The 125697-nt window shown below is 43.0% G+C and overlaps 2 protein-coding genes across 3 annotated transcripts; one reads left to right on the top strand and one right to left on the bottom strand.

The window, feature by feature from the left end:
• Window positions 1-5130: 5130 nt before the first annotated feature.
• On the bottom strand, window positions 5131-21379 carry AP3M2 (adaptor related protein complex 3 subunit mu 2). Of its 2 annotated transcripts, XM_060251275.1 has the most exons (9): window positions 21170-21379; window positions 19484-19829; window positions 15711-15882; window positions 14916-15053; window positions 14626-14711; window positions 14126-14259; window positions 12352-12559; window positions 8873-9017; window positions 5131-6170 (listed from the first exon to the last, which is right to left on the bottom strand). In XM_060251275.1, the coding sequence occupies exons 2-9, from the start codon at window positions 19754-19756 to the stop codon at window positions 6070-6072; spliced, it is 1257 nt and encodes a 418-aa protein (XP_060107258.1). In that variant the 5' UTR covers window positions 19757-19829; window positions 21170-21379; the 3' UTR covers window positions 5131-6069. The 2 variants fall into 2 exon arrangements, with proteins under 2 accessions (XP_060107258.1, XP_060107259.1); XM_060251276.1 differs by lacking the exon at window positions 21170-21379 and having other exon boundaries at window positions 19484-19837.
• Window positions 21380-48211: 26832 nt separating this feature from the next.
• KAT6A (lysine acetyltransferase 6A) lies at window positions 48212-117392 on the top strand. The gene is made up of 17 exons (XM_060251334.1): window positions 48212-48356; window positions 49644-50568; window positions 83503-83611; window positions 86346-86461; window positions 87593-87674; window positions 88141-88276; window positions 89480-89796; window positions 90383-90501; window positions 97914-98029; window positions 100445-100586; window positions 101127-101288; window positions 103057-103150; window positions 104765-104996; window positions 106660-106864; window positions 107778-108500; window positions 109994-110294; window positions 112375-117392. Exons 2-17 carry the CDS (start codon window positions 49966-49968, stop codon window positions 114981-114983), a joined length of 6066 nt encoding a protein of 2021 aa, XP_060107317.1. The 5' UTR covers window positions 48212-48356; window positions 49644-49965; the 3' UTR covers window positions 114984-117392.
• The last annotated feature ends 8305 nt before the right edge of the window (window positions 117393-125697 follow it).

Raw genomic sequence — 125697 nt, 5'->3', positions numbered from 1 at the left:
CCATAATTCCCCAGTGGTGGTAGAGGGGTATGCTAATGAGCTCTAGGAAAACCGCTAGCATGTAATGAAGAAATGAGGTTTAGGTTTATTGGATTTATATCCTGCCCTCCCCACCAAAGCAGGCTCAGGCTTCTACATGCTCAACTTTCAGTCAAGACTGCCTGGTACATGATCTACTACCCTGGGCAAGCGGTCTTTCAGTCAGACTCTAGTGGGGGCAGCTAATGCTGTGTCTCTACATCAATTGTGGTGGATCATTCAATTATGCCTAATGCAGAAAGGTGCAAGAATTGCGTGCTGTTTAAAGAAGTTACCCTTTGCATCCCTGTATCAGTCAGTGCTGCATTTCCTTCTATGCATTTGCATCCTGGTTTGCCTGCTTTAGAGCCACAAGCACTTTCAGCTCTTGTCAAATTCTCTTTTTGCATGCCTAATGATTAATTTCCAGTTCTTTTGTCAGAGCATGTGATCCGTTCTGTTCAATTTATTGGGACAGACCTTCCACTTTTTAAAAGAAGTCTTTTAAAAAACTTTTTATAGCTTCCTTGACCTGTTAAATACCATCTAGGATTCTATTAATGTAGATTTAAGTAAGTTTCATGCATCCCCTACAGATCTGACTCTCTTGTTTTTCCTTTTTGGCTTCCTTTTAATTATCCCCCTCATTTTTGTAAGTTCTGTCTTTTAAAATCAAATATTCTAGTTTTAGACTTCAGGGGTAACTTTCCATTGACATGAATCCTGATCTTATTAGCACTGTGGTCAAAGTTCCCAGTTGGTACAAAAACTTCTGCATCTTTCACCAGGTCTTGAGCCTTGAGTTGCCAACTCTGGGTTGGGCAATACCTGGAGATTTTGGAGGTAGAGCCTCAGTGAGTTATGTCATAGAGTCCACCCTCCAAAGCAGCCATTTTTTCCAAGGGAACTGACCTGTCACCTGGAGAGAAATTCTAATTCTGGGAGATCTCCAGCCCTGACCTGCCAGTTGGTAACCCTACTTAAGCTCCACTTGGAACCAAGTCAAAAGATCACTGCCCCTCTGGTTGACTCTGTGACCAACTGTTCCAGTGTGCAGTAATTTATGACTAGGAATCTCATTTCAACAGCATGACTTAAGTACATGTTTCCCCAGTTAATGTAAGGGTAGTTGAAGTCACCCAGTATCACAAAAGTATCTGCTTTAGTCACCTTCCTTTTTTTCCTTCTCCACCTCAAGATAGGCCTCAAGCTTTTGAGAAAATGGGAGTTAGTAACTTCCCCCTTTAAAGGAACCCCTAAAGTCCTGTATTTCCACACACTTCTATTGGGGAGTTCATTCCCATGTTTTGTAACTTATTTGATTCTAAGCCCTCTTTGATATACAACCCAATGCCTTCCCCCAACCTATCCCTCCTTGTCCTACCTATAGAACCAAAGAAGAACATCTCATACATTTCCCCCATGATTCTGAGATACCTACTATATCTAAATTGTCATTTAGCACCACACACTCCAGTTGCCCATCTATAGGCATCTTAGGATTCCCAAGAGCTCTACCATCCCAATACACAACAATGACTTAATGAAGAAGCTGTAAGTGGGGAGGGTGGGGCATTGTGGGCTAGCATGGCACAGTGTTTAGAATTAGACTAAAGCCTAGGCCAGTGGGATTCAAATCCCTATTTGGCACAGGAAGCTCACTGGGTGACCCTGGGCCCATGACAATCTCTCAGTGTAACCTATCTCACAAGATGAATGGAAGAGCTGGAAAACAAAATGACAAGCCACTTTGGCACCCAATTAGGGAGAGACATGGGATATAAATAAAGAGGGGAAGTAATGCTGGTGGTAATCCAGTGCTTAGACAAATGTAAACTTGTTAATGAGTCCTGTCATCTTCAACAATGAAAGAGTTACCCAAGTAAAATTGTTGGACAGGAACTCATCTTGGAGGGTTAGGACTTTCATTCCCTGAACACCAGAGGACTGTCTATTAATGTGCATAGTTTAAACCTACTTTAGTTTAAAGTTGATTTAACGGCAACTTCCTGTTGGGGAAGGGGCAACTTTTAAAAATGAGAGTTGTCTATTCCAAGCTGTGAGGTCTAATAAGAGTTTCAAAGAGAGGCTGCTAGGAAAGAGGAGACAGGCTTCTATCCACTAGCAGAACGCAAAATTGCATGATACCTTCTTTAGGCAGCGGCTGCTGGCAGGACTGATCCAGTGGTCTTATCTGTGGATTTATCTGCAGTTGTAACCAAGGTAAGGTCAGAGGTTGTGCTGTTAGTACTGGATTCTAGGACAAAAGTCAAGGGCCCTCAAGTATACAAAACCATTAAGACCAGTGTTTAAAGTTACTTAATTACACTACTGAGGTTAGGCATTGTTCTTAAACCATAGGAGGCTATTAAAGATAGCAGAGCTGCAGACAAGGCAATACAAAAACTAGAAGGGAGTGTTTCTTGTGTGAGCCCCCTTGGAACAAACAAAAGAGCGGTGTGAGAACACAGGGGTCTCTTTAAACCCCCAAAGGTTAGCTCAGGGAAAAAAGTCATTGTGGGACAGGGCTGCAACAGAGAGGGAAATTAGGTGAAATTGCTCCGTTTCCTTCTTACAGCAGCAGAGAAGTTGGCAGGACTCAATCCAATAGTATCAAACCAAACAGGATCATGTTATAAATGGGTGCTAGGTGGAAGCAGCAGACCAGGACATACTTGGTTCAAGCTCTGGCTAAGTCTAACCAACCCAATGAATGGGAGGGCCACGAGCAGATGCATCTTTTGCAGGGTCACACCCAGAAACCTAAAGGACCAGGTTGGCCATGTAAGGTCCTGTTCTGAGAGGAAACCTTTGACCCAGAAAGCCAGCTCTCCCATCCTGGTCACCTGGGACCAGCCTGTAAAGGACTAGAGCAGGCCTGGAGTTAGCAGCCCTACAGGCTAGCCTGATTGCTAATAACTCCCCTGCATACCTGCCTAGTCTACTGTGACATGACCACTGGCAATAGTTACAAATTTACTAGAATTTTACCTCTTGTATGCCATTCAGGCACCCTTCCAATCCACTGAAGTTAACAGGTTTAGAAGGCTATCATTTTGTTTAAGACTGTACGATGTGTACTTTATAGGTTTATACTTTTGATGGACTAATAATTTGCATAGACCCATTTGCATGCCTAGCTCCAGGTTGACTCAGCCTTCCATCCTTCTGAGGTCAGTAAAATGAGTACCCAGCTTGCTGGGGGTAAAGGTAGATGACTGCAGAAGGCAATGGCAAATCACCCCATAAAAGTCTGCCGTGAAAACATGATGCGACGTCACCCCAGAGTCAGAAATGCCTGGTGCTTGCACAGGGGGCTACCTTTACCTTTATTTGCAAGTCTGCCCATATCTGCGAGCATCATCTAACATGTTTGTCCAAGTGCCTCTCAGACTGCCAGATGTTCACTTGTGAGACAAATATCAGGGCTGGTCCACATATGATTTAAGCAGTCAAGTCACAATATATGCAGGGCTGGCTTTGGCAGAGTTTTGATACACAGTGCCATTCCATCTACCCCAGACCCTGCCATTCAAAGTTAGGGGTTAAATATCACCCCCAAAGAAGCCATATGCAGCAGACAGAAAGGAAAAATGTGCAGGGAAAGTGCAGGCATCCTGCAGATTGCATGGAGGTTATGAGCAACATACACCCTATGATTGTTGGCCAGCCAGAAGACCTAGGCAGTCAGGCCAAGTGAGGAAAGGACTCACAAGAGAACCATGGCAGAAACTGGAAAGAATCATGCCATTTCCCCCTCCCTCCTTCTCATTCCACAGACCAAGACATACTTGGTTCAAGCTCTGGCTGAGTCTAACCAACCCAATGAATGGGAGGGCCATGAGCAGATGCATCTTTTGCAGGGTCACACTCAGAAACCTAAAGGACCAGGCTGAGTCACAGCATGGAGACACATGCTTTCAATGAGAAGGGCTGCTGCTGACACAGACTTGAACCAGCCTTCAAAAGGGATTTAACCCAAAGGCACATCAAATTCCAGGTCAGTAAGCAAACTGGCCAGGCTCCAGAGGTCAACTAAGCAGCCATAGCACATGACCAAAGAAACCGTTGTGGTTTTCAAGATAAAAACTATTAAAGCTGTGTAGCCTGACAGATCAGAACCACTTATTCAAAAGGGAGCAGAGCTTTATAGCTGAAGGCTGCAGAATAATCTATGGTTAACATAAAGCATTTGAGGGGGGGGGGGCAAGTTGGAAAATCTAGTCACTAATTAAATGTAACCATTCTGCCAGGCTGTTTTTCTGTGCAAGCTTTGATGAAATGAATGGCAGCTGTGCAAGACTACTAAATCAGGCTTGTACAAGAGACTGCATCTGGTGGATTGTGCCCTCTGGATCAGATCTGTTTGTTTCCCTTCTGTGCTACCAATTAAAGAACCCCTTCCCTGTCAAACTGGGCCTTCTTTCTGAGCCAAAGTTTGAAACATTTCCATGCAGAGAAATTTTATTTTCTAGCCCGAGTAGTTTACAAATCAACCTGTGTGTCTGATGTTGTGACTCCATCTGCTGAGCAAAATGTGCAAGGACAGCTCTACATCATTCAGATGGATCAGCTTTCCACATGTGGCACTCTTCTGTACCTGGGCCATTTCAGGTCAGAACAAACAGCAGGGCTTAAAACCCACCACCACCATCCCCAGAATCCTAAGCAGGTCACTATGCTCCTGGGAACTGAATTTCCAGCACAGAACTCCAGTCACATGCCTGATCTAAAGTTCTTAAAGTTCTAGTAGTGGACACACAAGGACACACCTCAAGTGGGAACCGGTCATCTGAATGCATTTGCATTACTAGTAACTTTTCATCCATCCCCACTTTACCGAGGTGGGTGGGGTGGAGATCTGATTTGCATCACTGTTTCTGAAACAGCAGATGTTAAATAGCAGCCACTGAGTAAATCTTGTTTTGGCAAAGCAACTGGCTGTGTAGATTCTCCAACATGGCTTGCAGGATCACAGCTCCAAACCACATTTCCAAAGTTTGTTAACCTCACCGGTGCATTTGGAAGACAGGACAGTTTGCCACGAGTGTCGACTCAGCATTACCATGTTAAAAACAACACAACAAAACAAAACCAAGCATACAAAATTGATAGAGGCTCAGAGCAGAAGGCACCAGCACATAGCTATAATCTAACTGTACAGAAACAATGCATGAAAGAAAGAGGGGAAGGAGGGTGGCTGGAAGCACATGACACACACCTGCATGCAGGAGGAGGAGCTGCACTGCAGCAGCTGAAGCACGTGTGCACACACTCATACACCGATACACCCCATTTCCTTAGCCAGACATCACATTAGAGATATACACAGCTTGATTCCCTCTCCTCCCGCTCACATTAAAGAGAGCTGAAGGTGGTATGGGAAAGGCTGTGTTGTCAGCCGTCCAGTTAAGTGGGTTTCCAAAGCACTATCTTGTTTTCTAAAGAGAGCCATAGGGTGAGCATTCTCAGTATGGGCCAGGATGCTTCTTTCAGCTCCCTGAAAACCTGCTTACAGCCTCTCCCCCAATCAAAACATTTTACCAAAGCCAGGGACTTGACTGAGTACAGGTATGAGGACAACACCCCTTCCGTCTTTCACAGCAGGCTCTTCGCTGGATTGCAGCAGCAATTCTCTTCTAAGCATTTTTTTGGGGTGGGGAAGAGAGAGTCCTGTGTACCAAGGGAAGAATACATGGAGGGGGATTCTCTCAGCTCCCCTTATCATATCGTCCTGGCAGCAACTCCTTCCAAACCCTTAGGGCTGTGAAGGAAAACAGCTAAACACCAGCCACAAAGGGAGAAAGAAGGGCACTGAATTCTACCAGAGGGGGGAAAATTAGCCAGTGACTCTTCAGCTATGTCACCGTTTCCCCTCGTTTGCTCTCCTCTCCCACTTAGGAGCTTTGAAATCTCAGTTGGATACACATTTGCCCAGTTTGGAGAAAAGAGCCACAGAGGCCACAGCAAGCAGCAGCTCCAGGGGATGATGGGAGCAGAGGCGGAGCAGGAAGTCACAGGCGGAGGAGGAGGTGAGAGTCACAGCAACTTCTAGGTCCGGACTTGGAACTTGCCAGCCTTCGTCATGTACTTGATCCCTTTGAAAGGTTTATACTTCTCTCCATACATGTCCAATCGATTCACTTTTAATCCTAGGAGGACATAAAAATGTAAAGAGAGAGGTTGGAGATAAGCAACTGAAGGAGACGAAGGCAACTATTATTATAGGCCCAGAGATACTGTGGAATGCAAAATGAGAATGGGCACAGCATACAGTTGCTTAATCTGCAGCAGGCATGTAACCATGGTGGGGCACACAGGGTTATGTGCCCCATAACTCATGGCCCATGCCCCACAACTCCCAGTGAGCCCACGCCTCTCAGACAGTCTGGGAGGTGCAGGGGGAGGTCTTCTCCCCACCACTCTATCTCTGTCCCCTGAATTTCCTAACTGCCCACCCACCCAAAATTTTCTTGCTATACCTCTGATCTGCAGTTTCTTTTGGTCTGGCAGATCATGGAGAAATCCAAGAGTGATGCAGGAAACTGACACCCTTGCCCCAACAAGAAAAAGCCTTACTGTCCCCATTCTTCTCCTCTGTCCCCCTGTGGACTTCTAACAGCTTCTAGGGAAGCCTGCTCCAAGAGCCTCATCTTCAGAGATGTAACAAGTGGCTAAGAAGAGCAGGACTCTCTTAGTGAATGCCTTGGCTGAGAAGGTCTAACTAGCTTGCTCATTGGTCTCTTTTAGCAAGTGGGTGTTTGTGCTGGGGACAGACCGCTTTTTAAATAGTAATTTAAACTGAGGGATCAGTGAAATATTTATTTGCAGTATCTATAGATTTTTTTTCTAAACAGAAAAAAATAACCGTCAATACGGTTTATAACAGCTAAAAATACAAATCCATGAAAACAACCAGAGGGATACAACACTGCTGAACAAATTATTTACAACTACATAACAGCAGTAAGAAATCTCCTCCAAATCTTCACACGCCTGACAGAATATCAGTCCACAAAAGGAGATATGGGAACAACACAGAAACAGCTTCCCAGTAGATAGTGATATGCAACTCCTGGGCTACTACAGAAAGGGCCCTGGCTCCTGGTAGAGGACAACTATACTTTCCTAAAAGAAGGAAGGGACTCCCTACTAGAATTTAAGGGCCTGGAAACCTCATGGGAGAAGGCTGAAGTTCTCGTTACCCAGACAATAGAAGCTTTCAAGGCCAAAACCAGCACCTTGGATTGGGCCGGGAAACAAATTATTAGCTGTAAATGTTTTTTTTTTTAATCACATTTTTTATTTTTGACAAACCAATACAAAAAACCAACCATCAGCGTATAAACAGCATGACATCTATCATATTACTCAAAAGTATAAATTATATATTACAAACCAGAAGCAGAATTAATAAAAAGAAATATACAACATAAATATGAACATTTACAAGGAATTGAATCAGATACTTAATACAGCATAAAATCAAAATACTTCGTTGAAACTGACAGACTGGTCGAGGGTTTTTCATTAATATGAGAGAAAAGCAAACCATTTTCCCACAAAAATGTCAGCTAACAATGGATTTTCATATTTTAAAATACTTGAAGACAATTTATCTTGGACCATCAAATCCCAGACTTTATCATACCACTTACGAATACTGGGGCATCGATCAGATTTCCAACATAAAGCTATAACAATTTTGGCTGCTAATAACAATGAAAGAAGTTCTAGTTTCAAATTAGAACAGGGTTTCTTATGCCAAATATTAAGCAAAACAGATTCTGGTAAAAAAGGAATGTTGAAGTCTACTATTTCTCTGGCTATATTAAGCACTGATTTCCAAAATGCCTTAATTTTGGGGCAGTCCCACCAACAATGTTTCAGCCTTTCTAACAATATGGAGTTGGAGTCAATTTGCTGCGGTACAATTTGTATGGCGTGAAGTACCATCAAGACCATACCTTAAAGTTTTGTATTCTAATATATGTAGATCTAGATTTAAATAAAGAACTTTTCCATAAGTTTTTCCATTGTTGCTCTGAAAATACTTTCTCACAGTCTTTATGGCATTTATTCTGTTGGGAGGTACATTGGTCCCAATCTTTCCCATTTAATACCTGATAGATACATGAAATTGCACCTCTAACAGAAGAAGTTCCAGATTTTAAACGGGATTCAAAGGAATTTGGTGCTCTATTTACACATGTGAGTGGTATTACCTTGTTTAAAGCATCAAACAGTTGATAGTACTGCAACCATGGAATTATTATTTTGTATTTTGCTTCTAGTTGTGGTTTAGTACTAAGTTTACCATTGGTTGTAAATGTTTTATACAGGTGTAATATGGTCTCCTGAGCAGCAACCTTCTGTATAAGTTGCAGTTTCCAAAACCTCTCCAAGAACAAGTCCAATCTGGAATTCAGTGAGTCGTGAATTGTAGTAACCAGGTCTTTCTTCAGAGGGTGTAGCTGGTGAATTAGTCAAAGCTGATAAAAGGCACATCTGCCACGCCAATACTTTATAATCTAGGAACAATGCAGGTCCTGCAGTGCCCCAAGTTCCAACCTCCCCAAAAGGAATGTGGAAGTCCATCAAGGATGGATATTTCCTCAGAGAACTGGTCCACTGACCCACCACCACCACCATCTCTCTTATCAGGATGAAGCTTTGATTTCTTGACCATTATGTCCCTCCAGGCACCCATGCTACCTAACAACTGCTTTACTGGGGTGGGGGGAGGAGGAGACATGGAATTAAGTATCATCAGCACCACAACCTCTCCTTGTATTCTCCACTGGCATAATATTTGAAAATAAATGAAATGTAACTCAGTTTTACGCCTACGTACCAGAAATGGCCAACTGTTGTATTTTGAAGTGCAGGTTGATCGTGGGGTTCTCGTCAGGCTTGGAGGCTCCCGCCTGGAGGCTCATTGTCCCCTTTAAACTTGGTAACTTTTGGGGGTTAATCTTGCCCACATCCCAGGACAGCAACTTCAGAAGAAGAGAAGAGCAAACAGGTGAAAACAACCAGAGTGCTGTAAAAGGACAAAATAACCAACATAGTTTCATGCAGCAAGAAGACTGAGATGGGTGCTTCCAATGTGCAGGACAGAAGGAGGGTTGTCAGATTTTCACGCAGAGAGAAAAAAGCTTACTTTTATATGCTCTAAGCCAGGGGTGGCCAAACTTGCTTAACGTAAGCACCACGTAGAATAAATGTCAGATGTTTGAGAGCCATAAGACATGAATGTCAGATGTTTGAGAGCAGGCAGATGGGGAGGGGAGGGAGGGAAAGAAAGCAACTTTTTAAACTATTTACATTTTTAAATGCATTCTCCAAGCCACCAGCTGGCTTGGCTTGGAGAAGTGATTTAAAGAGATAAATGCCTTCTCCAAACCAGCCAACAGGGTGGTGGGGGCTTCAAGAGCCGCACAATGTGTGTGAAAGAGCCACATGTGGCTCCTGAACCACAGTTTGGCCACCTCTGCTCTAGGCACAGAACAAGCAAGATCTGTGAAGGAGGCAGAGTTGTGGCAGGCAGTCCTGCTGTCTCAGTCCCATCAAGATTCCCTGTTGGCCTCAAATGAAGGAAGAGGGGTGGTAAAGCTCCCTTAGCTTCTTCCTTCCTTCCCTCTCCCTTCTCTTCCAAGCAGAGCTTCAGGGTGTGGCTCTTTGGCTTCTCTCTTCCTCTGAATTCCATCAGCAGATCTGTTTCCTGTTTCTTTTTTTTTTTTACTCATCAGTATTCAGCCCACTTCCCTTCTTTCATGCACAAATAGTTTGTTGTTTGTTCAGAAAGCACCCAGGCCTCTCTATTGCCTCTGTGCAAGGAGGGCATCTCCTGCTCTCACTCTAACTGCCCTGGTTGATGGCACAGTCACCCACCAGCTGAGAGGCTCCTCCTGACTCTCCTGAAAGAACCCCACAGGGTTAGGCTCTGCTTTCCCATATACACCTGCTGTATAGACTCTCCACCCATTCACCCTGCAGGGCAAAATAAGGCCAAATTCACACTCTACTACACCAGTGCGATCACCACTTTTTCATGACTTTCTCCCACATCATTCCAGTTAAGTGTTTGAGCCCAGGAGCCATGGTGATGTAAGAAACAGGCTGGGTGATTCAGGGGCACAATTCTTCCTGGTGCCTCGAGTCATTACCTGTTCTGCAATATCATGTACAGGCTTCAATGGGAATGTCTCTTCTAGCACCAGAAGAAGGTATTCGGCACACAATGGCATCCCTCCCATGTGGCACCCTGGGACATTCTGTTACTTTATGAAGAGAGAGGCTCAAACTTGCCCTTACAAACTGCTGGTTTTAAAAATGCACAGGTGCTTCTGCACACCAGTGAGGCAGTCTTTCCAAGACCCAATAAAATAAAATCATTGAGAGTTTTAAAAACATTTGGTTCAGATATGGAGGAGAGTTGGGTTTCTCTTCACTAGAGACATCCCAGATACTACTCAATAGGTGCCCAATCACTTCTGCAACCACCTTCTAAACCAGTGGTCCCCAACCTTTTTGGCCCCAGGGCCAGCCTGCCGACTGCAGCCCTACGGCCAGCAGGGTGGGAGCACCCAATTCGGCCTCCCCCTGCAGTTCCTCCTCCCTCCTTCCCCCACCCCACGCAGCCTCGCCGCCTCTTAAAGGTGAAACTTGACTCCTACTTTGTTTTACTGCTTCAGACCAACACGGCTGCCCACCTGGATCTATCCTCCTCCCCGTTTCCTCCTCCCTCCTTCACCCCCCCTGCGCAGCCTCGCTGCCTCCCCCCCCCATTTTCACCATTTTAAGTTCAGGGAAGTGGTCATGAAGCTCCTCCCAGGCTGACCCCCCCCCCAGGAAGGAGGCAAGGGCAGTGTCCCTTGTTGTTACTGCAGCAGTTTTCTTGACTGCTCAACTGATCAGCGGGGGGGGGGGGGGTTGGCCTGGGAGGCATTTCATCATCCCTTCCCCGGCCTTAAAATTGTGAAAATGGGGGGGAGGAGGAGGTGCTATGGGGGGGGTGAGGCTGTGTGGGGATGTTGAGGCTGCGTGGCCCTTTGCAAACAGGCCGTGGCCCGGTACTGGTCCCCAGCCTGGGGTTGGGGACCCCTGTTCTAAACAGTCAAGGTCATGAAGGTAACTATAGTTGCATGTTTTACCAGGAACAAAGAAAGCAATCCTTAGCAGGTCTATTCAGTATCTTATTCAGGTCTACCCAGTGAGGCTTATTCTGAGGAAAGTGCCCTTTGGATTGCACTGCAAAACAATGTGTGTAGAAAATCCAAGCAATATGCATTTCCTTGTTAAACTGCATGAAAGCCAATTTTAATTGGTGAGGAGGTTGAATGAAGGGTACACTTTTAGGAGGCTATTGTGTTGGAATACATTTTGATTCTGGTATTTTTGAAGCTTTTTTACTTCTGGTGTGATTGCAATAAGGAATAAAAATGAAAATATTGAAATACTACCAGACTTTAAACAGAAAGCCAAATTTTATAGATTTATTTGAAAGTTCTCTCAAAGAAAGCATACAGAGCCTGATAATATACACTTTTATTTCAATTTAACTGATATCACTTAACATTCGGTCTCTGTAGGTCAGGCAGATGGCTATAATGAACATAGTCTTCCCAGTGGTGACCCCTCCTTGTGGAACTCCTTGCCCAAAGAGACCTTTCAGATCTTCTCAATGTATTTTTTAGGCTAGTTATGAGCTTCCCTTTTTGGGCAGGCCTTTGGTTAACTACCATTTCAGATTATGTTCTGGCCATTTCAGTGCCTAAAAATGCGTTTTAACATAAGAAAATCTTGAATCTAAAGCTGCTTTGGGAGTCCTTGTAGAAATAAGAGGCAGAATGGTAAAATATGAAACAAGTAATGCAGCCAGGAGGGTTTGGTTGTCCCATGATGGGTATGAGATTTGATTTTACTTGACTCAAGAGGGCTTCCCATCACAGGACAGAGAAAAGACAAGACAAGAGCAACATACAAATGGACCAGTCTCAGTTCCCATTTGAAAGCTGCCATTTGGGTGGCAGGACTATAAAGCAGCAGGAGTTGCTTTACCCCTGCATCTCTGTGGATCCAACTGCCTGTACCTGGCATGGGTTGCTCATCAAACGGCTGCATACCACTGGAAATGGAATGCCAATTAAGTTGCATTGGTTACCATGCATGGTTTCTGAATACTAGGCAACTGTATGGTGGAAAAAGATTCAGAGGAATACTGAAACAGGTTGAGGAGCTCCTATCTCAACTCTTCCCAGAATATAAAGGCATGAGAGAAAATGAGGGAGCAGCCTGGGTACCAGACTCCACTGCCTGCTCCCCTCTTACCTTTGTAACAGGATCAAAGGTGTGCGTTCCCTGTGAAGGTGTAAGGGTCATGTTGAGGACACCTTTTGGCATCTGGCTGGTAACCGTCACCCCTTCCACAGTCTTCCCCATAGTCTGTTTGGGACCCACTGTGATCTCAAAGCGGCCCAGTGAGCTGCTGTCTCGGAAACTGATGTTGTGCTTCATGTAAACAGGGATCGCCACCAGGCTGGAACAGAGGAGGAGGAGGAGAGCACTGCATCAGCATCAAACTGCATCCTTACCTGCCTGGACCTATCGAGCTCACCTTCTCAACAGTCACCACAATTAAGCTCCTTTGGCTAGTAAGGCCCTGTCATTAAGGCAGATGAACCCTTCCCCACAGCAAGGGTACAATGAAAAATAGTATTTCCTCAAGGGCAGAGTTCTACAGTCATGCGTTCTTTCTTCCCTCTATCAATGTACTTGGAGCTCACTGCCATGCTATGCAATTATCCTGGTGCAGAATATCACATCTTAAGAACTCCAGATTTCTAGTCTAAAGACACCAAATTTCTAGCCCTTACAACTATAAAAGAAAAAAAAACATGAGAAAGATTCCACTTCCCCAGGCTTTTCACTGTAGTCTCAAATGTATCAGCAGTGGCTTCTAAGAAACCAGAAAAAGCAGATGAATTCCAGAGGGCAAAGAAGAAAGGCTTCAGTGTCCTGGATAGTTCTCCGAAGGTTTTCATTCGACACTAATCCCCACTTGCTTTTATTCTTTGCCAAATCTTTTGAAAACCAAGATCTCAGAAAAAAAATTATTAAAGAGATGCAAATATGTGAAATGTACAAATGTGGGGCTCCTCAGTAGAAAAGTCTGGATATTTGCTGCACTGATTCAAGCCTGGAGACTCAAACAGAAATAAATCTGAGCCTGGGCAAAATTCAAACAAATACAACCAATTTAAATCTGCTGAAATTTATACTTTTAACACTAAAGGCATAAATGCATTTGAATTTGGCAAGTCAATTATAAATTAACTTAAAATTTTTCAAGTTTATATTTTCCAAGTCATGTCGTATGAAGTTGTCTGATGCAGTGTCAGACCATTGGTCTAGAAGTGGCAGTGGCTCTCCAGGGTCTCGTGCAGAGAAAGGTCTTTCCCCAGCAGCTGGTACTTGAGATCCTTGACCTGAAACTCTTAGTGACTGAACAGGGGACTTTCTGTAGGCAAAACAGATGTTCTACCACTGAGCCACAACCCATCAGCATTTTAAGACATCTGAAATTTATGTGCAGTTCTTAAATTTTTGACAAATTCCAGACTAGTCATGTTGCCTTTTTAAAAAGTTCATGAGAAATTTTTGGATTGGAGTGTGTGTTGGTGGACATGCTTTGTGGTGAAATGGCTTATCCTACAGGTCTTCTTGTTACATTTCAGTTCTAATGGAAAAAGTTTTTACATTAGTACTCTGCTATGGTCAGAGATTACTCTAATCCAGTTTCTCCAGACTGAGTTCCAACTGAGAACAACCACACAGGAAAGGCAGTTGTTGAGTGGAGCCCCAACAAGTATCTGACCTCTGTCACCTTGCTGAGTTGGGAGGAAAAGAACTGAGAAACTCTGCACCAAAGGACACCCTTATCTTTTTTACAAAAGAAGACAAGCTGCTGGCAAGCTTGCTGCTTATATCTGAACATAAACTGAATATGAGAAATGAATTATTTGTTTCTTTTAAACCTTATTTTTAGAGGGGCAAAAAGATCCAAGATGCCAGAATCGATTACTTGGATTCTCAGACTCCTTACTTCTGAGCACTGACGTGATAGGAAAGCAGGCGGAAGTTCCCATCAGGAGGGATGAAGGAGAGGATTCGTTCTGATTCCCAGCGCTTGAAACGCACGCAAGGGTGGAAGCTGACATCATCCAGCAATCTGGGGTTCTTAAATGAACGGGAAAAAGGCATCAAACACTTCTTGGCAGATCACACCTGTCTTCGGTTCAACCCTCACTGAAACCCCTGTCCAAGGGACTCCTCTAACGGTCTTTGTTGCCCCCATCCCATTCCAGAAATTTAAGCTTTCTCTCCTTTCTCACTTAACTCTTATCTTCCTTCTCCAGCCATCGTACACCCAGCACTACATTCTATCCATATCTCCAGAATCTACTAAACCTTGGACTTCCCACCTTCTAAAATAGTTTACTGTCTCTGCCCTCTCTATATTTTCTATCATGATGGCCTCAGAAAGTCGGTTTGACAAGGCCCACTGCATTCTCAGAAGTCCATCAAGAATTTCCTCCTGCTTACCATGAAGGAGAGAGTAAGATCTGGCATCCCAGTCAGTTTCACACAGGCATCGATCACCCCTTGAATTTCAGCTGTAATCGTGGATCCTGCCTCAGAAAACAAAAGTCAGGCGGATCATGAAAGAAACTATGAACCTGATGGAAGCTGCTATGGACAAGAACAGCCAGAGGATACAACTCAAAACATACATTACAGAGCCACAGGCAAGTCTTCTGGGGGGAGGGAAGAATGCAGATTTCAAATACACTGCCCCTCTGGAGAGATAACCATGGAAATATAGCATCTTGTACCTGATTTGTCAATGATAGCATCTATTTCCTCAATCACATCAAAATAGGCCTCGTTGTTGGTGTATTTCACGCCAGTCCGTCGCCAGGGTACCACAGACAGCTGCCCAGTGGGGAGTTGTTCTCCTACATTGGTGCTTCCTGAAAGGATTTATTACTTATTAATTTCTTATTTCACCTTTCCTACAAGGATATCAAGATGGCATACATTGGCTCTACCTTCCTTTTATTCTCACAACAACCCTGCAAAGTACATCTGGCTGCGAGAGCACAATAAGCTCGAAGTCACCCAAGGGGTTTCATGGCTGAGCAAGAATTTGAAGCTGGGTCTTGCCAGTCTGATTCACATAGTTCTGTGCCTCCATTTCTGCAGGATGACTGGCCATGGCCAATGATGGTGTCCAAGAGGTAAAGGCCAAGAAGGCTAATGGAAGGATCTCATCCTTACTTAATCAATGTTCTTCTCAATAGGCCACATGTGTTTCAGGGGGACTTTACTGCTCCACCTGGGAGAGCATATTTCCTGGATGATCTACAGACTTCCATACTCTGGTAGCCTAAATGAAGTATTTTTAACACTAGGTTCTTGCCTGGTTCAGATCTTAAGACTTGGTCTATCCACCAAACAGGACATCAAAGAATTATGTGTCAAGGACTCCAGGAAATCCAAGGTCTGAGGCTGTGCCTAGACAAGTTCTTTTTTTTTTTTTCAGGCACCCTTTTCTTTTTCTTCCGGAACCCTTAGACTGTGTGTTTCCCATAATGCCTTTCAGGAACAAAAGGGGTCCATTAACTCACCTGTAATTGTGTTGACAACTGTTCGTAAGATGGTGGGTGGCTTGATTAGCTCTTTCAGAATGTTGGATTCAGTAGCCAGAGGGAATCCATTGTCCAGCATCTCCTCCAAGACCTCATAGACCACCACAACATTGTCCTTGATGACTACTTCAGAGCAGACTCCAAAATAATCCTGTGAAAAGAAAAATATTAAGTAACTTACACACTGAGTGTCCTGAAGCAGGCTGACAAAGCAAAGATCCCCTTCAGGAAGGAAAACTAGAATTATCATGAGGTAAGTCTTTTGTGGGGAGGGGAGAATGCAGATTTCAAATATAGCAGAACAGGCTTCCTCAGGAGGTGGTGGGCTCTCCTTCCTTGGAGGTTTTTAAACAGTGGCTAGATGGCCATCTGATAGCAAAGAAGATCCTGTGAATTTAGGGGGAGGTATTTGTGAGTTTCCTGCATTGTGCAGGGGGTTGGACTAGATGACCCTGGAGGTCCCTTCCAACTGTATGATTCTATAAGGGAAGACAGAGACAGCAGATGCTGAGGATCATTAAGGGCAACTGACAGGCAATTCCATTCATCAGCCCATAATTCAGTGCAAAGTTCTCCTGTTCAAGTACTGAAGAATATTCTACCATGAGTCATGACCATGAGGCCCGAACTTCTCCTGGTTATCTGACCCAAGCTTTAGTGCAGCTCCTGTTTATTTCCAACCAGATTTCTATAGAAGAACTTCTCCCTGGATTGCATGCCGCATTATTTAGCTTATGTGATATAATGGTCTGTATCACAGGAGTACAGAGACTTGGATTCAGATCCCTGCTCTTTTACAAAGCTCACAAGATGACTTTTGGCCCACTTATACACTCTCACCCTAACACACCTTGCAGGATCATTTGGGAAAATAGAATAGTGGAAAGAAGAGCCATGATCTCAACTCCTTGAAGGAAGGGCAGAATATAATCATTTAGGCAGATGGGCAAGAAGAAGCCTTTTTCTTCAGGCACCAGAATGTCTTGGGTTGGCCCTGAACAAAGCACTGCTCCCCCCCCCCACCTCCTCACGGATGTTAGAAGCTGTCTTCACTTTACAAGAGAGAGGAAGTCCCAATGGTAACTGGAGGAGAAACCATACACATTAATAATGAAAGAGGCCTAGATAAAAGACTTTTTCCTTGCATTCATCTGGCTGAAGGCTCATCAAGTTACAACTCAAATTCTATCACCATTTATCACTTGTCAGGAGGCATTTAGTCAGAATGTTTGTCAAGAAATGGACCCTAAAGATACTCAGTAAGTGGAGATCATAAGTCAAAGCGGTGCAACCGAAGACCCAAGTACCAGGGATCTCAATATATTTAAAATTACTATCTTTAAAAATAGAATGGGATTCAACTTTAATATTTTTTTTCAAAGTAACAAGAAATGCTAATCACCTTATGGCTTTTGACTGACTGATTTCTCCTAAGCCAACAGCAAAAAAAAGAGACACTCCTCTCTTCATACTCTCCTTCAGGGCTTTTTTTGTGGCAGGAACTCCTTTGGACATTAGGCCACACACCTCTGATGTAGTCAATCCTCCAAGAGCTTACAGGGCTCTTCTTACAGTGCCTACTGTAAGCTCTTGGAGGATTGGCTACAGGGGTGTGTGTGGCCTAATATGCAAAGACATTCCTGCTACAAAAAAAGCCTTGCTCTCCTTTCCTCAGTAACAGTCCCATTTATGCACTCCTCCTGCACCCACCTCAGTGTCCCTGTCCTCCTTTCTCAATAGACCAACTGCCAGTGTTCTTTCACAATCTGCTGTGATGAAATCTGGAAGAAATTTCTAAGTGGGTACTCAGCCTAACCTACCTCATAGGGTTGTTGTGACGATAGTGTGGAGAAGAGGAGAATGATATAAGCCACTTTGGGTCCACATTGGCGAGAAAGCCAGGATATAAATGAATTTACAAATTAAATGAAATACCTCCTCACCTAAAGCCTCTCCACCAAACTGCATAGCTAAAACAGCATATAAAATGAGTTGCCCTCCACCCGGCAATTTTTTCAAAATTCCAAGTCGTACAATTTAGCACTCTGAGGGAAGTGTGTGTGTCTTGGGGGAGGGGGGGATAGTAAACTGGGCCTGGCTGCAGTTTTGAGTCATGTGAAATTTCACATTCCTTGATCATGAGCACTGCAAAGCAAACAACCAAGGTCTGTGTTCCAAAAGCCTGAGGATACTGACACTCCTGCGTTTTCATGACTAGGCTGGCAGGACTTGTCCTCTGAGAACGCAGCTATGCCAAACGGGAACCTCTGAAGTGGAGGTCCAATATCAAAAAGCATAGTCTAATCCCATGATCAAGAAAGGAGAGCCTAGGTTGACCTTGACAACTCTTTCACGTTGTGCTTTCTAAAAAATATTTTTGTGCCTAGGGTGGAAGATCAATATGGCACCCCTCCTGCCAATTGACTGGTGAAAATATAACAATAAATTAAATAGCTGGCAAATTGGTGCCTTTTTAGTGGTGCCTAAACTCTGCACCCAGAGATAATCTGCTTTGTTTTTCTTTAATGGAAAGGCCGGCCCTGCCCATATCCTCATCCTGACACTCTCGCCCGGTGTTCTGCTGAGGAAGGAGTAGCCAGGGCTCAACTCCCAGCTCAACCATGAAGCTCACAGGCTGACCTTGGGAACGTCACTTTTTCTCACCCTAACCTGTTTCATAGGGGAAGCTGAGGATACAAAGAGAGGGAACAGAAGGTATGATATCATATTTACGACCCAGAACCCCTTAGATTCTGCCTTCTTCCCTGCTATTTGCCCCACTTTGGAGCTGCAAAAGCATGGGTCTGAGGCATTAAAAACATATTGTCTACTTTGCCTCAAAAGTTTGAGGCTAAATGGAGCTCACTTGATCCTGAATCAAGAAGAAATAAGAACAATTTTTTTGTACCAATATGGTTGGTCAGAAATGCAGTAAAACTAGCTGCCAGTCTTCTGACCAAGTGTGTTAAATTCCTCTGTGCTGATTACTCTTCCAAGTGGCAGAAGCAATCGTTTGGCTCACAATCAGAGTTCCAGAGAAATGGAAAATACGCTGCTGTCAGCCCTACAAAGATAAACTAGAGGGTCTAACAGGAGCCCACACTGTGTCCTAAGCTAAATTGGGCGCCTGTAGACCTTTAAACACCAGACCTAACATTTAAGAAGTATTGCATAGTTGGGCCAAAATGATACAGTGCAGGAGACAACAACAGCTGCTGTAGAATGCCAGTCTACTGACAGGAACTAAGCATTTTGAACATACTACCCTGAGTTAATCTTTCATGTTCAATTGAAGGCGCTTGGTGTTAACTTTTATGACCCCTCATGACCTGGTACCTTCATATTTATAGGACTGCTTCCACCCATATGTGCTGATCATGAAACCAGAAACTGTTGGCAGTTCAAACAACCATAACTTTTGCTATTAAAGGAGGAAATACACACATATGAAAGCACAAACAGAAATTTGGGATCTTTTTGAATAAAAATTCAAACTGTGAATAAGAAGTGTTTCATACATCATGAAAACAAATATGGGTTTCTAGCTCAATTTACATTCATAAGGAAGCAGCAGCCAACTCTGGTTCCTTAACAAGGGTACCTATGTGTTTGGAAACAAATGTTGGCTGCATGCACATACTATGGCTTCTTTTAATGGTGTACTCTTGACTTTTGTGTAGACTTGAAAACTGTATTGTGTACAAACTGTATTGTGTGAAAGTACCCTAAATTAATAAGATGTAGGTACCTACCTGGAAAGTGTCCACAACCCGATGAAGGAATTCAATGACAAAAAGCGGGGGCACCTCTGTCTGGATCACAGCTACGAAGAAGATCTTGTGCCGATAAACACTCAAGAGATAGTGGTGAGGGGTGGGGATCACAGGGGGCACATTTTCGGCCTCTGAAGCTCGCTCCTGGGCCTCAAAGAAGTAGTCACAGACAGAGCGACTGACCACACTTTTCCAGTGCTTCTCCAGGAAGATATCACCAGATGAGTTAATTAGGAAGAGGCTGTGGATCATGGCTGGTCCCAGAAGAGGATGGATGATGGAGACACTCTGCCCAACCAAAGTAGTACTAAATGGTACTTCAAGCCTAGAGAGAGACCCCAATATATATGATTTAGGGAGAACAACAGACTTTTGCTTAGGGAGTCCTTTGCCACCATCCAAAATGCTCACCTGCCTGAACTCAAGCAAGTCCACACCATGCCATATCTACAAAGCACAACAGAGCTCCTCGTAGCCCTTAGCTCCCCACAGCCATCACCTCACTGCTCCTCTGATCACAAACAATTCTCAGATCATCTCCCATCCATTTCCTGAATGTTTTTCACAAACTGAGAAATCCCTTAAAATAGACTGAGAGTTCTTTTTAACACAAGAAACCTCCATAACATTCTCTGCACAGTAGGGAATGCAGATGTGCAACTTTGTGGGAAACATTAACAAGACCACATTGCAGCTATGGAAGCAAAACAAGCAGCAGCAATTGTGGAAATGGCTGCAGCAGTGTTTTGTTTTTTGCCATGCATTGACTAGTTCACACTAACACTTCTCACTTTTCACAGTTACAAGGTGACTATAAATGGGGCCTGCCATGTGTGAACTGGCTCCCAGATCTGTGACAAGCCTGTGTACCAAGGGAAGGCAGAGAGGTATTCCTGGCACAGCTTCACACTTATGAAGTCAACTTTTCTCAATATTTTTTAAAAAACAGCAGCACACCATTTTGTTAGGGAAGTTATTTGGTGGTTGACTTTACACAGATAAGCAACAGCCCCGTGGTGCAGAGTGGTAACACAACCCTTTGTATCTATAGAACCCCAAATCACACAATGATGGGCTACTAAGCATCCTCCATGCAACTCAATCACCCCCTTCAGATATGTACCTGCACACTATCCAACCTTTATTCTCCACCCCGAAGCCTTCTTTCATGCAAAACTGGCTGTCTCCAGAATCACCTAACCTTTTGGGGCTCAACTACCACCTCCCCCACTATATCTGCTTATGAAGCCTGCAAAAAGGGGGGGGGGAGGGGAAAGAGGGCTGCATTTGCTGGGAGCAAGCTGTGCTCAGGTGGCATCACTAGTGTCTTGGGGCTATGCTGAGCATAACACCCTGGGGTGCCACTCTTTGGAATGCATACCCTAACTCACAATGACAATACAATATGCTTCTTGTGAACATACCCACTGCATCCCTTCAAGCAGATCGATGTGGATGCAAGCATCATTCATTCTCTAGTTATCCCCCCTCCACTTTCCCTTATGCAACCCTGTCTGCACCCAGCTCAAACACTTCCTCCCTCAAAACCTGCAGCCATCAGCTCCCTAAGAGCTATCGTCAAACCCGCGGTTTGCAGTCTCCATCTCCCCTGTCACACACATCCATCCTCATTCTCTATGCAGTCTTCATCTTCCTCCTTCTCACCTCTCCGCACTGGTCCAGCAGCTTCCTCTAGAACCCGGTTCTGCTTCAGGGGAGGGGGGATCGGCACCGCCCACTTAGATGAACTCTCGCCCGCGATTGGTGAACGGCCAGTATTCTATTCCCACCTGCCGCAAGTAGCATCCATCGCTTTCGACTGACAAGAATGGTGGCGGTGGGGGGGTGGGGAGACTCAGTTTCCCGGCACTAGCCGCTGATAGGTTGGAATGAAGGCACAAGAGCCTAGTTACCTCATTGAGTGGCCTCCCAGGCGGCCAGTGAGCATCGAGCAGAGGCCAAAGCGGAACTGAGATTGGTTGGGGCGGGTTTCCTCGGGAAGCTCCAGCAAGATTGGGGTCAAGTCGCCACAGGCGCCTTAGCAACGGGAATTCACTGTCGCCCTATCGCTGCCTCTGATCGCCCACGCGTGCGAAGCGCATGACAGTCAGCTGTAGCTGGAGTTGAGCATCATTTCCTGATGCCACATTCATTGTGTTAACGCTGAAACAGCTATTGGCATGACACTGAAAGCAGTATTGTTATTATATTTTATTAAAATTATATATATATTTATTGTCCATCTGCATATATTTTGGCACAAAAGACATTTTAACATAAAACATACAGCACTTAATATAAAATACTGCAAATATAAAATTATTATTAGATGAATAGCACTGTGTGCTTGCAGGGCTGACCCTAGGGCACATGAGGGCCCTAGGCAGGCCTGCCACCCTCCTCCACAGCGCCATGGCACTGTGCCCCACCACCTATGCAGCAAGGGAGGAAAGATGGAGGCAGGGAAGGCAGTGAGAGCAAGAAAGCCGGTGTGAGAGTGGAAAAGGTGGCAAGAAAGCTGGCACGAGAGTGGGGAAACTGGCACAAGGTGGTGCAAGAGCAAGAAAACTGGTGCGAGAGCAGGAAGGCAGCAGGAAAGTGAGAAAGGCAGTGCAAGAGCAAGAAAGGCGGCACCAGAGCAGGGAAGGCCTCTGCAAGACATGTGGAGGGTGCCCAAGTTGGTGCCCTCTCAGGGCCAGCACTCTAGACAAATGCCTAATTTGCCTAGTGGAAGTAGGGTTGCCAAGTCCGACTTAAGAAATATCTGGGGATTTTGGGGGTGGAGCCAGGGGCAAGGGTGTGACAAGCACAACTGAACTCCAAAGGGAGTGCTGGCCATCACATTTAAAGGGACCACACTCCTTTTAAATGCCTTCCCTCCATTTGGAATAAGGAAGGATAGGGGCACCTTCTGGGGCTCATAGAATTGGACCCTCCTTTTTTGAGGAGAGGCACCAAATGCTATGCTGATAATTTGGTGCCTCTACTTCAAAAAACAGGCCCTCCCATAGAACCCCAGATACCCATGGATCAATTTTCCATTATACCCTATTGGAATTGATCTCCATAGGGAATAATGGAGTGCCCAGCAAACATTTCCCTCCCCCGTTTTCTGATTACCCTTAAGCAGAGAGAGGGCCTCCAAACTGGGGGATCCCCTGCCCCCACCTTGGGATTGACATGTGTGATCTCCAGTGTGTGCACATGTAAAAGAAGTGGGTTTTTTGTCAAAACATAAGGATAATTAAAATATTATCAGAATGAAACCATAACTGTTGTTTTAGTGTTAACAATATAATATAGTGAGGTAATAGTGTCAATTTCCTCATCTTTGGGCACAAAATAACATTTTAGCATAATATTTGTAATATTACAAATAATTTATCACATTTTTCTGTCCTGTTCAAGGAACTCAGAGATACATGATTCTCCCTTTTTCTCATTTTACTGCCACAATAATCCTGTGAGATAGTTTAAGCTCAGGAAGTGAGATGCTTAGAGCCACCTAGGGAGCTTCAGGGCTGAATGAGAATATGAAAGCAGCAGGTCTCCACAGTCCTGAGCCAGCATGCTAAAAATGGCACTGTATTTGTTCGTTTAAAGAATGCAATAGCAAATTTTGTTGTTCAGTCGCACAGTCGAGTCCGACTCTTTGCAACCCCATGGACAAAGTCATGCCAGGCCCTCCTGTCTTCCACCATCCTCTGAAGTCTGCTCAAAATAGTAAATATAATTATTTTAATAACTATTTGGAGCATTATTGTTGTTGTTATCACCTCCCTGTATTTTGCTACATAATATATTTTAACAAAATAATACGAATCAGAAAACTACATTTGAAATATGCTAGTGATACAGGTGGCCACATATAAGAGAGGGCCCAATGCTCATGTGCTTTTAGTACACTATTTTTAAAAAACATTCCAAGAAATCTGGGAGTTCTTCAGTGAGAAGGGCCATGTAACGGGAGATAAGCTTCCTTGAAAAACAGATTGTCCCCCATTTCAAATGGTCCCCCTGCACTTTCAGTTCATACACAGGAATCGAGTGGGTCTAAAATGAGCCCCAGAACCGCCTGTCCTGAGGTTCTATCACAAATGTGCTGAGGTTCAGAAGATAGGGTTGCCATCTCTAGGCTGAGAAATACCTGGAGATTATGGGGATGGAGCCTGAGGAGAGTGTGGTTTGGGGAGGGGAGGGATTTCACTGGGGTACAATCCCATCGAGTCCCCCTTCCAAAGTGGCTGTTTTCTCTAGTGATCTAATCCTGTCACTTGGAGATCACTTGATATAGGAGGAGATCTCCAGAGGATGTCTGTGGGGGGAAGGGATTCCCTCCTGAAGGTAGACCTTATGAAAATCATTGCTTCAAAAGTAACACATTTCAGATGGGTACTGTCTTTGTCACATTCAAAAATGAACAAGAGCTGAGAGACTTCTTAAGGACTAAAGATTTCTGTTAGTCTTTAAGGTGCCATAAGATTTGTTTTTAAGTTTGCTTTTAACTGTTGTGTAGCTTAGTTGAGGGAATTTCTGAAGATGCGGCTTTTCTCATCCCTCCCTGGCAAGCCCCTCCCAAATGATACACAATTTAAGATATCACCAGTCTCAAAGCTAGGTTATACCAGTATACAGGGGTTGAAAAATAGGTGATGGAGCTCATCCAGGGATTGTTATGCAGTTGCACATACTATTCAATGGACAAGGTGGGAAGGAGGAGGGGGACCCTCAGAAAGGTTCAGGAGCTGTGCTCCTGTGAGCTCCTGCTGAATCCGAGGCCTGCCAGTATATAAAAAGCACTTGTACCACCATACCCCTATTTGCCTTAGTTGCAGTCACCATGTTCTGTGTGCACATAGCATTAGCTTGCCAGTAACTGAGCCAGCACATGTATTGAACATATGAACTGAATACATATAACATGTTTACACTTATGCAAGCATTCCATATAATCTGCACCACGCATTAAATCATCAAGTATAAATGGCCTCTTGGCTATAGTCTTTATTTCTGGATCAAGGAATGGGCTGTGTGTCATTGGGAAAGAGCAGGTGCAGGCATTGTTTGTAATGTGAGCTCCTCTGGTTTGGCCTCTAGAACTACAGGCAAGGCTGGTGTTATCAGCAACAAGCCTATGGCAGCAAGCCTATGATGACCAAAATAAAAGGTGCAATCAGAGTCATTTTAAGATCCCAGTGGAAATATTTTTGCACTACTGCCTGCTCCAGCTCTGCTTCTATGGCATGGCCACTCTTTTGTCAATAAATCCAGAGGGTTAGCTCTGTTGGTATGTTGCAATAAAAATAAACAAGAGCCCAGAGGCCTTGTAAAGACTAAAAAGTTTTGAGCATAAGGCTTCATGGAACTGAATTGGCTTCTTCAAATGCAGTGAGCAGCTCTTCACTAGGAAGAACTTCTTATATTATTAGTATTTTTAAAATGTATATCCTGCTTTTCTCCCTAATCAGGACCCAAAGCAGCTTATCGTTTTGTTCTTCTCTCCTCCTCCTTATTCTCACTCCAACAATCCTGCAAGGTAGTTTAGGCTGAGAAATTGTGAAAGATTAGGCTAAAAGATTGTGGCCCAGGATCACCCAATTGCTTCCATAGCAGAGTGAAGATTCAAACCTGGTTCTCCTAGGCCCTAGAATCCAACATTCTAACCACCATGCTTACCCACTCTCTTGTGTAGGAGCAGGGCTTTTTTTGAGCAGGAACACACAGGAATGCAGTTCTGGCTGGATTGGTGTCAGGGGGTGTGGCCTAATATGCAAATGATTCCTGCTGGGCTTTAAAGCCCTGTGTAAAACAATGGTGATGTGTAAAACAATGGTGATTAGGCTAGGGGTGTGTAGCCTAATATGCAAATAAGTTCCTGCTGGGGTTTTTCTATGAAAAAAGCCCTGTGTAGGAAGTATGAAAAACAACATGCGGCAGGGACAAGAGGCCATAAAATGCACAGTGTGTAGGGTGAGATGTAATTATATAAAATCTAATCAAGAAAACTACAGAGGCTATTCATTCACTAGTTTTGAAAACTACAGAGGCTATTCATTCACTAGTTTTGCTAAGCCAATTAATGACTGTCATGGTTAAGGAGCTACAGGTCTCCCCACATGTCCACACAGTACTGTTGCACCAACACTCTGAAAACACAAATAGTATTCATGGGGGGGAGTAGAAAAAGCCCAATCGGAACTTATTTGCATATTAGGCCACACCCCCTGGTGGCACAATTGTTCCGCACAGGGTTTTTTTTAAATAAAAAGCCCAGCAAGAACTCATTTGCATATTAGACCACACCCTCTAATGTCAAGCCAGCTGGAACTGCGTCCCTGTGTGCTCCTGCTCAAAAAAACCCCTGACTATTTAAGCTTAATTCTGAGCAATGAAAGTGTTAAATGGAATACACAGCTTGTGTTTTGGATGTAAAAAAACCCCCAAAAGTTAGCCACAAGGTGGCACCATACAGCAAAACTGGAGACCACGTAGACACAAATTGTTTCCTTGGACAGATCTCTTCCATTAAACAAACAAACAAAATAAAGCTCCTAGTGTGGGTAAAACAAAACAACTGCCTCCAGCAAAAATATCTGTAGAGCGCGGAATGTAAATTATGAAAGAAAGGACTGGCTATGCATGCCTTCCAAGACATAATGCTATCTCAGTCTGTGACTTCTGGCAGCCTTTCTCCTCTTGTATAGATGAGATGGATCCAAGCTCCTTTGACAATTTAGGTCTTGCTGCCCCTCACCCATCAATTGCAGGGAAACAGGAGTTGCATCATCTATTTTGGTCACTGCTGATCAGCCTGTGTGAAGGGCGAGATCAGCACCCTCCCACCAATGCTCAGGACTCTGCAGTCCCTGCAGAGCCCTGCCGGAAGGATTGTGGCAGGAGTCTTACCAGGATAATCCTATTCTGAAAAAGTTAAGAAAGGTTTTTTTTTTTTTTTAACAAGGTAGAGATTTGGAGGGAAACTGATGGATTGCTCATCTTTACCTTCCAATATATATTTCCTATTTGGAAATAAGGAGGGCTATAGGCAGAATCATTTAGGTTACATTAGAATCAGTATACAAGTACTCCATAAAGAGTCAGATAAATGCTCTATGGCAGGGGTGGTCAAATTGTGGCTCAGGAGCCACATGTGTCTTTTTCTCACACATATTGTGTGGCTCTTGAAGCCCCCACTGCCCTGTATTTGTAGACACTGTTGTCTCCAGAACTTTCTCATCAGAAGGAAAGTCAAACTTATGCTGCTTTCCCTGCACTTCTGGGAGTGTGGTCAATGCCACGTGGCCCCTTCCAGAGTCCCTGCAGACACTGATGCTTGGGGATGCTGACCAGCCTAGATAAATTAAAGGCAAATCCCTTTAACAGAGGATAACCTGTGCAATTGGACATTTGCAGTTTTTCATAGTATAGGATCACAGGGTAAATAACATCCCATTAAGCCTCTATTATTTATTTATTTTGTTGGAATTACAAATATTAAAGGGAAAAAGACTCTTTTCCAGACCTGTTGGCAACACTGCTGACCCTACAACACAATATATCCATCTACAGGTAGGACACATGAGTTAATAGTACTTACTATATGCAACAAGCCCACACATCCAAGCTAGCATGGATGCAGATCCCAAATCTTGCAGGGTATATGAAACATTCCACTGTGCATTGTGCCCCAGAAAAGAATAGATAACTCTGCACATGTTGTGAAACAAACCACACTTTCACACAAGTCACAGCTGAAGGAAGAACAGATCGATTGCTCAATGAGAGGGTAAATCTCTGTTGTGTTGCACTAAGGGATTTTGTAGAGATGAATCAGTGAAGGGCACAGCTGACCAGCTGTCACACAAGAGCTGGTCTGCATGAAGGGCCTCTCTGGCTATGCAAGCAGGGTGGAACAGCAGGGGTACTGAGAAAGAAGCAGGAAGAGAGAGTAGTCCAGGAGAAGAGAAAGCCAGAAAGAAAACCCAGGACAGCAAATGAGCAAAGAACAGTACAAATCACCAGGACCACAGAAGCGAGATGCTGAAGTTTGTAGGTTAAGATGTGAAATAACCGGTCAAATCTTTGGCTGTGCAGGCCTCCAATCCTTCCTGAACGACATAAGTGGGAGTGACACTTCCTTTATTTGTTTATGATTTCAAATTTGATGTGGCTAGATTTCACAAGCCTCGGATTAAGAGAGTCGACAAAACCAGAGTGGAGAAAATGCACTTTTTCTTTTGTGTGGGTGCTTGTGTGTGTACACAGCAGCACATCCCAAAAATGCTAATGACACAAGGCTTTGCATCCACTAAGAGCAGGTTTATGAGGCAGTTAAGAGATCCCAAGGGCATCGTGAATCCGATGCAAAACCAGCTGGTGCCCTGAAGCTGTGGCCTACCATTTATTTTAACTCTTGCTGCACTACACTGACAGATGGTGTCAAATGAAACTTCTATTTGAGGCTGGGAGTCAAGAAGCCTGCCTGGATTCTTAAGCAGATCTTCTGAAACAGTCAAGCCTTTTGCTTTGTGGTGATCAGGAACTGATCACTGCCTTCCACAGTGTATTGGATCTTAACAGAAACTGGAAGACATAATTGGCCGTTGCTCGACCTGATATCTCCATCTGCTCGCTAACAACAAATTGCTGAGGATTTCATTGTTTCTACTACTGGCTGTCTAGTTCATAATATTCTAACAAAGGCTCCGTCAGGGCCCAAACTTTGATCTTCCCTGGGGATTTCTTTATATTTGTATGATATACTGGAAGGATCACATTCCACAAGCATACATGTTATTAAAGGGGCAGTGTGGTCATTAGTGGTTAGAGAGTCAGTCTAGCATCTGGGAGACCCAGTTTAGAATCCCCACCCTGCCACAGGGTGATCCTGGGCCAGTCGCGCTTGCTCTCAGTCTAGCTGACATCCCAGTATGGTGTTGAGAGAATAAAATGGAGGGAAGTGGATGATGAAATCTGCTTTAGGTGTTCATTGGAAAGAAAATATTTATTTTAATATTTGTATCCTGCTTTGTCCCTGAAAAGACCCCAAGTGACTCACAATAAGAAGGACTTGAGCTGGTTGGAATTCCAGAGTTGATTTCTCTAAGGGTAGTGGATAGGAGCCAAAGGACACACACCTATGGACACACATAGCCATTATACCTGTAGGCTGGGCTCTTTTTTTTTTAAGAAAAAAGCCCAACAGGAACATATTTGCATATTAGGCCACTCCCCTGACATCATCATTGTTTCACACAGGGCTTTTTTGTAGAAAAAGTCCAGCAGGAACTTATTTGCATACTAGGCTACACCCCGACACCAAGCTAGCCAGAACTGCATTCCTGCTAAAAAAAAGCCCTGCCTGTAGGCATGAAGGAGACTAAAACTCAGCCAAGACAGGGTGCAGCTGGCAAGATGTCCCCCCAACAATTCCCCTTCGTTGTTCTTATAACAGGGCATGAATATCTAAATAAATGCTGTAATTTAAAGGGAAAGATGGAATCCTTAGGGCTACTATTTATCAGCAATCAGCATAATAAAACTTCATAATCAGCATAGTCCTGTTTATAATTTATTTACTTTCTCCTCCTTGGAAGCTGGATTCTCTGGCATCACATTTTTTATGAGCTCCCTCTCTTCCCCAAACCCTTTCCTACCCAGACTTCACCTCCAAACTTCCAGGAATTTCCCAACCCAGCACTGGCATAATTTCTATATATGTAATACCATTTTCTGCATTGCTCAACACATCATGTTGAATACTTACACTTTGTTTCAGATTTCTTCAATCCTAGTGCTATTACATTGTTTATTAGATTTCTCATCCTATGGATTACATTGATTTATATTGTATAATCTGCCTGGAGTCTCAGTGAAAAAGGGAGACTGTAAATTACATACATAGATAAAACTAGGAATAAGGCCTGTTGTGAGAATAAATACAACAGGCTCCAAAAAGAGGCTAAAAAAAAAAGAGCCCAACCCTAGGCAAATGCCTCAGCCTTGGGTACTCAGGGTAAATTTGTTGTGTCATCATGGCATGACAACAATCATGCAGACAGTGAAGCTCAGCATTCCTTTTGTCTGCAGTGCATTGTTGCCACCTTTTCCTGTCGCATTTGGCTTTGTAGCATTTAGCATCAGCATATGCTTGTGGTGCGATCTGTTTTTTTGGCCTGGCCTGGTTATGTTATACCATAGAGTGTGCGCCTCAAGATGGCTGTTTTCTGTAGGGGAATTGTTCTGACTTCAGCTTTCCATTTCCTCCCCCCTCCCTGCAGCCTCTACCTAGAAAAAGTGCAGTCTTTCTCCACAGTGGGGACCAAAGCAAACAGGAAGCGACCCCAGCAGGGTATAATGAGTCCACCTCCTCCCCCCACCTTTTAATCACAGTACCAAACTTGATTGTCTTTTAGTAACGGACCCAAGCTTGGTTGTCTAGCAACAGTAACTGCCTAGCGGCTCCCCCAGTGGCCCATTCCTGTTCTGGGACTGGAGGGTGGGATTGCTCTTTGAGTGACATGTGACTTAGCTAAAAGGAGGGTAGATGAGTTGTCCCCAGTATGTCCCCAATGTGGCCTAACATGCAAATAAGTTCTACCAAAAAGCCATATTATATATATATATATATATATATATATATATATATATATATATATATATATATATATATATATATATATATATATATATATATATATATATATATATATATATATATATATTTTAACATTATCAACACCACTGGAAAACCAAACCCAGCATTAGAAATCAAACCAAGATCAACACTTCATTAAAAGTCTGGATGAAAATAAATGGCTTGGCTTGGAGCCTAAATGAGAGTAAAGTAGGGACAGCTTTTGGCTCCCAAACAGCTGGGTGAGACTCAAGTGTGGAAGGCATTCTGAGTGGCGGGGTGTGTGTCTGCCACCTCTTTATGGCACACCGTACTATTGCTGGAAACCACTCTCAGCTATAAAGGAAAGGTGGTATACAAATGCCTCTAAGCAAACATAAAAATCATAAATGCTATCTGAAAAGAAAAGATGCCCCATTACTGTAAAATGCAACTTTAATCCCTTACAAGGATGATGTGTTCTCATAAAACTCTGGTAGCACTCTGGCGCATGTCACACAATGTGCTTAACATCTGAAAGCTCTTCAAGTGGCAGCCCTGCTTATCCTTCAGTTAGGGTGGGGATAGGAACAAGGCCAAGGCAGCTGCAGCCAGAAAAAGCAGTTTTCCTCATTGCTCAGGCAAGCCTGCAAACTTGACTTCAGAAATGTTTTGAGGGTTCAGGGAGTGCCACCTGATTCACTCTGGCCTATCTGGGTACAGAATCTTCCTTGGCAGACATGACTGATCTCCTTATAGTTCCCTCCTTTAGCCAAAGGTGGATGATAAGGTACAACTTGAGCCCCTCAACTCCTCTGGAGTCCTGCAGCCAGACCCAACAGATGAGACAGAGATCATCAATCTCTGTAGACCTGTAAAAGATAAACTATAGATGCAGCTTAAGTTTGGTCTGGAGTTGCAGAGGAAGAGGGCTCTGAACTCTCTGAACATCCCTCCCTTTTTGATTACAAAAACTGTGCTATCTATCCCAGGGGTGGCTCAGGAGCCACGTGTGGCTCTTTTACACATATTGTGTGGCTCTTGAAACTCCCACCACCCAGTCAACTGGCTTGGAGAAGGCATTTGTTTATTTAAATCACTTGTTTAAGCCAAGCCAAGCCAACCAGCAGCTTGGAGAAGGCATTTAAAGGTAAAGTTGCTTTTTTCCCACCTCTCCTTCCTTCCTCCATCTGTTTGCTTTCCTTCCTTCCTTGTCTTTTGGCTCCCAAACAGCTGATATTTATGTCTTGTGGCTCTCAAACATCTGATGTTTATTCTATGTGGCTCTTGCATTAAGCAAGTCTGGTCACCCCTGATCTATGCTGTTATTAACATTTTAAAAGGGGATAAAGATATCTTTCAAAAAACCATTTTTCTCTTTAAAATGGTAATACAAAGGCGGAGAGCCCAATTGGGAGTAGAGAAACTGGGGGTTGAAAAGTTACATTTTCCCTCCCCTGCATGGGTTCCAATCTGAATTGTGGCTGCATACAATTTACCTTTTGCAGATTTACAGAGAACTGTGATCTTCCCCACACCTGTTCACGTTCTGACTTGGTCTGGGGGTTTTCTTTCTACCAGGTTTGATACCATTCCAGAGGTGGGCAATAATTTATTTAGAAAACCTACCCTATCTTTTACTCCTCAAGACTCGAGGCAATGTAATATTTATGTCAGAGAAGGACTAATAATGTACTCCCTACGTGTACCAGACTGAATGGTTGTCTGGGCATAATGCAGGTTGCATTTCACTCACTGTGAAGGAAGAAATTAAGTAGTTAGTCGCCACAGTGTGTGTGTGTGTATATATATATATATGTTTCTGTGTATCACTCCTCTTCTTGCACTTTGGTAAACAATTTGAAATATTTCAAAGATACAAGCGGAGTTCATACAGGTAAAGTATTGTTTCAACCCGCTGTCTGGTTTCAGATCAATGCAGGTGCTTACTCTCAACTACAGGAAAGATAACATTTTTCATACAATACCATCCTTGCTGTAGTGCTTAAGGAGTCTAATTCCATAGCAGAACAATATAAATACGAAAAATAAATAAATAAATAAATAAATAAATAAATAAATAAATAAATAAATAAATAAATAAGGGAAAATGGAATCAAGAATGTTAATTAAAGCAGGGGAAAGACTTGCTAGGCATTTGCTCTGCCTTTCCATACTGGCTGTTTTAGTACTGGCGGCAAAGTCCATGAAGACAACAATCAGTGCAGAAAACAAGGGAATATACCTAGCACTCTTGCTCTTGGATCTGCCAGCAACCTGCCAATACCAAGAGTTTCTTCTTTGGTGTCACCCCTCTGGGAGCAGTCTGTCTGTCTGTCTGTCGGAGGAGGTCACAGAGTAAAATATTCCTTGACCCCAAAATAGCCAGGCAAACTCAGCAGTGTCTGCAAATCCCCTGTGTTGCCTGCAGTCCCCTGTGCTGCTGTCACTCTGCCGCTGAACCCAACTGCTCCGTCCTTGGAAACAGGGCAGCCAAAGAAGTCCTGGAAGGGAAAGTGTTGCTTCAGTAGCCTTCTGCCTAGTTTTCAGGGTCCAGTTGCCATTCTTCCTTCAGATGACAGCAACCACGGTGTAAATATTACATTCCTAATTTGCTGCAGGGATATCCAAAGGAATTGCCTCTGTTGCTCATCTTGTGCGTGTGTCTGGAGCAGGACTGCCAACTGCAGGTTTGGAAATTCCTGGAGATTTCAGTGTGCAGCAAGGGTGTGGTGTTTAGGGAGGGTAGGGACATCAGTAGTCCCCCACTTAGACAACTTCCTTGGAGATTTAGGGTCTCTGAGTCAGACTTCTACTGACCCAGATATATATATAAGCCCCACTTTGTCACAAAGTTACTATTTCCGGAGGCCAAGGCAAAGAAAGCCAGTGTAAGTCATATTAGCCACAGAGCGGAGAACTGGGGAAACCCCACTGCGCCACAAAGCTTGGGTGGCCTTAGGTCAGTTCAGGGCTTTCTTTGCAGCAGGAACTCATTTGCATATTAGGCCACATATACCCTGATGTAGCCAATCCTCCAAGAGCTTACAATAGGCCCTGTAATTAGAGCCTTGTAAGCCCTGGATTGGCTACATCAGAGGAGTGTGGCCTAATATGTAAAGGAGTTCCTGCTACAAAAAAGCCCTGGATCAGTTGGTCTAGCCTACCTTACAAGGCTGTTGTGATGCTAAACAAGGGATCATTTTTTTTCTCTCTATCCAATCACTTCTACAGTTTTATTTCTCAACATCTTTAAAGAATGAGTGTCATCTCATTGAACTAATCAAGTGCAAGGATGCCACGTAGCTCTTCAATTGTTTTTAAACAGTGAACATGAGCAAAGCGATTCTCTCCCACACAGTAACAATCTGTCACTTCCGCAAAATCATGCACATTGATGTCATAACACCAATAATAGCAGTCAATTTATTTCTGAGGTTTAGAGCTTAGACAGGTTTTGAGAGCCTGTTAAGGCCGCAGCACAGAGACTACCTATGCTTGCAGGTATATTCTCAGTCTGGAAAATGTCTCTACATTAAAGCCAGTCCAAACATTTGATTACCCTGCAGTGTGACTGAAGTCACATCCAGATGTCACAATAAGCCATTGTTTGATCAAATGCCAGTTAATTGTGATACCTGAATGCTGATGGCCAACAAACTGGAGTTTGCTAGCTGGAACTAAACCAGGATTTCAAACTAGGATTTGTAACTGGTTTGTTAAAAACACAGTTTCTACTAATTGTAGAAACTAATTCTACTAATTGTGGTTTGCTTAAATGCCTGAATTTATACACGTGATGTAGTGTGACTTTCTCTCAACCAACATGGCTTAAATGTAGGATTGTCAGGTCTCCCTCCCCCAGCCACTGGTAAGGATGGGGGGGGGGGGGGTAGGGTTGCCAGCTCCAGGATGGGGAACTCCTGGAGATTTGGGGGTGTTGTCTGGGGACAATGGCAGTGGGGTACAGTGCCACAGAGTTCACCCTCCAAAGTATCCATTTTCTCCAGGGGAAATTATCTTTGTAGCCTGGAGATGAGCTGTAATTCTGGGGGGTCCCCAGGTCCTACCTAGAGCCTGGTATCCCTGCGAGATTATTGGGGAGAAGGGATAGTTTAGCTGTTGAACAGTAAATAATAGCAGCAGAATCACACAGTAGAAGATGAAACTGTGCATACACAAAAAGAAGTTAATAATGTTATCAGGCAATTAAGTTCATAGCTGGCTCCCAAAAGTTAGTGAACATAGGGTTGCTGTTATTTCGAAATATTGATGCTTGACAGTTGCCAGCTCTGGGCTGGGAAATACATGGAGATTTGGGGGGTGGAGCACGAGGAAGGTGAGGTTTGGAGAGAAGAGGGAATTCAGTGGGGTATAATGGCATAGCTTCTCCCTTCCAAAGTGGCCATTTTCTCCAGGAGAACTGATAACTGTTGCTTGGAGATCAGTTGTAACCCCAGAGACCTCCAGCCACCACCTGAATGTTGTACAACCCAGTGAGCAGCACTGTATGGAGAAAAATGAAAGCCAATAGACTCCATGCAAAAATTGACTTCAACATGTTATTTAAAAATTCATCCAGTTTATCAATCCACAGTCCAATGGTATTATTTAATGGATATACAACCTTTTAAAGGAACCAGAGAGTCCAAGCACACACATAAACAAAAACTTTCATACTCTTCTTTACTGTGCAATTGGGACATTGCTGGTATCTCATTGATCAGTGGTCCCCAACCTTTTTTGAAGACAATTTTTCCAGGGGTGGTGGTGGGCGGCAATGGTTTCGGGATGATAAAATTGTGCACTTTATTTCTATTAGTTTGGTGTGGTGGTTAAGTGTGCAGACTCTTATCTGGGAGAACTGGGTTTGATTCCCCACTCCTCCACTTGCAGCTGCTGGAATGGCCTTGGGTCAGCCATAGCTCTCACAGAGTTGTCCTTGGAAGGGCAGCTTCTGGGGAGAGCTCTCTCAGTCCCACCTACTTCACAGGGTGTCTGTTGTGGAGGAAGGGAAAGGAGATTGTGAGCCAGAGACTCTGAAATTCGGAGTGGAGGGCAAGATATAAATCTTCTTATTATTACTACATTGTAATATATAATGAAATAATTATACAACTCATAGCCCAGTTGCTAACAGGACACAGACTGGTAGTGGTCCACGGCCCGGGGGTTGGGGACCCCTGCCATAGATAATTAACAAGATATATTGCAAACCATCCAATGGAAATTAATGGATATTTTCAACTCAAGCTTATAACTTCGGCTAATGAGCAAAACTGGTCTATGTAATCTTGTTTTGCTGTTCTGCTTTGTCCAAGCTTTTCAGAATGAGAATTCTGAATAGTGCAGTAGATGGTTGGTTGGGCTAGTCCCTGGAAGATCCAGGTTTGAATTCCTGCTCTGCCACATAAACCTACTGGGTGACTTTGGCCAGCCACACTTTCTTAGCCTAACTACCCTCTAGGGTTGCCAACTTCCAGGTGGCACCTGGAAGTCTCCCACCATTACAATTGATCTCCAGACTATTAAGATCAGTTCCCCTGGAAAAAATGGTTGCTTTGGAGGATGATTCTATGGCATTGTATCTTGCTGAGGTCCCTCCCCTCCCCATACCCCTCCTCCAGGTTCCACCCTCCAAATCTCCAGGTATTTTCCAAACCAGACCTGGCAGTTTGACTGCTACCCTCATAGGACTGTTGTGACAAAATGGAAGAGGGGAAGATAGTGTTCTATTAAGTCCCTGAACTGAAAATTCATAACAGGCACTTTGATAAACAGGTTTTTACAAAAGTCTTTTTAGAATTTTTATAGGCATATTTTGCATTGTAAGGGAAATTATCATGTAAAGATCATATTCAGCTTCACACATATTGGGGAGGAAAACAACATAAAATCAAGAGTTCCTTAAATACAGAACCCTTTTGCATCAGCTGCTGAAAATCATTTGCTGCTTCTGCAACAGGGCACAATATGGCATTAAACATATTTGTTCTACTTATAGTCTACATTTCTCACTGAAGCTTAGCGTGGATTACAGAATTAGAAAATAATCAATAGAATCCACACAATAAACGGTACAATAAAACTAGATTACAAAATTAGAGAACAATGAAATAAAACAAGTATAATACATCCCTTAAACAATGCAAAAGTGGAATAAAAACTGTATACATTTTTTCAGAAATTAAAACTACATCCCTGTTCCTTTGATAAAATGAGCCCTCTTGAACAATCCCATTTTACCAAACATCTCTCTCTCTCTCTCTCTCTCTTTGTACTACCCTGTTGCCTTTATAAAAACACCCCCCTGAAAAGTTCAGCTTGACACCTTTTGCAGAGCGCTAAAAGCGTGGGAGCCTTCCTGATCTCGCCAGGCAGGCCATTCCGCTAGGTCGGAGCCACCACAAAGGAGTGATTACAAGTTACTACAAGCTGCAACTATTACAAGCTGGAAAGCACTGGAATGCAGTGCATATGCACAACAATAAGCCTTAGGTGGCTGTCAAATGATATCTGTGGCTCCAGAATAAAACTGGGTACAATAAATCAGAGGTCCTGGGCACAAAGTGTGCTCCCTGGGTCTTCTCTGGAACAGAGAACAGACCTTGAACATCCTACTGCCCACAGATCTATGAAGCTGCCTTATACTCTGGTTGTTCAAGTTTAGCACAGTCTACTCTGACATCTCTCCCAAGAACTCACAAGAGGTATGTTCCAGCTCCTAGATCCCTATGGAGACCAACTCCCATAAAGTATAATGATCTGGGGGTATCTGGGGCTCTGGGAGGCTGTTTTTTTAGGTAGATGCACCAAATTCTTAGCATAGCATCTGCTGCCTCTCCTCAAAACACCCTCCAAGTTTCAAAAGGACTGGATCAGGGGGTCCAATTCTATGAGCCCCCAAAGAAGGTGCCCCTACCCTTCATTATTTCCAGTGGAGAGAAGGCATTTTAAAGGTGTGCAGTCCCTTTAAATGTGATGGTCAGAACTCCCTTTGGAGTTGAATTATGTTTGTCATAACCTTGCTCCTGGCTCCGCCCCCAAAGTCTCCTGGCTCCACCCCCAAAATCCCCAGATATTTCTTGAATTGGACTTGGGCATAGATGTGTTATTATAGGTTTTTGCCTGGGGGGGGAGGGGGAATATAAAGGGTTAAGTATTTTGTGAATATTTGACTGCACTTCTATATCGTTTTAAAAAGTTTAATTTAAAAACAAATTTTTTTTTTAAACCATGTAGTCTCTTTAAATGTGATTGCCAGAACTCCCTTCAGAGTTCAGTCATGATTGTCACATCCTTGCTCCTGGCTCTACCCCAAAAGTCTCCTGGTCCACCCCCAAAGTCCTCAGATATTTATTGAATCAGACCTGGCAACTTTAACACTAAAGGCTCCCTGCAAACAGAAAACCAGCAAATGTGTGTGCGTTTGGAGGGGAATCAACCCCCTTTTCACTGCTGTGATTTCTTTTTTGGGCGATGGAATGAATTTTATTGAATTTTCATTGTTGTTTTATAGAAAACAATTTCAATCTGATTTCAGGCCTGGTTTTGGTACCAAAATGGCTTTTTTATTTTTAATTTTATTGTCAGTCATAAACAAGAAGACATAAAATCAAATGGAGACAAAGCAACAAGACATACAAACAAACTGAGTTAACAAAGTATATAAATTAAACTCCTGGTATTATAAAGCACATCAAAAGAGTACAGAAATATAGGTTAACTTTACCCATCTATGGAAAACTAGTTCTAAGAAAAAATATATTCAAATATTTACAATAAACCTTTACATGAACAGAACATCAATAGGAGAATAAAAATTAAACCATGATCCATTGTATGGCAGAAAATCAATAAGCGGAGACCAAGTTTCTGCAAAAGTTCTATATGCAGAGTTGGAATATGATTGTTTTAATTAATCTGTTAATTTCTCCATAAACATGAAATTCCATACACTTTTAAACCAAACCAAAATGGCTTCAGTTAAGAACATAAGAGAAGCCATGTCAATCAGGCCAATGGCCCATCCAGTCCAATACTCTGTGTCACACAGTGGCCAAAACCCAGGTGCCATCAGGAGGTCCATCAGTGGGGCCAGGACACTAGAAGCCCTCTCACTGTCCCCCCTCCTCCCAGCACTAAGAATACAGAGCATCACTGCCCCAGAGTTCCATCAATACATTGTGGCTAATAGCCACTGATAGACCTCTGCTCCATATGTTTATTTATCCAATCCAGTTGCATTAGAATCTAGTTGCATTAGATTCTGGTGGGTAGCTGTGTTGGTCTGAAGCAGCAGAACAAAGCTTGAGTCCAGCGGCACCTTTAAGGCCAACAAAGTTTTATTCAAGATAAAAGCTTTCATATGTATGCACTCTTCTTGAGTATAACTTTATAGAATAAGGCTTTGTCTTAAAGGTGCCACTGGACTCAAACTTCGTTTAGTTGCATTAGTGGATGATCTTTGTTTAAAGTTGGCCAGGGGACAATCTTCTCTGTTGATACTGTCAGCTGCCTTTGTTACAGCTAAACACTTAATTCTTATCTACTGGCTTGAATATGGAGTAGTCCTTCGGTGGTTTCACTCTTTTCTCTCTGACCAGATGCAAAGAGTCTCCACTGGAGGTGCAGAATCAAGTGGGTGGAATTTATCTTGCGGCATAGCGCAGGGTTTTATTCTATTGCCGATGCTCTTTAATATATATGAGGTGGCTGAATAAGAGTGTCTGGAGTTTTGAGGTGAGGTGTCATCAATATGTAGATGAAAGCCAGCTCTATATTTCATCCTCCAAGTCTTCAGATGTATCATTCTTTGAGGTGCTTTGAGGATGCACTCAGGTGGCTAAGGATAAGGCTGAACAAATTGAGGCTGAATCCAAGCAAAATAAAAGTAATGCTGGTTGGGAAGACTGACAAAGAGGGAGTGAACCAATGTTTTCTTCCTAAGACCCTGTGAGGCTCCAGATTGCTGCTGAGCAGGGCTTCCTGAGTTAATGATTGGCCACTCACATGCACAGCTTAGAAAGAACAGTGGTCTGAACCCAATTGTCCTAGATCAGGGGTGGCCAAGCCTGTTTAACACAAGAGCAACATTGAATCAAATCAGATGTTTGAGAGCCACAAGTCATGAATGTCAGACATTTGACAGCAGGACAGGAAGGCAGAAAGACAAATAGATGTGGGGAGGGAGGAGAGGTGGAAAGAAAGCATCTTTAATTGCACGCTCCAAGCTGACCGATGGGACACTGAGGGCTTCAAGAGCCACACAATGTGTGTGAAAGAGCCACATGGGGCTCCTGAGCTGCAGTTTGGCCACCCCGTCCTAGATGAAGTGACACTAACATTATCAGAGCAGGTGAAGAGCTTAGAGTGTTCATGGACCCTACCTTGCTATTTGAAAAGCAGGTTTGCATGGTGGCCAGAACCACAGTCTATCAGCTGCATCTGATTTGCCAACTGTCTCATTACCTAAACTCAGCTGATCTGGCCATGCTGATCCATGCTTCTGTAATCTCACAATTAGATTACTGCAACGCACTCTCTACATGGGGCTATCCAACCTGGAAACTGCAACTGGACAAGAATGCTGCAGTCTGAGGATTGTAAGTGGCTAGCTACCTGTTTGAAATAGCTATATTGACTGCCACTCTGTTTTCAAGTTCAATTCAAGGTGCTGCTTATGACCTTTAAAGCCCTTCAGAACCCATGAGTCACATATTTGAAGGGCCGTCTCCCCGTAGCACAGAGTGTTAAAGCTGCAGTACTGCATTCCCAAGCTCTGCTCATGACCTGAGTTCGATCCTCAGCAGAAGCTGGGGTTCAGGTAGCCTGCTCGAGGTTGACTCAGCCTTCCATCCTTCCGAGGTTGGTAAAATGAGTACCCAGCTTGCTGGGGGGGAAATGTAGATGACTGAGGAAGGCAATGGCAAACCACTCCGTAAAAAGTCTGCCGTGAAAACGTTGTGAAAGCAACGTCACCCCAGAGTCGGAAACGACTGGTGCTTGCACAGGGGACTTTTCCTCCTTCCATATTTCTCTGTGCACCAAGTATAGTGATCAGGCAGTCATTTCTTTGCTATCCCACCCCCTAGGATGGCCTATCTGGCATTGACCAGAGCCCGAGTGTAATGGGCTCCCTGAAGAGGTGAGGGGAAAACCCTCTCCTTAGAGATCTTCAGGAGGTGCTGCAAAGCCCGTCTTTTGCCAGGGCTTCATGGTAGGCATCTTTTAAGGGAGGAGGGGGCAGAAATGTATGGTTGGCCAGGCCTCGGATTCAGCAGGAGCTCACAGGAGTACAGCTCCTGAACCTTTCTGGGGGTTTCCCCTCCTCCTCCCCACTTTGTCCATTGAATAGTAGGTGCAGCTGCATAACAATCCCTGGATGAGCTCCACCACCTATTTTTCTGCAAAACAACCCCTGGGGTTGGCTTTCTTATTTTTGGTTTTAGCTGGGGATGTGTTTAACTATTATTATAAACTGCCTCAAATCACAAGGAGAGGCAGGGTCGAAATGTTTTCATAAATATATGAGGTGGGGGGGGAACTCACAAAAATAATAAATATGCAGTATGGAAAGCTGTCACAGTAAGAATGCTAGCTACAAAGGAGGAATCAACTTCTTTTGAAAAGAAGCTATGATGCAAAGCAAAAAGTTGGTATGCACCTAAATAAACTCTTCCTTACCCACCTACCCACTGGAGCACAACCAGTACAAGTATGTATAATAGAATAAAGTAGGAGTCAAGTTGCACCTTTAAGACCAACAAAGTTTTATTCAGAATGTAAGCTTTCATGTGCTAGAAGCACACTTCATCAGACAATAGGATGGAATAGCAAACAGTCCTAAATATAGAGGAAGTGGACAGTGAATTAGTATGTAAAATCATGGAAATATTTGTTAGCAGATTAACAGAATCACAATTTGGTAACTAACATTTCCTTAATTTTGCATTCTAATTCACTGCCCACTTTCTCTACATTTAGGACTATTTGCCATTCCATGCTATTGTCTGATGAAGTGTGCTTCTAGAACACAAAAGCTTACTTTCTGAATAAAACTTTGTTGGTCTTAAAGGTGCACCTTGTCTCTTATTTTGTTTTATTGCTTCAGACCGACACGGCTGCACACTTGGATGTATAATAGAATAGGCAGTGTTGGACATGATTTTAAAAATAAATATATTATTATTTACAGCAAATATTTGCCATGGCATACATATCTATTTTTACCAGCATAAGCAATAAAGGGAATCCATATTTCCAAAAGGGTTTTTCATTTCCAAACCCTTGGCCACCAGTACTTGCTCCATAAGTTTGCCCACAATGACTACATCTCAGCATCAAGTGAGCCAGTAATGGAGGGACTTTGACTGTTGAGCCACCCCATGACTGGCAGCAGCAAACACGGTTTCCATTTGTATGAAAATTGTTATGCAAAGATGGAATCCTCCACCTGCCATCTGAAGTGATGCAGTCCATTCGATGCCCTCATTTGAAGTGACAAGAAAATTCTCAAGGCTTTTTTCTCCCTTCCCACAAGCAAGGATCATAGATGGCTTGGCAACATTCTAAACATGTTCAGAGCAAGTGGTTTGAATAACACCTCCAAAGATGCTGCGAGGTAAACCTGCTCACAATTCTCTGGAGCCAAGCCCATCTACCCTATGTAATTAGACGGGGTGTGGGCATGCATATCTACATACAAATTTGAAATCACATAATAGCTTGCTTGCATTATGGAATGGACATCAGAGATTGATTGTGTCATGGATATAATTTTCTCATCACATACACATAGTAACTAGCAGAAGAACAAAATGAATAACTCAATCTGGAAATCTGAGTTAATCCTTAAGGGAATTGGCTTTAAGTAATCTGGAAGCTACAATCCTATGCACACTTACTGGGGAGGAGGGGGAAATTCCCTTTGAACTCTGTGGGAATTAATTCTGTGCAAACATACACAGGATCAGGATAAAAACATATAAACAGTGTGAGAGTGACACTGCCTGATCTATAATTGTTAGAGCATCCACAGTCTTGTCCCTTTAGTAGGAGGTTTAATAGGATGTTGTTTACCAGGCAATGTTAGTTATCTCCATGCCTTGAAAAACTTCAATTGCCTGTTCTCCACATATTAAGCATCTATTAAAAGGCACAGGACATTTCCCCCTCCAGGCCTGTTGGTATGGTAACTGTATATATAACACAGATATCTTAAAGATGCTACTGGACTCCTGCTTGATTCTGCATTGCTGAGATGTTTGCAGAGATATGAGTAAAACTAATCATGAGGAGGAAGAGGAGGACTGGCAGCCACCGCTCAATTTGCTTCTTTTTTGGGCAGCATTGGGATTGGCCCCAAAGGGAATAAGTGTTGTTGCTGGTGGTGAGAAGAACCGACAGGTGACATCTGTTCTCGCTTCAGGACCCCACTCCTTTCTTTGCCGCACTTCTCTGACTTTTCTCTTTACTGCCACGGGTTTCTCCAAACTCTTCCTCCCTCCTTTCCTTCTGCACCTCACATACTCTCTCTTCTTTCTACACCACACATCTACATTCCCATCTTTACTACTACCAGCCTGTTTTTCTATTTCTCCACTCATAAGTCCCTCTGAAGCCCATCTGTTACTTCCTCTTCACCCCATGTGCATCTGAAATCTAATCTGGACCCTGGGGAGTTGAATAACTATTATCCAATCTCAAACATACCAATCTTGAGCAAGGTAATTGAATGAGTGGTTGTTGGACAACTTCAAGGACTTCTGGGCTGTGGATTATTTGGATCCTTTCCAATCTGGGTTCATGTTTTGTTATGGTACTAAAACAACCTGGGTCACCTTGGTGGATACCTGCAGCAGGAGATGGACAAAGGGAGTACACCCTCCCCCTGTTGATTCTCCAGGACCTCTCAGTGGCTTTTGATGCCATCGATTATGGTATCCTTCTGGATTACCTTTCTGGGCTGGGAGTGGGGAGCACCATTCTGCTGTGGTACTGGATAGATTTCAGGTGGTGGTGCTGGAGGGACTCCCACAAGGTTCCATCTTGTCCTCCATACTTTTCAACATCTACACGATGTTCAGGGTGAGGTCACATAGAAACTTGGGCTGGGTTGTCACCAGGGGTGGAATTCTAGCAGGAGTTTCCTTGCATATTAGGCCACACCCCGTGATGTAGCCAATCCTTCTGGAGTTTACAAAAAAGAGCCTTGTAAACTCATGGAGGATTGGCTACATCAGGGGTATGTGGCCTAATATGCAAAGGAGCTCCTGCTAGAATTCCACCCCTGGTTGTCACCAATATACAGATGGCACTAAGCTCTATCTTGCACTTCTGGTGGATCCCAGGAAGGTCATGGAAAACATGAACCAATGCCTGAAGGCAGTTTTTGGATGGATGAGAACCAATACAGTGAAGCTTAATCCTGACAATACTGAGGTAATATTGGTGGTAGGAAGGTCTAAAAGAAGTGAACCCTCCTTGGATGGGGTTGCAGTCTCTCCCTAAACTAGCATGTTCACAGTGTGAGGGTGATGCTGGACTAAGGCCTCCTGTTGGATAAACTGATGGCTGTGAAGGCCAGGACTGCCTTTCACAAACTTTGGTGAATCAGGCAGCTGCTGCCTTCTCTGAGTAAGTAACTGGCCACTGAGGTGCAAGCCCTGGTAACATCTAGATTAGACCACAGCAATTAACTCTATCTGGGCTGCCCTTGAACAGTGTCTGGAACCTACAGTTGTCACAGATTGCAGCAGTGAGAATGCTGTCTGCGTTGGATCATAGAGAGCATATCACTCCAGCGAGTGCTTGCTCCATGTTCATGAGCTTCCAATCTGCTTCTGGACTGAGGCTCTCTTTGGCCTGGGATCTATATACCATAAGGACCAACTATTCCCATATAAACTACTTGACTTCTATGGTCATCTTTGGAGGTCCTGCTTTGGGTGCCTCCCCGCATCTGCTTCTAGACAGGTGGCAAACTGAGAAAGGGCCTTCTCAGTCATGGCACCAAAATTATGAAATGCCCTCCCCTGGGAGATTCAACTATCTCTTTGGTCATTGTCTTCTACCAGCACTGGTTTCCAGAGATTTAATGCTTCTGAATGTAGAGGTTCCCTTTAGTCACTATGGCTAGTAGCCATTGATAGACCTATCCTCCATGAATCTAACACTCTATCTATGCCTGTGGCCATCCCTACATCCTCTGGTAGCAGATCCCACATTTTAATCGCCTGCTGTGTAAAGAAGTAGTCTCTTTTGTTCATCCTGAATCTACTGCCCATCAATTTCACTGGATGCCCTCATGTTCTAGTATTTTGCCCTCATGTTCTAGTATCTAGGGAGAAATAGTGGTGTCAGCTCTCTCCACCCCATGCATAATTTTATAATCTCTACCATGTCTCCTCTTAGTCTTCTCTTTTCTAAACCAAAACATCCCAGGCTCTTCAGTCTTTCCTTATAGGGAAGGTGGTCTCACCTCTGAATCATTTCAGCTGCCCTCTTATATACTTTTTAAAGTCTGGCAAAGGACATTGTGAGATATGGTGACCACAACTGTGGAGACTGCACTCAGTATTCCAAATGAGACTACACCATAGATCTGTACAAGGACACTGTAATATTGGCTGTTTTATGTTCAATCCCTTTCCTGATAATCTCCAACATAAAGTTTGCCTTTTTAACTTTCATTGAGCTATCTACTATAACCCCAAGATCTTCAGTCTCAGCAGTTTCAGACCCCATTAACATATATTTGAAATTGGAATTTTGTGTTCCATGTGCTTTGAATTCATTTACCTCATAGTTGCCTACTCACCCAATTTGTGGAAAGCCTCCTGGAGCTCTTTACAGTCACCTGTGGCTTTTGCCATCCTGTATAATTTTGATTTCCTGTCATTTAACCAACTTTTAATCCATAAAAGAACCTGTCCTCTTATCCCTGATTGTCAAAAGCCTTTTGAATGTCCAAGTATATAACATCTACTGGGTCACTATTATATACAGACATTCCTTCTCTGCCTAACCTACCTCACAGGGTTGCTGTAAAGATAAAATTCAGCAAGGAAGAACATGGTTGTAAACTGCTTTGGGTTCCTATAGGGATGAAAAGAAGGATATAAATAGCAAAATAATAAATATAGTTCTCAACTGCTTGAAATCAGCTACCAAGTGACTGTTACTGTGACTTATTTTATATGTTGAATCTTTATTATTTATCCTTTATACTGAAGCCATTTGCTTCTTAAAGGCAAAATACACATTATAGCTTAGTAACTTGGCATTTATTAGGCATATATTAGACAGAGACCATAAGACAACAAGAACTGATATGGAAACATTCATTTAGGAATTACAAAAAAGGTACAATGATTATATGGTGCAATTGGGACATCTGTGATGCAGAGACACCTTGTTAATTTCTTTACAGCGACTGTAATTAAGAGACAAAGTTAGAGCCCAATAGCACAGCACCTTTAAGACCAACAAAGTTTTATTCAGGCTGTGAGCTTTCGTGTGCATGCACACGAAAGCTCACAGCCTGAATAAAACTTTGTTGGTCTTAAAGGTGCTCTTGGATTCTAACTTTGTCACATTGCTTCAGACCAACACGGTTACCCACTTGGATCTGTAATTAAAAGAGGTGGTAATCTCTGTGCTAGTTCATTCCCAGAGTTACATTCTGATAACTTATTTCCCTTAGTTTTATCTCCTCCCCAAGCTTATGTTGCTCTGAAGTCTTCTTTCTGGTCACCCCTTTCTTAGTTTTCCTGCATACAGAAGACATTGGCATCACTGCTAAAGCTAGAGATTTTTCCTGGTCTGAACTGTTCAGTGAATACACTGGAACTAGAACACCACAGTGCCATTCAGTGGGATACTTCCACTGTTTCCTCAGTTAACTCTCCTTCTGGCTCCCTTCCCTCCACCTTCCTTTCTATATCATAGCTACTGCCCAGAGGCTTCTCTTTGTCATACAGCTCCTTCGAGTTTCCTACAGAGCAATGTTTCCTTTAAGCTGCAGAGTTTTGTGAGCAAAAATTCTACTTTGTGAGCTACTGGTATTAAAGTTGTGAACTACTGCCATTCAAGTTGTGAGCTACTGCATAAATTATTGTGCTCTGGAGTCAATTTTCCTGAGCTAAGACAAAAATGTGTGAGGTGGAAGCTAAAAATCTGTGAGCTAGCTCATGGTAACTCAATTTAGAGGGAACACTGCTACAGAGGAAGTGTATCTGGCACCTACTCTGGGTGAATTTATTTTTCTTTTGGATTAGCTTTTGTGTTCTATTGGACTCTTTGTAACACTCCCTCTACTTCCTGCCAGTTATTTAACTGGGCCTAATAGATGCACACCCTGACTTGGATAGCCCAGGCAACCCCAATCTTGTCAGATTTTGGAAGTTAAACAGGATTGGCCCTGGCTAGTGTTTGGATGGGAGACCACCAAGGTATACCAGGATTGTGATGTGGAGGCAGGCAATGGTAAACCACCTCTGAATGTCTCTTGTCTTGGAAACCCAACGGGATCGACAGAAGTCAGCTGTGACTTGACGGCACTTTCCACCACAACCAATGGATGCACACTTATATGCATCTGAGGAAGTGAGTTCTGATTCATGAAAACTCATGCTGAAATAAATAGTCTTTAAGGTGCTACTACTCTGTAGTTCTGAGAGGAACCGGCTGCCAGACTCCTTGCCAGTTCTACCACCAGATATGTTTTTGTAACTTGACATGCCAGGGACTGAACTGGGATCCTTCTGTATGTGAAATGTGTGCTCCACTACTTAGCTGTGGCCCCTCAGCATTTAAATTTGACACACCTAACACAAATTCGAGCCATAGGTTTTAGTGACAGAAAACTGGAATCAAACTCAGCCTATTAATCCTTTCCCCTGATATAACTTTCTCTGATCTTTCAGTTTACACCAAAAGGAATCCATCAATTTATTGAGCAGAAAAAGCCAATAGGGTGAGTGCAGATTGAGGTTACCAAGGAGTCTTGAGGCAAACTGTCAAGAGCTTCCAATAGTCAGGGGATGGATCTGGGCAGTCCAATTGAAACCATGTTTACTCAAAACAGCCCATTGATTTCAATGGGGCCCAGTTTAGGGAAGGAAGACAAGGAGATTTCTTAGCAGCACTGCTAATTTTGACCAAGTCACTAAGGAAGCAATATAAGATCTACTTATATTGTCACTTGTACAATAAGTACGTGGAAAAAACAATCAAAAAGGTTTACTTAGAAGTAAGTCCCATTTTATTCAATTGGGCTGTCAGGAAAAGTGTTCTTAAAACTGTAGGCTAATTCTGCAAATTGAAGGACAACTGTTAGACGTGATTTAGCAAATCTATACACCAATGGTGTGTGTGTGAGGGGAGGGTGGGTGGGAAATAAATCGTTATACTGCTCTGAATTTTTTCATAATCTCTGTCGATTGCATTCCCCCCCCCCCTTTTCAGGATTTTCTTTTGACTTTGTTACCAAAAGTCTGTTTTTCAAAATATGTCATTTTTTGATATCAGGTGACAGAGTTAAGAAATCTTTTGCGGTTGGAACATGTATGTTTATACTCGGAAACGTGGGGCTTACTTTCAGCCAAAAACAAAAGAAGCGTGTTATTAAGTATTTATGCAATTCCATGCACATTTGCTCAGAAATAAGTCTTGCTTTACTTAACCAGATTGCTCTCAATCCAAGCGTGCAACTAAATTGAGAATAAACGAAACAAACTCATTTCCGAATAAACACAGGATCTGGAATAAGGGCTGCTATTGAAGCCTCTGACGCAAACGTACTCGGGAGTGGTCTCGCTGCACTCCACCGAAGCCTTCCCATCCTCCGGAATAAAGTTGCCCGACGGGATCAGGCTCCGCTGCGCGCTCTTCACCCCCCTCCTCCCGGTTTTCAGCATTCGCTCAGCGCGCGCCCGAAACTGCCGCGCGCTCTCCCCGGCGCGCGCCTCTATACACACATACATACGGTGCGGCTGTTTCCTCAATTTAGCCGCCCCTCCCTCCGCTGCTCGCCTCCCCTCCTTTTCTCCCTGTCGGAAGAGGCTGTTCCCACACCCCTCCCCCGCTCCCGACTCCTCCCCGCGCGGGCTGTTCCGCTGCCAGGCGCCTCTCCTCCCGCCGCAGAGCTCCGGACCCAAGATGGCCGCCGTGTCAGTTTGGGTCTTCGCCGCCGTCCGGCCTCAGGCTCCTGGGCTCCGCCTCTCGTAGGCCTCGGTAAGCGCCGGCCGCAATCGCGACGCCTCTCCCGGCTCTGGCGGAGGAGGGAAAGGGAGCGGGAGGCGAGGGAAGCTGCGCTGGGCGGCTCCGAGCTGGCCAAGGGGGGAAAAGGCCCTGCGCGGGCTTCTCGCGTCAGGCCCCGCGGCCTGTTCCGGCCCGGCCGCTGCCGCAGCCGCTTCCTCCGCGCTAGGCCCAGCCCGAGCCTCGCCACCTGCATTCTGGTGGCAGGTGCAGGCGCCGCCGCGGACGTGACGGGTCTGGCCTTGAAGACCACCCGTGTGAAGCTGCAGCCGCGGGGCTGAAGCGGCCTCTGGGCATCTCCCCCAGGCCTAAGTGCCGCCGCCGCGGCCGCTCTGAAGCCAGGGCGTTGTGGGTGAGCCTAGCCACGGGCCTCCCTGCCTGCCTGCCTGCCTGCCTTGAGCTGATGGGGCCGCTCGGCTCGCGGCTTCCCGGTAAGAACTGACCCCGAGCGAGCAGGATGGAGGCGCGTTCCGACCCCGTCTCTCACTTCTCCCGGCTGAAAGTGCGGAGGGAGAGAGAGAAACTGCGCAGAGAGCCAGCCAGCCGCAAATCGCCTGCGGACCCAAGCTGTTCTGGTTCTTCTCCTCCTGTTCCTTCTTATATAACGCGTTTCGCTTACACTTTAGAAATGTCTGCGATGTCTCTTTGCTTAAGTTAAAAAAAGGGGGGGTCTCCAGAGTAAAAGGCTAAGCATTTTACTTGGGAGTTGGGAACATCCCAGAGTTGTATAGAGATCTGGACATCTCTTGTGAGCTTAAGTGAGGGAGAGTTCCAAGTGAGGATTTTAAACGTTTCTATGGTTTGGCTTTCGTTGGCATAATATGGTACTTCAGGTGGGGGAGGTGAGGTTATCCTAGTTATGTTTCAGATCTAAGCATCTCCTGTAGCTGAAAAGGACAAACTTTTAATGTAACTGGCTTTCGCTTTCCCAGCTGATTGTGTTTTGGGGTTTGAGGGTTACAAGTGCATTAGCTAGACTTTTTCCAGTAGGATGGAGCAGTTTCTTTTTGGCCTTGTTTGTAAGTGGCCAACATCATGTTCATTGGCATCTTTCTGCTGCAAGGTTGAAATGTGGGCCTAATGTGGTGTCATGTCAAATACCAGTTTGAAATTGTTTTCAGTTTCAGTTCAGGATGTATGTTTTTGTATTTTTCTTTTCTTTAATGCAACTCTATGGCCAACATTGCTCTGATGGGCTGGCAAAACTTGACAGTTGTTTAAAAGTTGTACAGGTGGTACATAACTGTTCTCTCTCTTTTGCAGACTTGAAGTTCCATTCACTTGGACTGGGGACAAAAGAGCTGGAGTGAGATTTGCAGAGCAGTTCTCATCTGTGGTACACTTACTCACTGACTGTTCTTGGGATTTATTGGAAAACATGAATTAGTCCCTATCAGGATTTATGTCTTTTTAAACGGGACGTAGGTGCTATTTGTCTTTTAAAAAAGAGCAGTTGGGGGCAAAAAACGTGTATGCTATGGTTAACTGGTCCCCATCCTCAGATCATCTTTTTTCCCATGGTGTGAAACTCCTTCAGCATAGGGATAAGGGATAACGACTCTATGGATATACAGAATTCTTCACCATGGTAAAACTCGCTAACCCGTTGTACACTGAGTGGATTTTGGAAGCAATTAAAAAGGTCAAAAAGCAAAAACAACGCCCTTCAGAAGAGAGGATATGCAATGCTGTGTCTTCATCCCATGGTCTGGATCGCAAAACTGTTCTGGAGCAGCTGGAACTGAGTGTCAAAGATGGAACCATTTTAAAAGTTTCTAACAAGGGACTTAATTCCTATAAGGATCCTGATAACCCTGGGCGAATAGCACTTCCTAAACCACGAAACCATGGAAAGCTGGATGGTAAACCTAATGTGGACTGGAATAAACTGATTAAACGGGCAATTGAGGGCTTGGCAGAGTCCAGTGGTTCATCCTTGAAGAATATTGAACGTTTCTTGAAAGGGCAGAAGGATGTGTCAGCTTTATTTGCAAGCAGTACCCCTTCTACCTTTCACCAGCAACTGCGATTGGCTGTCAAACGTGCTGTTGGCCATGGCCGACTTCTTAAAGATGGACCTCTATATCAACTCAATACTAAAGCCACCACAAACGCAGATGGGAAAGAGAGCTGTGAATCTCTTTCTTGTCTTCCTCCAGTATCGCTCCTTCCACATGAAAAAGATAAGGTAAGACTCATGTGGCCTCTAGATCTTGCTAATTGATGAAAGATAATTTTGCTGTTTGAAAGTTTTTTAAAAGAAAACTATTACTTTGTATGCAGTGAAGTACTGTAGTGGCTAAGATTAGAGTGCACTAGGAAGTCTCTGGTGTCAAATCTTAGCTCAGCCATGAACTTTCTGGACAGCTTGAGGCAAGCGGTGTTTTCTCAGCCTAATCTTCCCTTTCTCCATATGCAGTACCAGGATAATAATGCCAGTCTGCCTTATAAGGCTGTTTGTTGGGAATGCAGGAAAACGTGTAGCTCCTTGAATTCTCAAAGTGTTATAGGGATGATAAACATTATTGTTAAAACATAAGAGGCATGAATTGGACATCTCTCAGGGGCATGGATTGTTCTCTCTGATCACTGGGTGTTTTATAGCCTGATGTTTTAATAGTGCTGTCATAAACAACTATACATCCTTCTGTTAACTTGTGGACTTGAAAGGATGTAACTCTGTTTAGGATTGCACTGTAAACCTCCTAACTTCTACTTCAAGTGCATAATAGTGAAATAGCCTTTTCTCCCTTTTTGAAATCTCCACTAGGCGTATAGTTATATGAGTTGTTTCTCTTAAAAGCAGAAACTAGGAGGAAGAAAAACTTCCCTTAACTGACTTTTTGAAGTAGATGGGTAGTGGTTTTAGAACTGGCAATCTCTAACTTTTTTTGTTTTTGTTTTACTTTGGTTGACAACATGTGCTTTTTCTAGTATCTGTGATTCTTTTTGAAGAGTAAAATACACTTCTGAGTTTTTTTTTTGTCTTGCTTGACATAAAATAGATAAAATCTGGCTATTTCTAAAAGTTTTTCTGCAACGCTGTTGACAATGTAGACATTTCCAGATTACTATATAAAACAGATTATTGCATTTGTTATCTTTGAGAGAAGGAGAGATACTTTTTCTTTCGGGGTCATGTGCAAGATAGAAAACCTTAAAGATACAGCTTACTTTTGGGGTTAGGCCACTTTTTAAATGGCATGCCAGACTGTTGTATCATTATAAATTATTCTTCCTTTAGAATTTTTACATTGTTACTAATACTAATGTTGAGAGAGATTAAAATAATCATAGAATAGGTTCTTGCGTTTGCTTGATGTAGTTCTAAAATACAATCACATTGGGGATATGATAAGATAGTAAAAGCCAGAAGTTTAAGATTTGATATTCACAGGAGCGTTGAGATAAGGACTGTAAATACAATAACAATGAATCTTATATAGCTGCATGTTTGTTTTAAAAAAGCTCAACAGGGAGAGAGAGCAAAAGTATCAGCGTTCAAGTCTTTACTGAGGCAGACTTGTTAGGTGGCAGGTAGTTGACCCTTGACCTTTGCTCACCTGCTGTGTGTTAGTTAACATTAAGAATTAAAGAGCCACTAATATAAACACACTGTAAATGAACTTAGTAAATGCGACTTGAAGAACCATGGCGTTATATGACTCTGCTTAAGTTTTAAGCATCAGGTGCTGTCCTTCGTGCTAAAACTTTGAATGCCTATGCCAGAATTCAGAGTAGCCCCAGTCCCCATTCTTCCAGGATTCCCTTCCTTTGTAATGGTTTGCCTCTGAAAACCACTCTTGAACATGCAGTTGCAAGAAATACAGGCAGTGACGAGCTGTATATCTATGATGTTCTTTGTACAAGTACTAGTTACACTTCATGTACTTATTTACTAATGGAAGTGGATGCTTGCTTTGTTTCTACGTGCTGTAGCTTAGCTAACTGATGATTGCTACATTGACAGTTTAAATGTTTTACTTTAGGCTTAGTACATGATGTGGTTTGAAACCTACTTCAAGTGTGAGATGAATGCTTTAATCAAGATAACAGGGGTTACCACTCTCTTGCCATGCTTGTTGAATATAGAACAAAGTGTCCTGCAAGTGTGCTTTGAACTTTGTTTCTTTCAGTTTTAAATACTGGGAGATGCTCCTCTGGACCATTTAGCTCAAGGTTTTCTTTGTAGCAGGCAGCCCAGGTGAGTGTCAGAGTAATTGTATAACATCATAGAATGCTAGTTGTTGCTTTGTAATCACTTTGCATAGTTCAAGTTGCTTTTGATGATATTTGTCCTGATTATCTATGTTAACCTTAAGTGATTGTGTTCCCTGAATACATCTAGTCCCTTTGGAAACCTAAATGTGGTTACTAGTCATATTTATGATTTGCCTTTTTTTCCTAGGACTGCTAGTTTTTGCATATGGGTGAAGTAGTTAGACTGAGACACTCAGGCTTGCCTATGGCTACCCAGAGAGCTTGATTGAGCAGAATTTTGAACCCCGGTATCCCATTCAGTACTGTTTGCTATACAAATTAGTTCTCTGTGTTGCTGGCTGGATAGTATGGAATAAGAAAATATTTCTTATTGTTGTAGATATGTGATGAATGTCATTAGGTTCTCTTTTAGTGGTCTGTTTTTATTAGTGCCCTATTCACTCTGAAAGGTGTCCTATATTCTGATGTTGTTGCTTCTTTTGTATGCTGCTGAACAGCTCTTTTGATGCTCATGGAACTGTTGATTGGTGAATATTTGGCTTTTAAAAATGTGTATAGGTTTGGTTAGTAATGCAGGATTTCAAATGTGCGTTGACCCTAATTGGTTATACTAATAATGAACATTGCAAAATGAATTGGTTGTTTGTTTTTAAGCCAGTAAATCAGCTATGATTACAATCCATTGCAGCTCCAGGGACTTTAGCATTAACTCTCCCTTTACCCCTCAATGCCTGATGCACTGTTACTGAATGCTCCCATCAGAGGTATAGGAAGGCTTTTGCTTCGGAGAAGTGGGTGGGCCACATGTTGCAAAAGTTTCTGTAAGAAAAGCAGAATATAAATTGATAAATGCTCAGCAGAACACTTGTGTCACTGATGCAGGGGGAGGAATGGTAGTGGAAGAGAAGGGGTTGGGCTGGCTTTCATTGGATGCACACATGACCCTATCTTTGTTCAGAAGGATGGGATTTCCACCTGTGGTTTTAATTGAATCCATACTTAGTGTGTTGTTATTTGATTTAGAGGGTATTTCTGAGTCATTATACTAAAAATTGGGCTCCTAAATGCATTTTCTTTACGGGGAGTATCAGGGCTAGGCTATACATGGATTAATTTTCTTTCATCAAGATTATAAATTGTTTTTCTGCATAATTTAAATTCTGATAGAATATACAAATAATTCACTAATTCTTCTAATTCTTATTCTTCTAATATAGCCTCAGAAAGCACTGAATGACTGCTCTCACCTTAAAATACATGTCAAGTTCAAGTCTTCAGAGCTGTGATTGTTCACTAGTGGTCCTTAGCTTTGTAGTGAAAGAGGAAAGGCGCTCTCAGTGAGGATCCCACCCCCATAAACTGCATTTCCTCAGGAAAGACTTCAAAGTCCTAAGGAAGAAATGCCTGCACAGTTCTCCCTAGTATCCTGCCAGCAATTTGATGCTTTCATTTGGCTGGAAATAGAATGGAAAGATTGTAGGAAGGGCTCCTCCTGCAGTTGTATTCTCTGTTCTCAGCCTCTTCCCTCATCTCTCAGATTTGCCTTTTTCTTTGAGATGGTATAGACTAGTGTTTCTATACCCAGGGCTATGTTCTTATACCTCAGGGCTGGTATAGGGTTCCTATACCCAGAACTACATTCTTATACCCCCAGGCTAGTACTAAGAATGGGTAGCTGTGGTAGAATGCTGGCTTTGATCTCCTTGGTAGTTCTTAGAATCTTACCAGGCAATCAAAGTGGCCTTGGTCTATTCTTGCATAGATCTGAGAATCCTACAAGTAGATGAAAAGTGTAACTCCTTACAGCTTTATTTTTTGCTGATGTAAAAACTTTCAACCCTTAATCAAAGTATTTCAGTATTTTAAGATGGTTACTGTAGATTTAAAAATTGATACATGTAAAAATTTTTATTTTATCTCAGAGGGTTTCAGTGGTGACACAGTAAACCCAAGGTAACATTTGGCAGCAGGTTCTTGGCAGTTTCACTCCTGAATTTTCACTTACATGATAATCTTTCTGTGGTGTGAATGCAGAAGGTTAATTTAAAAAAAGATAGAAGGTAATGAAAGCATCTGAAAATAATATTTTGTCAAAATATGTTTTTAGTAGCACAGACTTTGAGGTTTTTCTTAACGTCTATGCTTCTCTATGCTGTTGTATAAATGAGTTTTGTTGTCTTTCCAAGAGTAAGAGCCAAACTATTAAATTCTTCTAGTGATTCTATGATTGAATACTTATGTGAGAATCGTGTTAGGCATTTCAGATGCTAACTGAAGTTTTAGAAAGGTTTACAGCGTAATCCTAAAGAAAGTTACACCAATCTAGGCCTATTCATTTCAATAGGGTTAGACTCGAGTAACTCTCCTTAGGATTGCACTGTTATTTGAATAACAGTTCAGCTGTTATTCAAACAGTATATATGGCTTTCTTAGACACTGCAGACTTGCTCTGTAGTGTTAAAAGTCTGAAATTATGCAGGTTGTTTCTTTAATCTGATGATTGGGTATTTTCTTATGCAATTCTATGATCACATGCTTAATAAAGGAAATGATGGCTTTAAATATATCATGTACTTCATGATAGCTTGAAGTTCTATGTTATTGCAAATCTCTGTTTTAATAAGAACATATTGTAACTTTTAGGAATATCAAGCTTCAAGGAATGGCTTAGTTTGGGTGTGGCATGAGTTGAAAACTATACTGAAAAGAACGATGAGGTTATTAGTATGCTAGATATTGAGCTATTTCTGTGATGGTGGACAGGCCTGGTCTCCACATGTGCTAGGGTGGGCTGTACCACATAGGATTGTGGGTGGGTTTGTGTTACCTTTTTAATACTTCCTATGAAAAAGTCTCTGCTAGAGGAAAATTAGCCCATCATGAAAAAAGTAACTTAGTGCTTTGCATACTGTGTCAGTTTTCTGCCTACAAGGAATTATTAACATACTGAAACTGTGAATAATGTAATCCTTCACCTGTCTATTAAAGTAGTGCAGTCCACTCTGTAGCCTCAGAAAACTCTGCCACATCATTCTGCTGCTTTTGTAGACCAGTCTGTTATTCCATGGCAGAGTTATGCTGCTGAAGTGTAATCAACCAGTTTTATCTTTGAAAGCAATAAGCACAACAAACTTGTTGATTGACACCAATAAAATATTTCAGATCAGATCTGTAGCCAATTTGTTACCCACAGTTCCTCCTATTGATGATTTGTTGTGATATCTGTGTTCATTTGTGTATGTTTTAATCTGTTGGCTGCCTGATGAGGACAGAAAGGTGGTATATAAATGTTATAAATAAATGGATCAAATAAATTCACAGACTGTAATTTGAGCAGCCTTTTGGCTCCCTGGCTGCAGATATGGCAGTATGGCGGAGGTCCTGTCTGCTGGGCAGCAGATGAGATGCAAGTAATGGGTTAGACTGGAATCTGTGAACAATCTAGATTTGTCACTTGCAAGCCTTAATGGGTTTTCTTTAGCTGTAGGAGCTAGTCTAAGAATGTAGAAGCTGGGCTCATTTTTCAGCTTTAAGGATTTTGGTTTTGCATTGCCATTTAAATAACGACAAGAACCTCATGCGCGTACATTTTTATGACATACAACAAAACATTCTGTTGTGAAATGATACATAAGCTTTTTACTTCAGCTGAGAATTGCTGAGATACTACAGTAATGTTGCTGAAAATTCTAGCTACCACAATGAAAGTTCTAGGCACCGTGGTGACCTGGCACCTAGGATTTGTCAAGCCTTGCATCTGATACTCTGTAGTTTGAGCAACAGACTCCTCAGTCTTCCTAGATGCCTGCATGCAGCCTTCAGTCCCACCTGTCTTTCCTTTAAAGCTGTTCTTATGTTTCATAAGTGGATTATTTTAAATGTAGTTGACCTTTTTTGGTGTCTATTATATATATTTCATACATTTATATATATTTCATCCTGCTTCGGCGGGGAGGGCGGGTACAAATTAAATATTATTATTATTCAGTGGCATCTACAGTTATCATAGTTTGAGACTTGAAAGATGACTACTATTTCACGGAAGAAAAGTAAATTAATTTTTAAATGATGCTTGCTTGTAGTTCCAAGAGGTTTTGGAGGATATTGTTCTGTAGGTGCTTCTGGAGTATATATGTAAATGTGACTCTTACTTCTCTTAGTAAAATATATCTTTGCTTGTTTTGTTTAATACCAATTTAGACAATTTCATACTCTTTCTAAGACTTTCGCTTTGTTAACAAGGCATAAAGTACTAGCACAGTACTCAAGACTAGCTTAGGTTCCTGCTTCATGGTGCTACATCTGTCTTAGACGGGGTCTCCAACCTTTCTTGGTGTCTTCTAAGTGTTTTCAAGAACATGGGCATAGCCATTGGAAATCTGATTGGCTGTGCAGATGCTACCACAGTGTTGGTTTTATTTTCTTTCACACTACTTTCTCAGTATAGTTTTTAAAATTTTTCCACTTGCAGGTGGGTTTCCCTCTGTGTGTGTGTGTATATATGTGTGTTTGTGTGTGTGTGTATTGTCTCTGCTTCCCATAGTGGCCATTTTGTTGTTGTGCCCACCACCCTGAGTCAGAATACCAAAAGTGCTCATAGGCTCAAAAGGTTGGGCACCCCTGGGCTAAGCCCCCATACAAAAGAACTTGCTAACAAAAGACACCAGTTACTCATAACATATGAGCCAAGTATACATGTGGATTATTGAGACTAATAGTCTGTCTCAGAGATTAATTTAATACATTTCATACAACTTGCTGCATACTACAGACTTTAAACTTGTAAGTAGACTGAAATGTCAGTCTTTCTTGTTAACTGCCCAAGCCAGTTAAAAAAAAAAAAGATTGGCTGTTTGTTAAACATTTCTATGATGCCTTCCTATCCAAATAAGATCCAAAAGGTGACAGACATCAAAACATTAAACAGTTTCAACAGTAAAACAACATTTAAAATAAATGATATATAAAATAATTCAACCAACATATTAATATACATGTAGCACCAAAACAAGAGAGGGGGGAATAACAGTTATTGAGGGGTATGCCAGACAAAAAAAGTATTAATCTGCTGTTGGATGACAGCAATAAAGTGAGACAGAAAAATCTCCCTGTGGAGAGAATTCCAATGTCTTGACCACTAAGGACCTTTCTTGGGTAATAGTAATTCACCTAGCCTCAGATGGGAGGGGAAACTGAGCCTCTGAAGATGAACAGAGCATATAGGTAGGTTCATATTGGAAAAGTTAAGGTACACTGGCCACAAGTCATTCAGAGCTTTAAAGGTCTATACCAGCCCTTTGAATAGAGCCTGGAAGCAAAGTGGGAGGCAGTTTAGATGGGCCAAGATTGGAATGATATGGTCTCTTTGACCCACTCCAGTCAGCATTCTGGTCATAGCATTCTGTCCATCAGTCTTCAAGGGCAGATCCATGTTCAGTACATTGTAGTAATCTAATCAAGGTGTTATTGGAACATGCACCACAGTGTGCACTATGCAGCAGCTGCAAGAGTAACAGTGATGTGGGCAGTTTGTGTCTTGAAAAGTGGAGAGGCCTGAAAGTGATTGTCTAGTGTGGAACAGTTGACTGGTGTGATTGTTTTCTATGATGCAGCCATCTCAGCATTTTGTTTGTTTGCAGTCTGAAGTTGTAGGTGGTCAGATGTCCACCCTGTCTTTTCTAATTCGTTCTTTGGCACAACCCAAATGGTATTAGTGTACTACTTGAATGCAAACAAATCAGGTGATGTGTTAAGCCTTCTGTATATCAAATGCTCTGGGCAGTGGGATTAAACTGCAACCCCTGACTTTTCTCGGGAATGACTTTTGATCTCAACAGTAACTGCTGGAATTGCTCTGTATTCTAATTGTCATGGATAAGGAGGAGCTATCCAGAGACTGAAATTGCATTGCTGGAGAAGCCCACCCTTTCAGGAATTGCCATGACCACTCTAGAAGGAAAATAAACTGTTTAGGCTTGACTTTCTTCACTGCAGTACATTGTTGCATCTGCATAGCACAATTCAAACTGTTTCAAACACTTTCATCACCTAGTCTGTTAACTTGCACAAGCTATTTTCAGACCTCCAGAGTGTCCCAGCATAATTGCAGATCAGAAGTCAAATGAATTGTATTGCCTCTGTTTGTGTCATGCCATTGCCAGTATCAGAATCAACTCATTTATTATTATATTCTTTTTCCCACAATAGCTCTGCTTTTCTTTTTTCCTTATGATATAAAAACTGGCTGTTTGTAAAGTGGCTCTGGTTTTAGCTTACTGGTAGCCATTATCTCCTTTTTTTAAGTTGGAAATATAGAAAGCCGAAGGGAAAATGAAGAATACAAAAATAGGAATTATTTTCTTGCTTGACTTTTGGCATAGAGTGCTAATCTCTATCACCATTCCCTCCAGTGCCTGAGAAAAGATAAAGCTGTAGAGCTACTATATGTACCTGGTGAAAGTCAAAAGAGATTTTGAGAGCAAAGAGATGGAAAAGAATCTTTTTGTCTCAACTCTGAGACAAAGTCAGGGATGATAGAGGCTAATTTAGCATGTACTAACTTGCATTTGGAATGTGTTCCACAAAGCAGATAGAAGGAAAATATTAGAATTCATGTATCAGGAAGTGCAACAGTTTTGCATTTCATATCTTCAGTATTGTTGATAAACTACTTGATTTAGACTTTTCTTCTTTTTATCAGTTTGAGAGTTATTTCAGATTAGCACTTCACTTTGATCTTTAGATCTGTCACCTGAAAATAGTAGTTTGAGTATCCTTTTGTGAAGTGCATGCAAGGAGTTACTTTAATTTATCTCACATAATTCTGTCATTCAATGCATTGTGTCTTTTTCCTGACAAAACAATATAGCATTTGCTTCCTAGCAGGTAGAGAAGCTGCCAAAATGTAGGAAACCCTGTGAGTGAAGAGAAAGCTTGACTAATTTTTTGTTTCTGGAATAGTCTGCAATATTTTAGGACAGAAACTACTAGGACAATAACAGGATGGAATTTGTTTTAAATCAAGGCAATTAAATCATCAACTTCATTACAGTTATTTCAGCATAGTACTTCACTTTGATCTTTAGATCTGTCACCTGAAAATAGTAGTTTGAGTATCCTTTTGTGAAGTGCGTGCAAGGAGTTACTTTAATTTATCTCACATAATTCTGTCATTCAATGCATTTTGCCTTTTACCTGACAAAACAATATAGCATTTGCTTCCTGGCAGGTAGAGAAGCTGCCAAAATGTAGGAAACCCTCTGAGTGAAGAGAAAGCTTGACTAATTTTTTGTTTCTGGAATAGTCTGCAATATTTTAGGACAGAAACTACTAGGACAATAACAGGATGGAATTTGTTTTAAATCAAGGCAATTAAATCATCAACTTCATTACAAAGCTAGACACTTGATTTCTTAAGTATGTGTGTTAATTGGTAGTTAATATGTAAAATGTTGCCGCTAAATGGAGTTTTTATGCTTCTGGATAGTATAATTCAAAATCTCAGATTACGTAGCCCACATGCCTTTTGTATTGTAGAATTCAGAGAAAAGGAAGCAGTTATGGAACTGAACTTGGGTGCGTGTGTGTGTGTGTGTGTGTGGCTTTCTCTGCATGCATGTATGGATCCTAAATAAAATCACTGGATTGGATCCAGCCAGCTTTTTTGCTTAGTCTTGCCCAAATCTGCTCCCTGTTACAGTCTCTGTCACACATGACCTTTGTTTGTGCAGGCTCTGTGATCCCCAGCATAGCCTTTTTGGTGGTCAAACAGGGTCTCTGGAAAGGCTGGTTGGCTCCAATTCTCTTTTTTGAATAACTTCCACTTAAAGTATCGTAATATGACCATGGAGACCTTGGTCATATCATCATCAGCTACACTATCTCAGGCTTATTCACATGCTCATCTTCTAACATTGTATATACCGCTAAATGCCAAAAATGCCCTTTGGATCTGTACATAGGGCAAAAAGGTCAAACCCTATGCTGTAGGATGAATGGACACATATCTGACATCAAGAATCACAAAACTGAGAAACCTGTAGGAGAACACTTCAGCCTACTAGGACATTTCAGTGAGTGACCTCAAAGTAGCTGTTTTATTGCAGTGAAATTTCAGGACCAGTCTGGAAAGGGAAATTGCTGAATTACAAGTTATTACAGCACTTGGAACAACTTCTCCCAGGACTCAACCAGGGATATTGGTTTCTTATCTCACTACATATACTAAACTCATTCAGTCCACACATCTGTATTCTCATAGCTGCATTCTCATCCTCTTTATTTTAGTGTATTTTATATTTGAAATAGTAGATTGGAATACTGATTGTAATGTAATGCAATGAATGTTAGAGTGTATGTGATTTAGAATGGAAGATTGAAATACATTTCTCTGGTCAGGTGTCAAACTACATAACTGCACAACCAGTCACTTCACCTCAAGGAAAAGGATGCTGTTAGTTGCCTCCGTGCCTGAGAGGAGACCAGTGGAGTCTATAACAACAGGGTCTCAGTTACTTACTCTTTCACTTCACAATGAAGAAGAATACATCACGCTATAATTTTGACGTATTTATTTGCTTCTCTGTTTCCCCCCAAAATTGAATTCAAACAAATGGTGACCATGTAGACTTAGTTTGTTATTCTTGTTTGGTCCTTGCACCTGTTAAAATATCTTCATTATGTTAAATGATAACCATATAAACCAGGGGCGCTGAACTCATTTGTTAGGAGGGCCAGATCTGAAACAAATGGGACTTTGTGGGGATGGGCCATGTGTCATAAAATGTAATGTGAGGTAGCAGAGATATACACTTTGTAAAAGACGCAAACACAATGCAATACATTATATTTTAACTTAAAACATGCTTAAAACTCTGGCAATGTTTTGTTTAAAATGAAAATGTGGGGGAATAGTGGAATTTTAAAAATCAAACATCAAGAAAAAGCACAAGGATCACAGCAGAAACTAAAAATATAAAATGCTCTGAGCCTGGGAAAATAATGTAATGACATTGCAAGAGTCTTCTCTCCCCCCTACTCAGATTGGCAATGGCTCTCTAGTGTAATATCCCCCTTTGGTTGTGGGTTTCCAGGTTAGAGTACTCACTAGGTCAGGTCCATTGATCAGAGACTAGCTGGCTCAAAGCATCAACCCTTTATTTGCAAGAACACAACTCCAGGAGGCATGAACTTCAATTGTCTATATAGGAACGCTGAAAGTGAAATAATTTCCACTCCACTGAAACACATTGCAGTACAGACAAAGTTGAAAGGAAAACATGGAATGGATTTTCCATTAAGGTCTCTGAGCCCTATCTATCTGGGCACAGAGACCTTAATAGAAAATCCATTCCATATTTTCCTTCTTCCTGATGTAGCCTGCAAAGATAAGGCAGGAAAGAGCTGGGAACTGAACCTTAGAGCTTCAAATGGTGAGGATGGGGGAGGGGGTGGAGGGGGAGAAAAGGGCCCCAGGGGGCTGATTAAAGCCCTGGGCAGGCTGGTTTTGACCCGTGGGCTGGACATTTAACACCTTGGATATAAACTAAGCTTCCTGAATGTGATGATTTTTTTCATTAAATTGCATACTAATTTACTGCCCACCCTTTGCCTATATGTATGGAATGGTAAATTCCTTTTCATTGTATCTGAGAAAGCAGTTGAACCCATCACTTTATTCATTTGATATCTAGCCCTCCCTCCCCTGTATAACAAGTCTCAGAGCAGGTAACAGCATTAATAAAACACTCAATACAATTAAAATATTAAAACAATTCTATAACAACAACTAACAGTGACTAATAAATGGCATATAAAAGAGGCAAGACATAGTGTTCCTTATCGTAGGAGGGAAATAAATATCTTAAAATCTGACTGATAAGAAGGAAAAGGGAGGGAAAAAAGGAAGGGAGGCCAATCAAAGGTGGAAAAACCATAGCTATTCTCAATCATAGGCCTGGCAGATCAACTCCATCTTTCAGGTCCTGCAGAACTGCATCACATCTCACAGAGCTTGGATCTCACCCAGCAGCGTGTTCCACCAAGTTGGAGCCAGGGCTGAAAAAGCCCTGGTTCTGATGGAGGATAGCCAGACAGTCTTTGGGCTAGGGAATCACACCAGTAAGTTGTTATCACTGGAGTGTAATGCTCTTTGGGGGATGTGCCAGGAGAGGCAGTCCCAAACCATTAGTCCCAGACCATTAGGTTAATACCAAAACTTCAAATTGATCTAGTATTCAACCCGGAGCCAATGCAGCTAGCAGAACACTGGTTGGATATGGGCTCTGTAAGAAGTTCCTGTAAAAACACGCGCAGCTGCATTCTGGACCAGCTGTAGTTTCCAGATCAGTCTCAAAGGTAGTGACCTAATCTGGAGGTGGCTGTTGCATGGATCACTATGGCTAAGTCAGAGAGAGACAGGAAGGCGACTAGTTGCTTAATTTGGCACAGATGAAAAAATGGCAGTCTAGGTACATTGTGTCCAAATCCAGAATCACACTCAGACTTCTGATGGTTAGCACTGGTGTTAGTGGTACAACATCAAGAGCTGGGAGTTGGCACCCTAATGCTGAATTTCCCTGACCCAGTCTCAAATGGATTTAATTTCAGCCGGCTTAGGCGCAGCCTCCAGTCTCTCATCCAAAATACCGGTGGCAACATTTGCTAGCCGCTCATCAACTGATACAGCTGGGTGTCTAGTCACACAATGTCAGGAGTCAACAATTATTTTGTATTTTCTGACTCTTTGTCAGCATTTGGAGGTCTGCCTTACAGGTTGTTCGAGTTAGTATAAATAATATTGATGTATAATTGCTTGTGTCTACCATGGTACACGTGGCACCATGGTACACCCTGGAACTGCAGCTGATGAAACAGCAACTAAGATGGCTAGAGAGGTGTTGGCGGCATACTCGAAGTGACAGGAACATCTTATAGGCTGTTTATGAAGTCTTATGAAATGGTAATCAAAACTGCAAAGAACGTTTACTTCACAGCCCAGATTGCGTATGAAAACTCTCGTCCGGCTCAGTTATTTAATACTATTCGGTCACTTACTAACTTGCCACAGAGCAAGCCAAGTGATAGGGAATGGGAAATAAGCTGTTTTGCTGAGTATTTCGCAGATAAGGTCTTGACACTCTGCTGAGACCTCCCTGCCAATTTATATACAGTATGTGAACTCGAGGCCCTGAGCCCGCCACATGTTCCAACGTTGGATCATTTCGCTCCACTTGGTCTGAGGGAAGTCGACAGGGTCCTCTGTTCTGTGAGTCCTACTACTTGTGATCTGGACCCATGTCCGTCCTGACTGATAAGGGTGTGCCGGATGGAATTATTGATGCCACTTCAACAGATCATTAATAGGTCCTTGACAGAAGGGACCTTCGTTACGCCTCTGAAGGAAGCAGTGGTTCGTCCACTTCTTTAAAAACCATCCTTAAACCCGTTCAAATTCGCCAACTATCGACTGGTCTCAAACTCGCCCTTTTAGGGCAAAGTTATTGAGAGGGCAGTGGCAGCACAATTACAGGGGTTTTTGAATGACACTTCCGTATTAGACCCATTTCAGTACAGCTTTCGCCCAGGACAGGGGGCGGAGACCATACTGGTCGCCCTTTTGGACAATCTCCTAAGACATCTGGATCAAGGCAGATTGGCAGTGTTGCTGCTATTAGATCTGTTGGCTGCCTTTGATACAGTTGACTACCAGCTGCTGCCGCACCACCTTGCCAACACAGGGATTCAGGAGTCTGCGCTTCAATGACTTACCTCTTTTCTCCAAGGTCAGGGACAGAGGGTGGCAGTGGGGGAGAAGTCATCTTGGAGACACCCACTAGTGTGTGGGGTACCTCAGGGTGCGGTTCTCTCCCCAATACTATTCAACATCTATATGTGCCCCCTCGCCCAGATTGTCTGGAGCTATGGGCTGGGATGTCACCAATATGCAGATAACACCCAGCTCTACCTCCTGATGGGCGGTCAGGCTGACTGCGTCCCAGAAAATCTGGATTGGACATTACAAGCTGCTGTGAAATGGCTCAGACAAAGTCAACTGAAATTGAATCCAGCAAAGATGGAGGTTCTGTACCTAAGCTGAGGCGGCCTGGGAAGGGAGATCCCCTTACTGACCTTCGATGGGGTGCCTCTAGTGCCAGCTTTGAAGGTCTAGGGTTTGGGGGTTCTCCTGGAGCCTTCATTATCTATGAAGGCCCAGGTGGCAGCCACTGCTAGATCTGCATTCTATCATTTTAGGCATATAAGACAGTTGGCTCCATACCTGGAACGCAGCGACTTGGCTACAGTAATCCACGCAGTTGTCACCTCGAGAACACCCTCTACATGGGGCTGCTCTTGACTCTGACCCGGAAGCTGCAGCTGGTGCACAATGCTGCAGCAAGGTTAGTATTGGAGTTGCCTTTACGGGTGCACATCCAACCTACACTGGAGACGCTGCACTGGTTTCCTGTAGCGTTCTGAGCCTGGTTCAAAGTGCTGGTCATGGCCTTTAAAGCCCTATATGGCTTGGGACCTGTCTACCTCCGAGACCGCCTTTCCCCACACGAGCCCCAGAGAGCACTATGATAAAGTTCATTAAATCTGTTAAAGATCCCTGGGCTAAAGGATGCCCGTCTGACCACTATGAGGGCAAGATCCTTCTCAGTGGCTGCGCCTGCCGTCTGGAATGTCCTCCCTGAGGAGACTAGGGCCCTGTGAGATTTAACACAATTCCGCAGGGCCTGTAAAACATATCTTTTCAGGCAGGCTTTTAATAACTAACTGGATGTACTCTTAACTATTACGGGGGGGTGTACTATTTACCCCACAGTATCAACATAAATTATTTTAAACCAGACAATGCCATCTGAATTGTATTTTATTTGTTTTAGTATTTTAATGTTTTAATAATGTTTCAATAATATAAGTGAATTTGTCATCAAACTGTGGCTGTTGTTAGCCGCCCTGAGCCCATTTGAGGAGGGTGGGATAAGTGCAATAGATAGATAGATAGATAGATAGATAACAGGGTACAGAAAGCATTGTGAATGATACTGACTTTTAAAATGCTCAATCTGTAGGTATTCTGCAAACAACTTGCACCAATATACATTGGTAGGAGGACTGGTAAAAATATTTATGGGTCAATAATTTATATGGACCTATTAATAATGCCGATGTTAATGACACAAGTCAAATCCAAACAGCACCTTAAATTTGTTAAGGGCTTCCATTAATCTGGTGGATTTTTTAACTTCTTTAAAAACTGGTCCTCCTCTCCACCAACCCCAATAAACTTCGCTTGCTGAAGATGTGTAAATATAATGGATAGAATTTTGGATCCCTGTTTGTGCTGCTTTTCTTGTAATGGAAATTTTATAAATAGATTCTGAAGCCAACAGCTACCTCATAGAAAGTGGACATATTTATGGAACTGTTTGTTTTGGGTGGAGACAGCATAAGAATGATTTGTAGCAGTCGGTATACTGTAATGAGATGGGGGAGACATCACCCTTGTGAGTGCAGTCTGTCCTAGCTGGGGCTTGTTTAGGGGAGTCGCTGTATTCCAGCTCACTCATCTGACATGGCTCTGAACAGATGGCTACCATCTGTGCTTAACTCTGAAAACTCCAGTGCCAGAATATTTAGTCTGAATGTGCTTCACTGGATTTACGAACAGGTGAAATAGTTCCTAATAACGAAGTGTATTGTACAAATGACATCCATTCATGGGTTTTCATAATAGTGACAAAAAAGCAACAGGAGGATGGAACAGGGTGCAATTTTAAACAAAGTAGGTGGCAGCATATTGGCATTTCTTCTGAAAAACCAGAGTGAATTTCTCCTATGAGAAGACATAAAGTTGACTGTGCAGGTATATTTGGAAAAGATTCATGTCAGAAACATTGTTATACTTCCTGATAATAGGAACAGAGGATAAAGTATTGCAAGCCAAAATATGTGTCAAGTAGTGGTGTTTTCTGTCCAAGAGATAGTGGATGGATATTGGCTGTTTTGTCTTCAAGAGGCTGTCATAAGTGAATTACATTCCTCAGCAGGAGGGTTTGCAGCGATGTTGCTGAATTGGAACAATCAGTCAGCATTCATGGTTTGTAAGTACAAAGCATTCTAATGCTAGGCTTGAAAACAGCCACTTGTGTACTCCAAGTAAGAATTATTTCCAGTAGCATTGTAAATTAGAAAAGACAGTTCTTTCACTTTCTCTTTCAAGCCTTCAGTATGCCACAAATAACCACTATGGTTATGTTGACTAAAAAAAACTTTTGCAGCACTGTACCAAAACTTCCAATAAGGACAAACAATATGAAGAATAAACAGCAAAGGGTATGGTAGCCTGAATATATAATGCTGTATTGATGGTAACATGTTGGTTATTGTATGAAAACACTGCACATTCCGTCAAACAGAATATCCTGCATAATTTTAAGAGAGAATAGGCTTGAATCTAGCATCCAAGACTGAGGCTTTGGGCCAAGACTGCTTCTTTCTTCCTTCTGTGAAATCAGAGTGGGCTTGTGTTATTCTGTTCTCACCTTCTAACTTTGTGAGGGAAAACTTTACCCTCAAAGTTAAGCCAAATTCACCAACTAAAATATTCTTATAAACCTAAGATTTATTAAAATTTCTGAAGAGTGTTTGCTAGTTTTCAGAGCAGCATGCAAAGTAAACAGTTGGTATGGGCATGAACCTAAAAACAGGCCTCTGATCTGATCCAAATGGGTCCTACCCGAACCAGTCTGATTAGTTTGTTTCCCCCTTTCTCCAGGCTAGGAGAAAGGGGGTGGGGGATCACACTGGAAGGGATCATCCAGGAAGGGGCTTTGTTTATCCTTTTAGTTTTGCTCCTCTCCTGCCTTTGAAGGGGTATGGAGCAAAATCAAAGGGTTAAATGGCTGCCAGTCATGTACAACATTCCCTCTAAGCTGAGGAGTCTTGTGAGCAAAAAATTTACTTTGTGAGCTACTGCATAAATTAGTTTGCTCTGGGGCCATTTTTCCTGAGCTAAGACAAAAACTGTGAGCTAGCTCACACTAACTCCGCTTAGAGGGAACACTGGTCATGTAGCTGAGCGGCGGACCAAACAGCCGAACCAAACTGGCCGAAGTCTGGAATGCTGTGAAAAAACAGAATCATTGGGTTGAATTCATTGCAGTGTTTCCATGAGTGCAAGGGCATTACTTTCTTGGCTTCTCCTTCTTATGGCAGTCTGAAATCCTGTTCTGGGAAATGGGGGGAACATAGCAAATAGTAGTCAAGCTGGCATAGCAAACACAGGTATTAAAAAATAGGACCTAAAAGTGTCAATTAAAAGATTCTTATAAAAGTATTTTCAGCTGTTTTTGAAATGTTTGGTAAGATGATGGGTCTAAAACAATGTCCTGAAGAAAGCATTCCAAAAGTGGTGGGTACCCATTAGAAAGGCCATGTAAGGTATGAGTATAGAGGTCATTATTTTCTCTTTACATGGTTGAACTTGAAGTAGGACCTCATTTGTTGATCTTAAGTATGGAGGGGCATATGGAAGGAGACATTCTCTGATTAAAGCAACTGATCACACACATCTTCTCCCTCAGAGGTTGTCGGACATCTCTGTGGGTTATTCCTACTGTTCCTTCAGGGAGGCAGGAACACTTTTTTCACCTTCCTGTTGGCGCCTTCGGAATAACCCCGCCCTCAGATTTGTTCCTGCCTCTACAGGGAGCAGAAGCACAAGGCTAGGCTCAGCCTTTTTTCTCTGTTTCTTTTTCTAAATTTCCTTCCATATCTCTCTTTTCCACATCTATTTGCCCCTCCTTTCCTTCTGCCTTTTACTGGCCAAGACTTCTGAGGAAACTTACCCGGGTCGTTCAGAATGGCCTGCAGTAGGGACGGTTTCCTATCTGACGAGGAGGGAGAGTCACGCACCGCGCTTCTAGCAGCGCCGACTCACGCCGAAGGAGCCGACTTCCCTTCGCGGCTTGTTCGCGCCCTTCCCGACGCGGCCGCAGAAGACTCAGCTGCTAGCACCAAGAAACGGCGCGTAATGCAGGCCCCGGCTACGCTCCTCGAGGCGGCAGAAAGCAGCGGCGGCCATTTTGGAAGTGCGGAGCGTCGCTCTCACACCTTCCACCCCCCAATAGCAGGCACTCCGGAGGATCGGAACTACCTGCACACGCACATCGACGGCTTCCAGGCTGGGGGTAACGTACAAATGGGCAACCCTCTGAACCCAGAGGCTATGCTATTTATTAGAAGAGCCATGCAGGAAGAAATGGGCTCCTTTTGCGCCCGTATGGGGCTTCTCCCTCAGGGTCCAACCCTTTCTTCAGAGCTTCCCCATTCCTTCTCCTGGCCCACTAAGGCAGCGCGGAAGGCCCCAGTGCAGTCTTCCCAGTCCCTATCCTTTGAGCCTGAGTCTATGGCATCTGGCTCTGACCAGGAAGACAGGGAAGAGGGGGAATGTTTCTCTGAGGAGGAACAGGAGGAGGTCAAAATTCCTGAGCAGGCTAGTCGTTTCTTCCATCAGGAAGATTACCAGTTTCTACTGGCCAAAACGCTGTCGGCTTTAGAAATTCAGGAGGGGCCCATAGACGAGGAAGCTAAGGTGGCTAAGTCTAAGAAGTTTAAGTCTAGAACCAGCGGAAATTCTGAGTTCTTGCCCAGGGGGGAAACGTCTGAACAGGTCTTCCCTTTTCCAGAATACTTTGAAAAACAGGTTAGAACAGAATGGGAAAAACCAGCTTCTCTTAAGCAGTTTCCTCACTTAGTGAAGAAGTTATATGCCCTGCCTGCTTATACCAACGAGTTGTTACAAGCTCCAACTGTGGACGGACCAGTAGCAGCTCTACAGTCCTCGGGACTGGTTTCAGAGGATGGCCAGGGTTCTCTTAGAGATCCCCTGGACAAAAAAAACTGAGGCGACCTTGAAAAAGTTGTATGAATCTGTGGCCATGATAGTCAAGGCGTCCTCTGCGGCCTCCCTGGTTTCCAGGGCATCCATCGTCTGGGTACGCAAGTTAATCCAGATGTTACCAGAGGATAACAGACGCATGTTAGAAGGTGCTTCACGCATCCTTAAGGCAGCGTCATTTACAGCTGATGCTACGTTAGATATTCTAACATTTGCTTCCAAGATCATGGCCTCTACCACTGTGACTAGACGCCTTCTGTGGCTTAGGGCCTGGCAGGCTGACTTCCTCTCTAAGTCCACGGTGGCAGCTTATCCTTTTCAGGGGGACCGTCTCTTCGGGGACGTTTTGGACAAGATCCTAGTAGAGACTAGGGATAAAAAAAAGGCCATGCCCAAATCCATTAGGAGGAATGAAAAGAGGGGCCCTCAGTCCTTTCGGACCCAACATTCTTTGGCCAGATATCGCTCTGAATCCAAAAAGTTTAATTGGGAAACACCAAAGAGCTCCTTCAAAAGAGGTTCATTCGGCTCCAAATTCAATCGCAATAACTTCTCCAAGATGGACAAGCCTGACAGAGAGGTCAAGTCCAAGCAGGCATGACTACAGCCACTTACCGGTGGGAGCTCGACTACTCCACTTTGCAGAGACCTGGGAGGCCTCCCAGGCAGACCAATGGTCTTTAGAAATCGTGCAAGAGGGGTATTCAATAGAGTTCCATCGCATTCCACCAGACAGATTTGTCAGGTCTCCTACCCCCAAACAGGCACACAAGCTTCTCATCACCACAAAAGCGATACAACATCTCATTGACATTCGAGCAGTCGAGCCGGTCCCAGGGTTGGAGAGGGGGAAGGGAGTGTATTCCATCCTCTTCACCATACCCAAGAAGAATGGAGACTGGAGGGCCATCTTGGATCTCAAGTTTCTAAATCGCTACGTCAAAGTACGTCACTTCAGGATGGAAACTTTGAGATTCATTATGGACTCTCTCTTGACAGGGGAGTACCTCACTTCCATAGACCTGACCGAAGCTTATCTGCACATACCTATCCACCCTTCCCATCGTCGATTCCTAAGGTTCGTGGTACTCAATCAACACTACCAATACAGGGCCTTACCTTTCGGTCTGTCAACAGCGCCCAGAGTTTTCTCCAAGATGTTAATACATCCGATAGCCCAGCTGAGAAAGCAGGGGATCCACATTCACCCCTATCTGGACGACCTCTTGGTCAGATCCAGCAGCAAAGAGAAATCTCTTCAGGGTACATACCTGGCAATTCAGTGCCTTCAGTCACACGGGTTCCTGGTGAACACAGAAAAGAGTTCACTTCACCCGACACAGAGACTGGAACATCTAGGTGCAATGATCGACTCCACCCGCAATTCGCTGTTTCTGCCTCTGTCCAAGGCCAGGTCCATCAGGGATTTGGCTACCAAGGTCATCCAGAGCAAATCAGCACCTCTGATGTTGCTTGCCAAACTAATGGGACTTTTGATATCGACCATAGACATGGTTCAATGGGCCAGATTCCACTCCAGACCTCTTCAATTGTTCCTACGACCATTTCAACTTCAGATAATGGAGAGAAGGGTCTTAAATCTGTTAATTCCCTTAAAGGTCAAGAGGAGTCTGCTATGGTGGACGGATCTGTATCACCTTCGCCAGGGCAAATTGTTCCATCCTCCTTCTTTCCTAGAGCTGTTCACGGACGCCAGCCTGGGGGGCTGGGGGGCCTCTCTTCAGGACAAACTAGTCCAAGGCAGGTGGTCACACACCAAGAGTCTACTCCCCATCAATCTTCTGGAAATCAGAGCCATACGCCTAGCTCTGGTGGCCTTCAAGACCCAAGTGTTCCAGAAGCATGTCCTTGTCAGAACGGACAACATCACAGCCAAGGCGTATCTGAACAACCAGGGGGGTTCCAGATCCTCGCAATTGCACCGGGAAGCATCAAGGATTCTGACATGGGCAGAAAAGAATTTGGCCTCTCTCAGGGCGGAACACATCAGAGGCCAGGACAACATACAGGCAGACTGGAAATCTGCGAGGGCGAGTGGGCCCTCAGCTCAGACATATTCGATCTCATCTGCCAGCGTTGGGGTCAACCAGAGGTGGATCTGTTCGCCTCAGATACAAACTCCCAGTTACCAAGGTACTTCACAAGGTTCTTCCATCCAGAAGCCGAACAGACAGATGCCCTGTCAGCCACCTGGCCTCCAGGTCTCTTGTATGCATTTCCTCCAGTCCCTCTCATTTCTCGAGTTCTGCGGAGGGTGAGAGTGCTTCAGGCGGAAATCATCATGGTAGCTCCCTATTGGCCACGGCGTCCGTGGTTCTCAATGTTGACAGAGCTATCAATAGACCTCCCGATGTCGCTACCAGTTTCTCCCAACATGCTTCATCAGGGTCCGGTGTGCCACCCCGACCCGGAGTGGTTTCATCTGACCGCGTGGAGATTGAGCGGGAGACATTCATAAGTCTAGGTTACTCCCCGGAGGTGACGGATACTATGCTAGCGTCAAGAAGACCCTCCACAGTCCGCATATACAACACTACCTGGAAGGCCTTTGTCCGGTGGTGTCGTAAAAAAAAGGTTTCCTCGCTTAATCCCTCAGTGGCGGAGATACTAGCATTCCTACAGGAGGGACTAGAGGCCAAGTTAAAACCAGCTACGTTAAGAAGGCAGATAGCTGCCCTGTCCACGGTTTTACCGGTCGTGGGAGGATACAGACTATCTCAACATCCTCACATTCAGTTGTTTTTGCAGGGGGCAAACTTGAAGTCTCCTCCGACGGTCCATCGTTTTCCATCTTGGCGGCTCCATACCATTTTATTAGCGCTTACTAAGAAACCATTTGAACCTCTTCGAGAAGTGGGCTTAAAATGGGTATGAATGAAAACTCTTTTTAGTAGCCATTACATCGGCTCGTCGGGTTTCGGAACTGGGGGCCCTCTCAGTGAAAGCGGGTCTTTGCGTGTTTCACAAAGAAAAGGTGGTGTTGCGCACGGACCCCTCTTTCATTCCCAAGGCTGCTTCTAGGTTCCACCGATCACAAGAAATCTATTTACCCACCTTTTGTCCAGATCCCAAACACCCAAAGGAGGTAGTCTGGCATACTCTAGATGTGCGCAGAGCCTTGAAGATTTTCATTCTAAGATCGGAGTCAATTAGAAAAACTGACTATATGTTCATTAACATTTCTCCTCCTAGAGCTGGAGACAAGATGTCTAATTCTTCAATTAGTACAGTTTTGAAGGCCTGCATTAGCGAAGCTTATAGGGCATCAGGGTTACAGGTACCTGGAGGGATCACGGCACACTCCCTTAGGAGTGCCTCCACAAACGCGGCACTGCTGAATAGGGCTTCAGTCGAAGAGGTGTGTAGAGCTGCTACTTGGTCCTCTCCGTCTACATTCATAAGGCATTATAAGATACATTCCATGGCATCAGCAGATGCAGCATTTGGAAGAAAGGTATTGCAACAGGTCCTGGGGGAGGTCAGCGATGAAGACCCACCCGATTAAAAGGGGACTGCTCTGGTAGGTCCCACAGAGATGTCCGACAACCTCTGAGGGAGAACGGCCCATTGGACTTACCGTGAGGGGTCCTTCTCCTCAGAGGTTCGGAGGACATCTCGCCACTCCCAGGTTCATTTCATCGCTTAGGTTTCTTTCTACAGCCTATCTCCTTTGTACTGTGTTTCTTTCAGTATTATTGGAGTTCACGTTTACAGTTTGCATTTTAGTATGAGTTGTTAGTGTGTTTATAGTCCTTCTAGTTAGAGGGAAGACGATACTGCTTTCGGAGTCCCACAACTGAGGGCGGGGTTATTCCGAAGGCGCCAACAGGAAGGTGAAAAAAGTGTTCCTGCCTCCCTGAAGGAACAGTAGGAATAACCCACAGAGATGTCCTCCGAACCTCTGAGGAGAAGGACCCCTCACGGTAAGTCCAATGGGCCGTTTTCTACCTTCAGACCTACATTCTTGCCTGTGGCAGCTGGAAACTTCCTTTAAAAAACAGATGCAAATAATGACTGGGTGATGATTACTTTCTAGTTCAGCTCATGTGTTCTGCCTTCACTCCTTCCCAGCTGTTACAGCACTGTTCAGCAGCTCATTTACTTCAAGCCTTAAAAGGCTACTAGTGCTTGAATGTACTATAGCTAGTGTACTTTCTGTGTATATGCCAATTTTTTTTTAAAAAAACCCAAGTTCTGTAATACAAAAAGGTTATTAGAGTCCTGCATAAATTCTATGTTAGGCATATATTCATGGTTTCTTATATAACAGTAGAAGTTGCATTATGACTGAGAATTAGCAAAAAGGGGACAGGCCTCACAGCAGGACAATTATTTGCTGCTTGACTATGCAGGTGTACTTCCTTTTTAGGTAATTTAGCACTTGTCAGCTATGTACTCCATAATTTCTAGAGCTTTTTGCTTTGTTTATGTATTCATCTGGATCATATTTAGTGTTTGAATTTTCCACTAGTGATGCCTGTTGGTATCTATGTATAGATCTATAGTTTTGAAATATATAGTATAGTAATAATAATAAAATGACAGGTTGCTAACCAGCTAAATAGTTGGCACTTGTCCATCAGAGTTCAGTGTTCTGTTTTTACAGAGTGACACTGAGTTGTAAAGTGAGTGTTTGAAGGGTTCCCTTAACTTTTGCAGTTTTCTGTTAATCTTTAAAAAAAAAAACAAGAAAAAAACACAAAATCCAACAACTAAAAAAAGAAAAAGGTAAGCATAAAATAGAACCAAAAATATGACAGTGGTGACAAATCTACACATAGATTTGTTACCACTGTAACAGATTTTGAAATATCTAAAAACACAGCCTATGCAAATGTCACCTATATGCCATCCATTCAAATAGTGATAGAGTTCTAAAGGCCTCAGTCCATTGATTTATCGGAGGCCCAAGCTGATAAGCAGCAGAAGTGGACCCTTCTGAATCTCTTCTCATTCACAGGAGAGAAGAGGATTTTAGGAGTGCTTGCCTGTCTTTGACGTATCCTTTTAGAAGTAGGCATAAATCTGCTTTCAGATTTCTTGTTCTTTTGGAGGGAGGGTAACAGAAATGAAGTCTGAAACTATACTTTGAGAGCTGATCTGTTTGAAGGATGTTGCCAAATGCAAGGATCCTGTGCTTGTGAGATTCTCTGTTACTGTTAATCTTTTGGATTACATTCAGCTCTGATTATATTGCTGAAGAAGTGAATGTGTGGTTGAGATTACTCCTGGAGATAAATAATGGATCCAGTGAAAACATGAGGGAAGTGAGTTTGGATTAAGTCATTCAAGTACACAGACTTGTGTGAGTGAATTGGAAGGATGGACGATCTGGGGTTCTTAAGGAGGTATATATGGAGAGTCTGAAAATAATTTTTCATCTCACAGTAATTAAACATGCAAATCTTTAATTGCACCACTGAAAATAGTAAACATTTGAGGAATTAAGGCTTATATATCAGTTGTTCTGATCTTATAAAGTTACATTTAGTTAGACCACTGATCCCTCTAGCCCAGGCACTGTGAGCTCTCTCTTTTAAGTTCAGACTGTCCCCCGTCATTACCAAAAGGAAACTGAGATCTTGGTTACTCTCAGCCGTAAGAAAGGGTGTTTTTTTAAAATGTTGGTTTTTGTGTGATAGAACATGTTTATTGAACCAGTAGTTAACTGCATTTTAAGCAATGCTTTCTTTTGTGTTTGGTTCAGGAAAAGGTGGTAAGTGTTTATAGCATTTATCTGTGTTGCAGGCAGTGTAAAAATTTTGAAAACTGTTGATCACCCAATTTCAATGAATGTTCTAGCTCCCAGAGGGATACATCCTAATGAACAATGACAGCTTGTAAACCATACATATTTTTATTCTAGCTGGCCCAGGGAATTGTTGTATATGAAGACACCCATGGACATGGAGTTGTGAAAGGGGAACAGGGAGATTGCTGGTGCTTTTGTAGTCAGTGAATGGGAGATTAAGGTCTGCAAATGCTTTGCTGAGAATACTGTGGCATAATTTTAAACTGCACTTGTAATTGTCTCAGAAACCTAACAGGAAAACCTGTTAGCTACTGATGAAGCCTCTCACTTTGGCTGCTTAGGGCAGTTTCAAGAACGTGCTGTTCTTTCCTTTCTGTACTAGTGTGTAGTTTTATTAGTGCCTAAGGTGGTATTGTGAAAGTCTCGGGTTATCAGTCCTGTGGCAAAATAATGAAAGAAATCTTTACACAAGGTTACCCACTGTAGCTTGGGCATTTGTCCACTAGCTCAGTTTATGATTTATTTTCCTCCTCATTGCTGTTGTTGTTACCACTACTACCACCCCCACCCCATATCCTGGCCAAGGCCAGGCTCTGGGTGATGTACAACAATAAAAATATATTGATTTAAAACATTAAAACATTCTGAATAAAATGTTTCATCTTACTAAGATGCAGCCATTTTTTGGAATGTGCAGCTTAAATGCCCTTGCTGTGTCTTCTCATCTTTAATGTGTCTCGGACATGCAGGGAGAGCTGGGGAGAAGATTATACAGAAAAGCAAGGTCAAAGTAGTGATGAACATTTAAGGATATTTTTGCCTTAAAAGACCAGCATAATAGGGCTAACAAGAACTGTCACTATTTTTTTGACATAACCAATTAACAGACTTAGCAGAGTGACCTGTGCTTCAGGTGAACTTGGAGAAACATGAAACCAGATTTCCAGCTATTGTGTAATCATGTTTAGTTGGCATTCCTGCTTAGTACCTGCCTATGAAGCCACATTGTACTTGGCTGATGTTAATTAAATGTACCTCAGTATATAGTGGGAAGAGAAAATTGAAGACTGTGGTCTGGAGCAGATGTGGCAGTTGCTTAAGTTTCTCTGAACCTCTGTGGGGAATGAAAAATCTTAAATCTCTTGCTCACAAGAAAACCAAGAAAACAGTTATAAGGTGAAGAAATAGGATGGGTCGCTGTGGTTCCTAGAGAGATTTAGGGGCTATGTGGTAGATAACAAGATGAATTGTTATTATTTGTTTAAAATACTTTTAAAGCTGTCTTTCCACCCAGTGTAGGGTTTCCAAGGGAGCTTTGTTGTTCTAGATTATATTAGCATAATTCTCATAGTTTATGCAAGCGTAATATTCCCATAAAAAGTACTTGCATTCTGTTTAATTGTAAGAAGGTTGTTGGCTAACCATTAAATAGTTATAGATGTATTAAGAAGTGTCTAGCATGAAAGATGAAAGCACTTAAAATTAGAACAAGGGAAGGTTTTATTACAGATTAAGGATCCCATCAGGATGACTTGTTACATGCTTGAAGAGGAGCTGTGACTTAGTAGTAGAGCATCTATTTTGCACTCAGAAAATCTTAGGTTCAGTCTGCTCCAGCCCCCCAAACAAGGAACAACTTAGGATCAAGTTGTAGGTGATGTGAAAGACATCTGCCCAAGACCCTGGACAGTCACTGCCAATCTGAACACTCAAGACTAGGAATGGATGTGAACCAGGAAATGTGGTTTGGTTCATGGTGCATTACTTGCCTGGTTTGCGAACCACAGTCTTGAATGTTAAAGAGCCAAATGAATCAGTTTGGTTCAGAGCATGGTAGAATACACCCCCCCCCCCCACACACACACATGCTAGAGACACCAAACTCACAGGAGATATCCAGCTGACTATCTTCTACCTGCACTCCAAGTTTGGTGAGGATTGGATTTATAAAGTGTGTTAAAGCCCTGGAAAGAAGTTGCCCGCACCCTCCATTTTTTTCCAAAAAAGCAAAAACTCAGCAGAACAGAATCAAAGTTCCAGAGAATATCTGCAGTAGAAACCGAAGGGGTATATTTTTGCAAGCCCAGTAGAACCAGTGCAATGTGCCCAGCAGAACCAAGGTCAAACCAGAGAATCTCTGCAGTAGAAACTGAAAGAGGGGGCATTTTTACAAGCTCATTAAAACCATTGCAATGTAGTGGTGCCCAGTAGAACCCTGTGGCAATGCCAGTTCAATCACAGTGCATGGGGGGCATTTTTGCAAACCCAGCAGAACCAGTACAATGTACAGAGTGCCCAGCAGAACCCCGTGCCACTGGCATTGCAAGCTTAAAAGGTCTGATCTCAAAAGCACAGAGACACAAATCCAAGTGGGGTAGGTGGGATTTTGCAAGCTCTTTGCAAGAAGATGAAGGTGAACAAAAGAATTTGGGCAAAGGGGGGCCCTCTCAAAACTTATTTGACTAATTTGAAATTGACAAAAGTATTTCCAAGGCTGGAGAATTCTCTCCCCACCCCCCCGCCCAAAGTTTGGTAAACATTTTGCTTGAGGGGATACAGTCCATCTGGAAATGTATCTATATTCACCAAATCCCAGGAACTTCTTGAAAGGTCATGGAAAATTTGTGCCAGTTGAATTTCAGTTCACAAACCAGCCAAAATTAGTCATGAACTTTAGTTTATGTCCATCCCTAGCAAGACTGACCTTGATAGGTCTGGTTCAGTATAAGGCAGAATCTCACATGTTTGTAACCACTAAAGCTAAAGACTTGTTTTTCGTCTAATGAAAATAGGATTATATGAAGCAACTCTTGTGCTGTTAAAAGCATGGATGTGACCAACGGGCTTCAAGTTAATCTCCTCTGTTTCCCCATCTTGAATGAAAAGATAAATGTTGGAATTTGAGGGAGAAGTTAAATATCTCAAAATGTTTTAAAATTATAACTAGTGACCCTACCTAGAGGAGATAAGAAAAGCAGTGGATTTAAAGGAGGGCAAGCTTTCTATTGTTAGGCTCTTATTTTATTAAGGGGGAACTCTCCTTCTTTGGAAGTATTCAGGAAAAGGCCAAATAAAGCCTAACCCTGGGAATTCTGGCCTGGGCACTTCCTTGTTTTGGGGGTTGGAGCAGATCAATTACTAGGTTTATTCTGTCTTTGAATTGGGGTCTTAGGTCACAGGATTTTGCCTTAGTGTCTGTTAACAGCCTCACATATTACCTGTCCTTGCATTGTGAAATTGGTGATGAGGGTCAATATTGAGATGCCAAGCACGGCAGATGTCCAGCACTTGTGGTTTGTATAGGCTGGTCCAGGATCCTCCCATTCAGTACTAGAGCAGTCCTAAGGCTCAGGCAGGCTGCTCCCCCATAGTGAACAAGGTAGCAACACCACTTCACTGTCCTAAGGTGGAAGCTCTTGCTTTATCTCTTAAGCAGTGGAGGCACAGGGACCTAAAGCTATCATGAAGGATTTGTGCTTAAGGATGTACCCTTAAGTGGCTGACAGTTGCATACAGGTTACTCTGTTTTTAGAAGCACCTGTTCAGGGCTGAGAGGAACACACTTTGTTAATTTAGCTGGTAAAATGTCCTTGTTGAAGTTAGTTGTATTCAGATGAGAAATAAAGGGCAAATGCTTGAAACTTGAGGCTGCAGTGATTTATTTATCAACTTCTTGAGTAAAGTAGAATTCTGTTTTATGTCATTTAAATTATGATTGAATATATTCCTAGGAGAGAACCTTTGTAGCTTGTTCTGAAGGCATGATGTAGGAACTGAGTGGAATTTTATGTCTCTTGCAGCAGGAGATGATACAAGCTTCAGTTCTTAAAAACCTATGCATGCTAATAGGATTCTGCAGTTTCCAAGGGCACAACTGGTCAAGGAGTTCAGCTATTGTCATAGCACATCAGGATTTATAATATGTTGTCTTGGCAAGACCTTTAAAGTGTGGGATGTAGGTTCTAAGGAGCCCAATTGTACTCTTGTGCTAGTACAAAGATACTTACCTGATATATTTATTATACTATGTTTAGTTATAGCCCTTTAGCTCCCTCCTATATTTCTTTCATCTTGCTGTTTATGTAAGTTATTTACAGTGCCCCCCCCCGCCTGCCCTGGAAAAGCTCTGTTTTGACTACCTGTTTTCCTCTTTTCACTTCCCCTGCCACCTGCGGTGATCGTCCAGTGCAGAGACAGCTCTCACAAAAATGCTGCTTGTTGACTTTTTAGTGTTCTTAGACATAGAAGCAACCAAGATTTTTTTTATATATAAATGAAAATGATGTAACCATTCATGATCACTTGCAACTTCACTGAGACATAAGTATCCCTCTGTAGGTCATTGTGTTGACATAAGGGTGGCGTAGTGGCTCTGCCTCCTGTCCCTTGTCTGTCAGCTCTGCTGCTGTTTCTGCTGCTACAGTCACATGATGATTAAGGGACACATCTCAGTAGCAAATACTTACTGGTTCTTAATTCCAGACCAATATGGTTGGACTGGAGCTGCATCTGTTATTCCTTCCCATAAATTGTTGTTTGCCCCCCAGCTGTTGAGAATAGAGCATGATAAAAACTGAACTGGGTAACTTGGGGGAACAGCTAGAGATGTAAGAGATCTGGTTTTCCAGTTTATTTTGTTTACTTTATTTATATCCTGTCTTTCTCCCCAGTGGGGAACCAAAGTGGCTTGTATTGTTCTTATCTCCTCTATTTTATCCTCACAACAACCCTGTGAGGTAGGTTAGGCTGAGAGTATATGACTGCCCCAAGGACACCCTGGAGGCTTCCATGGTAGGGTAGGGATTCAAACCTGAGTTTCCCAGACCCTTGTCCGACACTTTTTACTACTACACCACACTGGCTCTCTGTTTCATTATTTTTGCGTAAAGCACTAAATCCTAATGTCTTCATGCCAGCCAAGGTAATGATACTGGGTCTTGACTCCCTCCCGAGCATCATTTCCCAGAGAGAATCCCCCATTCCTCCTGAGCCCTGATAGAATTGAAGGGTTGCCTTTCTCCCTACCACAACAGCATGGCCCTGCGGCAGCTGCTTTTAAATAATGATTCTGGAGAGCTGGTCATGATCTCTCGTCTAGTTACACCATAAAATGCATGCTGAGGATTCCATTTTGGTAGTTCGGTCTTTGCGTATGGACTTGTAACCACAGAATGGGATAAAATGAGTCCATCCGTCTTCGGAACAGAATCGCTGGCTGAAAATGTGTGTGTGTGTACACGTGTTTGTTCTAAGGCCTTTCTTTCCGTGGACTGTTCTTCGCTCTGTATTTCCCTGTGGGAGCAGTTTAGTCTTTGAATGTGTCAAGCAAGTTGGCTTCCCAGACATCCTTTGTATAGTAACAGCATGTGCTGAGAAACTGGCAGCTTTTATAACACAGTCACTCTTTCTCTCTGACTCTGCCCTTCCCCCCACTCAAGCTCTTGTGACATTACATAGATAGATGTGCTTGCAAGAAAAACAGCAGAGAGAGAGTTGAGTGTCTGCCAAAACTCTGCAGTCTGAAATGGAGCTGCCTTTCTTTCTCCTTCCCCTCCCCCCCTGTTTTCCCAGGTCTTCAGTTGTGTACATGATTTCCCTCCCCTCTTTTTCTAGATTTCATTGCTGAGAACATACTCCAACAGGGAGATCTTTCCTCCCATGCTATAATGCTTGATTCTAAAGATTACTCTCTCCAGGTTTCCATGCCTATTCAGTGTAATTACATGTATCCTTATCGCATCCTAGTAACGTTCAATATGCTTTCATTCTAAACATACTGGCATTGATTGGACTTGTAAAGCTGTTGGTTTATTGTTCAGTGACTCCCTCAGGGACAATAGCTAGAGGAAAACTTCAAGCTGTGAAAAATGTTTTTCTTACCCTTTACTGTGTGTGATCCTTTTTCAATGCCTCTTCAGAATTGCTTTTTTAAAAAGTCTTCCTTTGATTGTTGATTCTACAAGTGTTAAAGGCCAGTTAGGACAGTGGTATGGACATAACATTCAAGGCAGGGGCTGTGTCTTGACCTTACCAGCAGACCTCTTAATGTGTCTGGAGGACACACTGTCTGACCTCTATCAGCTGATGCAATGAAGGAGTCTGTAGTCCAAACTTAAGTGGTATTCTGTGTGTGACATCTGTGAAGTCCTTCCCATGTTCTCTCCCTTTCTCTTCTTTTCTTTGGATTTCTGATCTCTAGAAGACATGTGAGTTCTGTCAGGTTCTTGACCTGAATAGGCATGAGGAAGCTCTACTATATCACTTCTTGGGAGGGGGGGCACTAAACAGCAAGGGAATTAAATTGTGGCAGTTGACCAACCTTGGAAGGAAGTCCACAGAATTTTATAATATATATTTTTTAATGCTGTGCTATGGATACCATCTGAGAGAGTGATGCATTCTGGTTTCAACCTGGCATCCATCTCTCTTTATAAAATAAGAGGTTGTCATAGATGTCTCTGCATAACCAGAGGCCTCTGGGCAGTCTTTCATTTTCTAGTAGAAAGGTGAGGAAGTAACATGTGAACATCTTGAGCTTGGGGAAAGGGTCAGGCTTCCCTGGCCAAGCTTCTGGAGGAGGTGGTAATGATATAATGGCTGGAGGAAGAATCTGGCCCCCAAGGCTGAAAGAGCCTCCCTTCTCCATAATAGAATATTTGCAAGAAAATATCTGGCATAAAATTCTAAAGCTTTGTTGCAGTGAATTATGCAGCTGATACAGGTAAAATGAGGGTTGTTGTACATTTGACATCTGTACTGTCATTGCTGCACCTTAGTTTTAATAATACTCCTATCCTAGAGATTGCTGTCTAGATCAAATTATAACTCATTATACTGGAAAAACAGCCAGCATAGACACTATCAGTGTCTACTTGAGTTAGGTTTCTTGTCTTTAACTCCTTATTTTTATAGTTCTGTTAAATTTCACTCACCATTTTGCTACCTCCTCTTCAATATGGAATTTCACTAGCTCAGTCACTTCATTGTCTCATTGTTCACCTTGAATCCAAATCACCTATAAAAGTTTAAATAGCCATGGCCCAGTATGGATCTTTGAGATGCTTACTAGCTTCCACTTATGAAAAACACTGTAAATCTTAAGGTTTTAAGCTTCACACATAAATTTAAAGGATCCATTTATGATTTTAAGTGATTTATCAGCCATTCCATCTCAGGCTACTGAGGACTACAAGCACCTCACTTGGGTTCCACCATCCCCTCAGTGAGTGTAACAGCCATCCCACCAGAAGTTGTTAAGAATATTAATGCTAATTGGATACTTCCAGTGTGCAAGATGTTTTGAGAAATGACCAATAAATGTATTAAGTAAATTGGAGTTTTCAGTTGCCACAATTAACTTGATGTTGAGCTTCCACCATACACAGTCACATTTGGATTCCGCTATTCCTCCCACAAACTTTGAGAAGTTAGACTCTTTATAACAATCCTGTGTGCATGCTTCAGGAGCACATATACTAAAATTGGAACTAACAACCCTATAAGAAAAGTTGGAAAGACAGAAAGATTTTCCTAGGCCCACCCACTGAGTGTTGTGGACCGCTTTGATTCTTTCCGGTCTCTTTCTAGCTGGCATGTCAACCCTTCTGGTCTGAAATTGTGGTTAGAAATTTCTGTGTATCCATCATTCTTATCCCACACTTCCTTGCAAGAAACTGAAGGTGGTATACATAGGGTTACCCCTGCATTTTACCCTCACACTTACCATGTGAGATAGGTTAGGCAGAATGACTGTTCAGAGTCACCCGCTGGACTTCATTGCTGAGTGGGTATTTGAACCTGGGTCTCCCTACTCTTAATTTGGCGCAGGATTACACGACACTCACTCTGAAGTCAAGCAAGACTTGTTCTGGATTCTAATTTGACCTCTGACTGCATCTGAGAGATCCACTGAATGCTATTGGACATGCCCCCCCCCCCACTATATAACTTTATTTTCCCTACCATACCTCTATCTGCACCTCTGCTCTTTGCACAGGTACCCGAAATTGGCTATCTGTTTGTATATGTCCTCTTCACTAAGCTCCATGGATTTCAGAGTTAGGGGCTTGTTGAGCTAGTGAGTGGGAAGTAAATGCCTTTTATATCCCTAGTTCTTTGACATGATATTTACCTCTCCTTGCTACAACTTTCTGCTACAACAGTACATTTAACAACACACATGTTAATGAATGCAAACCTGTTTTATTTTGTTTCCCTTGCAGCCAGTTGCTGAACCAATCCCAATCTGCAGTTTCTGTCTTGGTACAAAAGAACAAAACCGAGAAAAGAAACCTGAGGAGCTTATCTCTTGTGCTGACTGTGGCAATAGTGGTATGTATATCTTCTGTATCTTGGGCAATGAAATCTATTGCACTGGTGAAAACATATTGATTAATCAGTTTGGAGATGCTGCCTCTGAACACCACGGTTGTACTAACCCTGTTTCAGTATTGGAAGCTACTAAATTGCACAAATGGGCAGGGAGGGGGATTCCCTTGTTGGGGAGGGGAGATTTTTAATTGTTTTCCTAATTGCTGCTTCTTCCCCATGTGTAGCTGTGAGGAAATTGGCTACACAGGGTAGCAAACAGCTTTTGATTTATTAAGTTTCTTTGCTGCAGGAAAGATTTTTTTTTAAAAAATGTTCTGGTATAACTTTCTGAGTCAGAGTTCTTCTGTCTCCCTGCCTCCCTCCCCCAAATTATACGTATAGCCATACAATTAGGCATTCATCCTCTAATATATTTAATTTAAACAAAAATTCCTCTAAGCTAGGCTGCAAAACTGCTTTAGGAGTGGGTGCACATGTCACTAATCAAGATACCTCCACTGTTGGAACAACCCCTGTGCATAAGTATTGTCAGATTACTGGCTGTGTTGTTGGGAACTTATTTTCTGTTTTTCTAATATATCTTGGAAATGCTGCAGACACTTGCAAGCCAGAGGGTCAGAAAAGAACATGTATATTGCAAGAAATGATAGCACCATTGTGAAAGCACCATTGAGGCATTGTATAGAAGACACCCTCTTGTTCTTGCCCATCTGGAAGTAAAAGGGAAACTGACTGAAGAAGGAAAGCAGAGTAGCCCAGGAATATTCTGTGTCAATATCTTACTTCAGATTATATGGATAGTTTGGCCATTGCTGGATCTGTTTCATTTATCATGCAAAAACCACTATATGCTCAAGTTAGAATTCACTCTATAAAAGAACATGATGAAAATGTGTTGCTTAGTTCAGTGAGTAGTTAAGTTAGGCATTATTTAGGAACAGCTCTGTGGTTGGTTCATTGTAGCATTTGCCACTTGTTGACTGCTGGCGTTAACGCTGAATGTGCCCCTGTCATTTCAGGACCTGCACATTGACAGCGGTATTCAGTGTTGTATTAAGTTTAACTTTTAGTAGAAGGCAAGCCTGAATGTTTAGTCTAAATGACAGTACCAGTACTATTGGTATTTGACATAACTCAATTCTAATCATAAATGATAGTTGCAGAAAAACAAACAAACAAACCCGGAGTTCGACTCCTAGGACACTTTAAAGGCTAACCAATTCATATGTCTGGTGTACATGACAAATAGGTTATAGCTGCTGTTAGTCTTTAATAAAGTGAGTACTTTTTAAGGTGCAACAGCACACTTAGCCCTGTAGTAGCAGAAAAATAAATACAACTACCTCCTTGAAATTTGTCACATTAATTTAGTAGTCCTGCAGCATTCTTTATCAGATGCAACATCTTTTTTTGCACTGATTCTTATGTAAGGACATGCTTTGCTTGATATATAGTTAACCAAAGGCATTAGAGTCAAACTAGGAAAAAATAGGGTAATTCTGTCTTAACTGAAATTGCCCAGGAGTGTAGACTGGGGGTTTTAAATGCAAATATCATAGAGCAAGCAACTTTGAAAAATTGCTCACATGCCTGAGCTTCTCTGAGTTTACACAATTCCTCATAAGTGGATGATTTCTTAATATTGTTCTGAGGATTGCATATTTGGGCAAGGCTACAGGGTTTTCTTCCAAAAACATATAATGCACATTCTTTGCCTTTTGACTCAAATCAAGTGTGTAGAAAATATATTTCCTTTTTCTCCCAAGGTGCGTTCAAGGTATCTCACAAAGTTTAAAAAAAATCAAACTCTTAAAAACAGCTACGTAGGAATTATTAATAGTAAAACAGGCTGGGTGCAATAAAACATTCAGCAGTCCTCAAAACAGTCCTCAGATTAGAAGCAGAACATAAAAGCTGCTACAAAGAAGAAACTCCTCAGTTAAAATCCTGGGCGAAAAAATTGCTTTGGTCTGGCACCTAATAACAGTAACAGAGTAACCAGGTGAGCATAAAGGGAGAGAGGGTATTCTGAAAGCAAGTTGCTACTATTTCAGAACTCTGGTTGCTACTCACCTCATTTGTACAGGAAAGGGTACTGGAAGCATTGCTTGGGAAGATTATCTTAGGTGGTGGACAGTCTAGGAGGAGGCTCTTGGTGTCAGGGTATTCTTAAAGTACCCTAACACCAAGCCATTTAGAGCCTTATAGGTAAGAGTGAGCCCTTTGAATTTGTGTTTAGAAATAGATGGACAATCAGTGTAGATCTTTCCTTGCTAGGGTGATGCAATCCTGTATGTGACCTCTCAGTGGTTTGATCCTATCTCAGAGTGCTAAGCAATACACTGTGGTGCTTTTCCAATATTAGAGCCTTACTAATGCTACATGCAAGGATCCCATGTCGTGAGTTTTTTCTTTGCATCTTCAAGTTCAAGCCAAAGGGATTGTCACAGGAGCTATAAAAGGTCAGAGCAATAAACTGCTTGAAATCAAGCCAATGTGTATAGCCAAATGCATCTCATAAAAGTCACAAGAAGGAGGCTGTCCTGTAGTTTGTGCATGGAGTGTGTATTTTTTGGTACTTGCTAAGGAGAGAAGCCCTGCCAGTGTGTCTGACCTGTACTGCTCTCCTGACATGTACTGCTTGAACAGCCACTTTTCTTGGCTACTAGTGAAACTTTTCTACATACACAGATCTCTAATGTGAGCTGTGAAATTGTCTTCTCTTTTGGTGCAGGTCATCCATCCTGCTTGAAGTTCTCCCCAGAGTTGACAGTTCGGGTGAAGGCCTTACGATGGCAGTGCATTGAGTGCAAAACGTGCAGTTCCTGTCGAGATCAGGGCAAAAATGCTGTGAGTGGCTGGGGGAGGGTTGTGCCTTCTTAAGTATAGATGGTTAAATCCCTGACAAATTGCATCAGATTCTACAGGTGGACATGAAACTAATGCTAAAATTGGGTGGAAGTTATAAATTGAGCTCATTCACTAGTTCAGTGCTCTGTTCCTTTGCTTCACAACAACAGGCAGACAATATAATGATGCCAAGAACAAATATGATCCTTAATCCTCATATATCAGTGATAAGCAACTGGCAGCATGTTGACCAAATCGAGGCTGCGGACAATGAACAGTAGGATTGCCAGCTGTCTTTGCCCTTCTAGTAACTAAATGGACGCTTGTAGCATCAGCTAACCTTGGTGCTAGCTTTAGGTGGGAGGGGAAACTGCTGAATACACAGGTTGCTCTATTATAATTTTTAGCAGTTTCCCTACCCCACCCCACTTCTAGACTGGTCTGCAGCTTTTAGCCTCATTTGTGATTCCACTGTTAGCAGCAAGCCAGGGAAAGGGGGGAATGGATCTGTCTTGCCTCCAGTGGCTTGCTCACTAGTCAGTCTAGTTGCCAGTTGCTTTCACATATATATATATATATATATTTTTATGATTTATATCCCGCCCTTCCCACAAGTGGCTCGGGGCGGCTCCCAACAAATAGTCAAACATAAAATTAAACAAGTATTTAAATATATAAGCAATTAAAACATTTAAAACCTTAAAACCATTAAACATTACAAAAATATGTATAACAGGAGTCTGGCAAAGCTACATAGAATAGCGTATGGTCTTATTTTTTTAGCTCAGTGGGCAATGGGTCTGTAGAACAGTACTGCAACAATAGCTTATGTCCCTGGATTTCTTTAGAGGTATAAAAACATAATGTATTATAAGGAGCATTGCTTTGGAATCAATCATATATCTGAATTTCTATCAAAATATGTTCAAAGGTTTTCTTTGTATTCCACCTGCCTTTAGTTCTGTTTTCCTGTGTTATACTCATCCCTGGCTGAGTCTTATGTTGCCTTTTTGACATATTTCTGTTATAACTAGTGTAGACTTATATGAACAAGTAATGAATGTTCTTGATCTTTTAACCCTTTGAGCTTGCATATTAATAGTGCTAACTAGTAATTTCTGTAATTCACAGGATAATATGCTATTTTGTGATTCGTGCGATCGGGGCTTTCATATGGAGTGTTGTGACCCCCCTCTGACCAGGATGCCTAAAGGTGAGGAAGGCTAAGGATTTGATGGGGAGATAATTTACTCTTTTGGAGCTTTTCAGTTACATGGAAGTCTTTTTACAAGGTAAAATGGAATGGTAGTGTAGGCCTGGTGAAATGTTCTGAGTAAATTTAAAATGCACTAGGCATTTTATGGTGGCCCAGTATTACCTCTTTGGTGTGGTATGATGCCTAAGATTGCAAGTCATGAGCCAAGGAGGTCCCTGGTTCGAATATTACCTCTGGTTATGGCAGTCTGTGAGCTATGGCACCTCAGTCTTGGCTCCTTATCTGCAATATGAGATTGGTATTACTTTCCTCCTTGACAGGAATGTTGTAAGGATTACTGAGATAATATATGCAAAGTGCTTTGAACTCCAAAGCAGTGTTAGTAAATGCAAGTTATTATTCTCTGAAGCTTAAATGCCACCAGCTTTCTGCAGATGTTATGATAAGTCTGTTCACTTTGCAGGCATGTGGATATGTCAGATATGTCGACCACGTAAAAAAGGAAGAAAACTTCTACATAAGAAAGCAGCACAGATTAAACGGCGTTATGCCAATCCAATAGGACGTCCCAAAAACCGATTAAAGAACCAAAATGCAGTGTAAGTTGTCCTGTATGTATGTGAGACAGAGAAAAAGAAGGGGAAAAGGCACCTGTTCGTTTAATCAGGGCTGTTTTCTTTTTGAGGAAGCTTGTTGGGATAAGTATCTTGGTATGTATTCTGGAAAGCTATGAGCAATTTTGTCAAAATATCCAGTAGTTTTAAACTGCTTTGCCTTTGAAGCACACTCAAGACCAGTTTTCCTTGCTTTGCAGAGTCTTTTGATGTTTGAATGTCTAGGAATTCAACATTTGATGGTTATAACATTTTTATATGTAGAAAGAGCCTGTTGCGCAGTTCAATAAAGGCAACTGACCCTCAGAAAACAAACCAGCTGTATATTTTCTTTGCTGGTTTTAAGCAGCCACAGTGTAGCGCTTTGAGGGATAAATATTTACACCTGAGGGAAGGGACAGTAATCTCATGTAGCTGAAAGTCCTGCTTGATTTGGATTCAGTCATTCTGTACTTCAAGAAAAGAAGCCTAAGCCTCTGCTCTAGCAGTTTTGGAGCTCTATATACTATTTATACAGTTTCTGAATAATGTGCTGCTGCCATGGGAGGAAGCCTATTTTCATGCTTTTCTTTTTGGGATGAATTCTGGGTGCTGCTTGATTTGTTGTTTTTTGCTACTTAGGCCCAGTGTCTTGTGATCTATGTCATTGTAGCTTTTCACTTTAGAACGTAGTGTCAGAATTGCATTCCCAAAAACCTGGGAAGCTATCTGAAGATGAAGCGGTATATTTATTCATTTACTTCATTTCCAGTCCTCCTTTCTCATGGAGACTCAAGGTGGATTACTATTAAAAACTATGTTGTAAGAAACAGTACACTATGTGGAACCAACAAAACAAAGAATGCACTAATAAAGCAGCATTACAAGACTGGAGAGAAGTGTAGTGAAACTTTGTTACATACAACAGTGATAAAGCTGAATTACAAAATCAGGATAATGCTTTTAAAAAGCGCAGTGTACAAAATGAAGGCTTCCCTAAATCCCATAGACCTTAATTATATTAATTATGACTTTATTCACTTTATACAAATGCCCTGCTGATATATTAAGACATTTACAAACCATGCTTATATGAATCATAAAACAGTGTTTAGGTACCCAAAACAACTGGTTGTTTGCTTGTCTGGTTAATACCCTAGTCTTTTTTTCTGTCACTTTCCCTGGTAATCTATCTTTTTCCTGACTCAGATCAAAAGCCCCCTTCAGCAAAGTTCCAACAGGACCTGGTCGAGGCCGTAAGCGCAAGACTCCCCTATCCAATCAGTCCACTTGCTCATCGGAAGGAAGTTACCTGGAGCGAGTTGATGGCTTGGAATTCTGCCGAGATGCCAGCACCTCTTTGAAGTTTAACAAGAAAACCAAAGGGCTTATTGATGGCCTTACCAAATTCTTCACCCCCTCCCCTGATGGGCGTAAGGCCCGAGGAGAAGTGGTGGACTACTCTCAGCAATATAGGATCAGGAAAAAGGGCAATAGGAAATCGAGCACTTCAGACTGGCCCACAGGTATCTTATTATCTTTGTTTCACTTTCTGGATCCAAAGCACTTCCATTAGAGAATAGATTGTACAAAATCCTGTGCTGTTTATTTCTGCTTAGTTTATTACTGTTATTTATAATGACAAACAATTTATGCATTTTTGAGCACTCAGACTGAGTTACTGAATGCCTGGGTTTATTCCTGCAATGCACTAGTTTACTCAGTGATCACTGAAGAGCAATTTTTAAAGCGTAAAAGGACTGTCACCGCTGGACCACATAAAAGCAGTGGTCAGAAATCCTTTGATGGTTTAGAGTTCTGATTAATGTTCTTAGGTAAGTGCAGCAGAAGGATCAGACCTGAGTTGCTGCTTCCAGGGACTAAACAAATTGCCTCAAGTTATAGGTAGAGGAGGTACATTACTTGAAGAACCAGGGTGCTGTTGGTGGTGCAGATCAGCCTCTGGTGGTGATGTGCCAGTAGCAGCAAGATTTTCCCATCGAGATGGTTGTTTTAACTGTGAAAGACTTGGGTTTTTCCCATCTTTTGCCTCATGGTACGTGCTATACAGGTTGTTCATAATTTTTTTTTTAATTCTGTGTTCGTTTTCAGACAATCAGGATGGCTGGGATGGAAAACAAGAAAATGAGGAATGGCTTCTTGGAGGCCCAGACGTCATGACTGAAAAAGATATGGAGCTGTTCAGAGACATCCAAGAGCAAGCACTGCAGGTAGAATTGAATAAAACTTGCATGGAAAAGATAGTGTGCTAGGAAACGGTATGGCAAGTAAACTGTGCTACTTGAATATGTGGTTATTTTTTAAATCCCTTATTGGTCCTTTTTAATACTTTTAATTGTATTTTAACTGTTGTAAACTGCCTTGGATTTTGAGCTGATAGGTAGTATGTAGATTTATAATCTTGTCTATAAGATTTATATTGCCGCTGTATGGAAAGAAAGTAAGGCCAAGTGTACTTGGCATTGCCTTAAGTTAATTCCTAAAATAATAGGGAGTGGTGGCAATGAGTGTGAAGTAGCTCTGAGGGGTAATCCAACAGTTGTAGTATGATACAGGTGATATTGGAGCTCAGAAATGTGGCTAAGGGAAGCAGATAATGAGTGGAAAACATTTTATCACCAAACTTGTGAGACTTGGATAGTAAGGAGATATGCAAGCTTTTCTTGTTGCAGCATTTGATAGTTCTCAGTGTGGGTATTAATGTTTACTTGACATTATTCGGGTCTCCCTTAAGGTTCTTGAATGGCATTTCTTTTATATCCTCCTGTATAAAACACAATAACTCTGTGGAAACATGGCAATCTGTAGAATCTGTCCACGTTTCAGCCTCTTCATTCTCCTCTATTGTGGTGTCTCCTCACACAGGGCTGGTAGTTTGTATTAGAAATCAATGAGGGAAGGAGATGTTTATATCACCTGACACTTTGGAAAACACAAGAAAGAAAAACAGGACAAGACTGTTGGATTGTGTGGGTTTGAAGTTTGAGATGTACCTTTAACAGGTTTGTCAGTCAGATAGCAGCAGGGTGAGATACTTTTCAGGCAGCACACATTCCCTGTCTCTTATCAATATAGGGTGGCTTTAGCCGCCTGAAGATGGTACTGTTTAGTGTCACAAGCATGGTAAAACATATTGAACACTTATTCAAGAAAAACAAGCAGCTCTGTTTCTAATGTATCTTTTGAGAAAGGTTAGAAGTATCATTTGGTGCTCATGTTGTAAATAGGTTTGGAGAGGTATTTGTTTTGGCAAGGATTGAGTTAATCCCAGCTGAGCTGCTGATGTCATCCGTATCCAGGTAGAGCTAAGGGCTGCACCTGAGCAAATTGGAATGTACCGTGCAAAGGTGCAAGAATGGCTGGATGAGTTGCCGGGGAGAGACTGAGTCCGCAAAAAGGGAGTGGTCCAAGACAGTGTGTAGGCTGTGGGAATTGCTGTCAGTTTTGATGGGACTTGGGGCTGTTGTGATGTGCAAGCAGCTGTACTGGAGCTGGAACTCTACCTTTATCTCAGGCATTCATTTGGAGGACAGTTCAGTGGCTGTTGGAAAGGCACAAACACGCAAGGCATTGCCACAGGTGCAGTCTGTGTTTTACCTCCTTGAAGTGCTTTGTGTAAACCTGGGGTGATTATGCTAGCAACTATCTAGGCTAAAAATTGCAACACAGGATGTCTTTTGAGGTTACAGATTCTGTTTTGATTTGTTGTATTGTAGATTTTCATACATTTTGCATGTTCCTGCTGTCCCCCTCCAATAGCTTATGAAGTGGTGTGTCTGTAAATTGGCTTCACTTAGCAGGTGACATTCCTGCATTGTGTAATCTTTCTTCTGTAGCAGGTTTGGTGATTTTTCTTGTTCTGCCATTATATAGAACAGTCAACTGCAGGACGGTTCCCACCATCAAAGGTGGCTTCAATTCAGCTATTGTGTATGTGTTTTTTTCCCCTTTTGACAGAGGTATCTTAACTCTTAAAGGTAAATTGGTGGCTTCATCTTGCATCCACCCCCTGGGAAATCCCAGCCAATCCCTCAGGTTTTTCCCTTAAAAAAAAAAAAAAAGGACAGGAAAGAAAAAGAGCCCAGGGAATCAATCAGTGAACTGTGGCTAAGAGGTGATGAACTGAGCAGATGAACTTGCTATTGTGCACAGACATGAAACGACAGCTTGGGGTGGTGGTGGTTCTTATTGCTATTAAAAGTAAAGAAAAAAGTCTTTATTACAACATTCTTGGTAAAATGTGACAGCAGGGCAGGGAAAAAAGTTCTGGTTAGAGGACTGTAATTTTATGCTTGCTTTCAGACAATTAAAATGAGGTGGTCAAAGAGAGGTGGAAAAAAATAAGAGCATGCAGACTCAGGGGGCTGTGCGTGGCTGCGGCTGCACTTTGATATTAGCATGACTTGCCTTGCTAGGTTAGACCAAAGGTCTGTCAAATGAAGTATTCTGTTCCCCGTGTTCCTGGCAAGCTCACAAGCAGTCTCCCTTGTCCTCCCCAGTGTTCTGTTAAGGCTTATTGCCCCTGAACATGGAGATTCCATTTAGCTCTATTTCTGGCTGTTAGATGTGATAGCTATCTGTTAATCCCTTTATGACCCATTGGGCATCACTATCTCTTGTAGTAGTGAATTTCATAAGTTAATTATTCATTGTGTAAAGAAATAGATAGTATCTCAGCCTTTAAACTGGTGACCAGTGCTGTTTAGCGCTTTCACAGGGCTTTTTTTTTTTTTAGAAAAAGCCCAGCAGGATCTCATTTGCATATTAGGCTACACCCCCTGATGCCAAGCCAGCTGGAACTGTGTTCCTGTGCATTCCTGCTAAACCCCCCCTCAAAAAGCAAAACAAAAAAACCCCCCTGTACTTTCATATGCTGAACCTAGATTGGAAACTTCAGTGACTTACGTGTGAGCATCTAGCCAGCTTTGGGGAAACTTCTGCATTACTCTCTGAAAATCCAGTTGAAGGGTGGATCAGACATAATCTGTTGGCGATAGAGGCCATTTATTCTAATTTGTTATCCTGCTCTATCCCTAAGGCTCTGTGTGGTTTATAGTTGTTAAAATTAATATGTTAACAAGATCAGCCTTGAAAAGTTTCTAGACAGGTTGTCCAAACACTTACAGTCTAATATGAACCCTGCCTGTGTAAAGCTTCTCTGTCTTGTCATCCAGAGGTGTTTCTTGCTCACTAGAGGCAAATGGTTGTTTATAAGCATGAGGTTCTGGGGGGCTCTGGCAAATGAAACCCTAATTTTCTAGGACTAGCTTTTCCACTGGAACAGTGAAACAAATAATAAACTAACTGTTCTGGATGCCAGTCCTATGGAGTGCACCAAGCTACCAGTTTATGGGAGGCAGTGAAATTCACGATAGCCTGTATTCTACTACTGTCTATGTTCTTAGAAACTTTAGAGTGAGTGAGGAGGGCCTTCTTTCACCTAATGTTGCAGCTGGTGAACCAGCCTTTCTTTGAGAGCTGTCCACTGAACACATCCCTGGTAACATTCTGGTGGATAACTGTAGAATGCTCTACATATCTGAATTGAAAGCGTCTGAAAATTGCAGAACTACAGGATATTGTAGCAGTAGTTCTGAGACATCTTCTTGTGGCAGATACTTAATTCTGTTACTGTTCCATGTTCTTCGCTAGTTTTCAGTTTGTTTCTGAGTCCAATTCATGGTGGCTGTAGTGATAACTAGGGATGGGTATGAACCGATCCACAATTCATGGTTCATTTCAAACCAGTTTGCTTGTACTTTGCCCAAACTGGAAAATGAACCACTGGTTTCACTTGGTTTTTCATTTGCTTCATTTTTGTGGTTTGTTTTCCAAGACAGCCTGGCGCTGATTCAGTCAATTTCTAGGCAACACTGGGGGTAGATTTAGGGGACCCCTGGGAGCAATTGTCGATTGGCAGCTCTGGGAGCCAGTCACAGAGCTCCCATTCTGCTCTGTGGGAACAGTCACCCTGACTCCGCTGCTTTCATTTTGCGGTATGAAGAGAGAAGAGTTAGTTGTCATGAGAGCTGAAGCTGAGCTTTCCTGAGGGCACCTGCTTTGGGGGGCTGTAACTTGGACATTCCAAATCCAGTCTTCGCCAGTCTTGAAGAGCGGATGGCGGTTGAGCCTGCTGAAGACTCCCAGTGAGTTTTATACCTCATGAACCAAACGAACCAACAAACTGCAAACTAGTTCGAGCAACTATACAAATCATGAAACAAAGCACCAGTTTGGGCAATCAAACAAACCACAAATCAGCACAATCCACCATTTTCCTGTTTCATTCATATCTCTAGTGATAACTTTTAATTCCCTATATGACTTAGGGGCATCCATATATGGGCAATTTCATATATTGGGGTGGCCAACGGTAGCTCTCCAGATGTTTTTTGCCTACAACTCCCATCAGTTCTTGTCATTGGCCATGCTGACTGGGGCTGATGGGAGTTGTAGGCAAAAAACATCTGGAGAGCTACCGTCGGCCACCCCTGCCATATATGACTTAGGGCCATCCATATATAAGTCAATTCCATATATGACTTAGGGCCATCCGCGTGGACTTGCCCATGACCTGTGATTTCTGCTGGTCCCCTGTGCTGTATGTAGCATTGCCAGCTTTGGGTTGGGAAATACCTGACAATTTTGGAGGTGGAGCCTGGGGGCGGTGGGGTTTGGGGAAGGGAAGGAACTTCAGCAGGTTGTGATACCACAGATCCACCCTTCAAAGCAGCCATTTTCCCCAGGGAACTGATCATGGTCATCTGGAGATCAACTGTAGTAGCGGGAGATCTCTAGGTGCCACCTGGATGTTGCAACTCTAGCTATATGCCATGTTAGTTAACGTGTGGTGGATTGGCATGGTGGTCAGGGCTTTTTGGGTATTGCACTCAGAATGTAGAACATGTACCCACAGGAGGCTCACTTTGTCTTCTCACTCCTTCCTTTGTAGCATCCGGGTAAGATGGTATCATTTCTGAAAGTGCTTGGGAGTGTTTAAGCTTCAGTTATCTGATGTTGCTGTGTATGGGTTACTTTTAGTAATTCTGCTGTTCTAGTTATCACTTTTTACTGTGATTGTTCAACTGTTTATGTTCGGATGGTTTCTGCTCTCAGTTGCTGCCTGAGTATCATAGGGAAATAGCAAAAATGCAGGCTAGAAAGATTCAGAATATACTCCCTGGACCTAACAAAAGGAGGAACATAGAACTTTAGTATAAATGGAGGTTTTGCAAGGTCCAGGGGGGAAAAAAGGGGGCACATATAATTTATTTTTTGCATATTTATTTTGGATTGAGTTCCCTTTTATCCTTAGAACCAGTGCTGACTTATTCATTAGGCACAGAATGCATAGTGCCAAGATCTCATGATACTTTTAGGGACCAACAAAAATGTTTTAATTTCTTTTAAAATCAGAAGGAAAAAAAGCAAACTTTTAGGGTCAAATAAAATGTTTAATTTTTTTCTCACATCAGAAAAAAATGAGAGTTTAGGGCCCATGTAAAGCTATTAAATTTTGGCAGGAGCAGAATAAAATAAAATGTTGAAGTATTTAAAGATGTCAAAAATAATTTTATTGTTGAAAGGCAAAAGTGCCCAGAGCCCATGAAAGTCATAATGCGGCCCTGCTTAGAGCAGCACTGCCAGGTGCATTGCTCAGTAACATTTGTAGTTGAATAAGGATTTGTACCCATACATCCCTGCTTGAACACTGTAACCACTGTACCACACTTGGGGTGCTTTCACACCACAACTGTTTGCAAGCGGATCTTGCTGTTCTTACACAGTAAAACTCCAGTTGCAAAGTGCGTTATTTAGTTTGTGTAACTGCACTCTTGGTCTCATAGAACAGGGATATGAATTTTGCAAGTGACTCTCTCTTGTGCCTCCTGCAGTGTTATCATCGGACTGGTGAGGAGACTAGTCAGAGGGAGTCTTCATCTCCTTATCTGAGCCCTGGGAAACTGCCCTAGCTGCTGGAAAAGCAAGGGGAAAATACAGACAAAAAGGAGAGACAGCTCTAACTAGGAGTTTCTGTCCTAGCTAAGCTGAACTAATTGGTCCCTACTGAGGAACCATCTGCACTGGCTCCCTCATGCTAAAAAAAACCTGGGAGGCCACAGAGGGCGAGAAGGCAAGAGCTGGGTCTTCTGGCATTAGATAAAATGCTTTTAGCACTTGTTTAGACCTAGGAGTCTGCAAACTCCCTGTGACCTAATGCTTCTGGCACCAAATACAGCCCTAGAAGCTTAGTGTGAACACTCACTGCAGAAACCATAGTGCACTAACATGTAATAACAATAAACGTGGCACAAACTGTGGCTACTTGGGGAAAATGCTTTCAGCTACTGGGTTTTATTTTATTTTCTTCATATATATGCTGCCTCCCCCCCATTTTATCCCCACAACAATCCTGTGAGGTAGGTTGGACTGCAAGGTCCAAAGGCACCTAGCAAGTTTCAGTGGCAAAGAGGAAATTTGAACACAAGTCTCCCAGATTCTAGTTCAATACTCTAGCCACTGACAGTTTGCCAAATACAATCTTTTAATACTGTTGGTATCTTTAATTTCATTACATGCTTTAATTGCATGTTTCTTTTAAGCTGCTTTTGAGCCTTTGTATGAATGGCAGGATAGTAATCGACATTCTGCCTCCTTTGAACATCATCAGGCGGGGGGCGGGGGTTGTTACTGTTAATTTACAGCGTTATATTTTTCTGCATGCTTGAGTCCCTCTGGTATTTAGAGACCCTGTTGTGCCAGTGGGCAACCTAGTGTTGTGTCTTTTGTGACTGGCAGCTGGCCAGCCATTTTTAGTTAGATCCAATAATCTTCCTCTTTTGTAGAACAACTATCGAAAAACACAGGGGAGGGTAGAGAAGAAAAACATTTAATTTTTGTATATGTCCATTTTACATGTATGTATCAAAGGTAACACTGGAGGTCAAAATTATTAGCTGAAACGCTGATGATTTCCCAGCACTCTTGAAAATAATGGTTATATTTCTCCTTGATAATTTGCACTGTTTCTTAAATAAAATAGATGCAAAGGAAAATAAACATAATTTATTTATCCATATTTCTTTGTGAGTTTGGAGGATTCCTTTTTTGTTTTGAAATAAATGCCCTTCAGTGTACACGTCACAAGGAAAGGAAAATGTACACGTCACAAGACTTGTTGTTTCCTTCAGTGCCTGATGCTGCGCCTGTATAAGTATATGGTGGAGACTTTTAAAATACATGTTTGTGGTTGTTTTAAGAGCCCAGTCCCTTTAGAGATCATTGGCTCCTATGTTGGTTTGGGGCCACAGGTGGTTCCCCATGAGACTTAGTTGATTATAATAACTGAACTTGGGGTGTGGGAGATCTTAGACTTACGATGTGGTTATCAAGCACTTGAACATCATTATTAAAAATTCAAGCCTATTCCTTAAGAACAATCACTTTTAGCAAATTAGTGATGTTGATCAGCATAACTGGTTTCCTCCTAGCACATCTGCATTTATAATCTTTCTGCTTCTCTGGGAGGCTGCCACATAGTTGTTGCTTCTTTGTTGGCACCTGAATCTGTTAAGTAGTGTCACTGGTAACTTTAGGAAATGTTTCTCTTTTTTAAAAACAGAAAGTAGGAGTGACAGGAGCCCCAGACCCACAAGTCCGCTGTCCATCGGTCATCGAATTCGGGAAATATGAAATCCACACCTGGTACTCCTCTCCGTACCCGCAAGAGTATTCCAGGTACACACAGACATTGAGTTTTTATCAAGTGAAGAAGTTGCACAAACCTTTGTAGCTTTAGCCAGTATTTAAAATGCTCTTTCTTGGCTACATTTTTGTATAAAACAAATGTGTGACAAGGCTGCTTTAGGCAACATAAGGAAATACACTTACTTGCATATATTGCATAAACATTTCCCTTTTAAAAGGGGAGGCTTTAAAAGAATTTTGGCTACTTTCAGTGAAGATTGTGAAAAAGGAAAGAAAGGAGTGTAAAAGTTTGAAAACTGGTGTGAACTTTATAGTATGTAGGGTGAAGCACATATGCTTTACCTATTGTCTCATCCCCCTCCCCCATTTATGAACCTTTAAAATGTTGCCTGCTGGTGCAAAACATTTCTTTGCATCTATCAGTGCTAGAAACTTGCTTGTGAAAAGTAAGTTTTAAAAGCATCAGAACCTCAGCTTGTGACATTCTACATAACGAGTTCCACATCTGCGTGTTGATCCTCCTGATATTCTGAATAGATGCTGCTGGACATTTAACGGGTGAAAATGAGCATTTAGATGCTCTGCTGTGGTTGCATTCATGTGTAATGATGGCACATCATGATTTGTCATGATAGGAATGAGACTTATTTATTTATTGGATTTTTATCCTGCCCTTTCCTGCACTCTGGGCAGCTCACAATTAAAAATACAGATAAAACCAAAACACTCTACAGTTTCACAAAATGAAGCACAACAAGATGGCCCATAAACCTAGAAGCATGCTCCTGTGGGTCTGTAAAAGTGCCCAATATTTTAAAAGGGCAGTGGACAGTCCAGTGTAGAGCAAGTTACAGTAATCTAGCCTGGCGGAGACCATTGCATGAATCTCTGTGGTTAGGTTATGAGGGGAGAGAGATAGTGAACCAGTTGCTTGACCAGCCAGAGATGGTAAAAATCTGTTCTGGCAATGGCTGCGACCTGGGCCTCCATAGAAAGTGAGGCATCTCAGATCACACCCAGACTCACCACTGTTGGGGTCAATGGTGCTCCGCCAATGGTTGGGACTCAGGAACAGGATCCATGAATCCACCCCTCCGCAACTCAGGCACAGGTCCTCTGTCTTTGATGGATTTAATTTCAGGCAGCTCTGCTGCAACCAGCCAGCCATGCTTATCGCTCCTTGACTCAGAAATTAATTTCTCCTGTGCTTGAAACAAATAGTGCAAGGGTGGCTAACGGTAGCTCTCCAGATGTTTTTTGCCTACAGCTCCCATCAGCCCTAGCCAGGATGGCTGATGGCTCGGGCTGATGGGAGTTGTAGGCAAAAAAATATCTGAAGAGCTACCGTTGGCCACCCCTGAAATAGTGATTTGTTACTACATCTACATTGCAAGCCCCCAAGCAGTATAATTTGAAGGCAAGAAAGCAAACTATAGATTTCTGTTTGGATGAAGTGATAAATTCTTGTTGGTCAGAAATATGGATGTTATTAATCTCAGAGGCATGTGCAAGGGTAGCAGAGAATGTGGGAACCTTTAAGATTCCAGGGTTCATTCCTATGATGGAAAATCATGATTTGTCACTGAATATAAATGCAGCCCAGAGGTAGCAATAACTTGAAGGAAGCACTATTTGGAGCAAAACTTCCCACTGTCAGCGAGGTGTGTGTAATAGTATTCTGAACTGGTAACTTGTGCTGAAATGCTTGATTTGTGAAACATTTTGTTGACTTTTTTTTTTTTTGCCATCAAGTCACAGATGACTTATGGTAACTTGTAGGGTTTCCAAGGCAAGAGATATTCAGAAGTGATTTGCCATTGCCTGCCTTTGCGTAGTGTCCCTGGTATTCCTTGGTGGTCTCCCATTCAAATACTAATCAAGGCTGTCCCTGCTTAACTTCTTAGATCTGCTGAGAGATCTGATGGGCCATGCAGGTCAGGGCTTTGTGGACATACACGTTGCCTTTTTCGCTGCACTTGACCACACAGGAAATATGTAAATTATCACTTGTATATGTTTTGATAACATAATTAGTTTCAAAATATGCAGTTGCCACATATAAAATAAAAACAGCAATATAGAGCTGGATTGTTACTCTAAAGTTCAAGTATTTGTTGGAGCTGGAATTCTACTTAAGGCAGTCTTGTGTAAAGGACTGCGCAGTTTCACATTCAATGATGGACATCCTTGGTTATAATATAGGCCAGAGGCAGTCTCAAGGGTATAATTGAAGCCAACAAATGCATGTCTAAACCTGCTCTTCCTTTTGTTTCTATACTGCCTCATGTGTATCCAGTGTTCATGGAATGGCTGCCTTCAGCCCTGTCATTTGCCATGGTGGAGAGAATTGCACTGATTGCCTCATCTGAGAATATTGCAAAATGATGCCATGCACAAGCCTGTATCTGAGGACACTTTTTTAAAAGCTCTCCTTTTATTTTGCAGGCTGCCTAAGTTGTACATTTGTGAATTCTGTCTCAAGTATATGAAAAGCAGGACTATCTTACAGCAGCACATGAAAAAATGTGGTTGGTTCCATCCCCCAGCCAATGAAATTTACAGGAAGAACCATGTTTCAGTCTTTGAGGTATGTTACCTGCCACTGTTCAAGCAGTAGCTTGTGAACTTTGAATAATTTCTTTTGCAGTGATGAAAACTCCAAGGCATCTCTGTGCTATTTTAGTGCTGTGTTTACTGTTGCTGTTGGAACTCCAATATGGGTGTGGTTGCATGGACTTGCAATTTACAGTGGTGGATCAGCGGGACAGGGAAACAGAAATGAATAAGCAAACCACCCTCTCCTAAATCAGTTTTCTTGTTACTTGTTAAGACTCAGTCCAACACAAATGTCTGCCAGAGTATTTCTTACTGTTCTTGGGTTTAAATAAGTACATATTTGTATACATGTGGTGGTTGGGGTTTTTATGATCTGTTGGATGCTGAACATTAAAGTCTTCCCCAAAGTTGAACCCATTTTCCACTTCTTAAGTGTCTTGAGCTGTAATTCTTAGGTAACCTTTATCTTCTTTGCTTGCATTGTAATCAGGTTAATCAAATGCCCTTCTTGTGGCTGCTAGTTAGCACTCTGCTGTGGATAGTGACTTGACCTTTTCTCTGCTTCTCTAAGGTGGATGGCAACGTTAGCACCATTTACTGCCAGAACTTGTGTCTGTTAGCAAAGCTCTTCCTGGACCATAAGACACTCTATTACGATGTGGAGCCATTTCTTTTCTATGTGCTGACACAAAACGATGTTAAGGGCTGCCACCTTGTTGGCTACTTCTCCAAGGTGAGTGTGCAAAGATCTGCCAGACTTGGATTTTAGCTTGTCAAGAGACGTTGGTGCCTTGAGAGCTCCAAACAATCTTACTTGCACGACACTTTATAATAGCTAAGGGCTGTGTATGCTTTTCTTTTTTTTAAAGTGTTGTTCTGCACCAAAATAATCCACATTTTGCTTAGGAAAAAAAGATGAGTTCTATAACTAGTATACCTTAGGTTAACCAAGCTCATTTGCATTCCTTTGCTTAATTTCCACACTGAATTCTGGTTCTGCTGGTCATGGAGAGGAAATGCATGAAATTATACAGAGTACTGTGATTCCCATGGCTGATGGTTTATATTCAGCTCTATATCTTTGATCCCAGCTTTTAGTAGATAGTGTCCACAAATTTTCAAGCATATATTTGATTTGAAAAGAAATGAGTTTGGATATTTAACTGAATTCCGCACTAAGTCCCTTGTTCTCCATTATTCCTATGCGGTTGTAGAATATGCACAATCCAGGCTGTGGACAGTGTATGCACAAGAATGCTACTGAGTTTGGGTCCCCCCCCCCTATTCCTACTAAGCCTGTGTGTGATCATTCATCTTATTTTGTAACTAGTCTTAAGCACATATCCTTGAAAGTGACTATTGAAATCAGTATTAATGGTGCTGAAGTACATGTAATTGGGCTTGATTTGTAGGTTTGATATAGCCAGTTGTAAGTATATCTAAAATAATTCATGTGTAACAGTACTAGGTCAATTTCTAGTTGTGCCTCTGAAGCAACTGGTATAGTTTCTGTATCCTAAATGGTCTTGAAAACTCAGCATCCAGGGAACTGAAGCAGTTAATAAGGGTAGCTTTCTTTATACTGTTGAACAGTGTGTATCCTCAAAGGACCATGAATTCCAGCTTAGCAGCTCCAAGGGGAGAGGGTTTTAAATGACTTCCTAGTCCCTTGTGGGGTGAAGAGCAGAGCTGCTTGGTGAAGTAAACATTAATTGTTACCTCTGCAGAGCTTGTTTCTCAAATCAGATGCTGATCTCATTTCAAAGCTTTTGTTTGCACTTTGAAATAGGCACCACTGAGGCTGAATGTGGCTTTAGTATTCCTCATGTGGTGGGGAAGGGAAGGCACAAGGATTGAAAGATCTCCCCCCTCCCCCAGCTGTTGTGCTGTTATAACAAATGTAAAGCAAAGGAAATCTTGCAAAATCTTGCTTCTCTAGCCAGAGTCTGCCGTCCCATCTCCATAAATAGGCTCACAGGTCACGGTATTGGTTTTATGTGCTTGCTTGGAATTTTCTCTGAATATTGTTCTTGATTGGGTAGTGGATGATGCTGTATGCACTGGGAGCCATAGCAGAGTGGTAAAATGACATGCTTTGCACTCAGGGGGGTTCCAGGCTGCCATCTGTAGTTAAAACATCACAGGTAGCAGGTCTGAAAAAGATCAACCAAGAGAGACGCTGCCAAGTGGACCAGGCAGCAGCCAGAATTGGCTATGGTGATTTAATATGCTCACTGGGAGACCTGTCCCTCACTTCCTTTTCCTGTTCTGGCAGAGGTTGTGTTAGTGGCAGCAGTGGTGGCTTGATACTGTTCCATATTCTTTCAGTGAAGACTCTTTTTTTCATGCTGATGTGTATGGTTTTCCCCAGTGGAGGCTATAGCTGTGTCTTTTACTGCAATATTCCTTTGGAATTAATTACTTGTCCTGAACAACTTCTTTTCCATCTTGCTAATCCTTTGCTTTTAAAAATCTGTTTTCCTCTTTCTCCCTTTTACCAGGAGAAGCACTGCCAGCAGAAGTACAACGTTTCCTGCATAATGATTCTTCCCCAGTACCAGCGCAAGGGCTATGGCAGGTTCCTCATCGATTTCAGTAAGCATTATCCCATTTTCTGCTGCCTTTTTAGTTTTGTTCTAAAATGTATGAAACAATAAAATCCTCTAGTAATTTGTTTGGCTGTAATGTAGTGAGGCTTTCCTTGAAGACATTAGACGGCAGCAACTAATGCAAAACCCAGTAGTTTTCTTGCTGGTAGGGATGAGTCAAAAGAAACATGTTCTGTGAGTGATGGTTAAAAATACTGGTTTTCTCTGATATATCTTATGTGTCTTGGGTACTTTGTCCCCCTTTGGCCACTGAAATTGGTTAGACAGTGGGTTCTGGCTTAAAGTCCACTCTTCTAGACAACAAAATCTGTGCCTCATGCTGGAACAAGAGCACAGAGGAAGAGAGGCATTACCTTGTGAGAAGTCCTCAAATGTTGAATTATAGAAAGAGGGCAGTAAATGTTTAATTTACTTTATTTAAAAAAATATTCTGTATCATCTTTTCAGTGGCACATAGCTTTCAGGCAAAGCCAATCTAAAAAGGTTTTACTGCATAACAGAATTAGCTTTCCTCACCTCTTTGGGGAACGATTTCCAAAGGATGACTGCCATTCCAGGAAAAGCTTTGTTTCTGGACCCCATTGACAGTGTCTGAAGTGTGTATATGGGGCGAGGGAAACAGAAATGTTTATTAGCTTGGTGGTAATTTTGCCAAGTACCCTGGATAAAAACAAGGCCTTTGCTGTTATACAGAAAATAGGCTGGAGTTCAGGAACTGGTGTTGTCATGCATTGCCCTAAAGAGAGCAGGCCAGAATTGTTTGACTATGGCTGTAGTCCAGAAAAGGATAACGACTGTGAGAGAGAATATTTCCCTTTAGTATCTGCAGTACTAAGTTATTCAGTTTCCTTCTTCTTTCTAGAACGCTATTCGTTCTTAGGACAGCTAAAGATAGAAATTCCATTGTTTGTGTCTGAAATAGTTCTTGGAGGATTTATTTTCCTTGTTAACAGTGTGGGGGGGGAGGGAAACCCTTGATGCACACCTCCTCTAGGGGACTGCTTCATAGTGCTTAATATAGTCTAGTGAACTGGGAATTTCAGCTGTTGTGACTGGTTTGGCACTCTTACCTGCATTCTTAGGCATTGTCCTTGTATTGGAAAAAATCTGCCACCTAGTGGGTGCCATGGTATCACTAGCTATCATGATGCAGTCAGATTCCTCAGGGTGTGGCCTCCAAGGCCTTTCCTGTTTTTCACCAACATTTGTTTCTATGACTTGCCCCATTTGATCTGCAGTGAAGCAGCTGATAATTGACAGCTGGGAGGATTGCTTGCTCATTGTAGAATCTAAGATTTTCGATTAGAAGGTAGCCGCACTGCTGACATGCTCAGAGGTCAAAATGTCTTCTGTGAAGATTAGTGTTGTGTCCTTCTTGGTGACTGGAAGGGAAGTGAACACTGCAGGGAATGACTCTGAGCCTCCATATCTGAAGGGATTATGGTGGCAGTTTCACTTGCTGAGGTTATCATTGTAGCCCTTGAATTTCAGTCTCACTCTCCTAATTCTCATCTCCTGATCCCTTATAACATTGGTTGGCAGAAGAACACTGCCATCTGACCTTAGGGTTGTTGTTGTTTGCTTGTTTGTTTTCTCTTAGGTTATCTTTTATCAAAACGTGAAGGCCAAGCAGGATCCCCAGAGAAGCCGCTATCTGATTTGGGTCGTCTGTCCTACATGGCTTATTGGAAAAGCGTAATCTTGGAGTGCCTTTATCACCAAAATGACAAGCAGATCAGCATCAAGAAGCTAAGCAAACTAACTGGGATCTGCCCTCAAGATATCACTTCAACTCTGCACCACCTGCGAATGCTTGATTTCCGCAATGATCAGTGAGTTTAGCAGCCTTGTTATTTCTTTGACAAGAATTGTAGGCCTAGAAATGTCAAGGTCATGAGCAAGGTCTAAGCTGTGTGTTCCTCGTACCCTGCAGTAATGCAGAAACTGAGTATGGAATTCGTTTTTGGAGCATCTTAGCTTTTCTTTTTTAAAATAAAAAACAAGTATCTAGACCCTACAAGTTGCAAAGCTGTTTTTGAAAATACGTTGGCAACGGTGAAATCTCAGTAGACAGATGATGCTGAATAGAATTTCAGTCAGAGCAGGGGAATTAATTTTGCTCTTCTTCTTCATAAATATCAAAATAAATTATGCAGACTTGCCCAATGTTATAATATGTACTCTTCTCAAAATTTAATTGACCCTGGTGCAGAATTTTAATATTACAAAGGCAGGTATTCCTGCTTATAGGCTCTCAAAGCCTGTGGAGCCAGCTCTCCTTCTCATAGGTGCAGACAAATAAGTAAGATAAAATATGGAAGGACAGTTACATAACTTCAGTGCTAGAGCTAAAACAGGTTGCATCATCACAGTGTACTGTGGAGAGAGAGTCAGGGAATGTAATTTGTGAATTATATGGAGAAAGGAAAGGTGTAATTTGCTGCATTTTCTTTTTGGAAGTTCTTATGGGAGGAGTTGGCATGCATGGCATCATAACCACCAGACCTTCTAGTGCTAAACAGTAAGCCAAATCGAGTGCATTGAGTCCAAGTCTTGCAAAACAAGGTGGCATTGGTGAATCTTCTGTTTAAAATCTGCTGTTGCATATTGTTATTAAGCCAGAGTGCCATATGTCCTAAGGCTGCATGTACTGTCTTCTAAAGTAGAACAGAAATCTACATAGAAGCTTAATATTCTGTGCCCAGAAAATTCTGAATTCTGTGATCTGTATGAGAGAGACAAATTGAGCTCATTCACACAACTTCTCTTTATATATCATTCTGGCTTAGTCATAGGGAGTTGCAAGGAGCCATGCAAGGCGCTGGAAATCTTATTCAGCCACTTCTGAAGCTTCAGCAGTGATACCTGCCCATTTTCATGTGTATCTTTAAAGTCATACAGTTTTCAAAACGAGCTTGCATTTTCAGAAAACTGAATTTTACATTCATGACTTTTGTTAGGTGCCCATACAGAATTGTGACAGTAATATGGAGCCGTGATTGTATATTAGTCAGATTGTGAAGTCTTTCAAAAGATGCATTAGTTTCCTTGCAGTTTTGCTGAGGCCTTTCTCTGTGGCTGTTTTACTGCAGTGGCATCACCACATGGCTAGGAGCCTGTGGTGATGTGCTGGGGGTAAGACCCTCTTGGAAGAGTATGTAAGTAAGTGGATGAGGTCTGTTTTGAAGTCCAAATGTGAACTGCTTTTAGTTAGGAACCAGAAACCAAAATGTCTTGAGGACAGTCCTGCACATATACATTTCTCATTTTGTATTCTACATCACTTCTCATGGAATTCTGGAATTCAAGAGCTCATGAAAGAATTTGTGTATGTTGCTAGAATACTGTTTCTCAGACTGCTTGCTGCAAGTGATTGTGGCAGAAGCTCATAGATAAACTAGACCTTTGGTTGTCCCTTTTTCCTCCCTCATTTGTGCTTTGCTAACCTGTACTCGTAGCATCAACTGACAGAAGGATTTCTCTTCCCACTCCTAGATTTGTGATAGTTCGTCGAGAGAAACTTATTCAGGAGCATATGGCAAAACTGAAACAGAATCTTCGGCCCGTAGTTGTGGATCCAGAATGTCTGCGCTGGACTCCTGTCATTGTCTCAAACTCTGTGGTTTCGGAAGAGGAAGAAGAAGATCCAGAAGAAGGGGAAAATGAAGAGCCACTGCAGCCAAAGGAGAGAGACCTAGAGGTCAGGGCGAATGGACACATAAAATCTCATATTTAACATGGGAGCCATAGAGGAGCACATAAGAGGAGCACATAACTGAGAAAGTTGTGGTTGAAATTATGAAGGAATTTAGCATGCCATCCCTGGGATAGTTGCTTATTACAAATAGGCTCTGTTAAAACAAGACTAAGCTAGAACTGCTTAGAAACATGAACCAAAATTAGCATCATTTGCCTTTCCTTTTGGTTTTGTTAATTTGCCTAATCCCTGCATATGAAATTGTCTTATATTGAGTTGAGCTATTAGTTCATCTAGCATGAGAAACAGCTTTTGGTGTTCTCACTGGAGAGACAAGGAACTGGCTCTGGAATGGCATGCTTAGATAGGAAGCATGAGCTCCACTGAGTGATGGAGCCTCCTCTGAAGATTGGGCTCACCTGGAATTCAAATCTGGGACCTAATGTAGCAAGCCAGTTGTTTTGGGCTTAGTCCATGCCTCATTTCTTTGGACTCTATCAACCAGGTGAGCTGAGACTTTCTGGCATGGGAAATAAGCCATGTGTTGTCACCAAGGCAGCTCAAACGCAAGAGAATTGCCTAGAGAAGAAGGGGTAGAAGAATTGGAAGTCTATGAGGGGGCCATCAGCAAGCGAAAGACGTAGGAGATTATTGGAAGAGGGAGTAGTCCAGAAGAGTGAGGGAAGGCCAAAAGGAAGTTTTGTAGAGGAGCAAGATAAGAATGGGAAAGAAAGAAATGAATATAGGAGCTGGAGAGATGAGAGAGGCCCAAATTCACATAATGATCCATTCAAATTTTTGTCTGCAGGCCTTAGTTTTGAACTGAAATGGTCTTCCTTAGATCCTTGATGGCTGTTGGAATTAATAGTTTCAGGAAAACTTTGAATGTACATGTTTGGGTTTTTGTTTGCATTAGGTGATGAAACCTCTTTGCTGGGAGAAAAGAGAGAGAGAGCCTTACTTTCCTCTAGAGAGTGAAAAAAAGCCAGATGTCATTGCTCCAGCCAATTCTGTGCGGCCAAACAAGCAAAGTCTTCCCCTTGCTGGTCTTCCTGCAAATAACCAGACATCACGGAGGGGCCGATGGAGTCGGAAGGGGAAGAAGCTTCGGGAGTCCTTCACTGAGAATGATTCAAAACTGCTTTTGGAAGAGAAGTCAGCCATGGCCAGGGGGGGTCGGTGTGGAGAGTGTGAGGAGAAGGCAGCAGCGGCTGCTGCAGCAGCTGCAGCTGCAGCCTCTCGGGGGCGATTTGGGGAGAGTGAAGAAAAAAACGCTTCCTCCCAAGGACAGTGTGGCAAATGTGATGAGAAGTCTCCTGTGCCCCGGGGGCATTTTGGTAAAGATGAGGAAAAATCTACTGTTTCCCAAGGGCAATACAGCAAAGCTGAGAAGTCTTCTGTCACCCAGAGGCGATACAGCGAAGGCATGGAATTATGGAGGGGGCAGCTGAAGACTCCTGAGCCCCTGAAAAGCAGACTCTCCGAGGAATGTGAAAGGTTATCCCGGCGCCACAGCGAGGGTGACAGGACACTGTTGAGGCACTTCAGTGAGAGTAGTGAAGATGAGGAGGAGGAGGAACCTGTTAGCCCTTGCTCAAATTCTCCTCCAGTTCTCACCAAACCAACGTTGAAGCGAAAGGTGCGTCCTTCATCCACTTCACACTTCTGTGCTGCTGTTAGTTTTTTCCTTACATTGTACAGCTTCAGGAAGTCCTTGCTACTAAAACCCCTGGACTCTGTTGGTTTCTTTTATCCCGGGATTGCACAGTGGAACTGTTGAATTGGCTGTTTCCTTAGTGTGTGTTCTTGGTGTGGAAGTAGATGGTCATCCTCAGGGTTGTGTGTACTTTTCCCATAAGGAAAAAAAAGATTTTGGGGGGGCTAAGAAATCTGAACTCTACAGCTATATAAAATATGCAGATAAGGACAGATTATGCAGCTTGCTTATTTTGTATGCCTCTGCTTCTCTTAAAGGAGCAAGGTTCATCGGAAGCCAAGGAAGCCTCACCTCTGCAACTTGACTGCTTACTCCCAATCACTGGCGTCCCAATTTTCATTGCTGCCCATGTTTCCAGTTATATCTTTTCTTCCATAAAGACTGGTGTGGAGTTGCTAATTAAAGCATTCTCAGAATTCTCCACCCTGTACGCATTATACACCATTCCTGTTCTCCAACAGCAAGTGCATAGGCCTGGTCTTGCTGCCTTTGGCAATATTATGAGAGATGTATCTAAACATTTCTTTTTGTGTGGAGCAGTCCCTAGGAGAAAGCAGACATCTGTACACTTCCATCATCAACCCCATTTTGTCCTATGCTTATCTTTAGCCTCTTGTATATATAAAAGAACTTTCAAAAAGGAGCAAAGGAAACCTTTTGGTAAACTGGAATCAGAAGACAGTTTTTTGCTACTTGAGGTGGCTAGTTGGTTTTCTATTCTACTTTTTCCTCTGTGTGGAAGAAGTCTGCAATGCCACTACATCTTGGGCTTCAAAATCTCATCATTCATTCTGGTAGAGAGGGCAACTGGGGCAGTTGGTTGAGACTGATAGGTTAATTGCTATATTCTGTTTCCAAAAGAAACTGCAAGTGAAAATAACTTGTATGCTTGCATTTTATCTTTCTGCAGCAGATTTTTAAAATGTTAGGAGGAAGGACTGGGGGAGGTAGAGGCCATTCATATTGGAATTCAGTCATTTATATTGGAAGAGTTAATTGAAATGTGGTTGCACTGTCCATGGGAAAGCAGCTGGAAATGCCTGTCCATGTGGGCAGAAGCCCTTCTTGCCCATAATATACTTGTATGGGACCAGAGCCCTATCAATGCACTTCCAGTGGCCAGCTTATCTCTACTTTCCAATCAAAATACAGCCATAGAAAGAGGGAAATGAAGCCGGTCAAGGCTTATGTTCTGTTCACATCCAGTCCCTTTGGTAGCTGGCTTTGCTCATGTGAGGCTAAAAACTGGTTGGTTTGGTTTTTTTTTAAAAGAAAGGCATTAGATGCCAAATTTTATGTTTTTGTGGTATGCATAAAGTACATAAACCTCTAGAGGACTGGATTCAGTGTCTTTGTCTTTTTTTGTTTTGCTCTTCATTTGTTATTGTTCACTTTGTTTTGGCTGTCTCTTTCAGAAGCCAATTCCCCGGAAAAGAAGAGTCCGTAAGCGCAAATATCACAACAGTAGTGTTGTGACTGAAACCATCTCAGAAACCACTGAGGTCCTGGATGAACCTTTTGAGGATTCTGACACGGAGAGGCCCATGCCTCAGCTGGAACCCACCTTTGAGATGGAGGATGAGGAGGATGAGGAAGAAGAGAGTGAACTATTTCCTAGAGAATATCTTCACCGCCTCTCACAACAGGACCCTTTCAGGCATAGGCCCTCCTCCAAGAAGGGGGCTGAAGCTGGAGAAGAGTCTGATGATGCCGCTGGTATGTTTTGTGAATGGAGATGCTTCAGTTCTTTAGCAGGAGAGGTAGTCCCCCCCCCCCCCCCCCGTGTCTATCTGAAATGTACAGAATTGGCCTGATCAGTTTATGAACTTTTCCATCAACTAGTTACGTAGTTTGTGGCAGCAGAATGACTTGGCCACCTGCTTGCCCACCGAACAGGGCCCACTTGGTTCCTCTACAGGACACCCAGTCTCAGAAATATATGCATGTAAATCATGAGATGGGACTAGAGAACCAGAGTCGTGGCCAGCAGGAAACCTGGCCACGAGTTGAGGAGAGGTGCTGCAGGTTTGCCAGACCCAGGGCAGCTAAGGCCAGGGGAGGAAGGATGGTGAAGGTTAGCAGAGCAGGCTGCCAGACTGGCTCCCTTGGGACTAGAGGAATCCATGCAGTTTGGTAGAGGGGACTTCAGAGCACAGACACTGGCCTTGAGATTTAACAAGAAGCTCTCACTCTTTTTCTGTTGGGCAAGAGGTATGGCCATAATCCATAGGCTTAGACCATGTATGAACATAGACCTAAAACCATAGGTGTGTCCAGAGGTCTCCACCAGTGAGTGGTCTTCGTAACAAAATGTGCTGTCCATTGTATAGTGAATGTTTTTTGAAGTTATGTATTTATCTTGATCTGCTAAAAGGTAAAATCTCATTTAGGCCAATTAAAATTAGTAAAATTTTGATACATACATCTGTTTCTAGGCATGTGACACACAGTGGGGCAGTGGAATAATTAGTGGTATATTATACATTCTTGTTCAGTGGCCACAGATACTTAAGAGCAGATTTGCAGAAGTCTTTGAGTATCTTCCTCCCAGATAATCTAGGCACACTCTCTAGAAGCAAAGGACCCCAAGAGCCTTCCAGATTAAGAATATTAGATCAAAAAGTAAACTGCTAGTGCATGACAGAAAATAACACCCTTGAGAAAATTGGGAATAATACATGTATTTCATGTCTGCTGTGTATCTGCTTCTTGTTATCCCATTTTAATCTATTTTAAATTGTACTGGGCTCTGCAATTGTGAAACATTGTCTAATTTTAGTTAAACATTTCTTCAACTATTAGGCTCCAGGTCTGTAAGGCAGGGAGTCTCCCTCTGTTTGCAAGAACCTTGTGGGAAAGTTAATGCTTCTGAGATACTAGGCTATAGCTGCTCAGCCCTCCTTGAAGTGCTTTTATGTGTAGTTTTTAATGCTGACAGCCACGTTTCATTGAACATCTTAAGATGGCAGCCGCTAAGCCCAGATGCTATTTTGAATTCATCTGTTAAACTGTTTTCATAGCAAACTGTTATGCAATTGTTATGTTTTATTAACTAAGGCAACCCCCTGCATGTTAAAGATTTAATTATCAGGTACTGGGCACTAATGCCAAATTATTACTTGTTTTCAAGATGAGTTAAATTATTAACACTCTTGTAAGTAGACTCTCCTGCTTTAGTTTAAGGCCATCATATGACTGCGTACTGTGTAGTTCCGCAGTGCATGGGACAAAGTCCCAAACAAGGGGGGGGAAACCTAGGAAAGCTGTGCCGGTAAAGTGGTGCTAAGCACATGTGGTGTTTGTGAATAACTCTCTTGACTTTTTTCGTTGTTTTTGATACCCGAGCCTCAGAGTTACAGGGTTCTAATCAGAGGCCACAACCTTTACATCATGTATTAATAACATAAAATTCTAGTGTATTTTAATCTTTGGGCTTCAGGGTGCACATTAAGGGTGCACTGTTCCAGTGTGTATATGTGAACTTTCTGCTCTGATTTGGTGCTCTGATAATCTTGATCTGGTAGACCAACTGCAGACTGATGTGCCTGCCCACTTGAATCTTGTGTTGTCTTTTACATTCCCCTTTTAACATGTGCTATCTTTTGTTTTTGTTACACTTAATTTACCTTCAAGCATCTCAGAAAGTTACTTATCTCAAGGGTTTAGTAATATGCAAATTGTATTTAGATCTTTTAAAAAGAAAGACACTTGATTAACTGGGTTCTTTAATTAGATGGCAGATGTAGTAATTACTAGCCCAGGAACTTGAATCCATCTTTTTCCTCATCCTTTTCAGGTTCTCCTACCTTGAAACCAGTCTCTGTGTTGAGAAAATGTGAAGTGAAGGATTCTCCACTGCAGCCAGACACTTCCACCCCCATGAAAAAGAAGAAGGGCTGGCCCAAGGGCAAAAGCCGTAAGCCCATCCACTGGAAGAAAAGGCCTGGCCGCAAGCCGGGCTTCAAACTGAAGAGGGGAAAGGTCCTAGTGCCTGCCCCTGAAGAGGCAGCTGATCCCATAGAAGGAATTTCAAAACCAGGACGCAAACCCAAAGTGCAGGAGGAGGAGCCTGTTGAGCAGAAGGAAGAACTGTTGCCTGTGGTGGAAGAAAGGAAAGAAGAAGGTGAGTCTGTGGAAGTTGGGGAGCTGGGAGAAGAAGAGGAGGAAGATGCCCCTGCCAGTGAGGCAAGAGTAGTTTCTCCCATAGATAGCAGCAACAGCCCAGCAGCAGAAGTTAAAGAACCAGAAATGGAGGAAGAAGTAGAGAAGCCACAAGTCCTAGAAGAGCAGCGACAGTCTGAAGAAGAGCAGCAGGAGATGGAAGAACCTGAGCGTGATCAGGAAGAGGAAGAGGAGGAGGTTGCAGCAGTGGCAAACCAGAATGAAGACCATGATGCAGATGACGAAGAAGACGATGGCCACATGGAGTCTGCCAAGAAGAATGAACTGGAAGAAGAGGTCATGAAAGAGGGGCTGAAGGAAGAAGCAGATGTCCAGGAGCCTTTTTTAGAAACAAGCACACAGGGCAGTAGGGAAGAGGATGTCAAGAATAAAAGTGAGGCAGAGGCAGATTCTGAGGAAGAGCAGGCATCCCACGAGACATCAGTGAACTCAGACCCTGTTCCTGGCTCTGAAGATGATCAAGAGGAAGAGCAGCAGACTAAAGAGGGACTAATTGAACTCAAGGAAGAGGAACAGATTCCTCACAGCGAACTGGATCTTGAAACCGTCCAAGCCGTGCAGTCCTTGACACAGGAGGAAGAGAACAATGAGCACGAGGTGGCCTACCAGGACTGTGAGGAGACCCTCGCAGCTTGTCAGAACCTGCAGAGTTACACCCAAGCCGAAGAGGATCCTCAGATGTCAATGGTTGAAGACTGCCAGGCTTCAGAACACAACAGCCCCATTTCCTCTGTCCAGTCTCACCCTAGCCAGTCTGTGCGCTCCGTCAGCAGCCCCAGCGTGCCGAACACTCTGGAGAGCGGCTACACCCAGATAAGCCCAGAGCAAAGCTCTCTTTCCGCACCTTCTATGCAGAACATGGAGACCAGCCCCATGATGGATGTGCCTTCCGTATCGGACCACTCTCAGCAGGTGGTGGACAGCGGCTTTAGTGACCTTGGCAGCATTGAGAGCACAACGGAGAACTATGAGAACCCCAGCAGCTACGACTCCACCATGGGGGGCAGCATCTGCGGCAACAATTCTTCGCAGAGCAGTTGTTCCTACGGAGGCTTGTCATCCTCCAGCAGTCTCACCCAGAACAGTTGTGTTGTCACTCAGCAAATAGCCAGCATGGGCAACAGCTGCAGTATGATGCCCCAGGGCAACGTCCAGCCCACCACAAACTGCAATATCAAGTCCCCACAGAGCTGTGTGGTCGAAAGGCCTCCAAGTAACCAGCAGCCGGCAGCGCAGCCACCACAGCCGCAGCCCCCGGCCCAGCAGCCCCAGCCCCCGCCTCCAGCACAGCAGCAGCAGCAGCAGCCTCCATTGTCTCAGTGTAGCATGAACAACAGTTTCACTCCAGCGCCAATGATCATGGAAATCCCAGAATCCGGCAGCACTAGCAACATAAGCATCTATGAGAGGATCCCTGGGGATTTTGGTGCCGGCGGCTACTCTCAGCCATCAGCCACCTTCAGTTTAGCCAAGTTGCAGCAGCTGACCAACACCATTATGGACCCTCATGCCATGTCGTACAGCCATTCTACTGCTGTGACTTCCTATGCAACCAGCGTGTCTTTGTCCAACACAGGTCTGGCTCAGTTGGCTCCATCTCACCCATTGGCCGGGACACCCCAAGCACAAGCCACCATGACACCCCCGCCAAACCTGGCATCCACCACCATGAACCTCACCTCGCCCCTCCTCCAGTGTAACATGTCCACCACCAACATTGGCATCCCCCATACCCAGAGGCTTCAGGGGCAGATGCCAGTCAAGGGGCACATTTCCATCCGCTCCAAATCGGCACCCTTGCCCTCTGCGGCTGCTCACCAGCAGCAGCTCTATGGCCGCAGCCCTCCCGCAGTCGCCATGCAGGCAGGTCCCCGAGCACTAGCTGTTCAGCGTGGCATGAACATGGGAGTGAACCTGATGCCAACTGCCCCGTACAACGTCAACTCCATGAATATGAACACCCTGAATGCTATGAACAGCTACCGGATGACCCAGCCTATGATGAATAGCAGTTACCATAGCAACCCAGCTTACATGAACCAGACAGCCCAGTATCCTATGCAGATGCAAATGGGAATGATGGGGAGCCAGGCTTATCCCCAACAGCCTATGCAGCCAAACCCTCATGGGAACATGATGTACACTGGCCCCTCCCATCACAGCTACATGAACGCTGCTGGGGTGCCCAAGCAGTCTCTCAATGGACCCTACATGAGGAGATGAGCAGGATAAACTTGCAATCTTAAAACTGAAATCTCTCTATAAATAAAGGAACCTTTTATACTGACAAACCAGAGACAATGGACCTTTTTCCAGTTAAATATTGCTGTAGATCTTAGATGGGGTTTTGTTCCCTTTCAGTTTATTTTATTTTATTTTGTAGGGGGCCTGGTCTTTATTCTTTCCGAGTTTTTTTTTTGTGGGGTTCTTTTGTTTTTGGGTCTTTGTTTTTCCTTCACAATCCTGAAACACTTCACAGTTCAAATCCATTTTTAAAATGGGGTTTGGTGGTTTCTTTTTGTTTCGTTTTTGTTTTCAGGGAGGGGATTAAAAACGTGCACAAAATCTTTTCATAAGTTCAGACAGAGCATCACTTTGCTGACCATCCCAGCAAAGTGCATTGTAAAATGGTCACCTTCTCACTTTCGGATGCCATGTCCTTTCTCTCTCTCTCCCTTGTGCACAGCTCCCAAGATGGTCTCATCTCTAAAGGTCACATTTCCCCCCTCCCCTACTTCCGTCTTAACCAAGAGGCTCTAATGCGGTGACTGAGGATGGGGCACAGACCCCAAACAAGCTTTCCAATCCTAACAAAGCCGCTTTTGCCGCTTCCCCCAGAAATAGGAACTCTGAACGGTTTATTCTTCTCCAGCCCTCCCCGTCTCTGAACTGAAAATTCAGTTTCGACTTGTGCCTGTTTCTTGCACAGCCTAGACAGGTTTTATTAGTATGACACAGCAACAGCATCTTAAAGGATAACAATATGCACCTGTTGGGGTGGGGGAGAGAGTGGGGCTCCACAAGCATTAGGAATTAAAGGTGGCTGTGCTTAAGGGCTGCAGATCTGAAGGCCCCACATTACTTCTGGTAGCGTACCCTTGGAAGATGAAGTGTACATTGAAACAGATGTTTGTTCTCGCTGGCCTGTGACTAGCATGTACGGAGAAACATCTGGGCTTGTTTTGCCTCCCCCCCCCCTTCCCGGGAAGAATTGCATCACTGTGTTCCCGCACCTTGTTTGTTCATCCATTGGGGTGTCGTTCTCATCTTTGTGTATAAGGGTGGGCGGGGGAGGGCGGGAACAAACATCAGGGAGACAGACAGGGCAGGACAAGTCCAGCCGGTGCAGTCCACCCATCCTGTCATGATCTAAGGGTTGCCAGGCCAGTGGGCACGCCATCGGCTACAAGGAGAGGGAAAACGTAGCTTATCTTTCTATTGTAAAGTTCTCTCTGTATATTCCTGTAGAGTTTACAGATGCACTTAGATTGACTTAGATGTGTAAAGAGATTTTTTTTTTTCAAAGAAACCTGAAAGGCAGTTGCGGGTGGGGGTGGGGGTGTCAGCTGCACTAAAACGGACTTCCTCTTATACTGTTGAGTATGAAAAGGCAGAATTCCAAGGACTTCCAGCCCTCATTTTCTCTTAGTTCTTGAGCATGTGTACAAGGCTGTGTAGGACCCAAGTCCCTGTATATATATATATGATTCCAGGCTCACCTTTTCTGTGTTAAAAGGCGACCCTTCGCTGCCCTCCCCTTCCCAAATTGTCTGCTCTGGCATTGCTTCCTGGTTGCAGGTGGGGCAGGGTGGGGCGGGTTTGTCGGGGTGTTGAAGGCAAAGCTGTCGAAACGAGGGCCGTGAATTCTTTTTGGTTCGTTTTGTTGGTTTTTTTGTCTGCTGTTACTTTTTTGGTTTTGGGTTTTTTTGTATGGTTTTTTAAAATCAGTCGGGCAGCTCCCTTTTTTTCCACAAACTTTTGTGACTGTAGACCTATTGTAGAGAACCAATGTTCTTTTCTATATTATAAAAAAAAATTATCCAACACAGTAATATTGGTACCTGTCATTTTTTTTCCACTTCTGTTTAAGAAAAAAAAATAATGTATTTTTAGCAAAATAAACTTGGGTAAACTTCTAAAAGAAATTTAAAAAAAAACTCACTGTTAGTGACTTTGATGCCTTTTAAAAAAAAGAGCTTTTTCATTTCATTCCATCTTTAAAATTTTTTATCTTTGTTGTAGAATATTAAAGACTATTTTAAGAAAGATGAAAATTCTCTTTAAAGAGATCTCTAGAGTGTGTGACTAGAGCTCCAGATGCCTCTAAAGCCGCATGTACAAAATGAAGCCGCGTCTATTCCTGTCTGTTTATATTTGCTTTTCCTGTTTTGTAACTTCTTTGTACTTTGTTCTTGGTGACTTGTAAGCTTAAAAAGGGGAAGGGGTGCCTGGATGATTTAAAAGAAAATCCCTTTGTGATTCTCCATGTCATGCGCTCCTGGGCCGGCCGGCCTCCCTTCCTCTCCTTGTATGTAATATCACTTTTTCCCTCCCCCCTTTCTAGCAAGTACTTTCAAAAGAACTCTGTACATTTTAACATAAAAAAAATAAATTATGTTGAGCCATTTTGGATGTCTGGTTTTGCAAATGGAATTTTTCTTCCTCTGAGACACTGGAAAGATGAACCCAGCAAGCGGCCCTGGGGATGTTTCCATTAAACTGCCTTGCAGACAGAAGAAGCATGTTTCTAAGCATGTAGGATCAAAGGGTTCTTGGACCCTCCTTTTCTCACAGAACAGCAACACAGGTTTTGGTTGAGCCCTCTTTTTAGACGGTGGCTTTTTCTGAGATGGAAGCCGATCAGAACAAGTCACAGAGGGATGCATTAGGTGAACCCTGACTGACTCTTGCTGTTCACACAGGGAAAAGGTGGGTGGAGAGTCCTTTGCTAAAGGGGGATCCAGGGCAAAGAATAGAAGCCTGGGGAATGACAAGATGGGAACCCTCCCCCCCCCCCAGTAGGCTTATTAAGCTTCTGGTCTGGCAGTTGTCTGGCCAGCATCTATAATTTCCAGGTCCCATCTTAAACCAGGAAAACATTTGTTTTAAAACAATTATCTCTGGCCTTATCTCCTTGGAATCGACAGCCAACAAAGTATTGGACAGGCTACCCAAATGCATAAAATTAATGTAAACCAGCAAGATAAAAACAGCTGACTTTGCCTTGCAGTATAGCCCTGGTTCATGAATGAGCAATGCCTTCCTAAATGTGAGCCAAATTTCTGCATAGGTAATTGTCCCACTTTAGGAGTAAATAGATGAAAATAAAAGGTTGAGAGTTAAATTGAGCCCCTCAAAACAAGACCTGTTTAAAAATCTGTTTGAAGATGGAATTGCTTTATCAGCTGAGCATTTCAACTTATGCTGTATCCTAAATAAGTCTCCGATGTAAGCTTTCACGATTCTATATGTGATTTAAGCTTCCAAATGAAAAAGCTTTGGGAATTGTAATTGGGCCTTTAGTTCAGGAAGTCAAAAATCTTGACTTGAGAAAGGGCATGTCTTGGGGCAGGGTTGGGTGCTGAGCCCCTGCTGACATCTGCCTGCATTTTTCTTGAGATCTCCACCTCACACTCTGCAAACGTCTGATCTTGATGCCTAGCTTTGCCTAGTGCACTGAGATGCAGGAGTCTGCCAAGATTGGAATGAAGAAAAGCTGAGATTGGCTTGTGCTGAGTTCTCTTGCCTAACCCATTGCCAAATGTTAAGCTCCATCACCACAGACACTATGGTATGATGTGCTCTTGGAAGAGTGGGTCAGTCACCCAACAGTATGAACATGAAAAAGGGTACAAGAAATGGGATCCAATGGATGTCTGCCTCACTCATTCTCAGCTGCCTTAAAAGGTATAGGGAAACAATTTTTGAGTGAGGAGAGTGGAGTTTCTCTGTGACAAGCCACATGAATAGAAAAAACAAACTGGATGTTGCCATATATGCACCTTCTGAAATGCCTACTGGTAGTTCTTCTGAAAACCTCACTTTTTGTCTAGTACATTTCACCTTTTTCCAGAGTATCTTCCTTCCTGGTTTTATCCTCACAACAGCCCTGTTGGGGAGCTTAGGCTGAGGTCACCCAGTAAATTTCAGGAAAGTATGGGAATTTGAGCCTGCGTCTCCCAGATCCTATTCTGACTATTAATTGATACATCGTGCTGACCTATGCCAGATCTTTCCTTGCAGACCCTCAGCTTTTTCTGCTAAGGTACTGAAAGCTCTACTCTAACCAACTGAACTAGGCAATCAATAGAAACTATTCAAATGTGTGCGGCATGATTACTGGGAGTTGCAGGAGCCCAGTGGAACTTTGTGCCTCTGGCATCTAAGATTCTAGCCATCAACCGCCACACTTCTAAGGATATCAACAGGAGGTCATGAATCGTGTTGGAGGTTCTCAAGAAGCTGAATTTGTGGTTCCAATATCATCCTTTGTGTTGGTTCTGCTCTGCCCCATAGCATACATATGATTCTTCTTATTTGAATTCCATAAGAACATAAGAGAAACCACGATGGATCAGGCCAATGGCCCATCCAGTCCAACGCTCTGTGTCACACTGGCCAAAATCCAAGTGCCATCAGGAGGTCCACCAGCAGGGCCAGAATGACAGAAGCCTTTCCACTGTTGCCCCCCCCCCCTCCCAGTACCAAGAATACAGAGCAGTTTGCTTCTCCAAGCAGTCCTTAATAAGATACCAGGTTGAGTTGTTTACAGTGCCAGCTATGGAACAGCTTGTGAGACAGCCTGTGTAGAAAATTACCATGAACCAAACAGACTTAATGTATCTTGGTGTGCCTGTTCTGGTTTGTGTTAGCGGCAGATCTAATGAAGACACATAGCTGGTTCTCATACACCATGAACATCACTTACTTTCTTGCTCCTTGATTCACAGCTCTGAAAGTATAAAATGGGTTTTCCTGAAAAGCCTTGTTTAAGTTCTATCAGGTATTTCAACTCCGCTTGCTCGCGCATGCAAGTAACTCCTTTATGCTGCACTCACTGCATGCTGAATAATCATGTGGGAACCACTGTTCAGACGGAGGGGTGGTGAATGCAGAACCAACTGCAGTGATGTCTACTGAACAGAGGTGCACAATGCATGCTGTTCTCTTGGACTGTCACTTGGTTGTCCGTCCTCCTTCTGAGTGTATTCTACAGTCTCTGCAGAAGAGTTCTTGTATACTCTGTGAGGCATACCAGTCACAAATCTAGACACTTGTTCTCATGACTTCAGTCTTGCAAACATATCCTGTGCAATCTCTTTCCCAGGGCAGTTTATTTCTAAACAGCTCCTCATAACTGGTGTAAATTATCTTTCTCAGCCAGACACTTTGGGAACACCACTCTGAGCAGAACTTACAGTCACTCCATCGCTGTTATGGAACCACAACTACCCAGTGGAACCTCATGTTCAGGAAGGGCAGACTGATCAGATGCTGAGACAAAAAAAAAATTGAGAGGTGGCTTTTCACCATGTCCTGTTGACCTTTCTCATAACAGCTGTTGACAGCAAAGTAGACTTACTGGATCTTTGGATCTGTCCCAGTGAGATGGTTCTTGTGTTAACTTTTTGGGGTGCCCCCCTTTGTCAAGCAGTTGCCTGCAATTTCTTGGACCTCTCCAGTGGCATTCTGCAGAAGGGGGAGCCAGTTGCATGCTTGTAGGAAGTGTGTGTTTTAACCTGTGCAACTTGGGCAGCTGTAGCTGTGCCTGGAGTAGCTATGTATACTGTGGTGAGAGCTTTGCTTCTTTGGTGGCCCAGGTATTTTTGGCTGCTGGTGAGATTTCATTTTGGGAAGGGAGCTGATTAAAATCGGCATGTTGGCTTTGGGAAGGGAGGCTGTTTCTGTCTCATGCTTCCCTGCTCCTTCAAGGAGCACTGTAGCCGGGTCTGTTAGTCTGATCTCTGCTGAAAGAGCTTGGATTGAAAACGGACCCAGCAGGCTAATGTGGCAGGTCTTCTAAATAACTGCTACGTGGGGCCTCCTGTCATTTGGTGCACACACGGTAGCGTAATAGCTGCAGTGCCTGATTGCAGTCAACCCGGAGTGCTGCAATGAAGCAATTCAGAGCAGCAGGGGCTTGGCTGACTAGAGCCAGGAATATGGCTAGTGCCGTTGCAAGACAAGACTGCCCATGGATTCAATCTCAGATTGGGACAGGGTGGGCAGGAAGAAGAAGGCACCTGGCCAGTTTTCAGCCAGCCTAGGCTCTGTTCCAGTTCATCTGCAGCAAGGAACAGAGGGCTTCTGCAATACGTGTTGCTCAGTTGTGCCTAAGCACTGAGGGGCTCCCAGTTCTAGAGCAAGAAGAGGCACATTTAGGTTGTGAATGCTCAAGAAGGTTCAAAACGTTTTAAAGACTGCCATGCAAATGGCTGCAGAAGCAGATGGGGCGAGGGGGGGGGGTTAGTCCCAGAATGCTTTAAAACCTTACAAATGTTTTGGGGGCAGGAGCACTCAAGGGCTTGAACCCCACTCCATCAGTTGCAGGAAGTTCACACAGTAGGCAGAAAGAGTGAGATTAAATCCAGTGCAGCATTTCCATGGGCTTCCACCTGGGGAACAAGACTTTCTTGGCTGCCTCCAGAAATCCTTTTCCTGGGGGATTGAGGATCAGCCCTCCACTCTGGGCCGAGTCCTGTACATACAGGGTTGGAGGTAGGGAAAACCTCTTGCAAAGCAAGTCCAGAAGGCTGGGTGCAGGAAACCTTTTGCCAATCTGTGGGAACAGTTCTCATTCTGTGGACAGTTGCATTCCCAGTTACTATTGACCAAAACAGCCACATTTACTTTCACCTCTGACATGAGACCTGCACCCAGGATGGCTCGCAGCTGACCTATTCCTCTGGTGGTGGGCATTTCAAGGTGGGGAGGGGACCGCCTGCTGGTCCACAATCCCCACAAGGCAAACAGCCTTGCCTGTTTCTCTGAAATGTGGAGCAAATGCCCAATTGGGGAGCAATGCTCAGAAGAGCCGTATGTGACTCCTCAGCCACTAAGTATCACTGGCCTATGATTCTGCAGCAAGCCCCAAGCCTCAGCTAGTCTTAATGGCAGTAGACAAACAACTACTCCCTTTCTGGAATTCATTACCCCAGGGTCCAGGATACATAGGTGTGCTGCAAAGTACCTCTTCAAACACTAGGGGGAGGCAAAATTCCAGTAATGAATATTTCTCAATCACTATAAGGTTTTCTGCTATTGATACAGTTTCATCTTGCTGGCCTAAGGTTTCATTACTCTGCGTAGAGGGATCAGGAGACAGAACCTCGGGCAGAGCCATGCAGAGAGTGTTGTCCTTCCTGTTTGCAGGGCAAAGAACAGAACTCTGCCCATTGAGGTCTCAGTGTCTGCTCTTACCTACTAACAAGGTGGCTGCCCCATTCATTCCTGTGGAGAAAAATGCTGCTTCCAGAGTTGAGGAGGGAGAATGTTCCGTTCAGCAGGATTCCATTCAGATATCATAGATAACAGAAATCAGATGGAAATTTCCTTCATTCTGGGTGTGTTGTGTAATGGGAGGTGGGAGGGGCAAATGGTGATGAATTAGGTCCATGCCCAGCATGAATAAATCCTGCTTTGTTTGGGATCACACCGCTATACCTTGCCAGACTGGATACCTAGCATGCCCAGTTTGAAGATTTATCAGTTGGTGATTCTAAAGATGATCACAATCATTTGCTTCCCCTGAAAAGAACTGTGATGTGAAAGCCCAGTTTGGTTTTTTATCTGCTTGCAGCACCAAAATGTACAATCATCATGCCTAGGCCAGTTTGAAAAGCTGAACTCAAGAATGGCTTGCTGCCTAGTGAATTTATGGAAGAGAGATGAAATTTGAACAGTTCCTTATTTCAATTCTGCATGTTTGCATTAAGTCCACCTAACAACCTACCTTTCCATCCCAGGCTGTCCGAGGGGCAGGTGAGTGAGGGTCACCCTCCTCTGTCAAAGGCCTCACACCCACTGCCGTTTGTGCTACCTCAGGCATTAAAAAGGTGGCACAGGCAGTTTTGCTCTGCTGTGGCTCCCAAACAGGAGCCATCTTTTTTTTTTTTGGCATCCACATGGCATCATCATGCATCAAGTGCATTCCAACTTCCCCAGTTTTGCTATGATCCTTCTTAAACCTGCTTCAAGGTGACCTTTTAAAAAATTATTAAATGCAGCCAAAGTATGTTTGCTCTGATATAGATTGGAAGATACAGATTTTTTTTCTCATTACCATTTTTTGGTTTCACAACCTCTACAACCTGCGGCAAGTTCTTAAAGAGATGGGAGTACCAGACCACCTCACATGTCTCCTGAGAAACCTGTATAATGGTCAAGAAGCAACTGTCAGAACGCGATATGGAACAACGGATTGGTTTAGAATAGGAAAAGGAGTTCAACGATGTATATTGTCGCCCTACTTATTTAATTTATATGCAGAATACATCATGTGGATTGCCAGCCTGGATGAAGCAAAAGCTGAAATTAAGATTGCTGAGAAAAACATCAACAACCTCAGATATACAGATGATACCACTCTAATGGCAGAAAGTGAGGAGGACCTAAAGAACCTCTTGTTGAGGGTGAAAGAGGAGAGCACAAAAGTAGGCTTGAAAAAAACCCAGTAACCAACACGTTGCTGCTATAACATTATAATGTGATAGCAGTAGGACAATTACTGTTCAAAAAGCCCTCTGGTGGCAGAGGTGGGAAATGGCTGCTGGGGGTGGGGGGTGGCTGAGGCAACAAAACCGGGGAACTGACATGCGAATGCTCTGTTGCTGCTGCACGTGCTTCTGTATTTACAGCAACAAGAACTACCAACAGCACTGTTGATGTGTGGAAGTATCTGTCATGGGTCTCTTATAGCTCCATCTAGATATTCCAGCCCAGTGTTTTCTGATGTTTCTGACTTCAGGATTGCCTCTTTACATTAGCTCATTTTTAGCACATTGAGACCAATGCCAGCATTTTGCAGAGGGCATGGCGCAGGGGGCACACTCAGATCATCTGGACAGGCTTGTTGGGGCTTGCTGGTTTCTGCTTCACGGAAACTGAGAATGCACCTTAATATGAAGAACCCATGTGGTATAAAGGTTAGTGTTGGAGTGGCATTTAGGAGTCTCAGGTTCAAATCCCCACTCTGCCCCAGGGGATCACTGGGTAATATTGGCCCACCCATTTTCAGCCTATAACCTACTTCACAGGGCTGTCCTGAGGACAACATGAAAAGAGACAGAATGATGTTGTAAGGTGCTCTGGGCCCCATTGGGGACAAAGCAAGGAGTAAATAGCTAAATCAATAAATCCTGTTGTTCTTCTATGGCTGCAGGTTGCAAGAAAAGATTAAAAGCAAGAGGCTGATCTTTCAAGAAAGCACACCTGTCATTGCTGATCTTGTTGAGGAAAGGAGCCATGGAGGAGTCTTGGAGGAAGAAGCCAGGGTTTCCTGGGATGCAGTTTGAAAACTACAGTCCAGCCTTCTGATTCTCTGGGTTGATGGGACCTTTTCAGAGCAACTAAACATGCACACTCCTATACATTTACCCTTTCCCTCACCTGAAGTCAAGTGTCTAGCTCTATAGCTCATATGTCTACTATAGAATTATGCATAATAATTGGCTGCCATAACAACAACAAAAATCAATTTCCAACTCAGTAGAACCTGGACACAATCTAGAGGTGTAATCCAAAACCTTGACTCACATGGTCCCCATGCCTTTTGAGAGCCAGTGTGCTGTAATAGTGAAGCGCACAGACTTTTATCTGGGAGAACCAGGTTTGATTTCCCACTCCTCCACTTGCACCTGCTGGAATGGCCTTGAGTTAGCCTTAGCTCTTGCAAGAGTTGCCCTTGAAATGGCAGCTTCTGGAAGAGCTCTCTCAGCCCCACCCACCTCACTTGGTGTCTGTTGTGTGGGAAGAGGATAAAGGAGATTGTAAACTGCTCTGAGACTCTGATTCAGAGAGAAGGGTGGTGTATAAGTCTACGGTCTTCTTCTATACAATTGGTATGTATTCAAAGGAACATCTGTGAAATGAACGATTTCTGATGGGCCATACTCACGTAAAGGCAAAACCTCTCTTTATGACCTGTATGATTTTGGATGTGTCATGTTGATGTTCCCCAACCTGACACTGAAGCAGTCTGTTATGCACATACTGCTGGAAGCCCCACTTTGAATCAGAACTTTCTCCTCCAACCATTCTGGCTTAGTGGTTAAGTGTGTGAACTCTAATCTGGGAGAACCAGGTTTGATTCCCCACTCCTCCACATGCAGCTGCTGGATGACCTCGGGTCAGCCACAGTTCTCTCAGGAGCAGTTCTTGAAAGAGCTTTCTCAACCCCACCCTCAGCCTCACAGGGTGTTTGTTGTGGGGAGAGGAAGGGAAGGAGACTGTAAGCTGCTCTGAAACTCTGAGTGAAGGATGGGGTATAAAGCCAATCTCCTCTTCTCCTCCACCCCCCATGCTGTCCTCATCCGAACTGAGACTCCGCACACTTGAAGAATGAATCCCCAGCAGCCTGATGTGTGACAGTGTGCTTTAAAGGCAGGTTGGGGGACATGCCTGCATCAAAAAGTGCAAGGCACATTTGGCCCTAAGCAAGAGCATTTTTCGGATCTGAGCCACTGTCCATGTGGTTGCCTCTTCCTTTAAAAACCCCTGGGAAGATTTCATCCCAGGATTCCCAGGTCTCCTAATGTCTAGTGGAGTTAATTCCCCCCTTGATGTAGTGCAGTGGTTATCAAATTAGATTAGGACCTAGGAGAACCAGGTTCAGCTCCTCACTTTGCAGTGGAAGCTTGCTGCTTATCCTTGGCCCAGCCACTTTTTCTCAACCTGACCTACCTTGCAAGGTTGTCATGAGGTTAAGCAGAGGAGGGGA

This window comes from Heteronotia binoei, chromosome 12, assembly GCF_032191835.1.
Source record: "Heteronotia binoei isolate CCM8104 ecotype False Entrance Well chromosome 12, APGP_CSIRO_Hbin_v1, whole genome shotgun sequence".
Lineage (NCBI taxonomy): Eukaryota > Metazoa > Chordata > Lepidosauria > Squamata > Gekkonidae > Heteronotia > Heteronotia binoei.
Note: the sequence above shows the minus strand (reverse complement) of the source record. Positions and strands in the feature narration are given on the sequence as shown.

What these genes read in the sequence shown, in the direction of transcription:
- AP3M2 (XM_060251275.1), bottom strand. Translation starts at nt 19,756, where the DNA reads ATGATCCACAGCCTCTTCCTAATTAACTCATCTGGTGATATCTTCCTG. An exon ending in TGCTATCATTGACAAATCAG is followed by an intron (nt 14,712 to 14,915) that starts GTACAAGATGCT and finishes TTTCTGAGGCAG; the next exon opens with GATCCACGATTACAGCTGAA. An exon ending in CCTTTGATCCTGTTACAAAG is followed by an intron (nt 9,018 to 12,351) that starts GTAAGAGGGGAG and finishes CTTCTTCTGAAG; the next exon opens with TTGCTGTCCTGGGATGTGGG.
- KAT6A (XM_060251334.1), top strand. Translation starts at nt 49,966, where the DNA reads ATGGTAAAACTCGCTAACCCGTTGTACACTGAGTGGATTTTGGAAGCA. An exon ending in TTCCACATGAAAAAGATAAG is followed by an intron (nt 50,569 to 83,502) that starts GTAAGACTCATG and finishes TTTCCCTTGCAG; the next exon opens with CCAGTTGCTGAACCAATCCC. An exon ending in CAGGTTCCTCATCGATTTCA is followed by an intron (nt 103,151 to 104,764) that starts GTAAGCATTATC and finishes GTTTTCTCTTAG; the next exon opens with GTTATCTTTTATCAAAACGT.